Raw genomic sequence first — 124,662 nt, 5'->3', positions numbered from 1 at the left:
CCATACCATAAAGCTGCATTTGTGTAACCACATCCAAAGAAGCATGCAAAGGCATTACTCCTCCACAGTTCCCTTCTCACAGACAGCCCAACCTGCTGTTCAGAGAGATGATTCATATCTGTTATATCAACAGTGGCTGCAACTCCACGAAAAGACTTCAGGGGTACAATTATGTCAGTAGAATCCCTGTAGCCTCTGTAGCCTGATGGCTGAGATACCCAGGGGAAGAAAAACTTCTGCATAACCCTCTCAATCACTCTGGAGAAGAAGGGCAATCAGCCAGGGAAGGCTACTTCACTGTTAACTAGTGAAGGGAAGGAGAGGAAACAAGAGCAAGGAATGGAGCCTCTAACGCTTATAAATCTGTTGTTATTTGTGAGGCTTTTCTGCAGAATGAAATTAAGGAGCAGGCTTTCCATAAAGCAGAGAAAAGTCATTGCAATATGAATGTTTTTAATGTTGCACTTGATGATCTTCAAGGTCTTTTCCAACCTAAAAAAAAAAAAAAAAAAAAGCCTCAGACAGCTATTTCTTTCTACATGAGACTGGCACAACTTTTGTCATCCAAACTTAAAGAAAATGCTTCTACCTACAGAGTGCAGAAGTTACAGCTCAGAAAACAGGAGAGTTGTGTGCAGCTGTGGAACAGAAACAAAGGGTTAGGATTTTCCTCGGAGGCTGAAAGGTCAGAGAATGGATTTGGCAGTCTTCAGCATGCTAGGGGTGGCTACTTCAGCCACAAGTACCTTTATGGCAGCCAGGACAGCAAATACATGGCAACATATGTGCAACTTGTGTCAGCTTTTGGTAGATAATTTCTCAGTACCAGCAACAAGCTGATTGCTAGCATAGGAGGTTTAGGGAGGGAGCATGCAGCCAGCCTAGCTGTCCCACCAGAGCAGAGGTCTTAACTAGCTATATTTTTGGAATTACATGTCCAATGTTCCCCTCTTTATACTTCTTGTTAAGTATTTTCTCTTCCCCCTCTAATAAAAACCTGATTTACATTTGCAAGAATGAAGAGTGAACTTACTACCAGAGAGTTTTTGTGGTGCTTATTCAGATATTTTATTAATGATCCTTTTACATTTGAACCCAACCTTTGCTGCTGCCTATCAAGACCATGAAGAAAGAAGGCTTGAATAACCCTTGGTCCTGTCCGTACAAGGACAGTAAAACTGCAAAATACTCCCCAAAGAGGTTCAGACTAACCTGATATCCTAACTGTACCACTGCATTTATAGCTTAGCCCAAGCCCTGCCAGGTAAAATGTGCATAATCAGGAAAGATAATTTCATTAGTATACCAGTACCCACTCTCAGGCTTGTGCAGGTACAGCAACAGCATTCAAATTCCAGCTTCACCCACCTTTGACTGGCACATGTGCCACCAAAACTGCACAGCAAATACAGTCTTAATACTAGAGCTCACACAGAGCTATTCCTGTTCAGACCTCAGCCTCTTCACATAGGAGAACAAAGGTCCCAATTTTGAAAAGACATTCTGGATGACCCATCCACAATTACATGAGTCACTGGTGTAACAGAATCCTTGCAGTTAGCTGACCTTCACTTACCTTCATCTTTTACACCACTGCTTTCTCCAGGAGAAAATATCATAGACCACTGAAATAAATTACAGCCCCCACTCCCCCCTATTTTGTCAAAAGAAATACCATCACTCATCAAAATCACTGCAAGCTGTGACTGTTCCTCTAGGGGTATACCCTTCTTTGTTTTTTAAATGAGCTCACCATCCTTTTAGCTTGCAGAGCTGCTAGAGAACTTTGCCAGGTCCCACATGTCCTAGAACAATGAAAGAAATCTTACATGCTTCACTGGAGACCCTACTGACCAAGCAGGACTTTACCTGTAGTTACCATGTTTCAGCATTGTTCCCCAACCACCTGGGCCAAACCAAGCATTTCGACCTTTACTATGCCTAAGCAAATTGTTACAATTTAATCTGCTTGAAGAAGGTTTTATAGGAAGCAGTCGTAGTCAAAGACGTAGATTACTTCAGTGCTTTTCAATTAATTTTCATAGCTGTAATGACTGAGTTTCTTTGTGTTGATCCTCCTTTAAATGCAGCATTTAACCCATTTACAAGAAAGGTGCTGGAGTCTACACCACAAAGATATGTCTACAGGTCTTGCAGACATATCCAGGTTGGCTTCAGAATGCCTGGCTGGTGCTAGGAAGGCAACCATGGACCTCCTCAAAGGGGCTTTGCCAGAAGTCATACCACTGCCTACTGCAGTGCTCAGCTAGCTAGGTCGAAGTTGCTCTGCAAGGCTGTGCACACTCTTACAGAATTACCACTCTCCTCACCTCCACTGCTCCAGTCAAGCACAAAGAATAGTTGGGTAATAACAATAAACTGCAAGAGTAACGAGTAGCGTAATGAAATGAAAGGTGAGCAGCATCAAATACTGCAAAAACAGGAAAAAATATGGTGCTCTGAAGACTACTGAAATTTTACTAGAGCCATTTTCTGACTCCCACAGGAAAGAAATAGGTCCTTTGCAGTGATAGTGCAGAAATTTGAAGCTGGGTCATTCCTTGACACAGAAATCACTGTGACCAATTTCTATGAAAAAAATTTTGCAGTTGAATAATATTACTATGGTCTATCATAAGACGACAAGCTTTTATTCTTAAAAAATAAGCTTTTATTGATAGAATATATCTAGTAACACAAATAAATCAAACCACAACCATAAAGGTACAATTTTTACAGTCTAACTATGCCTGCAGCAGGGCTGTTTAAGTTGCTGAAAGCTATCTATACTCAGCTGGTGGGTCACTTCTTAACAAAGAGAACTAAATCAATCAGCTTATTTTACTGTTGCCAATGCTCCGTCTCATTGCTGTCCATCTGCAAACACATAGATCTAGCTGAACAGCGTGCTACTGTTAAACAAGACTAGCTGAGGGCTGAAGTTGCAGCTTAGGTGACACTCAAATTTAGGCTGGCAGACAAATCATTTTGAGTCAAGAATACAAGATAATCCATCTGTACACAGGCATTTCTCCAACATTACTTCACAGTTCATCATATATATCCAGAAAGATCAATGAGTTCTTCCAGAATCTCCTGGGAAGGAATCATGGTGGTGTTACAAAGCACAGCAGCCTTGAGTCCTTTCTCCAAGAAATCTCAATGGTAGAATAAGGAGAGAATCTTACATACGTTCTACGTGAGTATGTGTGGGGAGGAGGTCTAGGTTAATGTAAGTGCCAGTCACCTGAATTAATTCTTCTATGAAGAAAGAACAGAATCCCAAAAACAGTCTCCTGACCTGGTGATGAGGGAGCATCTCTAATTTCCCTATAAAGCAGTCACCACAAGCTTCTTGCATACGTACAGATGAGTTAAAAATTAATGGTTAGGATTTGAAGAGCAAGGACATGCAGTCAGAAGAAAAAACAACACAAACCAAACCCAGAAAACCACATTGGTGGTTTGCAAATATCTGTCCAGAAAACAACCCTTTTGTTGTATCAAGTGAAATGTTTGATTTTTCTGTGAATGAAAAATGACTATATATTATAGCCAAACAGATGGGATGACCTCTAGCTTCCTTTATTACAATAAGCTGTGGTGGCTTTTTTTCATTTTTTTGATTGCAAACATATTAGCCCAATAACTTCTTATTCCAGCTCATTGCATTTCTTGTTGGTTTATTTCGTTACTAGATGCACCTCCTCCAATCTGGTTAATAGAGAGAGTAAACTAGTGCAGTAAGTTATTTGGATATAATATACATGGACCATTTTTGTCCTGCATTGGTTACCATTCAGAAGGCGTATATGCACAGAAGACATCATTGTGGCTAATATCCGTTCTTGGAAATATGAGTGTGGCCCTTCTAACAAAAGCTACAATCCAATCTATATTTGGGCTAAAAAACCTGCTCACTATCACAGTGAATCATACACAGCTACCCTCCTCTATCTATACAGCCTTTGAATGTCACCTAACCCACCTGATCTTTTGATTAAGCTTTCCAAAACAGCCTCAGAAAACTTCTTGCTGCATAAAGATGGGCTGTGATGATTATCAAATTGGCTTGTTTGGGATGAATATTGTGTTGCAATAAATTCATAACTACCTGAGAAAGACAGCAAGAGCAGGAATTGTATCATAGAAAGGTCTGGGTCTGAAGAGACCTTAAAGATCATCTAGCTCCAATCTCCCCACTGTGGGCAGGGACACGTTCTACTAGACCAGGTTGCTCAAAGGCCCATCCAACCTGGTCAAGAACATGCAATACCGGTCATCTGCTTTTCTTACAATATCTAGTCAAGTTCAATCTTTCATCAAAGAATTTCTGTTCTTGACAGCTCCTGATGTAGATATCACATTGCAGAGAAAATCAAGGCTGATCCCTAGTGAAGATCCTGAACTTAGAAGCTGATGGAGATCCTCTTTAACAGAAATGACAGGGAGCTGGGCTTTCAGAGCAGAACATCAGACTGTTGTCTGTGGTCTAAACTACCACAGCATGCCACAGAGACTCTGGGGGACCACCTCTTGCTGCTGCCCTGTTCCAGTTTCATATGGCTTAATACACCTGTGAAAAAATTAAAGATGTAAATGAAGAAAGTTTCACAGTTGCCCTATGTGGCAGGTGCTACCATTACCTGCATCACACACTAGCAAGAAACAAGAAGATACAGTCGCACAATGTATCAGGAGATTAGAGAAAAGCATGTTCCCGTGCAGGTACTCTGCCTTTGAAGCCATATCTGTCTGGCTTCAGGTCTACAAAATTTAACCATGTTGGTAACATACAGTGGTGGGTTGACCCCAGCCAGCATCCAAACACCCACTCTACCTTTCACTCACAGCTCTTTTCTGGAAATGTGAGAATAGAAGGAAGATTAAAAGACTAGTGGGTTGAGATAAAGATAGTTTAATAAGGAAAGCAAAAGATGCATGTGAAAGAGAAGCAAAAAGAGGAATTTATTCACTACTTCCCATGGGCAGGCAGATGTCCACCCACTTACCGAGAAGCAGGGCCTCAGTAGGTGTAATGGTTGCTTGGGAAGACAAACACTGCAACCACAAATGTTCTCCCCTTTCCTCCTTTCCCCCACTTTTTATCAGTGAGCATGATGTCATATGGTACGAGATATCCCTTTGGTCAGTTTGGGCCAGCTGTGTCCCCTCCCAACCACTTGCCCACCCCCAGCCTACCAGCTTTTGGGTGGGGGGCGAGGAGGATAGAAAGCCTTGACACTCAAGCACTGTTCAGCAACAGCCAAAACACTGGTGGGTTATGAACACTTTTCTAGCCACAAGTGCAAAGCACAGCACCATACGGGCTACTGTGAAGAGAGCTGGCTTCATAACTTCATCCCAGCCAAACCCAGTGCCAATATGAATGGAGGAAAAACAAATCAGAGTTATCAAACAACTGCTTCCCAGCATTGCTTTTCTTGTGGGGAGCAGAAAACAGAATGCTTTATTTTCTCTTGAGAGTACAAGAGAACAAAAGGAGGAGGTAATCCTTCATCTTAAACTAAGGTCTTTGGATGAAAACAGATTATTTTTTTTTCTTCCCTAAAAGAAAACAATTAGCTTCCACACAGGTGTGAAAACTAGAAACCTGGGGCACTAACAAATTTACATGGACCCATCAACAGGATAATTTCAAGCTGAAATGAATCAAACTTCAACAACACTAAAAAGTGCTCAATGGCTAAGGCAGAAATAATTAACACCTCTTTCTGTTTGTGGCCTCTATTATTCCCTTTCATCAATATTCAAAATATCTATGAAGTAAGGGAAAAAAGAGGCCAATACATTATTTTAAGGAAAATCAGATGTCAAAGTATTGAAAGTTAGTCTACTTCACCCAGACTAACTCAAACAGTAAATTCCAACAATAATAGGGAAAACCCTTAAAAGTTAATCTGGCTTGACAGGATTATTCTGTTTTAGGTAATTTTGTGCTTTTCTGTGTTGTGCCAAGCCTCAGTGTAAAACGCAAAGACCCTCACCTTGAAAGCAAGACCACTAAAGGCGTTCTGCACAGACATTCAGAGAACTGCAGTGAAGTGTCACAGTCTGCAGACAGCGGGTTGGTTTAGGTTGCAGTAGGGCTGGGGGAGGTTCTTGCAAGCAGTAGGACAGACTGGGATCTCCACCCCTTGCTGCAATTATAAAGGCACTAACATCTAAGGAAGAAGCCAGGGAGGAGTTGAAGGGCTGACTCCCTTTCCTCTGGAGCACTCTGTGAGGAATGTGGCAGAGCTGTTAAACTCGTAGGCAATGAGTTGTTTATGGGGAAGAGAGTTTATCTCTTTCTTCTGTCACCCAGTGAGAAAAATGTGGCTGAAGTTTCTTTTGACTATTCTTCTCCAGCATGTAACAGCTGCAAAGGAACCTGAGCTGTAAGAACTATCATATTATTACTAATAGTATTTGTGATAAGGCTTTAAAGACAGTGCTAATTAGTGCCACTAATTTTAACTTAACTATTAAATACTGCCATGACTTATCTTTTATATCAGAAGAGCTAAGTTAAACTGGAATGTGGAAGACAAGAGAAAGTTTCTCATTTAATATGAAGCAGAACTTCTGCCTATTGCAGAACTGTCATAGAAGTTGACGTGTGTTCAGAAAAGACTGTAGCAGCAGTAACATTTGTGTGCTTTGCTAAAAGCAGGGGGGTCCAGGACTCAGATAAAGGGCAAAAGGGCAAGAGCTGGGGGCATTGGCAGAGCTGTGTGGGGAACCCTGGGCTGGGAGCTGCAGAGCAGGAGTGAGGGGCACTGGCAGAGTGTCCTGTATTTGATCTAATCAGTGGGTACTGAAAAATAACACTTCGTATTTGTTTCATCCTGTTGAGGTTGTTTCTTCTTTATCTATGATGTGATCACTCTGATGTTTGGATCTCACAGGCAGTATGTCCTGATGGTGCCTGCTGTCCTCCAAACTGACTCTCCAGGTCAAGTTTGCCTGCAGTTCCTTAACCTTAACGAGACAATATCTGTCAGAGTCATCCTAGAATATGGTGCTGTTAACACCACTATTTTTGAGAAAACCATGACAGCAAGCAATAGTCTACAGTGCTTCAACTTCACGGTAATTTTCTTTTTTTTTTATTTATGTCCCAACGGAAAAGAAGTGTAAGGAGGAACAAGAAAATCAGAGCAGAGAGCACTGGAGGGGAATAATTAATGGAAGCAATAAGACTTGTTGAAGGAAAAAAAGAAGTGGAGGAGAAATATATAGTAACAGACAAGGAGGTGTTTTTAATAGACGTAAGAAATAAGAAAGGTCCAAGAAAGTTGATGAGATGGGTGTCTCTTTGTAGGACCCCATGCCACAGGTACAGGTTCTGGAGCAAATGACTTCAAGACTGGCAACCTCCCCTTGTTTTTCTGTTTCCTTACAGATTCCTCCTCTCCATTCTGCCCCACTGGCTTTCATTTCTCTCTCTGCCAAGGGCACCACGGTCAGCCTAGCAGAGCGGCGGTCAGTGATGATCTGGAACACGGACAGCATCATCTTCGTGCAGACAGACAAACCCATCTACAAACCAGGACAGAGTGGTGAATATCTACTTAGTTTATAACATGTCCCTTAGGAAGCAATTTATTCGGATAGAATTTCTCTGCCAGGTACTTTTCAGATTAAGCTAGAGTCTAGGCAGCTTCTTCAGAGTTTCTGTTAAAACCATTGCAAGTATTTGCTGTGACGTTCAGAGTCATCTTCAGGATGGCAGGCAACAGTTATCCCATGGTCTCTATTATTTTCTTTGTCCCTTCCTCCTAGCTGACCGAAGAGGGGAGATTTTATTGCTGCTGTTTCATTCCTGGTGACAGGTTAAGGTAGTGGAAAGAAGTGATTAGATTACTATTTAAGTGCCTGACATAAAACAATGCTCCCCCAGCCTTCTGCCTGTGGTGCTGGTCAGTGTCAAAGACAGTCTAAAGATAATGAGTGAAATATGTTACTTTAAAATTAACTACAAGTTTTTAAAGACAAAATCATGCTATTTACCTACTGGATTCTGACAGTTTGGGACTTTATATTTTCATGTTGGTTTCTTTCCTGCACTTATGTTATTCCCCTATCTATACTTCTCATCTGGCCATCAAACAGAGCACCATGTATACAAAAAACCATTCATCTAGATCCACTCCTTAATTCATTGCTAGTCTTTAAGGCTTCTAGCACACAGCTAGAACACTAGGAAACACTGTGAGAATACTTCTTTCCACAGGTCAGCCAAATACAGCCATTAGACTGGATCAGCTACACTTTAATTAGGGATAAGTTTTATCTACGTAGATACATAGCATGAAGGAAAGCTTGCCAACCAGAATTTGGTGCCACCAAGGTGTCCACCAAACATGGCTTGATTTTGAGGCAGGGGAAGCAGTAGCCTAATTTCGGTGATGAAAACTTAATGCTTTTTAAGGACATTTTTGACACACATTTTTATTTTCGCCTTGCACAGTAATTCATCATTCTCCTTTCAGGTTTTGGGTGTTTTGTTTTAGTTGTTTTTTTGTTGTTTGTTTTTTTTAAAAAAAAAAAGAAGTAAAGAAAGTAAGGGAAAAAATTGTACAAGATGAGAACAAAGTGGACTAAGAGGAATTACAGTGCATTAGGAAAACCTGACACTTCACCTAGTTCAAATAATATCTGGAACTTTCATATGTTCAAAGCAACAAACCCTGTTTTAGAGATGGGGAAATGAAGAGGAACAAATCTGCCTACATCACGCAGATGGCCGCTGAAAGAGTTATGGCTATCACCTGAGACTGCCTGACCTGCACAGTGGCTATTCGTTCGGTCATCCCCTTTCTCTGAGGTTAAGCAAACTTTCATGAAAGACTGTGAGAACTCGATGTTGGGGAAAAGTCCCCTTGGCAAAGTCTGTGTAGGATTATTTTACCTTCAAAGGTGTTTTATTATCTGCATCTTGTGCAAATTGAACTGTTTGAAGATCTAGTGAAACCGGGAGTAGTAATGAATGCAAAACATCAAGCTCAGCCAAATAAACTACAGTTAATGCTAACACCCTACTCCTTGTCTTTCCAGTAATGTTTCGTGTTGTTGCCCTGGATTTCAATTTTAAACCTGTTCAGGAGATGGTGAGTGACCAGTAACATTCCCCTGTATTTAAAATTGCTGGGAGACAACCTTTTCTCAAATTTTAAATAAACAGTTCTGTGGATAAAATGAGATATTAGAGAGACTAAATGCCAAAGAATTAGCATGATTTCCTAAGCAATGCTATAACCCACCCTTATGTTAGGGTCACAGGGAAGATTGCAAGTGTGTAGCAGGTTGGATTCCTGACTCCTGCTACAGCTGGGAAAGAGGCTCAAGAACCCCTCGACTTTGTTGATGCAGACATTATTTTAGCTCTGACCAGAAAGTCCATGGTTTAGTCTCTTGCTATCACTATTCAGCAATTGTTGCTTGCAAAAATTGGTGTGTCACCCACCAGTACTTTGTTCATTTTAGAAATGGGGAAATGAAAATGAAAAGTTGCTACCACAATTGTTTATCTCATCAGAGGCACTCCTCACTGCCAGCAAGCTGCCTTCATGCTCAGAGTACATAAATCAAGAGATAGGTCTTTACTGGCCTCCTCTTATGTGGTTATAACCAGAATACAGCACTGTGTTACTGCAAGAGCTGGTGCTAATGAGCAGAGTGAGGATGTAAGATCAAAACCCAGATCACCGTTTCATGCGTCTCTAGAACTCAGCTGCTCTGGGATTGCACTAAATCCAGTATGATCAGAACCTGCCCCACCATTCTCATTTCATCTCTTTCCTTTATGTGGTCTTATTGAAGTAAAACTGCTATTAAACTGATCAAAATAAGAGATGAGGATCTCTGATTACTGGTATTATACTGATTATAGGTTATACATTTCTCACAGTCCTGGGGGAAAATAATCTGTGTTTGTTCAGCCATCTAATCTCTTCTCCTATTTTTTTTTTCCTCTTTCAGTACCCCTTGATTGCAATTCAGGTAAGGATTTTTTCTCTTTGCACTGTATTATGTATCTAAAGATAAAACCTAGGGCACATGTGCTTACACTGGTTTGTATGTGTCCACACACAGCCAAATCTTGCCTGTGAGAGCACTTGCAAAAATTAACAGAAATTTCATAAAATCCCAGGATGTTGTTTGAACCTTACTCACATGGGAAGCGTACCTATATTCATTCCAGCAGTCAAAAGCTGTACCGTTCTTTTGCCTGCCTTTCACTCCCCTCCACCTCTTCCAGTTTGCCCAACTTATTTTGGAGTATATCTTTTCATAACTCAAGTGCTGCTCAGAACTATGAACAAGGGTAGGCTGTGGATACGATTACTAGCTATGTTAACACTTCCATGTCATTTTGTGGTGATTTTTAAAATAGCAATCGCAGTCCACATCTAGATATAATTCTTACAAGTTTTCATGTTACACCTTGAAGTCACTTGACTATTTTGTTTGCAGTGAAACCTACATATTTTGAGCTTTACATGTGTTTTTCTGCAGCCAGAAGACTTCAAAGTCTTTAAAGACTTCAAGTAAATGGTGTGAGCAAGTTTTCTTTAGTCTAACTAGCATACCATAGACTAAGAGGCAAATGACACCCCAGTGAATACAGAAGAAATACTTACTTACTTACTTCTTCTGGTAGCTGAAAAAAACAGCTGGGGTTGCTAAAGGCCAAGATGCACGTGGAACAAATGTGAAGGTTTTCTTTCTCTCCCCTCTTGACACAAAACTAGAGCAACATATACTCTAGCAGTATTGTGCAACTTCTCTTGATGACTGAGGCTAATACCTAGGCTGGCACAGGATGCCTAAATCAGATATCAGAAGATGAGAATCTAACAACGTTAATAATCAGAGTACAAAGGCATAATTTGTCTTAGTGCACATGCATTAAGCAACTTCTCCAACGAGTTAAAGAACTTGCCCTATTTTCTTCTTAATTTCTGGTTTTGTTTGCGCGTAGCAAAATATTTCCAAGGCAAACAAACTGTGAGTCTGTGTTCTTTTTTTCTTCAGGATCCACGGGGCAACAGGATCTTTCAGTGGCAAAATGTGACATCGGAGATGAACATTATCCAGATTGAATTCCCACTAACTGAAGAGCCTGTCCTGGGGAGCTACAAAATTATCATAACAAAGAAGTCAGGAGATAAAACGAATCACTCATTCCTTGTGGAGGAATATGGTAAATGCCACAGTATGTTTTTAGTCAGAGTAGAAAACATTATTAGAGATGAACTCCTATCAGTCAATTCTTTTGACCGCTAAAACTTCAAACACCTCCCTGGCAAATGCCACTTCAATTCGTTGTCATTAAGAAGGGAGAGGGGGGAAAGAAGAGCAGTAAAAAGACAAAGGGAAATTAACCATTTTTCACAGATTCAGCCAGAAAATAATCTACATTACAAATCAATACGTTGGCTGCAAATTTCACTGTGACAAACTAACCTTCATCCAGCCACATCCATGAGCTTTCTTGGCCAAAGCTCTGCAAGGCATCTAGACATGACAGGATTCACCTCAGTCCTGACTGCTCCTCAAGTCATTGTAGAAATACTTTAGTGAGCCTTCGCAGGTCAGGCCACTTCTTGACCATTTTGGCACCCCAGTTCGGGGGTCCCATTCCATCTGTGACTAACACTGATGATACAGCCTCATTTTCTCTCTTCTTAGGAGGGCCTGCAAGTTTGCAATATGCCAGTATCTTTTTTCTCTTCATTCTTTGTCCTAGTGTTGCCAAGATTTGATGTCACAGTCAGTGCACCAGAAAGACTGACAGTCTTGGATTCAGAGTTCACAGTGAAAGTCTGTGGAGTGTAAGTATCAGGTGCAGAGTGGTTAGGAAATATGCTGAAGAGAAAGAACTTCCCAAGGACCGGGGAATAAAACAAGGTTTAGAGAAGAGACCAAAATAAACAGGTCCTCAGAAGAGGCTGGTCAGAGTGGACTTGGTGGTTGGAGCTTTCATTTACTTGTGTATTAATTTCATTTTATTGTATGAATATTGTCTTCCAACTAGTGTTTAGTGGGTTGAATAAATCTTTTGAGAAATCCCCTGTTAAAGCAGGATGTGTTCACTCCCAATAACCTACTTCAGAGGGAGACCTTCATACAGCTGAGCAGCATCTTTAAATTCTAGCAGGCATCCTAGGGTTCCAGCTGTCTTTAACTCCTCCTCCAAGCTGAATCCTCAGCCTGACTTACCAGGATCTTGTAATTTAGAATCCAGGTGAGATCCTGATCTCTTTGCAGATATAAGGAGTTTTGCTTTGATTTCAGTAAGTCTAGAATTCCAGCTTAAGCTGAAGAGTGGAGACAACAGTCATAATTTGGTAGGTAGCCATGTCTGTTCATCATGCTTATAGAGGTATTTATTTTTATGTTTAAGATATGGATTTGGTTCAGGGGTGAAATAGAACTCATTAAGATTTCACTTCCTGAGTGGTATTATCTTTCTGTAACAGCAGGAGAGTTAAGGAAAAAGCCTGTGAAATGATTCCATTCTCTGGCTTCCCAGCTCACTGCTTATCCTGGATCTATTCCTGCATATGTGATCTTAAGTCAATTATTCAAGCATCAGCTCACGGACTTGTTTCCTCTTCCCCTAGGTACACCTATGGCCAGCCTGTTGAAGGGAAAGTCCAGCTCAGTGTGTGCAGGGATTTTGATTTATACGGGAGGTGCAAGAAAAGCCCAGTTTGTCAATCATTTACCAAAGACGTATGATACATGATTATTATTCCTCTTTGTGCTTGTCTTCTCCTATGTTCTTGCTTCTCTGCCTTCATCACTCTGTCTTGGATGCTTCACTTCACTCTACTCATCTGTTTGCTTGGATCACTAGCTAGGGAATCAGGGCACCTCATTTCTCTTTTTGGTTTCCTACAGGCCTGAAGAAGAACTGGCATGTTCCTTCTTCGTGACTCAGTTTCCCATCTGAAAAGCTAGACAGTGATGTCTCCATCAGCCCTGTATAAATCACATTAAAAGCAGAGGAAAAAGACTTCACTCACTAAAGAAGGGTCCCATGTATTGCAAGCAGCCTTTGAAAGCTGTGATCCTTGGTAACTGGGTTTATTTTCTTCTTTCCAGCTGGAGTCAGAGGGCTGCCTCTCCCAGGTTTTCAGCTCCAACATCTTTGAGCTAAACCGCATTGGTTACGTGAGGAATCTTGACGTGAAAGCCATTGTCACAGAGAAAGGAACAGGTAATGCCTTCTAGACAGTCAGAAACAGCAACAGTGATGTGGTCAAAAAGGAGAGCAGGAGATAGTCAGCCTCTGCCTGCTGAGTACAGGGATGTCTTCCTGAAGAAGTTCCATTTTTATAAGCACAGTGATAGTCTCCAGGCAAATGCTAACTCTGATGAAGCTATTTGCAAGACAAAGTACATCTTCTCTTGACTCTGGACATTTCTTACAGGCCTGCAACTTACAGCTACTCAGTCTATTTCCATAACCCGGGTGATGAGCAATATACACTTTGAGAACATGGATCGCCACTACAAAAGAGGAATTCCTTACTTTGGACAGGTAAGCAAGGGCATAGAGATCTTGTATTGAAGATGATTGACAGGCAATCACATGACAATGGTAATGGGAACATTTAGGGTACTGTTTGGAGTGGGGGGGCGTTCTCCCCAATCTTCTTTCTCTACATACAGTGCCCTATTGGTAATTCTGAATATTGAAGACTATTAGTTATATTCTGAGTTTGATTCTACTAGAAATACTTCGAAACAAAACAATACATTAACTAGCATTTTTCTAACTTTTATTTTAAGCTTGATATAAATCACTGCCTCTCCCTTCAGAACTGACCATTGTATGCCAACCAGAGATGAATAAAAACACTGGGGGATGAGGGAAGAAACAGTGAAAGGCGTTTAAGAAAAAATCAAGTTTCTGTCTCAAAAAGCTTTTTCATTATTCTGTGTTTCATGACAAATCCCATATAAGTCTGTCAGTGGTATAAATGGTAGGGATGAATCTCTCTCTTTCCTTCACTTCAGCTTTTTTTCAATGATAGGACATCTTACCAGTAGCTGGAAGGAGAGAAGAGATTGTCTTTCTAGGATTTTTTTCCTCTCTGGAAGATGTCTGTATAACTTTCTCATGTTCCCCACTCCTGGTCCATTCTTCAGATTGCTGTGCACCTTAACAGCCCTTTCTGGAGGATGGGAGTGAACAGGCTCCCCGAGGTGATGTGCCACAGTGTAATTCCTCAAACACACACATTCACACACACGCTAGAGGTTAAACATGCTAAAAGACATATGGTAGGAAGCTGGGATGTCACGTCTCAGAGACAAAGCTGCTGACTGGCCTCAGGCTGCTTTTATGAAAAAAAAAACAAACCAAAAACCCCAAACAAAAAAACCCCAAACAAAACCTCAAAAAACCAAAAAACCCCAAGCAAAAAAACCCCACCCTTGAGGGTCATATCAGATGAACTATTGTCTGGAAGCCACTGATGCTTGTACTTTCTCAAAATGCAGCAGGTCCCAGTTCCTGTCCTGGTGTCATCACATGGCATTCATGGTCCTTTCCTGCGCTATGAAACATCTGTTGCTGGCCATATGTTGTCTGCCTTCAGTTTTGCTGCCTTCAGTTCCACTGAAGTTAACATCCATCTGAATACTTTTAGTTCTCTATTGTTATTTTTGTTTCAGAGGTCATTTTTCTCCATGCTGTTTCTGAACAGTAAGGATAGTCACTGTCTTAAGCTTGCACTTAATATATTATTACTTTTCCAATCTTTTTCTGAAAAAAAAAACCAACCCAAGCCTCTAAATGAATGTCAGTTCTAGCAACCTAGAATTTACCTAATGGTGTCTGTTATTTTGTTGTTTGCTTAACACATAAACGGCAGAGTCAGTGGGGACAGAATCAGAAAAATGTTCAAAACAAAGATCTGGAGAGAAGGCTTTCAGACACTGAAAGTATCAGCAGCAAACTCTTGAGACTAAGAAAGGGGAAAATGGAAGAAAGGAAGTACATCTTTAAACTGGAAATGTGTACTCAGAAGGGTCTGACCGGGAAAGAGACGAGATGTAAGAAGTTCTTGCTCCACAAGAGGACTTTATCAATGATGTAGCAGATGCTGAGGAAGCTTCTGCTCCAAACCTCATAAGATAGCTGAGATAGCTCCCAGAAAGTGGAGAGACATTTCAGTTCTTAAGTATTGCTTTGAAGGGAGAAGAAAATGTAATTCTGCTGTGTGGAGAGCAAAGGAGTGCAAAACTTTGGTATCTACATACAGAAAGATAACATGCTGATCCTGTTTTGCATTCTTTTCTACAGATCAAGCTGGTAGGCAAAGACAACTCTCCTATTTCCAATGAGGTTGTTCATCTGTTTGTCAATAACAAGAACACAGACAACTTCACCACTGATGATAATGGCATTGCAGAGTTTAGTATTGATACGTCCAAAATGTTTGATCCTGAGATCAGTCTGAAAGTGAGTACAAAACTAGGCTGAATAGAGACATAAAGAGAGATGGCTGCTCTCAGACTGAACCCCAAAAAGATGGGATGAAATTTGAATTCTGGTAATATGTGCTTTATCTGGCTTATTTCATGTTCTAGACCTCTCAAAGATTACTATAGAAGTGAGGAACACCTGAATTGTAGCAATGCAATGGCTTGCTGCAAGGCTGCAAGACCATTTTGCTGCTTTTTCCTCACCAGTTTGGCTTTAGATGAAATTCTTAAATGTATGCATTGCGTGAATTAATCATTCTGATGTCTGTATGTGATAATAATTTCTCTAGTGACATATTTGTTTTCCTTTTCTTCCCCATTCCCTCAGGCAACTTACAAAACCAGTGACCAGTGCCACTCTGAAGGTTGGATAGAGCCGTCCTACCCTGATGCATTTCTCTCCATCCAGCGCTTCTACTCTTGGACTAGCAGTTTTGTGAGGATTGAGCCTTTGTGGAAAGACCTGAGCTGTGGGCAGAAGAGGATGATCACTGTGCACTACGTTTTGAACACAGAAGGATACGAGAACATCAGTACCATGAGCTTCTACTATGTGGTGAGTGTGTGGTTTTTGCATGGCTTGCTGAAAAGGCTGGACTGGGCAGCTATCTGGCAGTCCATCCACAGCAATTACGGCAGTGAGTGCTCTTCCAGCTTTTGTATTAACAGCCAGCACAATGGCCAACAACTCAAGGACAGAAGCAGCACTGAGATGGTTTGGGAAAATCTACTCACTCAGGAAAAATGACCTCCATTTCTGGCTACGTTACTCTGTTTCATAGCAAGGGACCACCTTCAAATGTCTCAGGCCAGGGTTCTTGTCTCTTCCTTCCAAGGAACTCTTTATGGTATTCTCTGCCTCTCTCTTTCCTTCCTTTTTCTTCTGTTTCCTGATCAGTGACAAGGGCCCCAGCCACAGCAGCAGCAGTGGCAGCATCCACCGTGCCCTAAAGTTGATATTTAAGCATTTGGAGCAATCTCACTGTACACAGCTTGATGGTCCTGTTGGTGTACATTGAACTTGATTGCCACTTTCTTCCTCCAGCCACTACCAACCCATAAATACATTGCTCTTCTCTGCACAGGGCATGGCAAAAGGCAAGATTGTCCTTACAGGGGAAATTAAAGTTAATATCCAAGCTGGTAAGTTAAGTTGCCAATCCATGTTTCTGCATTAAATTTATTTGTTTAAAAAAGAATGGAATGGTTGAACGGAGGACCAAGGCAAGACTTTCTGGATGTATACATCAGCTAATGGGAGGGCTGCATCTCGCCCCATTCATGCACGTGTAGTAGTGCTGCCACTAAGATCACTATAAATTCAGATTTAGTCCAGCAATTAGTTCATTTGGTATGAGTCAAGAAGTAGTGTCCTGTAAAGATCTTCCCAAAGGACAATGTAGGGAATGCAGAGTGTGTGGCTTAGGGGGCTCTCTGAATCTGGCCACATGTTCAAACCCACAATAAATCTGAATGCATCTGGATCTAAACCCAGGCCTATCTAGCAAATCCAGGATTTTTCAGTTTATCATCTAAGTGCAGATTGCTCCACTGACTGGTACAGCCATATACCAGCGGAGGACAGCTACTACTACAGCAGACCTTTGCACTTGTCTCTTTACGGGTCCATTTCTTTCTTTGAACAGAGCAAAACGGCACTTTCACCATCCCACTTGTGATCAACGAGAACATGGCTCCAGCCCTCCGGTTGCTGGTATATACCTTACACCCTGCCAAGGAGCTGGTGGCAGACAGTGTCCGATTTCCAGTTGAGAAGTGTTTCAAAAACAAGGTGAGAAGCACTAAGATACAGAAGTCTTTCCTGCTGTCAGATAAATACAAATTCTTTGTGCACACATTCACATCAGATTTCCAGGATTTTTTCTTGTTTCCACCCACTTGTCTCAACATTACTCTCTTCACTTCTCCTCTTTCTTGATGGCCTTATACCTCTCCTCTACCACCACCTCCTGGCCTTATTATAAAAAAGTAAATCTTAAACACCAAAACCTACTTTTCAGGAAACCCACTCAACTCCCAGATAGTTCCTCCCTCTCTTGAACTATACTGGTGTCCTATTTAGTTTAGACCATCTGTTCTTGAGCATAGCGAGCACACTTTAGCCTTACCCCACTTCACTATTCAATCTAAATTTTTACACTTTTTTTGTGAAAAAGGCAATTTGAGTTTACCAGAACTAAATACAAATGGAAAAGAAAGGAAAAATAGCAATCTGGTGTTTAAGTTTTCCTTCCATGTTTTTTTCTACTGGTACATTTTGTCATTTTGAAATCAGATTTCACTGTTAAGATTTTTCTAATCTTCAGTTCCTAAAAGTTAAACCCCATAAAACTTTAGGAGAAAACAAAACAAGTGAGATTAAACAAAATGTTTCCAGTTACCTGAGAAGGTCCTCCACTCCTTTTTTTTATTTTCCCTCTTATCAAACAAAAATGTGAAATAGATTTTGCTCTGAATAGTTTCAAAACAGAATCGGTTTTCAATATTTGCTAAAGTGGGCTATGGACCTAGTAAAAATATGATTTGCTTACTGTAACAGTCATTACACGTAGCCTGTGTCATAATAAGATCTGAGTCGACAACAGCGGCAACAGAATCCACCTTTATTTTAAATCACTTGAGGTGGGGTCCATTTAAGCTGTCACAGGAGTTTCAGTGTGGTTGTACCTGAGCCCCCGTTACAGTGGAGGCCCGGTCAATAGAGGCAGTGGAGACCAGACATCTCTCTTCCAAGCAATCTGTGCTCTAACAGAAGAGCCTTCTGCTCTCCTCGCCCTCCATTCACACGCACCCCTAGAGCAATGCTGGGCATAGGGATGAGCCATACCAACATCGGTTTGATAAATTGCAGGTCTGGTTGCAATTCTCTGAAAAGCAGATGCGCTCAGCTTCCAACGTCAGTTTAGTCATCGAAGCTGCTGCCAACTCCTTCTGTGCCGTGAGGGCAGTGGACCAGAGCGTGCTGTTCCTGAAGTCTGAGACGGAGCTGTCTGCAGACACGGTGAGCTGCCCAAACAAACGCATTGTACCCTTCCACTGCTTCCTTCGCCTCCATTACAGTGTCTTTCCACTTAAGATTGTTAGACTGTGTTAGCCTTCTACCATTTTTTGCATGCGCTAGTCAAAAAGCATCTATAATAGGCAATACAAAGCTTTTGTTTATCAGCAGTTGGAAGTCCTCTTTTCATGTGGGATTTAGTTTAACCAGTGACTGGTCTCTGGCAGCACATCCCTCTGATGTATCAACCACTCCTCCCAGTCTTGTTTCATCAGCAAACTTGCTGAGGGTACCCTCTGCCTCATCATCCAGACCACTAATGAAAATGTTGAACAGGATTGGACCCAGTATTGACCCCTGAGGTACACCACCAGTTACTGGCCTTCAACTAGACTTTGTGCCACCGACCACCACTCTCTGGGTCCAGCTGTTCAGCCAGGTTTCAATCCAGGAAACAGCTCATTGTGTCAAACAGGCCAACATGTCAGCTCTGGCAATCTGCAGCACATGATGATGTGATCAGAACTGATCTTTCCACACACACAGGTTTTGTGTTTCTTCCCCAGATATACAGCCTGCATCCCCTCCAAGACTTTCAAGGCTACATCTTTGATGGGCTCAATCTAGAAGATGACCCCCAAGACCCCTGTGTCTCATCTGACAACATCTTTCACAAAGGCTTGTATTACACACCTGTAATGCCTGGATTAGGCCCAGATGTATATCAGTTCCTCAGGGTAAATGTCCTGTACATTACTTAAATCTGTTGAAGTGAGTTTTTACTTATGTAGCTTTAGTTATTTCTGCAAATGACACTGTTAGTAAAACTTATACATTGACAAACCCTCCTCATGGACATTTATTGTCTCAATTGACTTTGGTGCCGGCTGTGATTTTTCCAGCATGCACAAAGCTCCCACAAGTCTCTGCAGAGATGTCTCTGAGCATCTCTGTGGTGGAAAGGCGATAATGGGAAAGAAGGAGGAATGGAATAAACCCCAGCTACAGTATGGTTATGGCTAAAACTGAAATGTGTGTTTTACAGGATATGGGCATGAAATTTTTTACTAATTCCAAGGTTCATCAGCCAGTTGTGTGTACTAGTGAGACTGCAAGACCTTCCCCATATTTCTTGAATGCAGGATTCATGGCTTCCACACACCATGTCAAATCATCAGGTAATAAAGGGGACAGGAAAGAGATTTTAATATTTTCCTTAAATGAAGTGGTATTCATGTGACATGGACAGTACTGATGAATCACATTGGTACTGATATTGAATATTGGTCTGGCACAGACTGAGACGGCTTAGGATAATGGCCAATGCCCAAAAAAGCTTTTCAGGTCTATGTTTCTGATTCATGTCTAGCTTCATGCCAGGCAATCAGTAGAGTGTCAGACAAAACTGACGCTGTTGACACTGATTCCTTTCTGACCAGAGCTTGTTTGAAGAGTGCAACAGTGTGGACAGCAAACAGATCTGAAAGCCAAGTGACCTGAGTTCTTGCCCTAGGTCTCATGCTCATAAACAAGGAACCAAAGCACTTCAAGTAATGTTTTCTTTCTCTGTGATACCAGGTTATACCTAACTCAGAGATACATTGGTGATACTAGTTAATGTTTGTGTGGCATTACCAACAGTATCAGAAATAAATGGGTAAACACTGATCTTCCTTCATACGCCCATGCATATTAAGACATGTTCTTTCTGGGAGTCTTCATTATTTGCATCAGTTCTGACTAAATTGCCATTATCTCTTATCAGCCGAAATTGCTAGAGAGGAACGTGGGAAGAGACTCATCCTTGAGACTATTCGGGAATTCTTCCCTGAAACTTGGATTTGGGATATAGTTCTAATTAAGTGAGTACTGCTTCTTCCATCTCTTTGCCTTACTTTTAAGAGTTTTAAGAGTCCCCTGATGTCTTGCAAGGCGGCAATTCCTTGTCACCTCTTCTTACCTTTTGGCCTGCAAAGACTTAGCTTTTTCAGTCGTCACCTGGCCACCTACCCTCCTCTTCCCCATGATAAAATTACTCTGTCTATTCTCACAACATGTGTACCACGAAACATATTCCTTTCCTAAGAAGAGGGGCACCTTTATTTAAAATATGGGTCCATGTAACAAAAATTCTGAGTTTTCCTTCCAAACTCAGGAAAATTATGGGCAGAAGAACTTACAGATAGGTTTTTCCTCAGCAGATTTGGGTAATAAATTCTGTGGGGACTTGGATATTGAATTTCTGCGGACAGAATAAGGGTAGTGCTGATTTTCAAGACCCATTGCCTGGACTGAGAAGCAAGGTATATGAAACTCATCCTTTCTAAACTCATCCTTATTCCATTCTCATCAGCTCTACTGGAAAAGCCAGCATCTCATACACCATCCCTGACACCATCACCGAATGGAAGGCCAGTGCCTTCTGTGTGGAAGAGTTGGTGGGATTTGGTCTGTCTGTGCCTGCCACCCTGACAGCCTTCCAGCCTTTCTTTGTGGACTTGACCTTGCCGTACTCTATCATCCAAGGGGAAGATTTCCTGCTTAGAACGAATGTCTTCAACTACCTTGACCGCTGCATTAAGGTGTGTACTTCTGACTCCATTCTTAGACCTTACCCCATCTTCAAAGAAGCTGCAGCAAAATGACTGGTGTAGATGACTGGATCTGTCCCTGCTCTTGAATGGTGTACACTGGTCATTCTACCTGATGACAGACTATCCTGACTGGATTTGTCCTCCTAAATCGCTACAAAGCAGAGGGAGCTCTGTGTGAGCTGTGACTAGGATGGGTATGTAAGCAACTGTCTCAAGATCCATAGAGGAAGTAAGCAAATGCTTTGCCGAGTATCATTCACTATCCACAGCCATGTGAGCCACTGACAGTTTTATTGAGGTCTTTTCTTTCAGGATATATTTGCAAATGTGAAGAAGTGAAGGGCTTGTGCTTACCAGACAGAAGGAAGTGGGAAAAGCAAGAAGTGGAGAGCAGACAAGCCCTTCTCAGGGGCCAAAGTTCCCAAAACAGGGAGCACAGAAGTCCAGTGCTTGCACCACAGAGTATCTGTCCAGCTAGAGGCTCTATTGCTCCCAGGCACTGGGGGACTGTACTCTCAATATTAAGCACTTTCCAGGCAAGATGGCTCCAAACCACAGGTGCACTGCACCTCTGCATGGAGGGAGCTTACACACAGATTAAAGGATACCTGAAGAAAAATATAACGGGGATCTTCTGTCTGGCTTCTTATTTATGTTGTATTTTGGAATTCTGGAAAAAAAAAAGAGGCAAAGGTAGTCTAGATTTCCTCTGCTTGATTTGAATGCTAAATATTAGCTCTCCAATCTCACAAGGAGATCATCATCAAAGGAGGAAAAACCAAGACACAATTTAGGAGGTTTTTTTTCCCCAAGCTCTGTTAAGTTTGACCTAACAAAACAAAAAGGCCTAGGATTGTAAACATCCTAGAAAAACAATATCTCAGTTATTGAGGCTTTCATCTCTTAACCGTGTTTTCCAAGTGTTGATACAACAATAGAAGAACAAACATTAATAACTGGTTTCCTTTGCAAGTTAGTTCAAACCCATTAGCACCAGGACAACTGAATATAAATATCCTGATCGGGAATCAGAGGTATGCATAGGATATTTAATGTCTCAATGGAAAATGTCACGAGAAGCAAAAGGGAATACTGTTAAGGTTACATCTGATGGATGATTCATCTAACACCATCATCGCAGGCTTTAAATCTGCTCTACGCTGTTAACACCAGATGCAGACACTATCTCACCCCCCTCTAACAATAAAGCACTATTTGCCTATGGTACAAAATCATCCCATCACACTCCTCTTTCTGTTCTCAGATTAATGTTTCGCTGTCAGATTCCCTTGATTATCAGGCCAAAATCATCTCCCCAGAGGATGATGGATGTATATGTGCCAAGCAAAGAAAGACCTATGTCTGGAATATTTTCCCCAAAGAAATTGGTAAGTGCCTTTGAATCCACCTGATTTTCTGTCCTGAGATTGATACTAATCAATTTATACCTCACTTGAAAAAACCTGATCCTCTTAAAATGTGGAGAACCTGGCCTACCACTGGTCTTTCTAGCTGTCTGGACTAAAAAGCTCCTTCAGAACTGCAGTGTGTTTATCATTCCTGTTTTCAGAGATCATTTCTCTTCCCATTTGTCTCACATGCAGTGACTGACAATTCATTATGTTGCACTACTTGATATCTGTAGATATTCATTATCAGATAAGTTTTCTTACTTTAGCCATCATTCTGCAAGATAAAGGTCTATATTTTTTCTCCTTTTCTGCTACTATTTAAGGTAGTGTAGTATTCAGGATTACTGCAGAGACCAAGGATGATGAAGCTTGTGGAGACAAAGCACCTAGGAACATCAGTATTGACTACAGGGACACCCAGATCAGAACGCTGCTGGTTGAGGTACTGCTGACGGCTCTTACTCTTTGCCCTGTACTTCCCATGAGGAAAGGAAAATGTAGCAAAAGTACCAAAAGCAAGTAAAAGTTTTTCAGGTTCCCTAAAGAACTCCTGGTTTGGCTCTACCTTCATCTGGCTGGGACAGGGTCTGGCTATTCAATCTAAGAACAAGTCCACTCCCATCTGATGTCCTCTTCTATGAGGATCAGTGGGTGTTGGTAAGTGCATGTCTCCCTCATTCAGAGGAGAAACTGGAAGTGGGGGACTCCATCTGATGGGAGCTCCCTTTTAGTAGCAGCCACATCAAGTACGAACCTGTAAACTTGCTTCAGTCCAATTGTCTTATGATGCAGGAGGATTGAGCAGGGGCTGCGTCTTCTGTCACTGCATTTCTTCTGCGTGCTTTGTTCTCATCCACTGCCTGTGTCTCTTCTTCCCATTGCCATGCAGCCTGAAGGCATCAGAAGGGAAAAGACCCAAAACTCCCTAATCTGTACAAAAGGTAAGGGTCTTACGTACTGCTGTCCTGAGAGGAACTGTAAGGAAGGCTGGAGGTCGCACTCTCCCACAGCACTCACTGATGCTGTCCCTCCCCTTTTCCCCAGAGCTGCCCAAATGGCAGCTAATGTGAGTGTTACAGTTCAGTTCCCCGCTACAAAATTCCTGTGTGAGCAGGTGCCCGTCACTTAGACAGTGCCTGCGCTGCACTCAGCAGTGCTGAGATGTTGAAAGAAGGCTGCTGTGAAACTATCAAAGTGAGATGCCCTTTTCATGAAAATCTGTCCTGCATTTCACCACTCATGTTGACTGCTGTCCTCTGTTCCAAGGCTAACTGTAGCTTGCAGCTTTCCACTTCCAATGGGAATAGGAGAGGGAATGTAACATTCTCTTCCACACTATCTTGGTGCTGACAGTAGTTTCCAAGGTTTCCTGAAGCTCTGCCTAAAAAAGGCACAAAAGCAGCCCTGACCCTCACCAACCAGCTGTCCCCACTATTATGCTGAAGAAATCCTCAAGGTTCACAGACACTACAGCCTGTGAGCACCACCAGCCTTACCCTGTTCAACTCATTTCTGTTGATCAATGACAGTTACTGCACCAATTGGTCTGTTTTTCTCCACTTTGGTTTTGCTGTGCCTCCTTCTGCCTTGAGGTTCTTCATGACAGCTGTGAGTTTCTGCCTATTGCTGTCTCTTGTGCGTAATTTTGCACTGTGCAGTTCCTACCAGGAGCATTTCACTGCTATGATGAACGTTCCCATACAAATGACCACAACACACAATATTTTTCTCCACAGATGCCGTGGTTATTCAAGATGTTGCTCTAGATCTACCTACAAATGTGGTGAAAGGATCAGCCAGAGCTTCCTTTTCTGTTGTTGGTAAATATATAATTAATAAAATATAAAAAGAAAGAAAATGTAAAAATATAAAATGAAAGCTTTTTTAGGATCCAAAATGTGAGTTTCCACTCCTTGTGTGGGAAACTTTTGAGCAAAGAGACTGATTCTTATCTTGTCCAGCAATGCTCTTTGCTGTGTCAGAGGAATGAAGTTTAAATATTGGTTGCATTCTTCACTTTTCTGTTTAAATTTATTGCATTTGAATGTTTTGCTCTGAAGTAGCACAGTTCTGAGTTATGACCTCAGCCAGACTCATGCCAGTATGACTTTTTTCTACTCGCCCACCTGCAAATCAGAGATGCTAGTGAAATCTTTTCCTGAAAGGGACCTGAACTTGGTTATGTGACTCACTAGTCACAAAATCTTTGCTTTGTAATGTTGGTGATTTCAGCTCATTCTAGAAATCCCTTGCTGGGTTTGTGTCATCTTTCCTAAAAATAACAATTTAGAGGTGGTCTGTGATATATCTGCATAACCAGTGCCCCTTTTCAGCATTAGTTGTCAATTCTGCAATATATGGTTCACTGTAGCATCTCTGGGCTGTTCTGCTTCCCTCCTCTGGAAACAGAAGTTTCCTGGAACAACTTTTTTTAATTTCTAATAAGAAGTATCTGCTTGAAGTGGCACTGAAATAGGTAGTGTTTCTGGTGTGGGTGATTTCGACTAAGGAAAGGTGAACAAGGGTTTTTTTGACTGCGAAGCAGAACAGAACAAATCACTCGGTACTGAGAGCTTTGTGTTTGTTGGAAAGGCTTGCAACCCTAGCTAGACTTTCCACGACTCTGACTACGGAACAAAAACTACTGCTTAATTCAGTGCCTATGAGTTGTGCTAATCCCCCCTGGCACCTCCTCTTCCCCAGGTGACATCATGGGCACTGCCATGCAGAACGTGCACCAGCTCCTGCAGATGCCGTTTGGCTGTGGGGAGCAGAACATGGTCCTGTTTGCACCCAACATCTACGTCCTGGACTACCTGAACAAGACAGGGCAGCTGAGTGAGGAGGTCAAATCCAAGGCCATCGGATACTTAGTGAGCGGTGAGAGCCTTGCGCTTCCCTTACAATGTATGCTGAAATTCCCATTGAGGCCCAGTGAGCAGAAGCAGCAGAGTGGCTATCCGAGCAGTATGGCACAGCTGCTGTAGCACAGCTCAGTGACCCAAGAGTCTGCCCTGATCAAGACATTTATTACCTTTCTTTTATCTTCTGTTTTTCCTTATCCTATTTTGCTGAGACTCAACTGTCATGCTTCCTTTGAGATTCCGCCTTTCAGACCCTTTCTTCTTTTCCACCCAGGCACAGTGTGTATCCTAATCCTGTTAGTTTAGTCGGAGCACAGAGCTGAGACAGCTCTGCCTGTTCTGTTTCTGCCTGTTCCATGTTTCTGCTGGACAAGATGTTCCATCCTTCCATCTAAGCTCCTTCAGGGATCCCCTGCTGCTTGGTAGATATACATTGCCTTTCCACTCTTTCCCATGGTGGTTTCAGATAAATCTGCCAGCAAACAGAACAGAATTTTGTTTTTAAATTAGGGAACACTTCCTCTTCCATGTTTTTTCAGGCTACCAGAAGCAGCTGTCATACAAACATCCCGATGGGTCCTACAGCATCTTTGGCACCAGAGATAAAGAAGGGAACACCTGGTGAGTACTGGGAGCAGAAGTGGCTCAGAGATTAAATTGCACTGAATTCACATGATGCACTTTTACTAGCTAAATCAGATGTACAGAGCTGTCTAAGATCGGGGCTCTGTAAGCACTAAGAAAAATGGCTCTCTGCCCCGTGCCAGGCAGGGTGCGCAGAGAGGCTGCGATCCCTACAGACCCAACTAACTTTTTGATTCACACTCCTGCTGTCTCCCATGGAACCCAATGCACCGCACTGCTCTGTAGAATCACAGAATCAATTAGGTTGGAAAAGAGTTCTAAGAGCATTGAGTCCAACTGCAAACCCAACACTGCTAAGTCCACCACTAAACCATGTCCCTAAGTACCACATAACCAGGATTAACCACAGAGTGTGTTGGACACCCTTCCTATGTCCCATCTAGCTACTGTTCCTTTAACTAACCTCTCCTAGAGGAGCACACCAAGAGAAAGCAAGCCATCAGCATGTTGGCTGTAACTCTTCATGTTTATGCATAGCATGAATGGGAGGGCTGAGTTTTTCTGTTCCTACTTCCAATGCTTCTTCATCTCTCCCTTGCAGGCTCACTGCCTTTGTGTACAAATCATTTGCACAAGCTAGTCACTTCATCTATGTTGATGACAATGTCCAGGCTCAAACCCTGATGTGGCTGGCAAGCAAACAGAAGCCAGATGGCTGTTTCCAAAGCGTTGGAACACTCTTCAACAACGCCTTGAAGGTGGTACAGAATTACTTCTTGGTCAAATTTACAGTCTTTTCATTAAGAATATGCTCTCCCACTACTGTCAAAAGCTATACTTTACTCCAAACGCCTGACCTCTGCCAAGGGCTAGCTCTCCACACCTTACAATGACTATTTTCAGCTCAGCTAGCTTCCCCACACTGTACCTTACACCTTACAAGCACCTGGGATAGGGTTACAGAACTGTAAGCTTGAGGGAAGGGTTTTTTTTGTGGGTTTTTTTGTTTGTTTGTTTTGTTTTGTTTTGGTGTTTTGTGGGGTTTTTTGTTTGTTTGTTTGTTTGTTTGTTTTTTGAGATGGTAGCAATGGGTTTCTCTTGATTTAAGAGCCATTTAAGAGCTCTGTGTATGCTTTCCTTCCTCTTGGCCTGCTTCCAGAACTGACTGCACTCCCAGCTGGGATATGGCAGTTCGTTTTTAAAGACTTCTCACTCATGGCATTCGCTAATTATTCCTCTCTCTGTGTCCTTTTCAGGGAGGAGTAGATGATGAGCTGTCGCTTTCTGCCTACATCACCATTGCCATGCTAGAAGCTGGGCACTCCAGCTCGGTAAGGAGACCTTCAGTTGCTGGTATTCAGCTGGAATTGGTTTGCAGTTGTTGGCTTGGCTCCAGCATCTGCTACAAACTGTAGTAAAGAGAAAAAGGAGAGAGTACTCCCAAGGAACGTGACCCCGCTCTGTATCTGCACTAGTTGCTGTGGTAGAGAAGTTCCCCATCTCTATATCTTTTAAGCCATCACTGTTCAAGCAGAAATTGTACAGGTCTTAGTGAGGTTAGGTCTTCTATTTGAGATACCCAAGACCTTTAGCGACATCTCTTAGTTTCTGATAAAGAAACTTGAAAAGTAGTAACCCACACGCTATAGTTTAGCCTCAGACATGGTTCAGTCAAGAAAGTAAGTTATTGCAGGTAAATCCATAAAGTCTACAAGGGGGACTAAAAGCTGTGTTGGAAAAATGAAGGTCCATCACAGTGAAAAGCTGTTCTATCCTTTTTAAAAAGTGGCTAGTACAAAGAAGACCACAGAGGAGATGTTAAACTTCAATATATGAGTTTCTCTGCCTCCAATTTGTCATATCTTTTCTGAGGGCCTTCCTGGTTAGTGCATTGGCAAGGGCAAGAGTCAATCTGTAAACATTTTTTATTTGTTGTAAACCTAGTACAACTTCACAGAATTAAATTAAAATTACACCAGAGTCACTGAGGAGAGACTGCTAGGTTGGATTTGTTTAAAACAACAGACTCCCGTCTATAAAAGTGCAGAGTGAATTATTGTCATGGAGGTAAGCAGGAATTAGCTGTGAAAGAAACGGTCTTCTCTTTATAGACTGACATCTTCAAAAACACACTGAAAAGCCACTTGATTTGTCTGATGTTTTCTCTGAAATCTCTCCTTAAATAATCCTGTATTGTCTCTCCTGAAATCACTATACAAACTGAGGTCCCATTCTCATTGCTGTGATAGTGACGGGAGGAAGAACAGGTTTAAAGAAAATAAATATTTGTCCAGGTGAAGACTACTGTCCAGAAGTAAACCCATATGTTTTGTTTTGCTTTGGTTTGTTGTGTTTTTTTTTAAAGTACCCTGTAGTCCGAAATGCCTTTTTTTGCCTGGAGACTGCATCTGAGAAGAATATCAGTGATGTTTACACTCAGGCACTCATGGCCTACTCTTTCTGCTTAACTGGCAAGGCAGAAAAATGTGATTCATTCCTCAGAGAGTTACAGAAATCAGCAAAAGAAGTTGGTGAGTTTCAACCATTTGCGGAATTTGGGAAGTGGGTAGAGGGAACAGATCTTACTGATGGTTCATGGTCTAGCCTTAACAATACTGAGAGTATAGGTACATGCACCGACCTCTGCAAATAATACATGGAGTTAATTTACAGCACACCTGTTGCTCCATAGAGATTACTTGTGAGAAAGAGGCCAGGACACAGCACACCTCCGAGGCAGCATGCAGCAGTGACACCCATAACCCATTTTGGTTGCTCCTCACCCTCTGTTTATTCAGATGGCTCGCAGCACTGGGAGCAGGAGGAGAGGTCTCCATCAGAAAAATCTCCCTCCTTCCTTGACCATGCCCCATCAGCTGAAGTCGAGATCACCAGTTACGCGCTGTTGGCACTGCTCTACAAACCCAGCCAGAATCAAGAAGATCTCACAAAGGCCTCAGGGATTGTGCAGTGGATCATCAGGCAGCAGAATCCCTACGGAGGTTTTTCTTCCACCCAGGTGCCAAAACTCCCTTCCACTCCCCAGCCAGTCCTAGGACATGGGGCACTGCTTCAGGGTGCCAGCAGGGCTTTGACTACCTAGTCTTATTTCTCTTTTGTACCTCATGTCTGAAACACACAGAGACCAAGCATTTCTCTTAAAGAGACCAAAATACCCCTTTTTCTTTTTTTTCCCTCTTCACTATGAAAAAGTTAAAGCCATACAAGATTAATCTGACTAGCAACAAATACAGATACTTGTGTTGGGGATGAGCATAGAAAACACCAAGTTCCAGCTGTTACATGACCAAGAAGTGTTTTGTAGTAGTTCTCCAGAAAATACATGCTTCACCACCATGAAAAACTCTAGAAGTATGCTCTAGTGCTCAGATTTTATGTCCTGAGACCTTTATATGAGTACAGAGATTTCTTCCACCCTAAAACATACATGTCAGAATGGAACGGCTCCGTATATACGGGAACCCTGGATTTATGCGCAAATTCAGGGTTTCTTTAGCCAGGATGAAATAACTATGTTTCATACTGGAACCATAACTTTGACCTCCTTTGCACGGACCACACTGTGTAGCTAATTGCTTTTTATTATTTTCTTCAGGACACAGTCATTGCTCTTCAAGCCCTTGCTGCTTATGGTGAGGCTACCTACAATTCTGTTACACAAAATGTAGTCAAGATCACTTCCAAAAAGGCTTTTGAGAAGACATTTATTGTCAACAATGCAAACAGGCTCCTGCTGCAACAGATTCCCCTTCCTGAGGTCCCTGGGAAATACAGCCTAACAGTGAATGGCAGTGGATGTGTACTTACGCAAGTAAGCGTCTGCTCTCCTCTTCATTGTGTCTCACATTCTGCACACAACACAGTGATCTTTTTGATGATTGTCTAGCAGACTTCTCTTTATTTTCCCTAATTATTTTATTTCCCTAAACTATTTAAACTTTTCCCTCCAACCCACATTGTGACTCACAGCATGGGGAAAAAAAGAGTCCTTTCTGATCAGGAGCTGGTTTGCCTCAGGGAGGTAACTCTGGGTACAAGCACCTTCACTGTTAAAGAGCATTAGTCTTTTGTGTCTGTCATTGATGTAAGCAAGGATCTTCCTCACAAAACCAAGAGCAACGTTGTCAGGAAACTTGACTAAGTCTGATACTTGTTGTCTGGAATGCAAGGAAAACTCTTGTCATGCCTGAACAAAAGGGTTTTTTCCTCTTCCAGACAGCACTGAGATACAACATTCACCTTCCAGAGGGGACCTTTGGATTTTCACTCTCTGTACAGACATCAAATGCTTCCTGCCCACTGGATCAACCAGCGAAATTTAATATTGTCCTCATAAGCAGGTAATGTGCCATCAACAAACCAGTTGCACAGTTGACAAGGCACGCAGAGAAGGTTACCCTGTGTATTCAGTTCTGCTTACGAAGTCAAGAACCATGAGCTGATCAATGTGTTGATGATACCAGCCTGTGAAACACAGTATCCCAAAAGACCTTGTCGCGGTAACTGATGGTGGTAGCACATACTTGGCCCCTTCATACCAGGGGCCTCCCCAGTGTCTTCATTTGAGCCAGTCAGCAAGTGCATGTGCCTCATGCCAGCCTCCCTGTGCTGTATGAGACCAGGAGCAGAGAGCTGAGGTTTGCTTCCCCAGGCACGGTCCCCACTGACGAGGGCTTCTGTTGTTTCAGTTACACAGGGAAGCGTAGCAGCTCCAACATGGTCATTATCGATGTGAAGATGCTGTCTGGCTTTGTTCCTGTTAAGTCTTCCCTGGACAAGGTAAACTTATAGGAGCAAGACTAAATGAGTCATCCCAGGGACAGAGGAGAAGACTGGTCATGATGAAAGCAAAGGCCTCGTTAAGGATCATTTGTTGACCCACAAGCCCTGCGAGGTGTTTGCATGGCTGCACTGTCTTCATTACCAGGTAGAGGGAATGTCCTGAGCGAGCTGTGAGCACACAGACATTCGCACCTTTAAAACTAGGAAGGGTTCCAGCTAGAACCTGACCAGCTGGCAGGTACAACTGGGAGCTGGCAGTGCCTAGGTAGGGAAAGTGTAGGAAATCTGCCAGACTGATTCTGAAAACTCTACACTAGAGTCAGGCAGTATTCCCTAAATGAACTGCAGTGCCTCCCATGCACTTGGGAAGTGCTCGTACCCCCCACTAAGCAGCAGGTTTTGCTCAGTCTACTCATCTGTTCAGCAACTTATCGACTAAAAATCAGCTGCCAGCCCTTGATACCTGGCTAGGACCAGAATGAATCCCATAAACATGCAATGGTAGGATCTGGGGTAGCACTTGTTTTTTCATTGTTTATAAATACATTTATCTCCATTTCATTGTTTTAAAGCTCATTGCCAGTCATACAGTGATGCAAGTAGAAAACAAGAAAAGCCATGTCCTTCTTTATCTGGAAAATGTAAGTTCTGATCACTGTGCATCTAATTTTCACAAAGGATGCAAACAGCATGTAATAGATGCATCTACAGCATGGATGCGCTCTGTGAAGTGCATTTATCATGTTCCTTCCTCAACAGTTTTCCCCTGTAATCACTAAGCTACTTAGTCCTCAAACTGCATGTAACATCCCAACCTCCCAAACGGCTTCACAATGATGCCTGCCCCATTAGCACCTAGAAATAAATTAAACAACAAAAGCACATAGAAATTAATCAAAAATCTTTCTCTTTTCAGTCAATATCAGATAAACACCACAAAAGATGTTCCTTTGTGTGTTATGTCCCCTTGGTAGTTTTCTCGTAAACTTCAGTTCTTCCAACAGGACATGAAACACTGCCCTAAACTCCTCTGGAAAGATTTCCATTCCTTCTCTTACACTAGTTCATTCCCAAATGTAACCGGTAATCTAATCCCTGGCTCAGCATTTACATAGTAAAAGTAACTTTGCTTGGGGCCCTGCAGAACTAACAACAGAAGCCAATATGCCCATGATGCACATTGATTCCCAGTTTCTTGGTGGCACATAATGTTCCTGTCTGAAATGGGAGGGGCTGGGATACCAGATTTTATCGTCCTGACCATTGGTAGACCCTTGAGAATTAAGCCCAGTTTTTTGGGACATTTTTCCCCTCTCTGGTAATAGGATGTGTAATAACTACAGAATCAGGTAATATAAGCAGGATAGGAAACCTACAACTTTTCAGTTTCAATTTGGACTCTCCAAACATATTTCAGATAATGGATGTCCCACATCTGTATGTGTGGCATCAATGAGATTTGGAACATACAGTCTATCAGTTACCACCCTGGTCTGCTCCAGATGTTGTTTTACAAATAAAAAGATTTATGTGATCCCTGTCCATCCATTCCCAGATCTCGCAGAAGAAAAGGAAAGAAATCTCTTTCACAGCTGAGCAGGACTTTGTAGTGACCCATCCCAAGCCAGCTCCTGTGCAGATCTATGATTACTATGAAACAGGTTGGTCTTTGATTTTGACTAGTATGAAGTTTGGGGGATGGGCTGAGACAGCAGAAACACTGCATGCGTTGTGGAAGACCCAGAACCAGCCCTCCTGGAACTCGCAGGATCTGGATCTACTGTCAAGACTCATTTCACTTTAGTGAGCTGGGTCTCATGCCCAAGGTACAAGTGGGCATGACTAGAAAGTTACAAAAATGCAGGTGCCAAAACTAAGGACATTTCAAGGATCTCCAGCTTAAGCATGTGTAGGGTACACCCACCTCCAGGGAAAGGCAATGAAGGTGGTCTCCAGGCTAAAGGGACATTTCTTTCCTTCTTCTCCAGAAGAGTATGCTGTCACCCAGTATACGTCACCGTGCAAAGAGGCTGTTGCAGAAATGGACTAATAAGGAAAGTAAAAGCCAGGAAAAAAAAACCAGGCAGGTAAGAAGGTGAAGTATAAAACAACGTGAGCAGAGAAGTTGTCGGGGTGAGTACAGCAATAACTATCCTCGCAGAAACAGATTCCTCAGACTCCACCAGGCTTCTCAGGGAGCAGCCAGACAGGGGCCAGGTCCTGTCCCATGACACATGCTTAGTGGACTCAAGGGGAGACCACATTGCTGTTCACGGGAAGAGCTCAGCCTCTAGGGGGGAAAGCCAAATTGCAGAATAATGGAGAGACTGGGGAATACTTTCAGGTTTTCCTCAAAAGCATTGGCACTTAGCAAGGAATAATCTACCTACAGCAGTCCTTGAAAGCCTCCCCCCTGAAGCCTACGCCTCATGGGCACAGACAAGGTGTTTCACGTGGAGTTACAGAAACCCTTTCCTGGACAGTTAAAACATTACTTGAGGAGAATACTTGAGGTGACATGAATCATGGAGGCGGTGTGTTGACTAGTCAGAGGTACAATCCTGTCTTGCTGTAGGTCTGCGTCCTGCTCAGCGCGGCAGTTATGCTGGTTATTACTTGCTGAGCAATGCCCAAGTGGTACAGGCACACCCTGCTGCCAGACCTGGGCCCAGCCTCTGTTTTGCACAGAAGGGGATGACTACCCTGTATCCTGAAGCCGTATGTTATATCTTGCAGCTGTTGGTTTGTTCCCATTGAGGTTATTTTGTTCTGGATTTTTCCCCTGCAGGATCAACATCAATGTTGAGCAAGAGGTCAAGCATCCTATTTTCTTCTGTCATTAAGTCCTGGAAAGGGCCATTTCACCTTACTAATCACAGTGGGAGTTTGCGACGTCGTTTGAGCTAGTGTCTGATTCTCTGCTTCCTTTCACAGCACACATCTTTAGATCTGTATCATAATAATGTATAACTTTCCATAAATAAACCTCCCTTTTACATTGGGCACTGGCTTTTTTTCAGTGTCATGGAACAGACATTTCAATGACAATTCACATGTTATGGTTGCTGGCTGGAGAAGGATGAAGGGAGAAACATATCTGTCTTGCTGGCAGCGCACAGCCTCCTCTCCCAGCTACAGCTGATAACCACTGGTAACTGCTGCAATACACAACGTGTTCAGTCCCTCCCACCTCTGGAGTTTAGGACACATTTCCCATGGCTGCCGAACAGCCCCTCACCTTTCCCCAGCCCTGCCAGGGTGCTGCCTCTGCCCCTGTGGCATAAAAGTAGGGGTTTATGTATGGACATGATGGAGTGACTATGCACCATGCTTAGTAGAGGAGAGGGTGAAGAAAGGGGCAGGTTTCAGTCCAGGCCTGGTGAGTGTCTGGTCCCACGTCCTGGATAACCCCCTGCCAGGCCCTCCAGTCCACAAGACTGGCCAGAGTTTGTCCAAAAGAGATGACGAGCCTGGATCATGATGCCCTGTCCTAGCCAGCAGGAACAAGCCTCTCCATTTTCCTGCACCTTTTGTCATCCCCCACTTTGTAACACTTGGAGTCACGGTGGTTTCAGCAAACACAAATGCTCTTGGGCTGCAGCATGCCAGAGTTGGTGGAAGGGTGGGAGGAGCATGATCCAAGCACTAGCGGAGCACTGGCAAAGGGGACAAAGAGACAGGCAGGGATGGCTGGGGAGGAGGGAACAGAGCAGCATCAGGAGGGCTCCACAAAGAAATATGGATGATGTTTCTCTTACCCAGGAGTAACAACAGCACCAACAGCCCTCGCCCACCCCAGCCAGGGAGAGCGATGGGGCAGGAGCTGGGCTGGGTGGGTGTGAGCCTGCAGGTGGTGGGATCCAGCCCCACACCCACTCATTTGCAATGTATGAGGAGCTGACCATCAGCCACGAAGGAGTGGGGAGAAAAGGATGGATCATTATGGAGTGGGGAGGAAAAGGACCTGCCATGCAAAGGTGTGAACAGGAATGTAAGCGAAGGTGCAAACTGTTCAAGTGCTGAGGACTAGTATGTGTTTTGAAAGGATCCATTTCACTGGGCAATTTGCTAAAGTTGTGTGCAGACATGCATATTTTTATTGAAAAATATTAATCATCATGTCAACACAGAATACCCTTACTCCCAAATACTTTTATTTTTTTTTTTCACAAAAGGTACTAAATAATTTGAGTCACTGGGATTTGTGCTTCTGAATTACTCTGGCCTGACTCCTCACCAAAGCAGATGTCTGAGTCTCTACAGGCAGCAGGGTACCCAAATAGTCACAGTATCCATCAGCCATGTGTGAGTTTTAGAATTGCACAGAGCTGGCCATCTAGGATGTGCATGATATTGATGTTATAAAAAGCCATTTCATTAAGTTTCACAGACAAGGAATTTGTGGGGCATGAAATTGCTTTGGGTAGAGTGCAGATTTCCATGCCAAGTTCCAAAATCAAAACTTCACTGGCAGTAGGAGGGAAGCAAGAACGGCTGTCAGTTTTGTTTTACTGACACACCCTGAACTGTAGCAAACAACTGATTCGATTTACATGAGCATTAGACAGGACTGAAGCAAGATAAATCAATAGTTACAGCGAAAAGGAGAAAAGGAGAGCAGGCTGAGTGGCTGTGGACACAGGATGTGCAACTTTCTGGGGGATTTGAAGCCAGTGAAGCCAAGGCTGCAGCATCCCACATGGAACTCATAAAAATCCCCCTCAGGTCTGGCCAAATGTTATTCTGTTCAGCCAAACATTGTTTTCTGGGAAGAGCCAACGTCCTGGGGAAAAAAAAATGTTGCATTTTTATCATTCTTTTGGAACCTTCTTTTCCTTTTAGGCCAAACCTGTACTATTAAAACATCAAGAACATATTTCCTACTGCAGACTCTTCTTCTGCATGCTGAAAATGTAATGTTTATTACCCAATTTTATCCTGTGACTGAAACAGCTAATTGCCAGTTGCAGTCAGATCTAACAAACATCCCATGCTAATACTCTTCCTGCAGATCGTTACATATACACCAAATTTTCCCTGGCTCCTGCTCTCACAGGGATTAGCAGTATTCATTAAATATTCCTTAAATTCCTTAAAAAGCATTCCAACACCTCCCAGATTTCTGGAACCTAAGTGTCTTGTTTCAGCTATACATTTTATGCCACACACCTGAAACTGAAGCCAGTATTTTAATTGTTGACTAAGCAAGACAGGGGCACCCACTAGACTGAATGTCATTTCTTCCTCTGTGATCCAATAATCCTGAGATATCATATCATTCAATCTCAGAGATTTAAAGAGTGTTCTAAGTATCATAAGGTTAGAACTGCTTTAATTTTGGCAAGATGTACAGGCTAAGCAAACTCTGTTTCCCCAAGTGCTCACTGTCCCCCAGGGTGCTCTGCACTGCCGTACTGCTGCCCCAAAGGCACAGGCACTGGGTTATTGTGCTCTGTTTTTTACATATCAGTTTAAAAAAGCTACCAGAGAATGGAGACAGATATAAGTATCAACTGAAACTGTTGTTCAGGTCCTGGGCCTGAATCAAGAACACTGTAAGAAATGGGAAATGCACAACATACACTAGGGTTGTATGCCCTTGTGCCGGCTCTGCAGCTTCTGGATCTCCTACGGGTCTGTGCATGAAGCTGTTAGAAGTACATTTAAATGCAAGTTCTTATGAATAAAAAAGTGATAACAAAGAGTATAATCATATGGGATTGTCTTTGACTATAATACTCTGTCAAGCTCACTTTGTGTGAAATCCTTCTGGGCAGAGTTTACTCGTGGCATTGGAATTTCTTTGCTGCTCATGTGGAGTTCACACTGAAAGATCTGGTAAAGGCTGATGTCATGGCCCAGTTACGAACAGGACTTATGATGATCACACTTGTTCTGGAAACTGAACATAGGTTTTTTTACTGTAAATTATGACTTTCATCCACAACGTGGTCAGCAGGATGCAAAATCTAGATAAGAACAAAAGAATGTCCCCAGAAAGATGAGCCCCAGTGTGTAGCAGCCCCTCAACTGCTTAGCCAGCACTCTCACTAGACAAAGGAATCTTTGATCCAGGGAATTTGTTTGCTCCATCTTTTGGCTCAGCATCTCTGTGATCCCTGCAGTGTCACAGGTAGTAGTGTCAAGCTGTTAAACAAAGGCACAGCAAGACCTCAGCTGTATGATTTATTTTATTTTCCAGATCTTGTTACCTACTTGTTGATGTTCAGATCTTCTCCTCACCACCCTCTGTCTGTCAGATATGAAGTGTGAATGATGACCAACCAATTCACTGATCAGAGGCAACCAGAAATGTGCCAAAGGAACCTTCGATCAAGAAATGATGATGTATCAAAATGCTCTGTGGAAACAACTCAACCTTGCTCTCGGATCATTTCTTTCTTGAGTTCGTTTGCAACTTACCTGCTGGATGGCCAATTAGGGAGGTAGGGGCCTGTCTGCAGTCAAATAATGCCCACCATCTGATTCATCAGACTGGTGACACAGAACTATGAACACATCTCTGGCACCAATGGCTGTGAAATGCATAGCATCAAAGAAGGACTTCCTGAGGAACATCACTCATGTACATTTTAATTTTTTATTCAGGGTAACAATGAAAAGTTTTCTTGAAAAATTTTCAAGTAAAGAAGCAACATTATGTCAGCTAGTCCTGTAGGTCAACAGCAAGAGAAAGCTTCTTTCTGCTTGACCTCCGAAATTGTCACCTTTTGAGGGTCAAGAAAATCCTAGAAGCAAGACATTACATTGAGTACAGGACCTAAAAGCCTCCTTCAAGGAAACTTCTCTCTCTTCCCCTTTCTGATCCTCTTGCAAGCTCAGCACACTGATCTCCTGATGCCTTTTGATCCTGCCCTGGAGCCCCCTGCTCCCTCTTCCTGCCACACCAGCGTTCCTGCTGGGCAAACTGGGACCTCCCTTAAGAACATGAATTCAGCAGGGCTCCTGGACCCCATGTTGTCCATAGATTGCATATAGAACCTGACAGCTGGGGCATTTAAAAAAGCTTATTTGAGAGTGAAGGGAGGGTAAATATGAATGAAGCAGGCAGACGTGGAGGGAATAAAACTCACCATACTGTGTATTGACAGGGCTCTGTGTGCATGCTACTAAAGTGCTAACCTCGCACATTTTTTTCAGCCTCCCACTCTTTGGCTCAGTACCCACAGGGAGGTGAAGGCTGGGTTAGCACTGGAGGCAATTGCATAACTATGCCACATGTTTTCTACTTTGCTTTACTAGAAGTGACTGGCTCTAGGCCCCACTGGCTCCCCTTGCTGTTCCTCCTGTCCAGGTAAGGGGTGTCCACACTTACTCAGTGACTCGAGGTCTGCGCCATGGTAAATAAAGCTCATGTGGGAAGTCCTGAGCCCCGAGTGTGGGACGTGCAGCTGGGTCTCCCCTCATGTCCCCTGGTTGCTTAGGCGAGGCCTTGTCCTGTCCCCTTCCAACCACTTGTGTCCAGCGCAGGGTATCCCAAACCAGGAGGGAAGTGCACCGGTGTAATGCACCCAGGGCAGGCTCTGTAACTGCGTTACAGCATCATGGCTCATACCCCTTTCCCTGACCTGAAGGGCCACACACGACCAGCTCTGCCCTGCCTAACAGGGTGCAACAGAACAAAGCAGAGATGCAGGGGAAAAGGTTAAACATGAGAATATCTGATATCCTTGCCCTGTACTCCATTAGGACTTCTTGTCTTGCTTTCCTGCAGCAGTCTCCATCTCAAAACTCTGGACAAACACGTATCAGCTGAATCCCAGCTCCTCTCTGCTCTGGGGCGGGCACCAAATGACATCTGGCTTAGCTGTGGCACGGAGAGAGGCCTGGGCTTGCCCCACGTTACCCAGCAAGGCAGTAACTGAGCTAAGCAAAAAGCTCTTCCCTCCTGCTTCAGGTCAGCCAGCAGGCTCTGGGCAGGAGGCCCCTGTGGTGCACGACCAGGTGCCCCCCGGCACAGCTGGAGGAGCCCCCCCCCTTGCCCAGCCACCTCAGCAAGGGGGTCCTGCACTGCGCAAATACAGCGTGGTCTGTCCGGCAGGAGGTCCCAGCGCAGCCTTCTGCTCTCTTATTCTAGCGAAGCCATTCAGAGGGAGGCAGTGATCTGGGGTTTCGGTTTTTTGTAGCGAAACAAACATCAAGTCTAAATGGCAAAAATCTTTGAAACACCTACATCATGTAAGTACGACCTTTTTCTCTACTGGCACTCTTGCTCATGGCCTTGTGCCATGAAGTTTGGATGGTCTCTGGGAATGACTATCTCATGGCAACTCTGGGCACCAGTTCTGTTGTTGAATAACTCTTGGGAGATGCCTTTTTTCCTTCTGTCTGCTCAGTGTTTCTCTGTATGCAGCTTGGCCCATTGCCTCTGCTCCTGCCACTGAGCACCTCTGAGAAGAGCCTGACTTCAGCTTCATTCCACCTGTCTTGAACATCAACCTCGGGGCCAGCAGAGGGACCTTCATAAGATGCTTGTGCCTCATCTGAGGAGAGAGGAAGCCCTTGCAGTAACACCACAGCTAAAGAAAAACACAAAGTCTATATTCATTATGTATGTCTTCTAATGTGGTAAATTTTTATCTGAAAAAAAGGAGTCATATGACTCAAAAAAAGTATAGTTAATTGGCCAAGTGCTGTTTTCAGATACTTTTTTAAATATTTCGGCTTTTCCTCTCCCCTTCTTTGCAATAGTCTGAGTAATACAAATGTATAAATGAAAACAGCTTTTCATTCTTTACTACATCAGGGATTATCTTATATACACAAAATACCTGTAAATATGCAAACAGCTACTTTCTTGTCTATATATTTTAAAATTATTAGATATAATTCATTAATTACTTGTAATGGCTTTAATACTGGGATTTCAACAACTGATCCTACTCTGTCTACTGTGCACTGTAAGTATCAGACAGACACACCGCACATTTCTCATGCCAGAGGGTTAACAACATTGCTTGAAGCCTTTTTGGCAACATACAGTACAGGTTTCTTTTAAGGCAAGACAAAGTTTATACACAGAAGAGATGTTTCTTATAATATAGCTGGGAAAGTTGGATAAACCATACTTTGTAGAGAGCTTACCCTACAAATGGGCTAGTCTTACATCATACAAAATATAGTCAGAGGACTATTTATAAAACCCAGCTACTGATTGAGTTTTCAATTTAATCTACAAAGTGCGTTAAAATGAGAGTAATTAATCGATGCCTGTGCCATGCCTGAATTTACTCATTTGTTCATATGACACCACAGAAATATATTTAGCAGCCCAGCTGTCTGCACCTGGGAAAGGCAGCTAATCTGCCACCAGGCTCTTCTCTCAGGTTAAGATATTTAACAGGACATTAAAGTGGATAATCTTTATTAAGTCTGATATTTTCAGTTTAACTTGAAGTTTAGCTGATGAAGGATTACTATGGCATTGCATTTCATTGCATATCTTCCTGTATCTGCATGTTGCGACTTGTGTAGTGTTCATATTGTCTGAGGTTTTCTGATAGAGGAACTTCTTTTCACTATGGCCTGTGAAATATTTTGTCTCCCACACAAAAACAAGCCCTTTTTTATCTCTCTGGGTATTGCTGTTACTCCTATTAATTTATATAAGTAATTTTCCTTGTAAAGCTTTTTTGCCATTTGAAATAAATTGCTTTGGGTTTCTTTGCTTTAGATATATAGGCTGGAGGCTGGGGAAACTAGTATCATTATTTGGATTTCCTTTAAAATAAAAATACTGAAATCTTTTCTCATTTTTTTTCTCCTGAAGGATCTTTTTTTCAGCCTTTAGCTGAACAGCTAACACAATTTTGCCAGCCAGAGCTGTAAATGTAAGTCTCGGGTTTTACAGTGACTGTTTCCTCACCCATCCCCAGGCAAAGCTGATGTACGTACCAAAGAGAGACTTTGCTTTGCTAGAGTTCCTGGTTTCTACCAGGGATCTTAGGTGAAAGTGCATGGACCACCTTAGGCATGATACCAGTATCACCAAGAACTGTTTCCTCAGCTTTTTCTTTTAACATATGTCTTATTGAAAGACAAACGTGAAGTTCGGTTTTTATCGTTTACTTTTGGCTTTGAGGGCTGAGCATTGTGCTACAGACCTTGAGGAGGCAGACCAGGAACATAGCAGAGAAGCAGGTGCCTTTCTTGGGGTTATTTACATTTTGTGACTGTGGTTCCAAGCTTGCTTAAGACTGCTGGGACAGACAAGGATTCCTGCTCGTAGCAGTGCTGTGGTAGTACTAAGGGTATTTACACCCACCCACAGACACCTTTTCTTCCTGCAATTGCAGTGACTGGTAAGCCACCCTCTTATTAAGGGACAACGGATAGTCATCCAGAAAGCTGAATAATAGAAACTGGAAAGAAGTCAGAGGAAAATATACCATACATAATATATGGTAATAATATAGTATTAATTGGATTAAGATGATTAAAATTGCACAGCTCAATATCTTATTTTGTTTTCATCAAGAAGTATGTTTTCTATAGTGGTCATAAACTTGGAGGTGTAGGACATCATGTTTTTCTTTTGTCTTTGCTAGGCAATGCAGTTAAGACTGTATGACATAGGAAACTGCAGAATAAGGTTTGCTGTGACTGGAATTTATGTTTATGACGGCCTGTCTTAACTTATTAATTGCACCTTTTGTGTCAGTCAGTCCAACTCAAAATAATGCATTTTAAAGTGCTGGTGGAAAGGAACCTGTGAAGGAAATATTGTGGAGAATGAAATGCTCCAGAAAATTATAAAATAAAAGAGTCATAATGATATATTCAGGCAAAGTAGAAGCGCTCCTATGGCATCTGTTTCTTATTGACCTGGTGTCTTGCTCCATTTAAGTATGATAATACCTGGAAAGGAAATCCAATGCATCAGCACATGTAACTTACCAGTATATCACTGTAACCTTTCCGAGAATCATTTGGAATTAAGCTAATTTTCCCCAAGTGTTCTTTAGAACAAAATAAAATTTTAGAATAATGTTATAGTTTTAATTTAGCATTGGAAATAACTTTCAAAAACCCTCTATGGAACAACCAAAAGATGTGCTACCTTTAAAAGTGAGAGTGCACATATATAATCATTCATTTTCAAGCAGGATGAACCAAAATTAATTGCTGTCATTTAGTACAGAAATCCACTCTGCTTGGAGGGTTATAAAAAATCAGATTTAGGCATTTTGGCTATATGAACCATTTACTGTGATGTGGCCAAATTTAAATTCTTTGCGATCAACAGTTAGGTACAACAATTCACTTAGGTTTTGTATCAGCTCAATATGGAGACTAGTCACTGAAGATATTAGATACGTACAGATTGCCTCTTGATCTGCCAAGTGTGCAGTGACCTCAGACACGTGTGAAGTGTTATCATAAAGGTAACATCTTTCCTGTGGTTAAGATCATGACTGCCAGTTCCCTGGAACCATCGCCATCTATGGCAAGGATGTTGCATGCCTTTTTCAGCAGTGTTATCTTTGATTAGACCAGCTAGCCTTGTTGGAAAAAGTACCCAGTCTTTCAGACACACAATCTCTCTCTCCTTCAGTCTGAAAAAGCACCTAAGAGCTTTCAAGCTAAGTAGAAGTTCAGACCACTTGTTCTGATTATGGTGAGAGGGGAACCAGCTGAAGCACCAGCTGCCGGAGCTAAAGGGTGGTTAGTGCTTGTGGAGCGAGTTGGACATCAGGGTGCCAGAGAGCTGGTTCCTGGGGTACTGAGAAGCAGGTATTTTATACCTTGTGGGTGGTAAATTAGTAGAATGAAGAAGACAATGGTGAATAGGACATCCATCAAATCACTGGTTTTGATGGTCCTGTAGATCTATGAATTTTTGGTTTACATGCTCATCCTTACGGTGTACTTTGCATGTGACCATTCAGATTTCTTTTTGGGTTCAGTTTACAGCAGCCTGAATGACAACAGGCAACTTGGGATGAGTCATGTATTCCAGCAAATGGCCAGGACACTATTGCTTTATTTACTAAAGGAGTTGAAGATGGGAGTGAGAGGACAGATGATAGGGGGCACTTCTGGAGAAAGATCTGTATGGTTTTTATTACTTGGTAGTTACACAACCACTTTTTCATCAGTGTTTCCATCCTTAACTGATAATCTGCTAAATCTTTTGGTTTGAGTATGTGTTCATTCCTTCTCCATATGACATTTATGTAACACTTCCCCCCCCCAGAAGACACTGGCTGCCTCCCAACTGTTTTCCTAACTTTTGTGGTTTACAAAAGGTGTTAAATTTTATTCCACAAGAGACTGTGCCTGAGTTTTGAATACCATTCTTAATCTTCCTTTCATCCTCAGACATGTCTCCTAGTCCTTTGCACTGCTCTTCCCTGCAGTTTTCTGGCTACAGTGCCAGAGTCAAGGCACGCTGTACAGCTGACAATCAGTCTTAACATCCACTCTTTTTCAAAGCTTAATCTACAGGCAAAGAGCAAATAGGGCTGCCTGTGCTGTTGTGATCTAACAAGCTCCCTTGCACAGAACAGAGAACCTCTGCCATGATGGTGGCTTCACACATTCAAGGTGGTTTGTGCTGAAGCATGTTCTCTGCTAGTTTATTCTTGCACAATAGAAATCTTCACAGGGATCATGAATCTCTAGGAAGAGCTTTACTGAATCCTTTCACTGCACAGGCACAGGAGGGCATGCTGGCAGCCCTATAGCTCCAGTTTTGTACTTTTCTGTGGGCTAGTGCAAACACCCCGCTTAATTAGGATTCTCAGGGAGTGCATGTAGTTTGGACTGAGTATTTCTGTTCCATGACCTGCTGGAATTTAGTAAACGCTTTTTCTTACTTCAAATTCTGGTTAAGCTGCTACAGCCAGAGGTTTACAGAACACCAAGACAAGTGAGCATCACTATTTCTGAGTGACTTTGTTTACAAACATGACTCACAGCAGCACAGAGCTGAATCTGGCAAAGAGAAGGAGGAGCCACCTGGAACACCTGGAACATCTGCACTCCAGGTGACACTGAATGACAGAAGATGATCACCATGCCAGGGAAGCAAGGATGTCTCCCAATGGCATTGTGCAATATTTGCATACTCATGGTGGAAACGGAACTTATTTCCATGTCTAAACCAGTACCCCACCTTTTGGATTGTATTCCTGACAGATTGTCTAACACATAGTAGCTCTGTTAGCAACTGTGTCAGCAAACTACTGCAGTAGTATGTCAACAGAAATGTTTCTGTCAGGGGGTTTCCTCTTGCTCTTAAAATACCTATAAACCTGGCTTTCGGCTTCAACAGTACCCCACATCAGAGTGCTGTGATTGCACGCTGCCCACAGGGAATGTTACCCTGTGTTGAACATAGTTCATCTCCCCAATACTGTGGATCTCTGGTGGGTTAAAGAAAGCAGGGTATGAATTATTCAAAGATTTCTAATATAAGCACTATCCAATAAATGCCCTTCCCCCACTTGGAAAGTCTCTGGCCAAATACTGTCCCTCTGTTCCAGCTCCTCCTTATGCCTCTCCCTGTTTCCGGATGGGCCCTGGCCCCCAGCCCTTATCTCCTCCAGCCCCTGGGCTGTTTGCAGAGAGCAGTTATAAAGAGGCTGACGGAGCAGAGAGTGGAGGGGAATTACAAGGTGCAGGAAAACTGCAGCACCGGACCAGACTGGGTGTCTGCCGTCACAACCTGCTCTGCACCATGAGGAAGGACAGTCTGCACAGCAAACCAAACATCTTCCTCCTTCTCCTCTTCCTCCTTCCTGGAAACACCTCTCCCACCACAGAACCGTAAGCTACACAGGCAGAGGGGGGAGGGTGGTCTTACTGCTCCTTTTTTCCTTCAGTTTTCTTCTTTCCTGTCAAACAGCTGTGAGTTTCTTCCATTCCTGCCCCATGTCCCACTACTAGCCAAGCCCTGAGCTTCCAGCACAGCTCTGCCAGTGCTCCCCACTCCCACCCTGCAACCCCCTGGGTGTGCAGCCCTGGGACCCCACCCCCCACCCCCCCAGTTCTGCCAGTGCCCACACTCCTGCCCTGCAGCTGCCTGCTAGTCCAGACCTGGATCCTTGCAGCACCTTTGCCTAAGTATATTCCTGCCTAGAAACCTTCAGGTGCCTGGAGTTTTGTGGGCATGATGCCAGAATCCATGTACTTACCTCTCCTGTAGTATCCTTGTTTTAATCACTGAGTTATTTCTCCCCGTTCTCCTGTTGCTTTCAAGCCAGTTTGCTCCCCTTTCTCCTGATTCTTTCAAGCCAGTTTGTTTCCCTTGGCAGCATGAGATGTACTTGTTCCCAAAGAGGATCTATGACCTAGATTCTCTTCCTCTGGCATGGAGCCTGGTGCTGGCACCCTCCCCTGGGGCATCTACCCCAGTGTTCTGCAGACCAGCAGCCTGGCTACAGTGCCCACTCTGCCGAGGGCCCCCAGGAGAGGAACAGCCTGGGATGGCACAGGAGGACTGGAGTCTGGCATCCCCACCCAGCCTCTCCTACCAGAGAGAGGTGCTCTGCAGCCTCTAGTCTGGACGGGAACAGCTTCTCTCTTCAGACCCTGGCTGCTGTCACATGCTGTGCCCCTTGCTGTGCTGGCAGAAGCGCAGTTCTCACCAACGTGGATCCCATAATGATGGCTACAGGGAGAGTTCATGCCCACAAGCACCGCAGTAGTGGTAGCAGCTGTAGCAGAAGGTGCAGCGTTACCGCTGGTGCTTGCTGTGTGGTCAGGGGTGAAGTGGTGACTGGCTCGGACTGAAGGACCTTTGACTCACACTGTTCCATCAACCCCTCATTCACCTGTCCTGTTTGGGTGCTTCTCGGGTAGATCTGCCAGCCAAGTTTGCTTTGAGGTCACGCAGAGCCCTCTGGTCTCCCTACAGTAATTTGATATAATTAAGTAATTAAGATTAAGTAATCTTAATTCACCTCTGCCCAAGATCAGGGAGAAAGGGAATGAATTCCATACTGCTCAGACCTCCTATGAGCAACATGCTGCTCTTTGTCCCTGACCTGAGCACCATCTGGGGAGGGGAGAATGAGGAAGGACTGAGGGGGTGAGGGAGAAAGGGGTGTAGTTGGGACCCACAGGATGGAGATAGGAGGCCGGTGTGTGGGCAGTGGTGTCTCAGCAGTGAATTGCTAGGTAGTAGGAGGGTAGTGGTTTTGTTTTAAGTGCTGTAGGGTAGATGGGGTGCTGTGAACACAGAAGGGAAGCTGCCCTTGAACTGAAGACAAAATGAAGCTTCCAACCAAGACTTGCTTACTGTGCTCTGCACAAGTAGGGAAATCGCTTCTTCGAGCAGCAGCAGTTGCTGCTATTTCTGTTTCAGATGTGACTGGCTGCACAAGGGACGCAACTGAGGTTCAGATTATATATTAGAAAAAAAAAAAAGAACTTATTCACCAAGTTAGAGCAGCACTGGAACAAGTGACCCAGAGAGATGGTGGAAACTCCATCTGTGGAGTCCTTTGCAATAGTCCTGTTCCAGGAGAGAAGTTGGGCTTGAGATATCCAGTGGTCACTTACAATTAAAAATTTTATGAGTCTGTAAAATACTGACAGCAAGATTATTTTTTTCTTGCTCTGGGTCTGTTCTGGAAGAATTCAACAGGAGGTTTTGTTCTCCTGTTCTGGTATGTGGTTGTGCATGCAAGCTGTTTTACAATGCAGTGTACATGCTTGGAATACACTGCATATGGTCAGAAATGCAAGGTCATGATGGCACTTGAATTGACAGGTGTGGATTTGGACCGATGGAGCTGATGAAATTCACTGCCTTCTTTGGTTGGGTGTTTGTTCTAGGAAGTAGCTGAGAGTCAATACAGACATCAGTCCATCTTAAGCTAGAGTATTACCTTCTCTATATACACAAACATCATTTTTGCCTCAGCCACTTTCTCTAGGGTCTCCTGCCACTCCTTGATTCCTGTTTCTGACAGAGTCACTGCCTCTGCTGTCAGAACAGTTCACTGCATGCAGGGAGGCTTCTGAGGTCTCTTGGGCAGCCCAAGTGCTTTTTGTCCTGGAATGGACTTTGTCACCCAAGTTGTTTAAAGCTCCCATAGTACTTTAAATCACCCAACTCTTTTCACCAACACATCCCAAAACAGCTAAAGGGAGTTCTATGAACAACATATTTCACACCCTTGTTTCAAAGGCAGGGAAGCTGGTGTAGGGGGAACTTCTGTGCATTGGCCAAAATTTCAGCAGAACAGTGAACAGGAAGAGGAATGAGGCCAAAATCCCCATGAACTAGGTCACGCTGTCCCTTCAGGAGGCTGGATGTTACAGTCAGATTGCCAGTGCAGCTGACAGGGGGCAGGGGAAGCAAAATCAGGGGAAGCAGGCACAGGGTGAAGCTGTGGTGAGAAGTCTATGGAAGAAGGGGAGCACTGGAGCAAGCAGATAGTCACAAGCTGTAAGTCACTGCCTGGGTGGCTGGAGCTCCCTCCTTTCACTGCTTCTGCAGCAGCACGTACTGACTGGAGTTGCTGGCTGGCTCCTCACCGTGCTTTATCCCGTTGCCTGGTGGTGAGGGAAATGGAATTACTGCCTGGGTCCCACTGCCTCCACAGTAGCTTTAGGAATTCCCAAAAGCTCAGAGCCCAGGCAATAATGTAGCTCTGGATGGTCCCAGCTATCTCTTTCCCCAGGGCTGGCACCACCTGGCAAGGTGCCCATTAGCCTTCCACAGTGGAGAGCCCATGGAAAAGCGGTATGAGCCATCCTGACCACAGGTTTCATCCTATGCATATACCCTTCAGACTGAATTACCACCAGAACCTTCCAGTGCTGCATCTGGATAGCTCGAATGTGCACAGGGAAAAAGGAGTACCAGGCCCGTAAAAGTGGTCTGGCATCAGACCAGAGGACTACATTGGCTCTGTAATCTCTCTGTCGTGGAAGCCAGTCATAGGTAATGAGGGACAGAGTAGAGGAGCAAGGCAAGTACTGTGGAAATTAATTTTCTGTCTGCTGTAGCTTTATGAAGCTTTTATCAGAGGTTCAAGGTCTTATTGTGGCAGGGATTACACCTGTGCTGATATGTTTTCTAGCCATTTCTGGGCAATGAAGTTACACAGGACATTTTTAGTATCCTGCATATCAGGTGTAGCTGATCTTCTTGCCCTCGTGAGCCTCATACCAAATTTTATGAAGGCGGTGCCACAGGGCAGATACCATACGTCGTGGAGAGTTACTAGCAGGTGAGGAGTGTCAGCTTCTTTTAGGAGCCTGCACTTGGCTGGACTCGAAGGTAAGGCTCTAACAACTGTTCAACTTAGTGGCACCTGCTGGCTCCTTTTGTCCCTCACCCGAGGGAGGACAGCCAGCTGTGGTCTGTCACTTGATGCAACCTGGAGCCACAGCCTGGCCATACCAGAATTGTACATTTGGATTGTACAGCACACAGGAGTATTAAGTTCCTCGGTAATTGTGTATGTCAGTGAAAAAAAAGGTTTCTGTTCCCTTCTATTTTTAAGCCAGCTGCTTAATATTTCACCTGGTGGTGCTTACTACTCCTGTTGTCACAAGTGATGAACAAACCATGCTTTCTTTTGTGCACGTAATGTCTTTATAGCTTTCTGTCATACCTTTTTCCACACTGAAAAGTCTTAATCTATGTAGTGTCTCCTCCTATGGAAATCATTCCAGATTCCAGATCATCGCTGCCATCTTTCACTGAATCTTTTCTGCTAAGTCCATTTTATAAATGTATGTCATGTGAGGTGTGGGAGTACCTTGCAGTTATACAATGGCAAAAAGATACATTCTGATGTGTCCCCTGTTCCTTTCTGAACGCTTCCCTACAGTCCATTTGTTACTTATCACTGAACGAGAATTTTTCAAGAGTGATCAACAGTGGTCATGTCTGAGTGGTAATAGCCTGCTTATCAATACAGCATATATACAGCATATATACAGCAGTATATATGCTGTTGGGGTAACTTTTTCCTTCCTCTATGGATTATTTTCCCTTTATGTGAAGTTCATTTGCCATTTTTGCTACACAGTCCCACCACACAGTCCCACCATATGACAAAAGTTTTCCACAAATATGTAAGTCAGTTTTAGGTTTTTTCTTACCCTGCACAATTATCAGAAAATTATACTTCCCAGATCATTTAGAAGTGTACTGAACAACAGGGGTCCCAATACAGGCTCTGGAAATTTTCCCTTGTTCCTACCCTTTGTGTCCTATCTTTTGACCAATTATTCCATGTCAGAATTAATAATTTGATTTATTAATAAAAAAAAAATAAAATTATCCCTTTTATTGGACGGCAGCTTAGCTTAAGGATCTTTTGTGAGGGACCTTTGTCAAAAACTCATTGAAGGCCCAAGTACACTTGTGTTGCGATAAAACACTACTCTCTGAAATCCTTTGTGTGCTTATCTTAATAAGGTCCCAATCTGCAAGCACTCACATTTTTGCTCAGCATGAGAAGGATTTGGAAACCTGGATAGGCAAAGCCAGAAGCAGCCAGACAAGTGGGTGTTTTTTTTCAGCCCTAAACCTGCTGAATTTTCAACCTTTTTCAGCTAATTCCTTTGAGTCTCAATAGGAGATTGTGGAATATACAAAAATCAATTAACAGTCTGGAACCTTTCACACCCATCCTTACTCCCTGCTGTGAAACCGAACAAAACATCCTTTGTAAGGGACTCTCTATTAGCATAGAAATTGTTCCTTCCACTCTAAGCACTTTCCTGCTTTTAGGCTAATTAGTTAGGCAGTTTAATATGTATAAACCCAAAATAAAATGGATGCTTATCTGTATATGCACTGCAATCACCGGGACAGTAATGGATTAGGCATGCTGATTTGTTAACTTCCTTTCACTTAATACTGTTTCCTTAAAACTGTTTCACATTTTTGAACCTTCTGATTCTTGTTTCCCTCTCTTCCTAGGCAGTATATGGTGCTACTGCCCTTTCTGATACACACTGATTCTCCTGAGAAAGTCTGTGTTCAGCTGACCCACCTGAACGAGTCCGTGACGCTGAGTGCCACACTCGAGTATCAAGGGGAAAACAGGAGCCTGATTGATGATGTGGTGTCAGAGCAGGATGTGTTCACCTGCATCCCTTTCTCTGTGAGTATGTCATCCTTGGGGGATGATCCCTTGTGTTTATTGATGTGGCACAGTGGATCTAAACAGTCCAGAGATGAGAAATAAGACACGCTGCAACCAGAGACTTCTAAGCTAAGACAAACAAAACATGGATTTGGTGTGGAAAACTGACGGTGGTAGCCTTATGAGGAATAATTTTCCACCATTATCAAATTCTGTGCGCCACATGATATTTCTGTACATGCAGGGTTTAAAGAACTCTCTTGGGATCCTTCATCCTGGAGCACTGACTTACAGAACATACCCCATGTTTCTTTGATCTGTGTAAGCCTTAGAGGAAAAATAGCCAAGTGGAATGAGAATTGTAGGAGCTGAGGAGTGGTTAAAGACAGTGAGGTTCATGAGGTCATTTGTCTCCTGGCACTTATTCATGATTGTTTCCTGCAGAAGGCTGGTTGGCGAGTAATGTACACACACCCCCTAAACAATGAATCTGGGTTGATTTCCATTTTGATAAATCACAGGATGGAACAAGATCAGATTCAATATTTCTCTAAGGAAAGCATATAAATGAAGGAAGGGATACGGCTTCCAGTACTGGAAGCAGAGAAAGAAGAAGCATGGAGGAAACTCAAGGAAATGGAGAAGATCTATCATTGCAATAATTCCCTGAAGGAAAAAGATGGTTTTCTTGAGACAGAGGAGACAAGCTGTCCAAGCTCATATCAGAAAATCATCTTTTTTTCTTGCTTCCAGCACTGAGTCTCTGGTGTCCCTTTAGGCAACTTTCAGACCTAGCTAATACTGAGTCCTTCAAAGGCTTAGTGCAATGGGATGAATCAGTAAAGGAGTTATTCTCTTCACTTTCTTTAGCTTCCGAAGTTCAATAGCAGCACATCAGTGGCATTTCTCACTGTGTCGGTGAAGGGGGTGACACTGCAGTTCAGGAGCCGCAAGTCGGTGCTGGTCAAGGATTCTGAGAGCTTGGTCTTCGTCCAGACAGACAAACCCATCTACAAGCCTGGACAGACAGGTAAGGGGAATTGGGTTGGTGCTGACTTTGAGGGCAGAAAATCTTACGGGCTTCATTCCCCAGTGGCTCCATACTTTTATTTAAGTGGGGGAGTTAAAACATCCAGTAAATCTTATTTCTGTCAGCTGAGATCTAGGGCATGTGGTATCTTCATCATTCCTATTCTCCATCCTCCCGGCACAGCATCTCAGCCAGATGTAGGCACAGGCTCAGATTAATTCTACTCAACTAGAGGCACGAATCTGGGATGACTTCAAAGCATAGTCTCCCTTGGCTGCACCTGAACCAACAAAGCAGGACAGACACTCCCAAGGGACAATTCTGTTCAGCCAAGACCTGATTATCCTTCTAAATTTATCTGTCTCTCACCATCTGCAAGAGAAAGAGCCTGAAGTAATTGCTTCCATAACTTAGAGAGCTCAATTCAAAGCCTGTTGGTCCATGGAATGAATATGACTTATAAATTATTGAAACACTGACATTTCCTGTTAATGGCTACAAATTTAACAGTGGAATTTCCTTCTTTTCCATTACACTCTTCAGTTCTGTTTCGGATCGTCTCTCTGGACAAAGACTTCTACCCGCTGAATGAGAAGGTAGAGCCATAATTCCTTGTTGTTAACCAGGAGGCCTAATTCCCAGTTAACACCATTATTGTCAGCACCCAGAACCACTGAAGACAACTTTTGAAGCTTATGATCTTTTCCTACTCACAACTTCCTTGACCCATTCCATATGCTGTCCTGGGACACACTCCACCTGTCTCTGTTGACTGAGAAACATCTCCCCTTTTTCAAAGGGATATAGGTGTTTAAAACCAGATTTGCAAAGTAATGGATGTGGCCAAGCATGTAGGCAGGGATCTCATTACTGAAAAATTGGGTGGGACAAGTTTCCATTGAAAGTGACAGATGGGCAGCTGTTTCTGGCAGTGGGTGCAACCACATGCTTGGACGCAGAGAGGGCAGCATGACAAGGACTTGGTTTTAAGGAACTGCTCGGATGTGTAAGTCCACCTTCTAGCTTATTTGTTCATCAGTTCCTCATGCAGACAAATGCTTTGAAAACTCTTATCATCGCACTTTCATACCTCAGTAAGACAAGAAGTTGGGGGTCTAAAATATTATAGAAGAGATTCTTGTAACCATCAAGAACTAAGGAAACAGAGGAAGTACAGAAAAGGAAAAACCCAAAGGACTTCTTAGAAGGTTGTTCTTCTGCCCTTCAGTCCAAATTTGGAAATTACTTCCATTCATATGTGACTAATATTTCTAACGGTGATTTTCCTTTTTTCTTTTCCTACAGTTTCCATTTGTCTATGTTCAGGTGAGTGGATAACTGCATGTCTATTCTTTCAGCTGAATGTGCAGGCACAGAGCTAGTAGTCTCCAGCAGTGGTGTTTTCAGGCTGAGGTACAAGGGAAAAAACATGGGTGCATGACTTTTTTCCTTTGTGTAAAGGAAGGCTGAGTAGCTGGGCATCAAAGTAAGTTCTGACAATGGTTCTTTTATTGAGGAATGTGCTGCAGAAACAAAAATAGTTAATCAGTGCAAACCATGCTGTGAACAGATATGCCTACCTAGAGGTCGTATCAGAAGGGTTTATTCCTCTTCCCAAGCAGAACTAAGATTTTCTGTCTGCTAAGTGTGAAACCAGAGAACTGCATTAAACAAACTAGCAAAACTAAAGAACGAAAATTCTGTAAGCAGATGTCCCCTATCTTTTCTCATGGTTTGTTTTTTTTTTAAACGGTTGAACTTCAGTGACAGACAAAAGTTAACAGGATGGATGCTTCTGTCAGTAATTCAAGTACAATGAAAACGTTTCAGCAGAGAAAACAGAATTTTACAATTAATACCTGGGACATCTTTTAGTGGAAAATTTATGGGAAGAACCCAGCAATGGACCTTGAAGCCATGACAGCAGCCCAAACAATGCACAAATCTGATGTTGGTTTGTGTGATTATGGGTCCTGTGTAGTCAGTCCTACCATTGCTCCTTGCTGCTTGGGGTTGCTGCACCATCTCTCTCTAGAGCTGGGGATGTTGTCACAACAGGGGAGGCAGAAGGTAAGCCAGAAACAGTCTATGCTCCTCTTCTTTTCTACCCTCCTGTCAGAGTGCTGTCACTCTCTTTTGCCCTCAGCAAACTTCCAGAACAGAGCTGCAGAGCTGGCAGGCCACTGACAGTCTGGGATTATTTGGAGAAAGAAGAGTAAGAGAGCGTGTGGTGTGGGATAGCAGATGGAAGAGAGCATCTCAGAACTACCTTCTGCTGAGGTTCTCCCATGGGGTTGTAGAACAGGTCCCTTTCCTTTCAATGAGACGATACTTGATTGAGTGCAGGAGTTTCATCAGAGGAGCAAAAAATAAATCTTATCCACTGCCTCCAGAAATGCCATATGCCTTTGCCTAATAAGCTAAATAATTTCATGACATTTGTGTGTGTGTATGTGTGTGTCAGTACCATGAAAGGCTTCAATTTTAACCCACTGGGAAGGCCATCCTGTGTTTTCAGCTCCAGCCTGTGAGGCATGGTGTTGGTTCATGCTCTTTAAGCCCGCTCTTGTAGGCCTCGTCCTTCATCCCCACCATCACCTCTCCCTTCCTCACTGCTCCTTCTCAGTCCAGCACTGCCCTCAGTTGGCTTTCACAGATGTCTACAAGCAGTCTTGTAGAGTGAGAAGCTCATCTGGCAGCAGATTCACTGTTTTCCTTAGGGTATATTTTTCAGCCAGATCACAACTGCCAGTGCAGTTTACCACCTGCTTGCACGAAATTTGGACTGGCCCAAAGGAAAGGGTGGCAGGAGTGAAGAAAGGTGACAGCTTAAAATCAACAGTGCTAAGGAAATAAATGTTCATCCATCCATACCCTTAATGTCACTAATCGATCATACTCAGGCACAAAGGAAGAAGTTAGTATGAGCCTATTATTTCTGAACTATTGTCCTGGCCTATTGTTTCTGTCATTTAAAAAAATACCTTTCTGAGGAAAAACAAACTCACTTTCAGGCCTTCCCTATAAATATATCACAGAAAGGACAAGTTCACAAGCCCAGATGTAAACATTTTCTTCAGTTCCTCTTCCAAAGAAGCCAGGTGATGTCCCTCACAACAGGCGATCAGCTTTTCAGCAGGGCAAACCATGATGAAGAGGATTTGGTGAGAGCTGTGGGATGTTTTACTGACTGTGCCCTCCTTCCCTGCGTATTTCTTGGAAAGAAGGCCCCCTCTTCTGCCCCGTGACTGGTGGCCTCCAACTGGGGGATGTCATTCACATCCCCTTTTCCCTGAGCCCTGAGCTAAAATCTCAGCGAAGTAAATGCACACAGCTGCATACCTTGAGTTGCATACCTATCTAGAGTAAATAGGCTTTTGGTGACAGCCAAGGTACAATGCAAAGAGCAGGCAGAAAATAGAAGACTGTGAACATTAACCATCCTGCTGAGGAGCCTGGAAAGGGTGCTGCAAACTACGCAGCACCACTGTGCTTGTTCAGTGACTTCTACAAGAAATTTGGGCCTAAGCTGATGAATTTAGAGCACAGCCTATTGACACTCAATTTATAATGAGCAATACTCATCTGTACTAGTGATGAGAATTCATCTTCAACACTGGGAGCAGGGAGAGGTCTCACCTGCATGCACATGTGGGATATACTTTGTTCCTGTCCCCACTCCCCCTCCCCACCACATGCTTTGGACTCTTACAGATGCGTTTTTCTCAGTCCCATAGACAGATCAGCTGTCTGGTTCCTCAGCACATTGCACACTGGTACTCAGACAGTCTCTATTCTGGGCATGGAAAAAAAAAAACTCTTAGTGGGCTGTATAGGAAGTGAAGGAGACTGAAACTTCCCTTCTTTCTCCATGTGCTCCTGCTATCTATCCTTGTCTTGTTATCTTACCAGTCTGTCTTTCCCAGCTTCCTGGCCCATCCTTTGTAAGCATGCAGGTAGAGCTGAGGGGGAGACAACACAGGACCTGCAGGGTTAAAAAGCTCTCTTGCATGCTAATCTTGAAGAATTACAGGTGAGTGCTCACAGGTCCTCACAGATAACTGAATAATTACAGCTAGGCATTTCTCAGCCAGGATGGGCTGGGAACTTCACTGCTCCATCCCTGGGAGCCTTCTGTACTGTCTTGTGACCTTGAGTTATCTTCAACTGCAGGATCCCCAGAGGAACCGTGTGTACCAGTGGCAAGGGGTGGAACTAGAGACTGGCCTTAAACAGCTCTCTTTCCCCCTCACCTCAGACCCCATCCAAGGCTCCTACAAAATAGTCGTGCAGAAAAGCTTCTCATCCCATGTGGAGCACTCCTTCAGTGTGGAGGAATACGGTAAGGAGAGGAGGTATGGGCTGCCAGGGGGGCTGACAGCAATGCCTTTCACTTTGACCTCTCAGTTTGGGATTTCCTGGGAACTGCATGGAGAAGGGAGGGACTGTATACATAGGCAATGGGGTTCAGAGGGGCTGATCCAGAAGGTGCTGAGTATCAGAGGTGGTTGCTCATTTTAGGGCATCTCTGCAACCTGCCTGAGTTTGTGTTTGCTCATAGTGGTCTTGGGAGTACAGGGTCTGACAGGCTTCATGGCATGGCATGTGGCACCAACCAGCTGGCACTGGTTTAGCCACTTTTCAGTCCAGCAGCTTGTTGCAAGTAACACTAGATATGGAGTAAGAGATGACAATATTTTGGTGACCCTGTTTTGCTTCTCTCATCATCTGCATCGGTTCTGTTTCTCCGTTTGTCCTCTCTCTTTTTCCTCTTCCTTGTTTCTGCAAAAGCTTAGAAAACGTGTTTGGTAGAATAGTTCTAGAATTTGAAGACCACTCCACAGATGTTACAAGCACATGCAAACAGACTGGTAGTAGAGACTGAGTAAAGAGAAATGTGTTGCCCAATGGGGCATTCTAACCCCCAGTTATGTAATAAAACCTCTCAGGTGTTTGTAGACATGTACACTGGCTAGGCTGTGTGCATTTGAGGAGGCTGCTTGGCTCGTGGTCCACGCTCCCAGGCTCCCTCCAGCTGTACATGGAGCCCAAATGACCCAGCGCATTGCTCAGAATGTGCTGTTCCTGGAACACACAGAGTGTGACCCAAAGATTGTCACTGAACTCCATGGGCCCTGGCTTATTTGGTTCAAAGTCAGGCGTGGTGGCTAGTATGAACATGGTAAATAATTTGAACACAAACCAGGTTATAGGCGTTGACCTGCTGTGACAGATGGGCTGTCCCTCCACCCACAAAGATCATTCTGAACACCCCCAAAATCAAAGGTGTATACCCATTTCTTAGCCTCACTCTAAAATTGTTTTTCTTCTATTTGTTCTTTAGTTTTATTCCCTTTAATCTCACCTGTTGCTAATTCTTATACAGCTTTTTGAGGAAATGTGCCCTGGAGTTGAAACATTGAGCTTTGCCTCCATCCTAAAGGCAAATTCATTCTAAACTGCATAACCTGAGGTTGCTTTCCAGTTCCTGGGTCTGGGTGTGCACCCTCCCTGGTCTTTATTTCCTTGTGCTGTGAAAAAAACCTCAGGTGCACCGCCTGGAAGCAGGCCATTACATGCTTCAGTCCAGCCCCAGGCTTGGGTAGTTGGGGGCTTAGGGTTGCCTGATGCAATATGGGAAGAGTGATGTAGCTTCATACTCAGGAGAAAAATATGCCTTTTACTTGCCACCTATATTGGGCTTTATTGCTACCTAATTCACTTGAAAATGTAGACCTGAAAATCTATGGCTAGATTCGCTAGAACTGTCTGGGCACGTAGGACCGTTTCACATGCTGCCTTTTAGTGAGCCTAACAGCACCTTGGGATCTCCAGAACAGTAAGAAACAGCCAAGAGAGTCAGTGATTTAAGCTGTTTCTATGTGGTAAATTACAAAGGTGGTGAATGTGCTGCTCCAAGTCTCAGTCGCAAATGATGCGTTGTGAAACATGAACACAACACACAGGACCAGCGTGTCCTTCTGAATGAGCATATGCAAGGAATGTAAACAGGTGTCTGGTGCCAATGGAATCACATGAGCATGTGCTGCCCATGAGGGAAGGTAAAGGTTACAATCCTCCTTAATTCTCTTTAAACCCAATTAGTGGTGAAGGCTGAGAAAAATTAGGGAAGGGGTAGCAGAGCTGTACTGAAGACGACAGAGAGGTGATGGTTCATATTAAGATGATCCTGGCTCTGTGTTTGGGTTGCTGCATAGCACACAGCTCTCCTTCACTCTTCTCATATCAAACTTTCTCTCTTCTATCTAGTGCTGCCCAAGTACGAGGTCCTGGTGAAGCTGCCCAAGATGATCACTATTAAGGACAAGGAGCTTTCAGTGTCCGTCTGTGGTCTGTGAGTAAATCTCCCTCGCTTATCCTTCACTACTCCTTTCTGCTGAGGACTGAAAGAAGAGCTGGGAAGGCGTTTCTTAGTGTTCCCAGACATCTAATACAGGCTTGTTCCACCCTATCAATCCTGAGCCTGCTACTTGGCCTGAAAATTCAAAGTGAAGGTTCTTCTCTACGCTCCTTAAAAAATGATGCCAAACTAGTCTGCAGCTCTCCTCCCAGTTTGTTGTACATTTTCTCTTCCTATCTTTATGTTTCTTCAGCTGGAGCTTCTCTGCCAATCCTGAACCCTCAAATGCTCAGATATGTCAAATCAGACATCATTTAAACAGGTGGTGCAAACCCAGTGCTCTCATTTTTAACTCATAAATTGCTCCTCCTGAGCCTCTGGTTGCCTTTCTACTTTTTCACTAAACCCTCAGTAGTTCATGATACAAGGATACTCCTGGCTGAAATAATTTTCTACAGACAATCTTTTTCTGCATTCCTGCGGAGATCTCCCACCTCGAACAGATAATAATGGATGATGGAAGAGTCTCACCCGGGAAATCATGGAAATGTAATCACTAGAACCATTAAGATATCAGATTAGTCAGTGATAAAGAAGAAATATTAGGAAATCATTCACAGAGGTCTATAAGGAGATATATCTAAGTGTGACTCGGACTGATTTTTCTCATCATCTGAAATACTGTTTAACGCTTTGTGACTGTAGGTACACCTATGGGAAGCCTGTTCCTGGTTTGGTGAATGTGCAAGTGTGCCGGAAATTTTCCCATTCTGCTTCAAATTGTTATGGAAAAGAAGCAGAAGCTGTGTGTGAAGAATTCACTAGGCAGGTGAGCCCCAAAATTAAAATACAGGGATATTTTTTATGGGTAATGGGCAATGTTGTCTAAGGGAGGCTAAATCTGCAACTGTTGGGAGATAGCAAGACATCAGAGAGGGCAATCTGTCCAAGGAAAAGCAGATGTTCTCAGAGGAAGGTATTTTTAAGAAGTGGGTCATTAAACTGGAAACAGAACTAATGAAGAAACCCCACAGCTGAAATCCTGACCCCGCTGAAACTAGTGACAAATTTCCAGTTAGCAGCTGTGAGGTCCCTGCTATTGGTACCCAAACTGAGAAAAGAATCTGTGAAAGGATTTTGTAACTGTGGGAGGGACTGGCAGGGAGCAAGGAGCAAAGAAGATGAGGAGAAAACAAGATGGCAGTATTGCTTATGGGTCAAACACAAGAGAAAGGAGAAAGGGCAACAAGGAAAAGAGTGAAGACAACAGAAGAAACAGGAAGAAAAACAGAACTAGGGTAGGAGGGAGTTAATGAGGAAACCAGTGTGTGCCTTGAAGAACTGGATGCCAAGTACCTCAAAGAACACAGAAAATGTGTGGATGAAACACTAGAAAACAGGCTGTAAACAAGGTCTGGTCTTGGAGACAACCCTAGAACATAAGGCTTGGTTTTCATGAACAGAAGTTAAGCATGTTGGGTTTGGGGTATCTATTCCTGTCCCACAAGGCACCACATTTGTTCACAGAATTCCAATTTTCTCTCCCACCCCCTGCTTAGGCAGATGCTCGTGGGTGTGTTTCTGCTGTAGTAAGGACCAAGATATTTCAGCTCCAGCGCAGGGGATATGAGATGAACATTGAGGTACAAGGCAAGATCACAGAAGATGGCACAGGTATGTATCACCTGGAGATAGCAAAGTGATGGCAGGCCACAACAGAAGGGCAAAGTTGAAGAGGGTGAAGTAACAGTCTAGAAATTCTGCTATTCATTAACAATCCCTCTTTACTTTCTCTCAGGAATAGAGATGACTGGAACAGGCCTCTGTGAAATCACATCCATCATGAGCAAAATCAGCTTTGACTTGCTGGACTCTCAGTACAGACCAGGAATCCCACTCTTTGGGAGGGTAAGGAACTTCTGAGACCCTGGACAATTAATGGCATAGCAAACTCACAGGTGCACGATCCCATCAGAGGCAATAGCTGTGTGTGCAGATGACATGGTCCACCTTCCTCTGCCTGTGCACAGACAGATGAATTACTAATAGTTGAGGCACTCTGACAGACCCTGAACCTCCTGGAAGTCAGCCTAGTATAGACTAGAAGGCCCATTGTCCTGACACATAAGAATACCATCACTGAGCAGCAAGCGTAGGCTATTCCGCAAGGGAATGTCATCCACGTGCAAAGGGTAACCACAACACAGGTGGGCGTAGTGACACCAACAAGGGCACAGTCCCACAGTACTCAACCAGACTGAGCAGAGCAGGGGAGGTGACAATAACAGATACCACCAACAGTTCAGTGACCACCAGACAATGTGAAGTGATGAGTCAGGGCTGAGCTCAACCAAGGAAGTCCAGTTAACCCGATGGAAGAGCAGGAGAAAGAGCTGGGTGGAGTGGACCTCCAATGCAGCTTTAGTCAAGGACTGGAGCAAGGCACAAACCTGAACTTAAAGTTCCTGAACCAAGAGGCAGATGATATGTGGTGGAGGTCCAAAACGAGGCTGGCCAGGGTAAATAAGTTCTACTGAGGAACTTAGGGCCCTGACAGATGATTTCCCTGGGCCGATCAGATTGTTTTGCTGAGTATTTTCTCAGTTGCTGCCTTAGACATCTCAGGACTCACCTCACAATTTCTACATTCATGTCTTTTTCTTCTCCATAAAGAAATATACTTCCTGGCAGGGAGGAAAAGAGGGAAGAGGCTTTAGCAGTTGGAAATTGTTTTCTGTTTCTAGTCTAAAACCTGAGGTTTGTTTTTGCTCTGTTAGGTGAAGCTGGTAGATGGCACTGATGTTCCAATTGCCAATGAAACCATCATGATTTCTGTGGATGGAGACAGTTACAAAGGGAATTACACCACAGATGAACAGGGACAATCCTGGTTTTCCATAGACACTACCACCTTCACACAAGCCTCCCTGGAAATCCGAGTAAGTGGCAGAGACAGGGCAGGGGAACTGGGGTAAGCCTCTGTCTTTCTGATCAGCAGGGGAAATATCTATCCATGGGTTATCAGTCTTTCTGCCAACTGGAAGATAAAGCAATTTCTTGGCAGGTCACCTCTCTTCTCTGTGTCTTCTGTGTGTGTTCTCTACCTTCTCCTAAGAATGTGAAATATAGAATACACTCAGAGTTTTTCTGTGGACTTTCATGTGACTTGTTACCTGGTTTTGGTCAGGTATGAACTTTTTATTCTTCTTTATCAGGCTGATCATAAACCTGAACTGAACTGTTATGACAGCGACTGGATCACACCTTCATATGAACATGCCATGCGTAGAATAAATCGATTTTACTCCCCTAGTAAAAGCTTCCTCAAAATTGAGCCAAAGCCTGAGACATTAAGTTGTGGCTCACCCACGGAGATCCAGGTGCACTATATCTTCACACCAGAGGCCGTAGGAGAGCAGAAGAAAATTGTCATTTACTATTTGGTAAGAATTATTTGTGGTTACTTTGATCTACAGCCACAGAGAGCACTGTGGCACATACAGCTGCATGCCATGATGAGCAAGCACGGCAATGCCATATGGTCAGTCCTTAGTAGTAATGTTAGAGAGAGTTTGAAACAGAAATTGTGGCCTGCAGCAGTGGGATTTAAACACATTTCAGTAATGTTTCTCATGTTCTCTTCTGTGTACAGAGATGGGTAGTGTGTACATGTTTTATTAAGTACAGAAGAGAGACAGAATGTTGATGGAGAGAGCATTGTCTTAGATGCAGCCATCCAAGACTCTCATCATACTCCACTCTGAGTTTCCCCCATTCCAAATTCTGGTTTGTATATGGTCACAGCTCAGAAGCCAGCACTCAACAACAAAAAGATTAAAGATAAGGAGGAAAGCTGCTGTCTCCTACTCAGTTTTGTCCTTTGTTAGTCATCTGACCACTGAAACTAAAGCAACACCCCTAACCACAGTACCAGAAAAGCCCAATAAGCTTAGAGTTTAGGTTGTATATCAGGCAATGATGGGAAGTTTGGGATACCACACTAATTGGAACAGACTATAACATGCTGGTATTGAGAACCATGAATCGAATCATTTTGGGGGACAGAGAAGAGAGACTAATTCAGCTGTGACTGAACAACGATCTACCAGTTTCACTTGGCAGCACGGGAAGAATCAGATGAATATTCAAACAGAAATTCTTTCCCCCTAAATTTGTTTTTCTGGTTATCCTTTGATGATACTAGCAGAAGAGACAAGAGTAGCCTTAGAGGGCTAGAAGAAATCAGTGGAACAGACACTCCTGTTCTGATGGATTCTACAGAACCTCATGGGGACAGACTGAGATTACAAAAAAAAAGAGAATAGAAACCTGTGGTAGAGATGTCCATGTGCTTATTTTTAAGACTTCTAACAATGAACTGGAGCACAAGATTTCTGTTTATCCTGGTAGCCTGAGAAAGCTGATCTTAAATATATACATAAAGCAACCAAACAGTGAGGGAGCTTACATTTTTATAGCTGTGGATCCCAGACCTTGAAATTAAAATGGTGCTATGGAACAGATATCCTACATGGAATGTAACTGTATAAAAGGCATTTTTGACTGTGAAAAAGGAAAATTTTGTAGAAATGAGGAAAATAGAGGCAGCATTCAGGCTGTTGCTTACTGCCTCGCTTCAGGTACCTTATTCAAACTTTTATTATTTACAACCTGTGCTCTTCTATTCCAACCCTGTGAGTTACAAAACTAATCCTGATTAAATTTTTCTCCAGGCTGTTTCGCAACGCAACTGAGAGTGGAGCTGAGGAGAACTGTTGATCCTTAGTCTGTTCCAAATTGTTAGAAATGTGCATATAACCCCCAAATTTTTGTGTGCTCAGAGGAAAAGTGCATTTGAACCTGATCTATACATGGAGTATGTACAAAAGGGAAGCCAGGTCTGACCAATGAGGAAACATTGGATCTCCTAGGAGTAAATGTTTCTGTCTCTAAAGACCCAGTAAATTCCAATCTGGCACTTGCTTCTTGGTTTTGCTTACCATTGGCAGTGCTACTCATACTCACACTATACAGTTAACCCAGTGAATGTTCATTCTCCTTCCCTTCAACACAACTTGCAACAATTACAGGAAGGTTTCTCTGTCACACAGGTGATGGCCAAGGGAGACATCATGTTAGCAAACACCCACAATCTGACTGTGAATCCTGGAGAAGGTGAGAGGACTATGAATTTTTAGCATTTCTGATGACAATTTGGAGGCAGGGGGGACCATAGAGAAATTATTTCTATTCAAACATTTAATGTTTGAACGAAATGCATTTTACAAATTACATCTTTTTAAATGAAGTGGCATGGGTTAGTTTTGTTTCCTCTGAGTTCTGTCAGGTGCTATTTTTTTGGTGAAAAAAAATTAGGAAATCCAACAAAAATTATGCATAATGTTTTGGTCATTTCCTCCTCAAACCAACACTTTCTGCTGACCACTCTACCGTATTCAGACTGTGGATGCATACTCACTAGTGTTGTGAGACTCACATGTACAGTGAGCAGGAAGAAAAGCATGTCTCCTTTTCTTTCTCTCTCTCACTTGCTTTCATTTTTATAAAATATATTTATATTTATAAAATATAAGGGTATTGTTTCTCCCTTGCAAACATGCAAACACACACATACCTATATTCTAACCAATACATTTAATTTTATTCATCTAAGTGTCCAAGGGTTACACATTCCTGAGACTTATTACACATAACTGACACTGGCTGTGATGCACCTTTAGAAGTCTTTCAACAATGAGACCAGGGAGGCTTTTTGGAAGTCTATGAGAAGGTACATGGGAGTAGAAGATCTTGGGTGCTGCATGTTCATAGGGAGTTCTGCATTCTCAGTAGTAGCAGTGACTAAAATAACACCCTGGATAATATCAAGAGGTGTTCTACAGCTTTGTCCAGGTTGTGACATCAAGCTCAGGCCCACTGTGGTTGGAGCAATGTTTGGTGTTCCAGCTAAATGCTTCCTTAGCAGAAACGTTGCAGTTATTCTTTGAGCCACTCTGCAACCCACACTGCTGCCACCCTCTACAACAGTCCCTTATTTCTGCATTTTTTCCCTCACCTTTTTTTTTTTGTGTGCAGTGCACAAGGTCATGGAGCTTGAGGTAAAAAGAAGTTGGTAACATCAATAAATTATGCCAGATGTTAACTGGGGAGAATCTAGAGGCTACGTTGAAGCCCACCAAACTCACCTCACTTGGCTATTACACGATCATGGTTTGAATGCAGGTGTCTTCAGCAACAACCATAGACTTCAGCCATGTATCTGTCTGTATTCCTGCCCCTGTAACTAAAAAATATTCAACATGAGTGAATTTGACTTTTTTGTCTGGGGAAGGTAAATGCATATCCTGGAACTTCTTGTATGTTGCTCAGCTTTTTTTTCTCTGTTAGCTTACGGAACATTCCAGTTGACCTTCCCTGTTGAGGCAGCAATTGCTCCCCTGGCACGGATGCTTGTGTATACCATTTCACCCAGTGGGGAAGTCATTGCCAGTTCAGCAGATTTCCAGACTGAAAGCTGCCTCCCCAATAAAGTGAGTCACAGTTTATGAAATCCATGTTTGTCTTGTGGCCAGCAGTTCAGTTATGTATTCCAGAATGGAGGCAGAATTCACAACAGGTTCATGAAATGGTCTGACCAGATGCTGACTGAGGGTTAGTGATGGAAACTCCAGAACAAGTTACAAAGCCACAGCTGTAAAAAGTGGAACAAGACAGAATGAAATTCACTGGTGATTATTAATTACATTGGCCAAGGCTGAATATGTATTAGGAGAACTGCAAGGCAATAGCAGAGCTCGGTTCACAAGGCTAGGTGTTTCAGTATAATAGCATGTAACATCATCAGGAAAAGTGAGTGCTTTAATTTCCTTTTGGAATTGCAGGTCAAATTGAGTTTTGTACCCAAGGAAGGTCTTCCTGCCTCTAACACACGCCTGCAACTCCATGCCTCACCAAGGTCCCTGTGTGCCCTTCGTGCTGTGGATAAGAGTGTTCTCCTTATGAAGCCTGAAGATGAGCTCTCTCCCAGTTCTGTAAGTCTTGGCTGTTTCTGGTAATGAGCAAGTACAAGAAGCAACCAAGTACCTATTAACACCACTATAGACATGGAGCCGTATATTTTTATAGTTGCATTCACTACACCTGTTTTTTAGAAGCTGGCTTATATCAATGGACTGCTAGGTAGTGCCTGTGTCCCTGTAAGTGCTGACCTGCCACCTCTTTCCCTGGTTAATCGCATTTCCCCAGGTGTACGATCTTCTCCCACTGAAGGAAATCCGAGGTTATAGCTTCAAGGACCACTACTTGGAGGAAGACAACGTAAACCCTTGTGTGTCGCTTGACAATCTATTATTAAATGGATTTGTCTACATACCTATTTCTCCTGACGGTGAAGGTGATGCCTATGACATTCTGAAAGTAAGCACCAGCCTCTCATTTTTCTTTGTTATTCCTTTTTGGAATTCAGTCTCCTCTTTCCTCACCTGTTCTGAAGGGCTTTTTAATGAACTTTGCTGTAAGCTTGCTAACTTTTGTGCACAAAATAACCAGGCCCAGGCTCTGCATCTATGTAACCCATCATTGGTACCTAAGCGCTCCTCTGAACCATTAAAACTTTGAAAGCTCTCCTCATTGCTAATAGAGATAGCTGCAAATGAGGTCGGGTAAGGAAACAGTCCTGAGAAATGACCTAGTGACCTGTGGTGCCACAATATTAGAAATTCTTCCTCAGTCAGGCATGTTCTATCTGGTGTAGACAGGTCTTTAATAAAGTGCCAGTACTTTGGTAACCCACCTATGCCCATCTAAAGAGTCCTGCACAAGACCTTTTGGGTACCCTCAATCCAATGCTTTTCACACATGCTATTGCCACCCAGGCAGCTGTCCCCAGGGTAGATATGTGGCCTCAGCTTTCCATCCATCTGATCATGCCAGGACTTAGCCTTAGGATGTGTAACATGATAAAGCCTCAACATCTGGGTTGAACGAGTCTCTCTGGCATTTATATACAAGCCTTTGTTATTCTGATGGATACCAGACTTAAGTGCATCTATTCCTGACATAGTAAAAATAGTTCATTTTCAAAAATGTGTTTGCATATCTTTTGTTCTTCTTTCTCTTTGTTTACTAGGAATTGGGCTTAAAAGTCTTCACTAGCAGCAAGATCCATAAGCCTGAAATCTGCCAGCATTACCCAGGACACATGATGGAAAGGAGTTACAGTGGTTCTAGTACCTTCTTCATTTTACCTCCCACACAGCTACCTAAAATTTACCAATCTGCTTCATTCCTGCCCTCTACTTCTTTTAACATTAATTACACCAGGCAGATCATACTCTGTTCAGATATGCTGCCCTAATTCAGGATCACTCCCTTCTGGACTTAGTCCTGAAATATGAAACTGATCCACCTCTGCCCGCTCATCCCCAGCTGGACAGATGTGCCTGGCTGGAACTGTGAGCTCAGTGACTCCGGTGCCAGCCCCTACTGCAGCCATCCTGTAGGCACTGTAACAGTCCGCCAGCACAAAGTACTGGTTTTTTTCCATCAGATCTGAGTCCAGCTATGGAAACCTAAAAAAGGAGTCTCTACTTCTAGGTAGTCACATTGTAGCAATAACTAGAGGAACAACTAGGGAAAAAGTGGGCCAAGACAAATGAGAAGGTGGTACAATTCTGTGGGTAGAAGTTTTACCACTGAGGGCTGAGAAATTTGGTTCTGTTCCCAGCTTTCCCACTCACATAACTGTGAGAGGCTGGATAGGTCATTTCACTTCTCTGCAATTTCAGTGACTGTGAAGATAAAATAATTATATTTTTTTAAAAATTCTGAATAGTTCTGAGATTAGAAAGGCTAGATAACACACCCTCACCTATATCACTTCCAGACACTGACTTTCTGGTGCAGTATCCCAACTCCTATTAAAAAATTGATTTGTGAACTGGCGATAGGTTTTGATCTGGTGATAGCTTCTAGCCTTCTATTCATAACAGATAAGATCTTTGGTTTGAAATCCATGGTTTGTCTTCAGAGCATGTCCTGAGACAGCTGGCTGCTTTGAGAAGATGTAAAGTCTTCTAAGGCTGATGGAAAGCCTTTCGTAAGGCACAACACCATGCAACCCTCTGAGAAAGTATCTCCCTGTTTTGGAACAGTTTATTTGCCAATGGCCAGAGTTGTAATGATCCATATTCATCTCAAAAAATTCTTAGATAGAGGAGGGGAGGGCCAAGTGTTGCTACTGTTTCAGGTCATGTATAAACACAATCAATTCCTCAACCAAATTTAATAAACTATGTGCAACTGTAACATCTGAAGGCAGTAAATTCCACATTTGACTCTATTGCAACAGAAATGTACCCTCAATATGGCTCTTTTGGCACTGCTGCATTTGCTGGCAGTGGGGGAAGAATGCCCAACCCCGTCCGATCTCTGTAAGAAGAGCAGCAACATTAGGAAAAATGAAATGTCGAGATGACAACAGAGAAAAACATTTGTTTCCAGTGACCAAGGTTTCAATGCTGTTCTTTCAAGTTCAAAACTTTTTTAGCTAAGAATAACCACTACCTGGAAGGAAAGTATCCTCCTGATTTAGGATGGAGTCTGAAATATCTTTTTCTTTCTTCCTGTCCTTGAACAAATTTTCTAGTCACTGCATGGAATCTGCTTGAAGATGTGGACTATGAAATAACGGACCACATTGTTGCTGGCAATCCTGTGGAGACGGTCCGGAAGTACTTCCCTGAGACATGGATCTGGGACATAGTTTCAGTGAAGTAAGTGTTTATATGAATATAGAGTGTGGCCCCTGGGGCAAAACCTTGGAAGATATTTAAGCCTCAATGGAAGTATCGGTATTTCAGTGGCAGGTATTTCAGGTAGACAGAAGGATTTTTCAAGTTCACTAAGTATAGGATGCTTTGGGGGAACATGCAAAAGCCAGTGCCTATATCCCAGCTGGTCAGGAATTTGCTGTCAGCAGGTGTTGTTCAGCAGGCTGAGAAAAACATAGGTGATGACCAGAATATAACTGAAATCTTTTTCTTCGTCCCTCACTAGCTCTGAGGGAAATGCTGATCTAGATGTGACCATCCCTGACACCATCACCGAGTGGAAAGCCAATGCATTCTGCACTTCGGCAGACACAGGCTTTGGCTTGTCCCCAACAGTGTCCCTCAGAGCCTTCCAGCCCTTCTTTGTAGAGCTCACCATGCCCTACTCTGTAGTGCGTGGTGAGTCCTTCACACTGAAAGCCACCGTATTCAACTACCTGTCCGCCTGCATCAGGGTAAGAGACATTCACAATTTTGCTTAGTCTGACAGCTTAGGGAAGACTGCAATGGGCCACTTATAAATGGTTTCCCAAGCCATATAACTGATCTCTGACTATAATTCCATATAGGTGTATATATGTAGAAATTATTGTGTATTTAATGAAGAGGGAATATGGTTTTCTGACCAAGTTTTGAAAACTGCATTTGATTCAGAACCTAAAGATCTGCTGCTGAGGCCCCCAGCCTTGTCATCACAGATTTATGTCATTGTCCTATAGAAATATAAAACTTGGGTTATCCACAGGCCACAGCATCATTGCATACTCACATGGAAACTCCAGGTTCAGCAGGGTGGATAGTTGCATTCAGCCTTTAGTCTCATCTCATCTAAATATCTCACAAAGTACCATGCCAGATTCGCTGGAATACCCAGACTTCCTGTGATTTGTTGCATCTCCCCCTAAGACACTGAGCAGAGCTCTACAGCTTCACTATTCTTATCTGCATTGCTTTACCAACAAAAAAAAAGACAAGAGAGAATCACCTTTGCTCAGTTTTTTATAAATACAGATTTTTATTCTAAAAGGAATGAAGCTGGAACAAGGCACTGATCCAGCCATTCCAACGCACTCTCATTTATTTCCCTGTCTTTCCTGTTTTATTTGCTATTTTCAGGCTCTTTATTCCACTCTCCCTTGTTCCCTCATTAGCTTTCTCACTACTAGTGTTTTACCCCTTCACCTGACTAATCATGAGGGAGGTCTTCAATTCATGGCAAAGTTTGTAGTCACTGCTTTGTCTTTACTCACACAACTGGTCCATGCTGTTTTCCCAGAATCTATTTCCTTTCCAAAGATACACATACTGTTCTCTACACCTATCTCCCCAATCTCTTACAATTGAACACACCTCAGTCTTTTCCCATTTTATTGCCCAGTTTTTGCTCTTTTTGCTCTGCAATATCCATAAGGTCCTCAGTCCCACAGTCCCACCAGCTCCACTACCCAATCCCATGTACTGCACTGTATCCAGTAACCCCAGCTTCTCTGCAGTTCCCACCTTCACGACACCTCTGTACAACCGGCAGGTCACCGTGTCTCTGGCTGAATCTACTCATTTCCTGGCCACACCAGTAGAGAAGCAGGAAGAATCCTACTGTGTCTGCATGAATGGAAGGAAAACCGTGGCTTGGGCAGTAACACCAAGATCTCTAGGTAAGAGGCCAGACAAGGGAATACTGGGATCAGGTATCCGCAGATGATATTAGATCTTTGGTGTGAGGAGCTAGGTGACTCCAAACCTGTCTGGAAGGATCTTGTCTATGCCAGAAGTGAGAAGTCCAGCCCTGAGGTTGAGATGCTACACTGGGATGCAGTTTCCAGGTCCTAAACAAAATGTTATGGGCCATTGTATTCTTAACATTTGGACAGAAATCACAAATTCCCTCAATGCATGCCAAGCATCAGACATTCTTGTTGTGGAGCTGTGAATGTCTTAGCTTAATGTGGGTATCTGAAATATTTTAATCAAAGCTTGCTTTCTCTGAAGCCTCCCAGAACAAGACTGATTTACAAGACCTACCCCTTCACTACTCTTCTTGCTGATAGACTAACACCTGCTAGGGTGGCCAGCACAAAGGAGATGGCTTGGAAGGCTGCAGCTGGATCAAGATAAAACATTGTCCCAAGTTTAGTTCTCCTTTTGCAAAAGCTTCTCTGTAATGCACCAGAGAGTGCCCATCACAAACAGAAACCCACATTTCCCTGGTGCTGCTTGGCAGGGCTGGCTGACCCCTGTTCCCTCCAGGGCAGGTGGAGTTATCGGTGAGCACTGAGGCGCTGCAGAACCAGCAGCCCTGCGGGAACGCTGTGGTGGAGACCCCTGAGAAAGGGCGGAAGGACACAGTCATCAGACAGCTGCTGGTGGAGGTATGTGGGCTACTGAGTTTAGTGGCACAGAAAGTAGTAATAATTCCATGCTACGCAGCAACGGTTGCAGTATGACAAAGGTTTTCTGTTTTAGCCAAGATAGCAGTTTGCATGAGTCTTATTCTGCACATTTTCATAAAGAAGCATTGATAAATCTCACACGGGCCAATAGAGCCATCATTTGTAATGCTGCCAATTCAGAGTAAAAGCAGGGTGTTACATTACATAGTGGGACAGAAATAATAAGGCAGGCAATAATGACAGGTTTGTCCCAGACACATCATCTGGGAGATAAATGAAAATTCCTTCATTTTACCTATAATAAATCACAGGGATAGGCTGTAAATGGAAGACTTGCCAGAAACCTTATGCATCCCCTCCAGCACATGGGTAGTGCTCTGGAATATGAAACAGTCACCACAATCTACAAATATTTCCAAACAAAACTACCATCATTGTTTTGAATTTTTTTTATTACACTTCTAAGATTGTTCAAACAGTATGAACTAACTTCTTATTTTTGCATTCTTTTGTAGTTTTTTTCTTAAGCAGTGTTTTGCAATGATAAAACCACAGCTTTTCCCATGACAAATCGCCAGTCATAAAATTAATCCACAGCATAAGACTCCTTGTGATATTAATAGCAAACAAAGCACACAGCAAAACTAGCTTGTTGTATAGTGAAATCTGTATAATAGTACGTGTCATAATACTGTCAATCCTATGAACAGGATTGGAAGGAATAAGGACAGGAAGGAATAACCGTATTTTACAAAATTAAGTCAGGAGTAATGAATAACGTTGCAAATCCTCCCTACATTGCAGACATTCCAATTTTCAATAAGGCAGAGCTACAATTCATGTAATATGTAGCTTCAGAAAATGTTTTGCCAACCTGACTGCAATGATGGAGCAACAATCCTATCTCTTAGGCCTCTTTTTTTTTATTATTATTGTTTCACTTACTTAAAATTAATTAAAATGTATAGCACATGTTGTGTATCAGGGGATGAATAACTTTAATATTTCAGGAAAATTTCCTAATTTCCTATATGTCTGCAGGAAAAAGAGTGTTTATTTTGTTCTTTGAAGATACTGGAAGCTCAGAACTGTAAAGTCTTTTCTCCCAGGTGGCAGGGGAGTGAAAATAACTGAGTGAGCACTAAAATTACTTCTGTCGGGGTGTCTGAGAGATTACTGGTCTTATCCTGTTGTTGTAATGAGGTAATTAATCTACAGCAAGCCCTGACTGGATAGAGTGGGAGATTAGCATTCAAGGCTGAACAATTAATTAGCAGGGGGGGGATACAGTGTAACTTGCTTGGGGTGGATCTGCATTGTTCCAGGCACATGGATGTCAATATCCCTTGCAGCAGGCGGTGCATCCCAGAGAGAGAGAAGGGACCAGTGCCCCGGGGGCATCCCCTCACCCCTCGGGAAACCAAGCCTTGCTGAGAGCTAGTTAAGCAACGGGATGATTTTTCAGCCAGGAATTTCTCATCTGGAAAGGAAAAATCTTTCAAATAGTTACAATTTGTATGTTTTAATTTCCTGTTGAACTGTTCAAAATCAAATAAAACAATGGATTTCTCATTTAGTTGCATTTCAGAATAACATGCTGAAATGAACGAGAAGATGCCTTTTCAAACAGAAGCATTTAGCTCTGTCATGGTTTATCCTCAAAGCTTTTTTCCTTTTTCTTTTTTTTTTTTCCCTACTCTTTTAATCTTCCTCCGTCTTTCCATAGTGAAGAATGAGAGACAATATATTTTAACTGTGTGGGAAAGTGAAGTTTACATTGTTTACACGCTGAAAAAAAAAAATCAGCTGGCAAAAGCTGGGAGTCAGTAATGAAGCAAAGGGAACCCTCCTATACGGAAGTTAAAAAGTTGATGCAGAGATATCACTGAAAAAAAACCCGCTCTGACAATATATAGTGTCTAGTATTTATGCAGAATGTTTTCAACCAACTCAACAGAAAATAGGGCTTCTTTTCTGACTTCAAAAATTAGGCTTGAAGTTTTTGAAACAGAAGAATACAATCACCAGTCGACTGTGGCAGGTATTGAAATTTTGGGTGTTGTAACATGTCACTTGTTGGGTGCATTGGAGTTCTCTAGTTGCCACCTGTCAAAGCTCTTACATACATATCCTACTGGTGTCCCAGGCGCTCAGCTGTCATCACAGTTCAAATAATCCTGCTAGACTGGGCCAGGGTGGGCAGCATCTTGGAAGACAGAGCCCTGCGGCTCTATTAGCACTGTCGGTAACATCATCTTGTGTGTTATCTGCATCACAACCTGTAAAGCTGCAGAGCCTTTCTTGGTAGTAAGAAAGAAAATAACATGTATTACATTTCATACTTGTAATTAGCCAGAATGTTACAGTCCTCAATTACTCTCAGTTTAGCACATGGAAAAAAACTTTGTAAGCAATTTCTAAAGACTTTTCAGTATAATGAGGTTACTACCACAGGACAACTTATATGTATTCAATTTTCTTAGTCTCTTTTAGTTTCCCTCTTGACATTTCTTCCTTTTTTGTTGTTGTTGTGTCTCATTTTTTGCTTTTTTTCCTTGCCTTCTTCCCCAAGCCGGAAGGGATTGAGATGGAAACTACCTACAACTCTGTGCTCTGTGCACCTGGTAAGGGCCTTTTGCTTTCTAACACTTCCTTTGCTGAGGTAGAGACAAAAGGCCAAGGGAGAAGACAAGGTTTGTGAATGCTCCGCTCTGAAAAGAAACGTGTAGGGATCTGATAAAACTGGACAAACTAGATGTATGTCCAACTGATAGTTAAATCAATTCCTCCTAAAGGAGAAGAGCTGAGGCTGTAATACTTCTTGCAATTACAGGGGCAGAAGCATATCTCTTAGGAACTGAGGCTGATCAGGTCCCTGAGGGAAAGAATATCTGGGATTTAATGGAGTTGTCTCTAATATCTTTCGTTCAATGGGTGTAAAGTCATAAACTGGACTCTGCAGTAAGCCAGGTCCACCCACCAAAGCAGAGAAGCCCAGAAAAATAGGCTGGAAATCGTATTTGTCAGTCAAGGCCAGCTGATGAATGCATATGTTGAAGTCGGGAAACCCCTGTGTTAGGGATGGTGTCTCACCCTCCTAGCTGCTACCCATGCATGTAGATATATATGGAATTGTAACCAAAATGATCTGATTTTTATCCTAGAAAAGTCAGTATCAGAGCCAGTCTCCCTGGTTCTCCCAGAGACTGTGGTTGATGGCTCAGCCAGAGCATATTTCTCAGTACTAGGTAAGTGGAGCATTCTTAAAGTGTCACATGCTATTTTGAAACACTTCCGTGTTTCTTCAGGCTGTGCTCAGTCTGCTGGCAAGCCCTGAACTGTACTAATTCACACTGGAAATTTTCCCATTACCCAGGTGACATCATGGGCACTGCCATGCAGAACCTGCACCAGCTCCTGCAGATGCCGTTTGGCTGTGGGGAGCAGAACATGGTCCTGTTTGCACCCAACATCTACGTCCTGGACTACCTGAACAAGACAGGGCAGCTGAGTGAGGAGGTCAAATCCAAGGCCATCGGATACTTAGTGAGCGGTGAGCTGGGACATGGCTTTTGCTTCTCTGTTCATTCCTTCCCTTGGCAACTGGATAAGGATGCTACTGGCCACTGGCATGTATGATCTGGGAGAGGCTGTCCTAGTGCATTCTCTGGAAAGGAACATGATACTGTGGTAGGTCAGGTGTATATAATGCAGTATCTATATGCAGGGTGAAAGAGGACAGCATCCAAACAGGAACTTAGAAAAAGTCCAGGACTGGCAATAACTCAGGAGTTTTCCCTATAAGAAAAAGGGATATATGAAATCCATAAATCAGACTGTAACTATTAATCATGACAGCTGCTTATGTAGATCTGAGATCCTCCTTAGGATTAAGATTTAGAAAGTGTCACTTGCCTTTGTCTAGGCCAGAATTTTAACACACTAGTTAGGACATGTTGCAAACAGAACACTTGTACATATGGACACAGTGGGTATCTGCTGACTAACGGACTGGGTTTACTCTGTTATTTCACAGAAAAATTGCACTTCCCCCAGTGGAAGTTACCCTCTTTTCTAAATCCCTATCTACTGTGGGATCACTTTTGTAATTCAGCTCCCTGGGAACTGTTCTCCCATTTCTCTCAAGTCTGGGATACTTTTACCTCTCCTCATCAAGTCTAGGGCAGAGAGCAGCAATGACCACAGATAACCAGTTTCCAGGTGTTTTAGGAAAGAGGAAGAGCACAAGAATGGAGGTACTCAATGCTGTGAGTTTGCCTGAACTTCCACTGAAACACTGAGCAGTGTAGCTCCCACTTGTGCCATTGTAGGGGGGACCCTGCACCCCGTGTCTGCTACATTTCCTTTGCATGGCTCCTTGAAAAGTAGTGACAGCTAAAATATTCTTCCACTCTCCATTTCAGGGTATCAAAGGCAATTGAAGTACAAACACTGGGATGGTTCTTATAGCACCTTTGGGCCCCGTTATGGGCAAGTTGGAAATACCTGGTAAGATTTCAGTAACACTGGCTTCTCATTTCTGCTTGTCATGGTCTTCCTTTCCTCAGTGTTCTCTAGTTCTTGGTCATTGTGGAGGTTGAAATGGAGGTGAAGATGAAATTATAATCATGACATTATAGAATAATCATGTGGGATGATGGAGCAGGATGCTAAGGGAGATGCCATTTAGGTCCGCAACACTGCACTGATAGCTACTTACCTCCCCTGACACCCTTCTTCAGCAAAAGTGAGGGTGACTTGCACAGTGCTAGTTCTTGTTAGCAGAAGAAGCTGATGAATCCCGAGTGCCATTGCCCACCTCCTTGTAGCCCTCAGGGCTATGAATGGCAGGCTCCATTTAGCATTGTCCCTGTGTCACTGAGTCACTAAGCTAGATCACAGTTTCCAACCAGCCCACTGTGATCAAGTCCAGAACAGCGATGTCCGCATGAACCCAATGACCTCTCATGGATACAAGGCCTGCTCAGGATGTTTCAGTTCCCTCTGTCACTTTCAGGCTCACGGCCTTTGTCCTCAAGTCCTTTGCCCAGGCCCGGCCTCACATCTTCATAGATGAGAAGCACATCCAGGATGCTTTGGTCTGGCTCACCCAAAAGCAGAAAGAGAACGGCTGTTTCCGCAGTTCTGGGACACTCCTGAACAATGCCATGAAGGTAACATGTTTGCCTGGTTGGCTCCATTTGGGCTTTGTCGGGCTGGAACTCAACCATAAGTAACTCTGGAACCAGCACGGATATTTCAGACCTTGGGGTTGGGGAGGAAGGGGGAGTTATATATACGAACTATCACAGAAGCAGGGAGAAGCAAACAGCATCTTCTGAAGCACTTACCATGAGAAGGAAGCTAGAAAGAATTTGTCCCTGCAGGACATAGATATGTAGCACAGGGAGAATCCAGTAGTGCTGTGTGGGATCAATGTCTACTTTTGTGATTCCCTGCAGGGTGGAGTGAATGATGAAATCACGCTGACAGCCTACATCATTATTGCATTGCTGGAGATTCCTCTGCCTGTAACTGTATGTGTCTGCACCCCAACCCAAGCCATAGATGGTACTAACTTGACCTAATAGTGCCAGGTCCCTTTACATTTAGAAAGAACAAATCCTGTCTGAATATCCTATCCATTCAAACCTAGACTGGAATAACACTTTTCCTCCATTTTTCTCCCCTGTCCAATCCTGTCTCCCATATACACATTTCACTTAATATTTTTCTGAGTTCTTTCATGGAGAATCATGCCTTTGCTTCTACAAAAGAGTACATCTTGAATCAACAATGAGTTAAGTAATAGTTGAATCTCTGAAATGAGCCAGATAGGTTTTTCTACACCCACAAAAATCTCCTTTTGTTTGTTGGAATAGTACATTCCTATTGAACCACTTCTATGGTCTTATTGAGTTGGCACAAGAGCACGGGTCTCTGAAAAAAGGTGGCATACTCAGGGATTTGTTCTCATTTTCTCTGCCTCTTCTACATTGTTTTATGCAAAATCCCCATCCTTAATGCTTGGGGGATAAGGTATAGGTATAGGGAATATCATAAATGGTAGTCTGTGAAAAGCCTGAGGCCACTTTAAAGCAATGTAGGTTTGGTCATTCTGACCCCTAAGACTGTGATCCCCTCCCTGTGAGACAAGCTTGTGGCACAGGTAGAACTGGGGTGTGAATTGCAGCAGAAGGACTGCTGAGCCAGGATGGTTGCCAAACTGCTGTAAACCCTCTGCTCCAAATGTGGTAGGCACTATTTTCTGTTGGAAGTTTTTACCTGTACAGTAAGAACCAGCAAAAGGAATTATTTTTTCAGTAGTGTGACATGGATGACATTAACTCTACCGGGAGAGTATGGATGCCCATTCTTTCCATGAGGTATTGGACCTGAAGGGAAAGAGATACAAAATGGTACAATCTTTGCCAGACAGGGGAGTCGCAATGTCAAAGGTCCATAGCCACCATCCAATTCCTGTTCTTCTAAGATGAACCACAATATGCGCTCTGTCTCCTCCAGCTCAGTCTGTCTCTCCTTCCAGCACTCAGTGGTGCGTAATGCTCTCTTCTGCCTGGAAACAGCAGCAGATGAGAAAGAAAACCACGTGTACACCAAGGCTCTGATGGCATATGCCTTCTCCCTGGCAGGCAAGGAGGACAAGCGGAAGGCATTGCTTGGCTCACTTGAAAAGGAAGCTGTGAAAAAGGGTGAGTGCTCCAGGCGGGACATCTCTTTCACTGGCATAAGATCTTCCCTTGAGAAAAAAATGCCTTTGGCTGGTGGGGCAATGGCTGTAGGAACTGGCTTGTGTGGGTAGGGAAAGGTGGAGGGAGAGGAAAGACTTGTGCAAAGGGGTTGCATTTTTGAGAGCTCCCTCTCAGTGCCCAGTCCTACTTCTGTGCTCCAAGGGAGTTCATCAGGAAGCACCAGGCACCATCCCCACCAGTGCTGCACTAAAGGATAGCTCTGCTAGCATCTCTCCTCAGTCAGCTCCTCTTGCCGCACCACGCACTGCTTAGCAAAGGCTTAGCCATGTTTATGGCCACTCCTTCCTCCAGTGCATGTGCTCAACAGAGAACAAAGCTGACCGTGCACGGCACAAGACATGATAGATCAGAGATGAGCTGGTTGTGTTGAGAGAGAAAACAAACATGCACCTCATTTTGGAGGCCTTAGCATAAGTTCTAAGTCTTGCAGGAAATCACGTAATGACTCGGAAGCGCCCTGCCAGAGTCAGGCCGGACAGTGGGTTTGCCCGAGCATTGGGTAGCAGGGTTGTGAAGGAAGAATGGCCAGCACCTTTTGCCTTCTCTGCCTGCAGGTTGACTGTCAAGCCCTGGTCACATTCTTTGGGTCATTTTGCCTCACAGAGCTTGTCACTGCCCAATGCCGGCAGCTTGACTCAACAAGGGAAGCAGTGCCAGCCTGGTGCTCTGCTGGTGCTCAAGCCCATGAATGTCTGTGTGAATCTGGAGTCTAGGACAAAGCGGTCTCAGCGGTCTCAGACTAGTCGCAGCAAGCAGAGAGCTGTCTAACACTTCCCATTTCATCCCACATGACAGATGCGTCCTGGAGGCTCCGTCCTCCCAGCTGGCCTGGCAGCAGACTAAGGACTCCCTTGCAATAATTAGTACTAACTGCTTGTTGTCTTGTCTCCACGCTCCCTGCCTCCTGGAAAGATGGGTCTGTTCATTGGCAGCGGCCTGGGAAAGAGCCAGAGGTTGATCTCCCGTACTATCGCCACCGAGCTCCCTCTGCCGAAGTGGAGATGACAGCCTACGTGCTGCTTGCTCACCTCACCACGCAGCCAGCACCTTCCCAGGAGGAGCTGTCATTCGCATCTCTCATTGCAAAGTGGATCAGCGGTCAACAGAACCCCAACGGAGGCTTCTCCTCCACCCAGGTGAGCTGCTTCCCTCCTGCGACCTCACACATCAACGTCAGAAGACGAGAAGTGCCGGAGACCCAGGTGGGAGCACAGTAAGGTTTGCCAGGGCAGGGGCTGTTGCCCTGCGGTATTTACCATGGTTGCCACGTCCCCAAGAGGCTAGAGGCCAGTATCTCAGGTAACGCTTCTGGAAATGACGGATGCTTTGATTAATGACCTGGTTTTCCTGACACAGTGGGGCAGGACAGTAGGGACACAAGGGACGTGTGTCTGTGCCACTGGAGAGGGCTCCCACTGCAGTGCGTCGGTGCCCGTGAAGTTGCTGCTTCACCCTGTGGCAAGGGAGTGAAGGCTCCGCAGTGCTCCGTGCCAGGGAGCTGGGGGAACATGCAGCTGCTGTGCAGAGGACACAGGAAGGGAACGGGAATGCCCCAAAGCTGCTCTTCTCCTCTGTCCTTTCTACTTAAAACTGGAGAAAGTGAAGAATGGAGGGGAGGGTGCCTGATGACAGCAAAGGGCAGGCTGTGGGAGGACAGGCTGTGGAAAGGCTGACTGCATCCCCCTGGGAGCTGGGACCCATCTTTTTCAGGACACAGTGGTGGCTCTCCAAGCCTTGTCCCTGTACGGAGCCGTCACCTATGCCAAGAGCGGAGCGGCCTCCAAAGTGACCCTGCGATCTGGAGGGGACTTTCAACAGGACTTCCAAGTGGATCCCACAAACCGGCTGCTGCTCCAGCGTGTGCCCCTGCCCCAGGTGCCAGGGGAGTACAGCACCGAGGTGTCTGGCGAAGGATGCGTCTACCTGCAGGTGAGGGGGATGGGGGCAGGTGCCATCCTAGGAGGGGAGCGCCTCACCAGGCAGCAGCCAGGGAGAGGGCAGAGGGGCAAGAGAGAGGGGAGAAGTGGGAGGGAATGCTCTGGGAGAGGGAAGAGGGCAAGGAGAGTAGAGATGGAGAAATCGTGGGAGGGAAAGAGGGAAGGATCTGCACCGTGGAGGTGTTGTGAGAAAGGGTGAAGTGGGGAGCCTGGATGGGGAGAGGACGGTCTCTCTCACACGGTGAGCATGCAGGCACACACGCTCACACAGAGCCGCTGGCTTTCCTCTAGACAAGCCTGAGGTACAATGTGCAGCCCGCGCAGGAGGATGCACCCTTCACGCTTCATGTGTACACAACCCCAGAGACATGTGCGGACTCCAAAGCTCACAAGGTCTTTGACATAGGCATAAATGTCAGGTGAGTCTGTGGGTCTGAGCCTTCCTGAGACGCCATGGCAGCTGAGTTCTGGTGAGCTGGTTTGGAAGGCCTGGAGAAGCAGTGCAACCCTTTGAAAAGTGGGCAGGGAGCAGCTGGGCTGGGAGGAGAGACTGTGGAGGAAGGACATGTCCTGCAGTGGTGGAGCTGTGTGGGCAGCCAGGGGCTGGGCAAGGGAGAGGCTGCGTAGGTGACTAGGAGACCCCGGCATAGCTGGAGAAGAAGGTGCTGGACCGCTAGGACGTGGTGGGTGCCGAGTGTTACAGAAAAGTTGGAAATGCCCCCAGCAGTGCCCCCCACTTTGGCTTGAGGTGCACTGAATCTTTGTTGCTTGGTTCCTCAGTTACACCGGGGAGCGCAATGGCTCCAACATGGTGATTGTTGATGTGAAGATGCTGTCAGGATTCATCCCTGTGAAGTCTTCCGTGAGGAAGGTAGGATGCTGTTTGTCAAACAAGCTACATCCAGCTGCTTATATTCAAGACACCTTCCAAGTGTCTATAGCAAACCAGAGGGCTTCAGGGTTGGAATGAGCTTGATCTCACCACTGTCATCTGCCTATTTGCCTTGTACAGTGTTCTCTTTTCAGACCTGCCTTAAGGCCAGCACAAGGGGAGACAATATGATGAATCTAGGAAAAATAGATTAAGTAACTTTTTCTTTGGACTGGTGATGGGCCCCTTTATTATCACTGAGTTCCAGTAGCTACCTCCAGGAAGGTAGGATGCTGTGTCAAGCATTCCATTGAGTTTATAAGTCTTTAATCAGGGGCATCAATTTTCTTACTTAAAGGAGCATCAAATTCTTTTCCAGGTATTTTCTTTACTGCTAGACCTGTTCCTCTTTTCCTCCAGGTCTTTCACCCCTCTGCTGTGGAGGGGGCATGAATGAGGGATGCCAGTAGCATCACTCTATTTCCACTCATCAAGCGCTCTTGGTAGCTTGCAATAGCTGAAATATATGTGCAGCTGGGACCTGAGAGCAAGAGCTGGAAGGAGATCATCATGTCTAATTTCAGGGACTCAGGATATATGACAGCTATTACACTGCCATTCCCTCCCTCCATTTTTATGTCAAGGAGATGCAAGAGCATGTGATGATGGGAACTAGGGGGAGACTTACTGTGCAGGCTTCACACAAAAGTGTTTGCCATGTCCCCTGGGAAGTATTCCCTGTGCTTTACTTCTCAGCATCCACCTGCTGAGATTCTAGGGGTGGGAAGAAGCTTAGATGAGTTGAAGGAGGATTGACTAACTTCCTTTCAGATCAGCAACCTCCTCTCTGTCTCCTGTTTACAGCTCTCAAACAGCTGGTTTCACCAGGTCCAACGGACAGAAGTGAGCACAAATCACGTTCTCGTGTACATAGAGCAGGTGAGGACTGACACAGGGCTGCCGTGGGGCACACAGTGAACTCTGCAGCACACTGGCAATAGCGTGCACAGAGATGGGGAGCAATGCTAAGCATCTGTGGGCCTGTAAACACAAAACATAAACCTGTCTGCCACTGTGCTGTTTTCTGTCACATAGCAGACACCTCTGTCCCTCCACACCACAGACAGATCATGCCCCGACCCCCCCACCAGCCAGAGCCTCCCCCAGCGTGGGGAAAGGCCCCAGGGTTCCCCCTTGCCCCTCAGCCAGGCCTGCAGCCCCCCAGGCCCAGCACGGGGGCAGGGGAGAGCGAGGGAGCCCGGGGCAGTGCGGGGCTGCCCCTCAGCCTCCACCGCTTCCCTTCCCCAGCTGGGCAGCGAGACCCTCAGCTTCTCCTTCGCGGTGGAGCGGGACATCCCCGTGCAGGGCCTGAAGCCAGCTCAGGTGAAGGTCTATGACTACTATGAGACAGGTGAGTGTGGGGCTGGGGGTGCCTGTGGGACCGAGGGTGGGCAGTGGGCTGCGTGAAGGGGCACGGGAGCTGTGGGGACCCGCAGCTGTCCCTGGCCCGGGCCATCTCCCGTCCCCCCCATGCGAACATGGAGATGGTGAGCAGGTCTGGGTGGTGGTGACTCTGCGGGGATCCCTGCGTGGCTGCTCCTCACAGCAGAGCTGCTGTGCAGCCGTCCATCCTCCCCGGGGAGAGGGTGGAGGAAGCCAAACCCCCAGCCCTCCCACCGTGGTGCCTCCGAGGCCGGCCCTGCCTCGCCACAGAGAGGAGCCATCCCATGGGGCAGAGCTGCAGGTGCCGGGGGTCCCGTGTTCAGGTCTGGCCCCAGAGCACAGCCGTGCCCTTGCTCCCAGCCAGTCCTGCTGCTCCTTGTGCCTCTGCTGTCCTGGATGCTGCTCCAGGGTGGCGGTGACCCAGTTGTCCCCACCCCACCCCAGGGTGTGCTGGGAGAAGGTGCCTGAGCAGCCCTTGGGCACGCTGGAGTGGAGACCTGATGGGGCTGCCAGCGCCGGGTGGCTCTGCCTTGCTGGGTGGCCTCTGGCCGTGGCAGTGGCTGGGGCTCCCTCCCACCCAGCTGGGATCTCTGGGGGCAAAGCTGGGGGTGGTGGCGGCAGCCTGCCGTGTGGCCTGGGAGGAGCATCTCTCTGGCACCCATCCCTCTACCAGGGCATCAAGGGGCTCTGACAGCCTGTCTCTCCCTTCCATTCTGTTTTCCAGACGAATTTGCCACACAGGAGTACAGCGCTCCCTGCGCCACAGGTAGGGTGCTGAAAGTGCTTCCCTTTGCAGTTCTCTACACCTTTTTCATTGTATTTCTGTTCTTCCAGCCAGTGCTTCTGTCTTTCTGCTCAAGTTTGCATGAGTTTGGCACAACTCACAAGCACAGATTTTGTATACAAAACTGAGAGCACAAAAGGCACAATGTTGTTGTACCATTCAAAATCTACCATCCCTGAATTCTCACAGTGGTTTCCATAGTCCAGTTCTCCTGACCTGAATGAAATTTGTGTCCCGATTGTTCTGTTGCTGCCCCCTGGACTTTTTCTTTGATTTCAAGTTTCTTATATAATGCTTATTGTCTCAGATTTCAGGTAAACTCTGGTCCTTCCTGAGAGCTCCAGATAGTGTAGCTGTGGGATCATGCTGAGGGGACTTGGTTCTTTCAAAGCACCCAGGACATTCCTCCCCCAAAACACTCCATCTGAAGCAACAGAGCAAATTAAGACCATGAAAAGATAACCCATAAAGAAGCATGTCATGGTCTGACCTACCATGAGGCAGGTATTCCTCATGACACTAGGCAGCCAGCCCTCAGTCTTGGTTTGGAGTCTGAGCTGGAAGGACAGAGAGGTTATGATCTTTGGGGGATTCTCTGCAGTACAAGACCACATGTGCTTGGCTTTGTGTTTGGAGCACAGGTAATGTAGGAGCTTCTGTGGAAGGCCCTGACCAAGGATACTTCTTTTGTCCTGTGTGGAGTCTTCCAATATGAAGATTAGCATATGTGACTTCCCATCAGCTGCCCTGTTTCAGGTGTTTGGAATATGGAGGCTTCTGGGAAGCACTGAGACCCTAGGAACTGTTTTTTCACAAGGCATGACTGTGGCATCTGAGAGCAGAGAAAAAGTGATTTGGACTTGGGAAAAGCAAAAGCTTTATCTCTTCCTGGTATTAAACAGTGAGATTTATGTCCTTTTGTTTTCTTATCTGATGTCTTGGAAAAGAGCCTGAACTCCCACACTTTCACTCCATACTCTTTGCTAACCTGGACTGTGTCCGTAGGTACAGGCTGTGTTCTGCTGATTCTGGGCCTACAGCCTTCCTTTCCTGGAAAAACATGAGTTGTAAGACAGACACTGAGTGGATGGTAAAGCATTTCCAAAGTGTATATTGGTGTGGTCTGGTTATCCAGTCTGAGGCTAGTGGGGAGACTTTAGATTTTAGGCTATTCTTCCCCATGTCTGTTAAAAGGCAGAGTTTTTCTCTTCCTTGGAAAGGATGGTGGGAAGTTGCTAGTTAAGAGGTCCATCCGCTGGTCTAGGTGTCCAAAAGTGGTCTGCACTGACTTAAAAGGATGATAGCAGTTGCAAAGCAGAAAGCTTCCATCCTTGCCCTGAATAGTACTGGTGCAGCAGATCCCTTCTACTCTCTGCAGAGAAATAAATACACTTTAAGAGCATCTCATTGCTGCAGTAAACATTCTTGTTGCCTGTTTGCACTGTGCTCCTGTGTCCATCCCAGCTGTGACAAATCCCACTCTGCTTATCTCTTCCAGTGGGTCAGAAAGAGTCTCAGCCCTCTCTCAATCTCACATAGCTTTGAAGGTGACATGAGTGTTGAGTGCTATGGATGACCCTCAGCTCTGGTCAAACAGCAGCTCACTCTCCTGTACTCTGCTTCACACACAACTTGGCTTCCCAAACTCACATTTTGCTCACTCTGTCTCTCAGCCTGAAAGAGGGAACTGGCATATCTCTCTTAACTCCTCTACCTTCTCATCTTCTTCCATTCTTGCAGAGGAAGTAGACCAGGACAATGCATGAAGAACACTCCCAGTTGCTGGAACTTCCCTGCCTAGCTACCATCACCACCATCTATGGACTGACAGATAAATAGTGCCTGCAAGGAATAGGAAATGAACTTTACAAATAAATTAACTGTACTCACGAATGGGTTTTGAACAGTTTATTCCCAATTCTGTTTTTTCCTGCTCAGCCTCCAGTCACAGCTTTAATCTCCCTGGATTCTTATGTCGAAGAACATCTCATCCAGACATGCCTTTGTGCAGGAATAAGGACGAAAAGTGAGGAATATTTTTTTAAAAAAGAAGACAGAATGATTTAAGTTGGGGTCAGCCTTTCTAATGTAGCCCTCTCAGTGTTATGTACTCTGGACTTGTGATCTGAGACCCTATCTAATCAACAAAGGACAGGTACTTCTTGAGAACAATTTCTCTCCCCTGGCTTAGAAACCATAACCTTGATTGAACTGGTCCCTGCAGGTGCCTGTCCATGTCTCCCACTGGTAAGCAGCCTAGATTGTTAGCTAATGTTACATGAAATTCAGCCTCTGTGATGTGCCCCTTAGACTTCCCTTCCAGGACTGTTTCTTGTTTGTAGAAGAGTGGAAGGAGATAGACGGTATGTCCTCTTCTAAGATTAGAGTGTGCATGGAGGGGTAGGAGGGATGTGTGCATGCATTATGCCTTCAGCTGCTAATTTATAATGGCCGGTTCTCCAGCTGAAGCTTGAGCCTTCTTATGGAAACTTCCATATCTTGTGCCTGCTGCTTCTGGGACATTCCCAAGGAGAAGCTCATGACATTTGCCAGTAACTTAACTACCTAAGTCTAGTTTAAATGGCAAATGTATTTAAATCATAGACTTGCTTTGATCAAACTCTCTATAATCCTCTTACATATCTCTAGGAATGTTCTTTTCTTGGTTTTGTCCCATTAATTTCTGGTTTAAACTTTTGAATGACAGAAAGATCTCATGTGACTTTATTCTCATGAAATGCTTATTGTTAGGCATCATGGCTTATTGTTTATCCAAAGTATGCACAGCTATTTGTTCCATCCAGTTTTTTTAGTGTGCCTATCCCAACAGCATTACTGAGAACAAATAAAGTTCATCATCTTTTTTGCTAGATATTAATATTGTGACACCTTGTCTCCTGTGGTGTTTGGCATTTACTCACTCAAGACCTTCTTGACACTTCATATTCAGAGAAGTCTATGGAATGAACTGTCTTCAGTGAAAGCTGAGCGAAATTTCTAATAAACCATGAATACTAATTGCATTTTGTCTTGATTTAGAAATAGTAAAACCGCCTAATTTCCTGCTATAAGGGAATTACTTTTCCAAGGTCTCAAAGCAACATAGTTTTTAGTTGCTGAATTAAACTGTTTTGACTTTAGACCATTGTGATTTGCCTTTGAAGCATAACATGCATGCTCCTTGGGGATGGAAATTCAATATTCAGACATTCCTGTACTTCTTTAAGGTAGCCTTGTTGAAGTTTCTTATGTGGTATGCCCTGGAGGACCTGCAAGTACGTGATTGACGATTCACAGCCTAGTCAAGTAGAGAGATGTAGAAGCCAGCCAGGGAGCCCCAAAAGACAAGTGTTATGGCTGCCCATGGGCAACAGTTAGATGATGTCTAATTTATAAGGCAGCAGCAAAACATTAACTGTTTCCATGGTCGAAAGCCATTATCGAAATTTTGTGAATTGAACATACTCCAGTGATTTTACAGACTTCTGAATTATCATGATGATCACTTTGTTGCATTTGAGGCAGAAGAGATCCAACACCATAACCATGTACATAACATGTAGAGTACTCACCAGAAAGTAAATTAAAATGAAGGAGCTGTTAGCACCCACCTACAGCCCACTGTAAAGGAGGGTCTGTATTTGCAGACCTGGGTCTGTATGTACAAGTTTGCAGACCTGGCACTTTTGAACTGGTTGCCCCTAACTAACAGTGGGACCGTGTCTCTCTGGCACAGTCAGTCTCTCATGACCCCATAGCAGGGGAACAGCTATGAAAGGGGCCAGAGTAAACTGCTTTCCTCACACAGTGAGGAATTGTAGCTCATGAAGGGGAAAGAGGGTCTTGAGACACCTACATGGACAACGATGATGCAAAGAGCTTCAGTGTCACTGAAACAAATAAAAGTTCTTTGCTGCAGCAGTGAATTATTCTTTTGACAACCTGGGTCTGTGTACATGAAAGGAGCTGTGTGAGGGACTCCTATAGGTGTGTTTGCTTATGCTTACATTGGCAGGATCAAAGGCACCTCTGCACACAGAACCATGTAAATAAAATACGCAGGGTGCCATATGACCTACTGAGCTAAGGCTGATTGCCTCTCCATCCCTGGGAGAGATCTAGACTAGAGACAATATGATCATTTGGAAAACTGACATGTGAAAAGTTTAACCCAAACTACCCGATGGGAATCCAGGGCATCCCCTCTGAATTCTGCTGAAACACTGTAAGCCTAGTTGTGAAGGAGAAAAAAATCCAAACCACTTTAAAACATTACTAATAGAAAAACCCAAAAGAGACCTACAGGCCTCCACTGAGAGGGAGAGGATAAAGTTCTCATGAAAAACGCGAGTGGTTTGGCTCATAAGGTGGTTCTTGGTTGAAATTCTATGATTGTCCTGAGTGCCATCACATGGCACATACAGGACAACCCAGTAGTGTTCAGGGTCAGTCAGCATGGGTTTATGAAAGGCAGGTCCTGCTTCGTTAACCTGATCTCCTTCTATGACAAGGTGACCTGCTTAGTGGACAAGGGAAAGGCTGTGAGTGTTGTTTACCTAGACTTTAGAAAGGCCTTTGACACCATCTCCCACAGCATTCTCCTGGAGAAACTGGCTGCTCATGGCTCAGATGGATGTACTGTTCGCTGGTTAAAAAACTGGCCGATGGCCAGGCCCAAAGAGTTGGGGTGGATGGAGTTACATCCAGTTGGTGACCGGTCACCAGTGGTGTTCCCCAGGGCTCAGTACTGGGGCCAGTTCTGTCTAACATCTTTATTAATGATCTGGACAAGGGGATCGAGTGCACCCGCAGGAAATTTCCAGACAATGCCAAGTTGGAGGGGGGAGTTCTGATCTGCTTGAGGGTAGGAAGGCTCTGCAGAGAGATCTGGACAGACTGGATCAATGGGCCAAGGCCAATTGTATGAGGTTCAACAAGGAGAAATGCCAGGTCCTGCACTTGGGTCACAACAACCCCATGAAACACTACAGGCTTGGGGAAGAGTGACTGGAAAGCTGCCTGGGGGAAAAGGACCTGGCGGTGTTGGTTAACAGCCAGCTGAACATGAGCCGGCAGTGTGCCCAGGTGGCCAAGAAGGCCAATAGTGTCCTGGCCTGTATCTGAGACAGTGTGGCCAGCAGGACCAGGGAGGTGATCTTCTCCCTGTACTCAGCACTGATGAGGCCACACCTTGAATACCGTGTTCAGTTTTGGGCCCCTCACTACAAGAAAGACCTTGAGGTGCTGGAGCGTGTCCGGAGAAGGGCGACGAAGCTGGTGAAGGGTCTAGAGCACAAGTCTTATGAGAAGCGCTGAGGGAACTGGGGTTGTTTAGCCTGGAGAGAAGGAGGCTCAGGGGGGACCTTATTGCTCTCTACAATACCCAAAAGGAGGTTGTAGGCAGGTGAGTGTTGGTCTCTCCTCCCAAGTAACAAGCAATAGGACAAGAGGAAATGGCTTCAAGTTGTACCAGGGGAGGTTTAGATTGGGTGTTATGAAAAATTTCTTCATCAAAAGGGTTGCCAAGCACTGGAACAGGCTGCCTAGTGAGGTGGTGGAATCACCATCTTTGGAGATGTTTAAAGACATGTAGATGCGGTGCTTAGGGATATGGCTTAGTGGTAGACTCGGCAGTGCTAAGTGGATGGTTGGACTCTATGATCTTGAAGGTCTTTTCCAACCTAAACAATTCTACCATTCTATGAATGACACTGTTAAGTTCCCAGTCCCTCTCTGATTTCACTTCAACTGTTTAGAAACAAGCAATATCTTCACCAACAGAATGGGAAAGTTCACAGGTCTTCCCTTCACTTCTATCTGGCTTGCCATGAAAGATCAGATTGGACAGGCTCACACTGTCCTTCCAGCTCATGGCAGTGAGTTCACAGTGAGATCAAAGGCAATGTGCGATCAGAGGTTTATGTTCAAGGATTATCTTGCAGAAAACACTCGCTTTTAGAGGCAGGGAGCCAAGCTTCCAGCGTGTAATGGATCAGGTAGGATTTCCTCTCCTCCTGGAGACAAACCTCCTCACTGCCAAAAGCTGTCTGCTTTCTGGTATTCCTGAGGAGCTGCCAAACACCACCTTGCCATGGATGGCTCTGGATTTAAATCTCAGGCCATCACGGAGTCTGAGCTGTGGATGGAGGGAGACACAAGACACAGTACCAAAAATAAGGCCAGAGTCATCTGATGAGAATCAAGACTTAATTTATTTATAGTTTTACTTTCTTTTTGCTGTTGAGGTGTCCTTCTCTAACATTTCAGTAGCCCCCCCTCAACAAGAAGATCTTCTAGGGGCAGAGACACGCGAGCTGATCCAGCAAGGCCCAGACAAGATGTGCTCTTCAGACATTTCCCTGTTCAGCCTTGGCTGGAGGTGGGAAAAAGACAGAGAGAGGCAAGTGTCCTGGTGAAGCAGTGTCCAGAGCCCTGGACATCTTCTCTGTGTTCTGGTGGTTATGTGAGTTAAAGCCCTGTTAAAACTTGGGAAACTGCTTCACCTAAAAATACCCAGTTGCAGGCACATAACAGAATGGGAATGGCTGGACATGTTCAAGATATCCATGCTACAAAGAGGGGAAGGGAGGCAGATTCATACTGGAGATACATGAGCTACCCTAGTACACATTCTCTCTCAGCACCTGGACTTCCCAAAGAAAGGCAAAAAGCAGCCCAGGGCAGAATTTGAAAGGTCCCCACCTAAGACGTGAGTAACATCAAAACTTCACCAAGATGCATGTAGCCTTCTGTGGCTGCAGCATTGCAAATGTGGCCCTGAAAAGGGCAGAGACACGAAAGGCTGAGTGTGGTATTCAGTCCCAAGGGGATTTCAGTGTTGTTTGTACAATGTGACACACGGACAGAGGTAAAGACAAGTGTCTCTGTGTGAGTGAAGGCAGTGACGCTGGGATTGCCCTTCTCAGTGAACCAAAACGAAAGCTGCGTCCGATCGGACACAGGACATCAGGTGGCCTTGCCCTTCCCCGCTGCACCGAGGCGTGCCTACAGACTGCAACGGACCATGGAGATGAAAGCTGAGAAGATACACAGGCTGAGGAGACCCAAGGTCTGCAATGACTCTCATTGGAGACAACCTGCAATAGCCCATGCTGCAACATCTCAGTTATTCCTGTGCACCCTACCTGTGGCGCAGGGAGCGCTGTACTCCTGTGTGGCAAATTCGTCTGGAAAACAGAATGGAAGGGAGAGAGCGGGCTGTCAGAGCCCCTTGATGCCCTGGTAGAGGGATGGGTGCCAGAGAGATGCTCCTCCCAGGCCACACGGCAGGCTGCCGCCACCACCCCCAGCTTTGCCCCCAGAGATCCCAGCTGGGTGGGAGGGAGCCCCAGCCACTGCCACGGCCAGAGGCCACCCAGCAAGGCAGAGCCACCCGGCGCTGGCAGCCCCATCAGGTCTCCACTCCAGCGTGCCCAAGGGCTGCTCAGGCACCTTCTCCCAGCACACCCTGGGGTGGGGTGGGGACAACTGGGTCACCGCCACCCTGGAGCAGCATCCAGGACAGCAGAGGCACAAGGAGCAGCAGGACTGGCTGGGAGCAAGGGCACGGCTGTGCTCTGGGGCCAGACCTGAACACGGGACCCCCGGCACCTGCAGCTCTGCCCCATGGGATGGCTCCTCTCTGTGGCGAGGCAGGGCCGGCCTCGGAGGCACCACGGTGGGAGGGCTGGGGGTTTGGCTTCCTCCACCCTCTCCCCGGGGAGGATGGACGGCTGCACAGCAGCTCTGCTGTGAGGAGCAGCCACGCAGGGATCCCCGCAGAGTCACCACCACCCAGACCTGCTCACCATCTCCATGTTCGCATGGGGGGGACGGGAGATGGCCCGGGCCAGGGACAGCTGCGGGTCCCCACAGCTCCCGTGCCCCTTCACGCAGCCCACTGCCCACCCTCGGTCCCACGGGCACCCCCAGCCCCACACTCACCTGTCTCATAGTAGTCATAGACCTTCACCTGAGCTGGCTTCAGGCCCTGCACGGGGATGTCCCGCTCCACCGCGAAGGAGAAGCTGAGGGTCTCGCTGCCCAGCTGGGGAAGGGAAGTGGTGGAGGCTGAGGGGCAGCCCCGCACTGCCCCGGGCTCCCTCGCTCTCCCCTGCCCCCGTGCTGGGCCTGGGGGGCTGCAGGCCTGGCTGAGGGGCAAGGGGGAACCCTGGGGCCTTTCCCCACGCTGGGGGAGGCTCTGGCTGGTGGGGGGGTCGGGGCATGATCTGTCTGTGGGGTCGGAGGAAAGCCTGCTGAGGGCTGGGAGGAAAGTACCAGTAAGTCTGAAAGGTCAGCAAGAGTCAGTATGAGATTCAGTCCTATTCTTTGCAGAGCTGTGGTAGTTTTGAGTCCCCGGTCTTTTCCCCCATGTCACCGTATGTCCCAAAGCCTGTATTTCTGACCCGTCCTCACCCTAGGTGGAAACTCACCTTTTCCAGATATACAAGGACATGGTTGGTACTCAGCTCTGTGCGTTCAATAATGCGGTGGCTTTCCAGCTGGAGAAAGAAGACCAAGATTTTACCATTGAGTTTGGTGTCCCTGTGCCCCTTGCACAGCCCTACAGATGGGATGTACTGTGGATGAGACACCAGGGTACTCAGGGAACTAAGTGAGCAGCATGGAACTCTCTCTTTGGTGTGCTGCTCAGGGTACTCAGGGAACTAAGTGAGCAGCATGGAACTGCCTCTTTGGTGTGCTGCTAGATTTCACAGTCCCCAGACCTTCCCTTCACCATCCTGGCTGACAAAGTACAGCCTAACTCAGCAGGGACTGAGCACTGCTTCAAGCAGTGATGAAACAATTCTATGAAAATCCATGCCTTCTGACTTGCTAGTTCTGCAGTGTCGTATGATTGCCCTTATTTTCCCAACCATGCACCTGTGTAGCATGTCAAATAGTGACCCAAGACCTAAACAGTTACAATGCTATAAGGTGTTGTCAGATCAGCAGAGGGAAAAATAAAACAGCACTACTTTTGAATGTCCTATGCAAACAGTGCTTCTAGGGAGCTACTGGAACACAGTGATAAAAGGGCGCACCATCAGTCCAAAGAAAAAGTTACTTAATCTATTTTTCCTAGATTCATCATATTGTCTCCCCTTGTGCTGGCCTTAAGGCAGGTCTGAAAAGAGAGCACTGTACAAGGCAAATAGGCAGATGACAGTGGCGAGATCAAGCTCATTCCAACCCTGAAGCCCTCTGGTTTGCTATAGACACTTGGAAGGTGTCTTGAATATAAGCAGCTGGATGTAGCTTGTTTGACAAACAGCATCCTACCTTCCTCACGGAAGACTTCACAGGGATGAATCCTGACAGCATCTTCACATCAACAATCACCATGTTGGAGCCATTGCGCTCCCCGGTGTAACTGAGGAACCAAGCAACAAAGATTCAGTGCACCTCAAGCCAAAGTGGGGGGCACTGCTGGGGGCATTTCCAACTTTTCTGTAACACTCGGCACCCACCACGTCCTAGCGGTCCAGCACCTTCTTCTCCAGCTATGCCGGGGTCTCCTAGTCACCTACGCAGCCTCTCCCTTGCCCAGCCCCTGGCTGCCCACACAGCTCCACCACTGCAGGACATGTCCTTCCTCCACAGTCTCTCCTCCCAGCCCAGCTGCTCCCTGCCCACTTTTCAAAGGGTTGCACTGCTTCTCCAGGCCTTCCAAACCAGCTCACCAGAACTCAGCTGCCATGGCGTCTCAGGAAGGCTCAGACCCACAGACTCACCTGACATTTATGCCTATGTCAAAGACCTTGTGAGCTTTGGAGTCCGCACATGTCTCTGGGGTTGTGTACACATGAAGCGTGAAGGGTGCATCCTCCTGCGCGGGCTGCACATTGTACCTCAGGCTTGTCTAGAGGAAAGCCAGCGGCTCTGTGTGAGCGTGTGTGCCTGCATGCTCACCGTGTGAGAGAGACCGTCCTCTCCCCATCCAGGCTCCCCACTTCACCCTTTCTCACAACACCTCCACGGTGCAGATCCTTCCCTCTTTCCCTCCCACGATTTCTCCATCTCTACTCTCCTTGCCCTCTTCCCTCTCCCAGAGCATTCCCTCCCACTTCTCCCCTCTCTCTTGCCCCTCTGCCCTCTCCCTGGCTGCTGCCTGGTGAGGCGCTCCCCTCCTAGGATGGCACCTGCCCCCATCCCCCTCACCTGCAGGTAGACGCATCCTTCGCCAGACACCTCGGTGCTGTACTCCCCTGGCACCTGGGGCAGGGGCACACGCTGGAGCAGCAGCCGGTTTGTGGGATCCACTTGGAAGTCCTGTTGAAAGTCCCCTCCAGATCGCAGGGTCACTTTGGAGGCCGCTCCGCTCTTGGCATAGGTGACGGCTCCGTACAGGGACAAGGCTTGGAGAGCCACCACTGTGTCCTGAAAAAGATGGGTCCCAGCTCCCAGGGGGATGCAGTCAGCCTTTCCACAGCCTGTCCTCCCACAGCCTGCCCTTTGCTGTCATCAGGCACCCTCCCCTCCATTCTTCACTTTCTCCAGTTTTAAGTAGAAAGGACAGAGGAGAAGAGCAGCTTTGGGGCATTCCCGTTCCCTTCCTGTGTCCTCTGCACAGCAGCTGCATGTTCCCCCAGCTCCCTGGCACGGAGCACTGCGGAGCCTTCACTCCCTTGCCACAGGGTGAAGCAGCAACTTCACGGGCACCGACGCACTGCAGTGGGAGCCCTCTCCAGTGGCACAGACACACGTCCCTTGTGTCCCTACTGTCCTGCCCCACTGTGTCAGGAAAACCAGGTCATTAATCAAAGCATCCGTCATTTCCAGAAGCGTTACCTGAGATACTGGCCTCTAGCCTCTTGGGGACGTGGCAACCATGGTAAATACCGCAGGGCAACAGCCCCTGCCCTGGCAAACCTTACTGTGCTCCCACCTGGGTCTCCGGCACTTCTCGTCTTCTGACGTTGATGTGTGAGGTCGCAGGAGGGAAGCGGCTCACCTGGGTGGAGGAGAAGCCTCCGTTGGGGTTCTGTTGACCGCTGATCCACTTTGCAATGAGAGATGCGAATGACAGCTCCTCCTGGGAAGGTGCTGGCTGCGTGGTGAGGTGAGCAAGCAGCACGTAGGCTGTCATCTCCACTTCGGCAGAGGGAGCTCGGTGGCGATAGTACGGGAGATCAACCTCTGGCTCTTTCCCAGGCCGCTGCCAATGAACAGACCCATCTTTCCAGGAGGCAGGGAGCGTGGAGACAAGACAACAAGCAGTTAGTACTAATTATTGCAAGGGAGTCCTTAGTCTGCTGCCAGGCCAGCTGGGAGGACGGAGCCTCCAGGACGCATCTGTCATGTGGGATGAAATGGGAAGTGTTAGACAGCTCTCTGCTTGCTGCGACTAGTCTGAGACCGCTGAGACCGCTTTGTCCTAGACTCCAGATTCACACAGACATTCATGGGCTTGAGCACCAGCAGAGCACCAGGCTGGCACTGCTTCCCTTGTTGAGTCAAGCTGCCGGCATTGGGCAGTGACAAGCTCTGTGAGGCAAAATGACCCAAAGAATGTGACCAGGGCTTGACAGTCAACCTGCAGGCAGAGAAGGCAAAAGGTGCTGGCCATTCTTCCTTCACAACCCTGCTACCCAATGCTCGGGCAAACCCACTGTCCCGCCTGACTCTGGCAGGGCGCTTCCGAGTCATTACGTGATTTCCTGCAAGACTTAGAACTTATGCTAAGGCCTCCAAAATGAGGTGCATGTTTGTTTTCTCTCTCAACACAACCAGCTCATCTCTGATCTATCATGTCTTGTGCCGTGCACGGTCAGCTTTGTTCTCTGTTGAGCACATGCACTGGAGGAAGGAGTGGCCATAAACATGGCTAAGCCTTTGCTAAGCAGTGCGTGGTGCGGCAAGAGGAGCTGACTGAGGAGAGATGCTAGCAGAGCTATCCTTTAGTGCAGCACTGGTGGGGATGGTGCCTGGTGCTTCCTGATGAACTCCCTTGGAGCACAGAAGTAGGACTGGGCACTGAGAGGGAGCTCTCAAAAATGCAACCCCTTTGCACAAGTCTTTCCTCTCCCTCCACCTTTCCCTACCCACACAAGCCAGTTCCTACAGCCATTGCCCCAGCAGCCAAAGGCATTTTTTTCTCAAGGGAAGATCTTATGCCAGTGAAAGAGATGTCCCGCCTGGAGCACTCACCCTTTTTCACAGCTTCCTTTTCAAGTGAGCCAAGCAATGCCTTCCGCTTGTCCTCCTTGCCTGCCAGGGAGAAGGCATATGCCATCAGAGCCTTGGTGTACACGTGGTTTTCTTTCTCATCTGCTGCTGTTTCCAGGCAGAAGAGAGCATTACGCACCACTGAGTGCTGGGGAGAGATAACCTCTGATTAGAAGTCTGGGGAGAAATTAGGGTTTTGCCTTACTAATGGCACATCATTCCCATGAACTCTGAGGAGGCGTCTGCCAGAATGAGGTCTAGGAACATGTAGGGTACAATGTGTTCCAGAAATGCCAAAATTGACAGCTCATGATTCTTTTAACACAGGGCTCAACAACCCAGTCCTTTTTGCAATTTGGAGCAAATTCTAGGCTGTACTGTGTCGTCATAGACTGACACAACATAACTGACTGAAGAATAGGGTGCAGCCACGTACAGTTATAGGCAGAGGGATCTCCAGCAATGCGATAGTAATGTAGGCCGTCAGTGACACCTCGTTGTCCACGCCTCCCTGCAGGGAAACACAAAGGTAGATGGTGACCCCACCTAGCTTCTTACCTTCAGTCTTTTCTCCCACTCCAGTGGGAATACTTTATCCTGCATTGTAGACTCTTAGCTTGCCTCTTCCCCCTTGCAGCTGATGTGGAGGTATCAATACCACTTCCAAAGTGCAGGTTAGACTTTGTTCTCCTTCCTATCGTGGCAATCATACCGAATGCCGTCTGACTCCCTAGTGCTTGCCATTGACGTGGGAATTTCCCGTCTGCCTGTATGCTCGAGAAGCTCAGCTGGACCCATCTGACTTATGGTTGAGTTCTAGCCTCACAAAAAACCAACCAGGTGGACACGTTACCTTCATGGCATTGTTCAGGAGTGTCCCAGAACTGTGGAAACAGCCATTCTCCTTCTGTTTGTAAGACAGCCAGACCAAAGCATCCTGGATGTGCTTCTCATCTATGAAGATGTGAGGCCGGGCCTGGGCAAAGGACTTGAGGACAAAGGCCGTGAGCCTGAAAGGAAGAAAGAGCAATGTGGAAGCCTGAGCAGGCCTTGTGTTCATCTCAGGTGACAGGGCCCATGTGGACATCATTTTTCTGGAGAAAGGCAAGAAGGCCTGGGGAACTGTGGGCCAATTAGTCAGATCACATACATTTTATATCTTCACCTCAAAAAATCATTCAAAAACCTGCTTCCTACCTTGATCTCTTGTCCCTCTCTTGGACCACAAACTCTGTGATCCCTCTGTGTTGAGGCTACAGTTTGAAGGACAGTGATTGTTGAACTATATCTGAAAAAAATCTCTTGGGAAAAAGTAGAGAATTGCATGCCAGTTAGCTCAACACTTGAGTAACAATAGTACTCAAAATGACAATGTAGAATAATTAAATCCCTGTTAGCTCATGGATCTACTGACAGGACTCTTGCACTAGAAATCCATGCCTCATGGGTTTCCCAGAACTCCTCAGAGTTTAAAAGTAAAGAAGAACATGTCAAAAGAGTTTTTGCTAGAGTTGTTACAAACAATTATGGAGAAGCCAACATACCATCAGGAGCCAAGTACTGTTTCAGAAACTAAAAGCAAACCAAAGGTGATTAAATCATCCATTCTTATCCTTACCTAAAGTTGAAAATGTATGACAATGATATGCTGAAACAAAACTTTTCAGTAAGACGCATAGGCAACACATACAGTCCTCCAGGCTGCCTTTGCTTAGTAACACACAAACATTCTTGGAATAAAACATACAGTACTGCTGTTGGATTATCATCCTTTCCACTTATCTAGAAACACCTTTCCCAGCAGCCTTCTCAGCAGATGCTAGTCTAGAAGAGCTGCCACTGCAACTCTTCAGCCCTTCTCAGTCAGGATGTGAAATCCCTGCTATGCTTTTTCCCTGATTTATCTCCATTTCCTTCTTTTCTGCCATGGTCCTCATGCCTGCTGGTGGGAGGATGTGCTTCAGCTACATAACTGGCTGATGCAACCTATTTCATCAAATAGAAGGCAGTGCAGGGACCACTGGAAAGACTGCTGGTCTGCAACAGCATTACTGTCATGCAGCATTTATTATAAATGTGCAGGTGAGAAAGAAAAGCATATAGGGGAGGCATAGGCAACATTGAAATCTCACCAGGTGTTCCCCTGCTGTCCATAACGTGGTCCAAAGGTACTGTAAGAGCCATCTGGGTGCTTGTAGTTCAGCTGCCTCTGATAACCTGCATATGGAGAGTTAAAGCAAAATTCAGATGCCAAAGAAAGTCTGCTGAGGGAAGGGGAAACAGAAAAACAGCTGTATCAGTGAAGGCAAAAGAGAGAAGAGTAGGTCAGTCCTATCCTAGCTAATAAGAAGTACCGTTACATCCCCACCTCCACGCACTGCTTGCACTGCATGAGGACAAGCAACACCTGCTGTTCTTCAGAAAGAAGGCAGGACATGTTGATGACAACAGACAAGTCACTGTAGCAGGTCATCTGACAGCTCTGCACTGCATTGCAACCCAAGACGGAGCAGAGAAAAGTGGGTGCAATGATCAGGTACTCTAATGCTTAAGTAACAGAAAACTATAAAGGAAAAAGCAGTGAAGGGCCTTCTCAGGCACACAGCAGAGACATCTGTGTATGACAGAAGCTCTCTTTCCATGTCTGGCCAACATTTGACGGAACCATCCCAGGTAGGATCTGGAAAAAAGCCAAAGCAGAAGCAAAAGCCATGTCCCAGCTCACCGCTCACTAAGTATCCGATGGCCTTGGATTTGACCTCCTCACTCAGCTGCCCTGTCTTGTTCAGGTAGTCCAGGACGTAGATGTTGGGTGCAAACAGGACCATGTTCTGCTCCCCACAGCCAAACGGCATCTGCAGGAGCTGGTGCAGGTTCTGCATGGCAGTGCCCATGATGTCACCTGGGAAGCAGGAAATAGCAGAGGGATATTAATAATACTCAGAGCTGGCTATCAGAATCAGAGGGAGATACTGAATGAGAGAAGCAGAAGATGGCAGAGAAACACAAAAAAAATCTGGATCTATAAAGATCCTTGAATGAAACAGAACATCAAAGAAAATGGAAAAAGGTAAATGAGAGAAAATTTAGGAAACTAGAAGAGAACTCTGAATAAAAGGACATGCAGAAACGGGAAAAGGAAGAGCACAACTGGAAGGGAAGATGCTCAAGACAGAAGAGATGAGACAGGAGTGAGGTGTGCTGGAAACCAGAAGAAAAAGCTGTGAGGTAGGAGGCCAACACAGAGATAAAAACAGCATATGGTTCTTCTGCCAGGCTGCTCACTCACCCAGCACTGAGAAATATGCTCTGCCTGAGTCTTGTACCACATTTGAGGGTAGCAACAGGGAAAACTTCTCTTTCACAGGCGCTCCTGAGAGAGAAACAAGTCTTAAACAGCTTCAGTGCAGTCCCAAGGGGAGGGAGCCACAGTGAAACAACAGGAACGCTTCCTATTAGAAATGCCCTGACTTCAGTCACTTCGTTTTTCCCTGGCTATAAGGCAATCCCTGCATGAAACCAGCCCCAGCCACTGTTAGGCACTGGAGATTGCATGTCTACTTTTCCTGGGTGCACTAGAAAACAGGAGACAGCACTTGTAACTCCAGTGTTAGCATACAAGAAAGCAGGGATGCAGTCATGCTAAATCTGTCCTAACTCATACCCTGATGCTTAGCCAGGATGGTCCATTCTCTAGGGCTTTCTTCTCTCTTACATCTCAGGCTCCCAACTGATGGGGCATGTTTTGATTACCTAAAAAAACCAGCCTATCTGGAATATGATAAAGGCAGCACTATCTTCCTCCTCCAGGCACATCCCACCCATCAAACCACACAGGAGCAAATGGAAAGGGTGGAGAGAGCGGGCTTTACCTTTCACACAAAGCACAGAGTTCTGAACTGTTTCCTTCTCAACTCCTTCAGGCTTGGGTGGGATGAAGGAAAACAAGAGAGGTGACAAGTTAGTGAGACAGGAAATACAGACAGAGCAATCCTTAACAAGGGCAAAGGGATATGTGAAAAGTGAATGAACTGAAGAAGGAGAGGCAGTCATTAACAATCCCTGAAATAGAGAGCTCTGAAATAATAATTTAAGCAAATAAAAGAATATGATCCTAAGTGACGGGTGTTGTATGTGGAGGAAGAGCAGGAAGAGGAGAACACTGCAGGACTATCACATGGATGACCTGCAACTATTGTACACAGCGAGAGATAGTTAACATCCTTGTAACAAAAGGTACTGCAGCATTACAGCAAGTGCTTTTGTTAACAAAAGCTCACAGTAGCTCTGGAAGGCTGTCCTGAGGAGACGCCTGCAGTGCTATTTATCATAAAGCTGTGGATGTTTGTGGGGGGCAGAAATAGACATTATTCTAATAGTTTGCTAATATTATGTTAATAATAGAAAGGGAAGATGTACACTGTCATATCTGGTGACACTACTGATACCATAGAAAATAGTAGGCAAACATTAAGGGGTTTTATGATACAGAGAAAAGCTAAGAACATACAATCTACCTGCCAGATTACCACACCCAGTACAATAAATTAGCATTTTCCTGTAAAGGATGTGCAATGCTGCCCTACATAATTTCCTTCTGTACCACATCACATCAGTGACTCTTCTTGCCACAGGCAATGGATAAGCTGTAAAATTCTAACACGTTTTCATGGACTGTTATAATAACTGGAGTTTTGAGGGGACTTCTCTACAGGCATCAAACTCCCACAGGTGCTTGTGAATGCCTGACCTTCATCCTGGTGCCACGCTACGGTAGCATACCAGAACTGCACAACGCTCAGCGTCAGAGGCTGGCCACAGCTTGGCCACTCAACTGCTGAGAGGCGGCATGTGCTGACTGGCAAACTTACTAGGGGTGTCTCAAAAGGAGGAAAGAGGGTGTAAAGAGAGTGTATTGGAATAGGAGGTGACAGGTAGGAGATAAAGGGAAGGATGGACTGGAGTAGGAGTCCTGCTCCAGTAGGGGATAGGGAAAGTCTAGCATACTGGGAGAAACACTGCACGCCATTATTAACCTGTAGTCTTTATGCAGCTGTGCCAAAGTATAACAATGATGTAAGACCATCATAATGCCACACTGCATAATGATCCCATAGAATCATAGAGCAGCCCAAGTTACAAGGGACCTTGAAAGATCATCTGGTCCAGCCTTTCATGGGAAAGGGAGCCTAGACGACTTTTTCTAGCATCCTGTCCAATTCCATCACAGCATAGGCTCTAGCCCTAGGAAAGGTCAGTTCTCCCTTCCCACAGCCCACATACCTCCACCAGCAGCTGTCTGATGACCGTGTCCTTCCGCCCTTTCTCAGGGGTCTCCACAATGACATTCCCGCAGGGCTGCTGGTTCTGCAGCGCCTCAGTGCTCACCGATAACTCCACCTGTCCTGGAGGGAACAAGGGACACAGGAGTCAGCCAGCCCTGCCAAGCAACAACAGGCAACAGGAGTCACTGCCACGCTTCCAGGAGTTCCAACCTGCAGGCTCACAATGGGGATTTTCTATCACACCTGGGCCCTGCTTCTTTCACACAAGACCATAGCTATCTATATCAGAAGCTATCCTGGAGCAGACGAGCTGCACTGCCATGGAAAGGTGACTCTATTTTGATGACTCTTTTACATAACCTGGAACACCACAGTGGTGGACTCACCAGCCCCACTGCTGTTCAGCACACTGCTACCCTGCATGCACGCCACAGCTGCTACCACAGCACCCTGTTGTTAGCATGTGCTAACAGTTTTCACAAAGTGAAAACAAAGTATGAAGATCTCATGGGGCAATCGTCTAATCTCTGGGAGGAATGGAGCTGACAGAGCAGCCCTGCTGGCCAGCAATGTCTCTGGCTTCAGAAGATGCTGTCTAAGGGCTGTAAGGCTTGGTGGTACTGTGTGTGGTGCCAGACACAGTCTTGGTCACTATGAGTCCACCAGCCTTTGCCTCCAAAATAACCCCACATGAGACAGACACTCAGCTGCAGTGCTTCCCAGGAAACTATGTTGCTTTAACACCCATTTATGTTGGGTGCAAACAGGACCATGTTCTTCATTCATTCACACAAGAATGGGAGGAACAGCACAGAGAAACTCTCCCTGCAGTTTTCAGCACCCTGAGACCTTTACCTAGAGATTTGGGAGTCACCAGCCAAGCCACAGTTTTCCTCCCATTCTCACAAAGACAATGAGACTCTTCCTCCTTTTCCACTGGAGTAGCCAGGAAATGGGTTGTCTGAGCCAGAGTCACACTGACCTGCCAGTTATAGAGAGAGGCGCAATGAGGAAAGTGTGATTGTAAGAGCTGGGGAGCTAGGAAGCCATAGCAATGGCTATTTCTTCAGTAGCAAAGGAGAAGGGAGCTGGAGTTGTAGGTTTTGCATTTGGACTATATAGGAAGAACAACATAAGAATTTCAGGGTTGAAGGATCTAAGGCTACTCAGAGATAAGATACGAAGGCTAGGTGAAGGCAAAAGGTGTACAAGAAGGTACACAAGTACAGAGAAGGATTTAAAATTTCCTTACCCTGATGCAGGCGGACAGGTAGTTGAATACGGTGGCTTTCAGTGTGAAGGACTCACCACGCACTACAGAGTAGGGCATGGTGAGCTCTACAAAGAAGGGCTGGAAGGCTCTGAGGGACACTGTTGGGGACAAGCCAAAGCCTGTGTCTGCCGAAGTGCAGAATGCATTGGCTTTCCACTCGGTGATGGTGTCAGGGATGGTCACATCTAGATCAGCATTTCCCTCAGAGCTGGTGAAGCACAGAGAGTAAGGACAGGAGGAGGATTTTTATGGCATTTTAGTGACTATCTGTACCCCTTTTGACCCACTGAACAGCACTGCCTGTGTGAATGTTGAGGCACAGTATGTCTGTTACTGAAGGACCACCCCACACCTTCTTCCAGACCCACAACCATTCCTTGGACACACCTAATCACGGCTGAAGGTAATTCCATCTCACAGGATGGCCAAGTAATCTCTGCAAACAGTGAAGGACTTTTTGGCATTGAAAAGTCTTGACAAACATGCGGGGATTCATGTTTTCACCTTATAAACCAGTTTTACTAAAAAAGAAACAACTGGCCCTAAGGTGCTCACCTTGTAGATACTAAACTCCAAATCCAAGTTTCTGGGAAATACTTTCGGACTGTCTCCGTCACTTCTTCACGAGTGCTTGACCTGGCATAAAATCTATCTGACTCAATGCCTGAATGTGATGAGACGGAAAAGAAATGAACTACTGATAATTCCAAACAAGCAAGATCTACATCAGCATCATGCTTCAGACCGAGAAAGCAGCAACCTATGTGACAATCAGAAGCTGTGCTGGCAGCAGATGTTTGCTGTGGCTGTAGTGAGCCCTGGTACCAACATCAGTGAAGTTTCAGGGTCAGGGCTTATTAGCCAGAGGGGCTAGCCTTCCATTATTTCCATCCCATCAGGACAGCTAGCAATGGAGTATCCCTCTGTTGCACTGTTTTTTGTAGGGTCACTGTGTCGAAAACCACCTCCCTGCCAAAGTTATAGCCTCCTCAAGAACTAGGCTGAAGATGCTCAAACTAAAAAAACGTAGTTGGAATTTGGGAAGGTTAAAAAAAGACTTTTTGACTAAAACAAAATTTTCGTGTTGAAAAACTATTTCCAATAACATATTCTGAGTTTGGGATTAAATTTGGTAAAAAATAAGCCTTCAGCTGAATTTGGTTTTGAACAACTGGAAAACAAAGATGGGGTGAGTGGGACTTGTTTTGCTTGGCTTTTACAAACAGAAAGAGAAATACACCCAAACCCATAAAGAAGAAAAGTTATTATCTGAATTCTAGTTTTTACCATCTTTACTTTGGCTTAATTAATTTCTGTGTTTGGGTAACAATTGTGTAGCTAGCAAGTATCCATACTACCTGCACAACAGGCACCTCCAGAGTCTGAGAAGGAGTCTCAGGGCATGAGTGAAAGCTGCTATCAGAGCTGTATCACATAGCTGACAGGTGACTTGCTTATATTTACCTGTCACGGTATGTCAGCTTTCTTACTGCTGCTTATTTCAGTTTAAAATAATTTTTAAAAAATTTATCCTGCATCTTAGAAGTTCATGTAAGAAGTTGAAACGGTCTTCAAACTGGACATGTACAAAAGCACAGGTTCTCGTGCCAAGGAAAAACTCTGAATCAGTTACCCAGCTACACTAACACAGATTTTCTAGGATATTCCCCTTAACGTGAGACTCTGGAGGATGATACGACCAGTTCTGTTGCCCGAACAGCTACAGCGTAAGAGTTAAGATAGCCCTTAGAAATAGGGTGGGTCCATTTCAGACTGCAATGCATCTTACCATTCTAAGCCCCTAAAGTCTACCAACTTGCCACTGAAAATTTTGTCATCTGGTTTTAATCATACATAAAAACGGGTGAGTCAATGGGGACAAACTGAAAACTATATTGGAGACCCCTTAAGTGATAGCTGGGAGAACAAGTCTACTGTAAAAGCCTAGCGAACAGAGAATTTAGCAGCAGAATAATATCCTGCTCTGCCAGAGTCTTTGAAAACCACCCGGTTCTGCTGACTTCTAATACAGAGTTATCAAAGCTTGTCTGTAGACCTTCACAGTGCAGCAAAAGAGATAAGCCCTACACTCATGCAGAAGCTGAAATCTGTGAACCCACCAATTCAGTACTACTTCCAAGGGTTCAGTTCAAAACCCAAGCTCTTGTTGAAGTATTCAGACCAAAATACAGACAGGATATCTGTTCAGAACAGAGGTGACAACAAAACTCAGTTCCTTTACCGCTTGTCCTCATTTCATACATAGGTGGTCCAGACATGGCTGAAGGTGATGCAAGGCCAGCTGCTGCAGGTATGTAATTCTCAGTGCTGCAATACCAAGGTTTCCTCACCTTGGTATTTGTGAAAAACTTTAAACCCATTTCCTATGGGAGAGAAACCCAACATGGTTTTTTGTAACTGATTCCTATTAAGGTTTACACAGCAGACCTGACATTAGTATTATGCTGCCTTGAAAGGAGAAGCTGTTACTGTCTGTGGGCTGGACCTTGAGATGATCCCCCTCAGCCTTGGGTCTGGGTGCCTGAATGGCTCAGAGACACCAAAGGGTAGACCCGCTCTGTTTCTAGGGTACTGGTTCCAGTCCAATTCCAGCCCAGGGATCAGGATGAGCCAGAGAGTAAATAATAGAGTTTTCTCTCTGGAAGGAAACATCTGTGGCTACGATGCAGCTCAAGGACATATTGATTTATTTGAGGTCACTGTAATGGCACAGGATTATTTACCTCCCACAAGAACCTCATTCCAAATCAACCTCAAAGCTTTTCCTTTAAGAAGAAAACTTCGAGATTGATTCCTTTTCCACCAAGTATAGAGCAAAGCTGGCAAGACAGGTGAAGCTTATGACTCACCGAACTTGCCTCTGGATAGAAATTAGTGTTGGATTATTCCAATTCATAAACCCTTCCCTCGCTGCGTTGCATCATGCCACAAAAGGCTTAAGTATTCTCAGTCCTCCCTCTCCACTCCCTAACCATGCAAGAGGGCTGTACCTTTAGGATGCTATAAGTGTCCTCTTCATTTGTCTCCACTACGGGAGAATAGGTGATCCCATTCAGAACTATGTTCTTCAAGGGGATGCAATTCTCCAGGGGCTCCTCCAAGAGCATGTCTGGACCATGGTGATAGTTACGCAGTTCCTTCACTGGCAGCAAGTTATACACCTAGGCAGAAAGAGCCAGGGTATTTGGCATTTTCAGTGTCCACTGTCACAAAACACAACTGAGGGATTTGGATGCAAGCACCAGAACAGTCACATCACTGCACATACATCCATATTGCTGTGGTCCTCCTTGTGGTGGGAGCAATGGGAATTTGGGAGTCAGAGATACTTCCTCTTTTGTTACTGACAGCATGTTACTCTGGTTATTATGGCCTAAATATATAAAAAATGACACTGGCCAGCCCATCTGCAGTACTTTTTGTCCGTACGCAGGGATTGTTGTTTGCAGCTTGGCATGAAAGGAATAAAAACCTGGAAGTGTCAACTTCCAGATGTTACTCCAAGAAAGTTAATCCATGGCTGGAGAGAATAACTGAAAAATTATGATCAAGCACACAACAGTGTTTGGCTCTGGCCAAGAGAAGCAGTTCCCTTGAAAGAGTTTCCTAATTGCCATCCCTACAGTTGCACAAAACCCATAAGAAACAGCTGCTGCCCAGTTCTCATCTTTTTGCCCATTGGAGGAAGACGAGGAACAGTGCAGGGCAGCTTTCCTGTGTCAGCACTGACAAGAAGGTCTGTTCACTGTTTCCACCCCAGCACTGGGCTGCACTTGCTTTGACCAGCCTCTGACTTGCTCCACAGACTAAGCACTTACAGAGCTGGGTGACAGGTCAGCTTCTGGCTTCATGAGAAGAACACTCTTGTCCACAGCACGGACAGCGCAGAGGGAGTTTGGAGAGGCTCTGAACAGCAAGTGAGCATCAGAGGAAGGCAGGCCTTCAGAAGGAGAGAAGCTTAAATCCACCTGTAGCCACAGGAAAAGCTATGTCACAGGTGCCCTACCCTTGCAGGACTTTTCCCTCCAGTTGAGTGCATTGGTTCTAACCTTACACATAGATACACACACACCCTCCCCCCACTCCCTCTGTGCTGCTGCACAGCGGGGTTGCCTTCCTGCAATGCCAGGAGTCAGCACTAACCGTTCTTGGCAACTTCAAGCATCACAATTGTTCATAAATTTTTAAGGCAGTTTTGAGTTTCATGGCCACCGTGAATGTGATGAGATAATCCTACATTGTGGCTAGATCTCTTCAGGCAGCTGGGCATGGTCTTGAACGAGGCCCAGCCTCTGTACTGCACCCAGATATTGTATGTGGAGAAAAAACAGGGTTGCAAGGACCTTGCTTAGCAGATTTTTTTGGTAACATGAGAAGCAGTGATGCCCTGGAGCAATACTGCAGTATCTACTGGCTGGTAATGATTCTGAAGAACCAGCCTGTTGGCTGAGACCTGCCAGACTTGTGTGACTTCTCCAAAACTTAACTCACAACTCTAATGATCCTGTACCAACCTCTGCCCTGGAAGCTCTTGCTAGCAGAAGTTGTTGTCATAACCATCCCACATGATTTTGTCATACTATGGCTGACCTGCATAAATCTTCCCTTTCCTCACAGTGCAAACCCTCCCCTAACATGCAACGATCAAAGCATCCTCAGAGTAAACATGTTGCCTGACAAAGCAGCATCAGCTGCCAGTCTCCCTCATGTCCCAACAAGACCAAAGCATGCCTTCTGCTGACATCCTCCACCTCTCCCGCGGTGGACTCGTGATCTTCAGACTGCAAAAACAATATTCTTCAGGAAATGGCAGAACAAGGGCTGTAGCAAACTTGCTACTACGAAACTGCCTAGCATAGATATAGCCCAAAGTCTGTCCTATTCTGTCTGACAGCAGCTTTGGATGCGGGATGCTTTCAGAAAGGAAAGCATATCTAAGCATGTAAATCACTTGGTACTTGGCTTGCACCCAGACCTTAATGTATGTTAACGACCTTTAACATATGAACAAAATTCAGGTGACCAAGCTCCTACAGGGACATCAGTCTCAAGAACTCATTTAGCTGGGGTTTTAGCAGGGCAAAGGACTGTCTTTAGCAGCGTCCTGTCTACTATTCTGAAGTCCCAACAGGAATTTTTGAGGTTGTTCTCTTCTTAGGCATGCATCAGTCTGCTCTTCTGCATAAGGAATAAGTGAGGTTATAAGAGAACAACAGTCCCCATGATCACAGAAAGAAGGCTTTATTGTTCTGCACTCTTTCAGTTTCACAACTGCTATTGAAGCACCACTGTGCATTTCTCAGCAAGTTCAAAGCAAGGTTTATCTCCATTTGCATACAGTGGAAATGAAAATGACAGGATGAGCGCGAGCTGAAAGATCTCACAAGTATTAGCTTTGTCCACTGGATTGTGGCTGTGAGTGTTTTATTTTTGCTCTTTTATCCCGCAAGCAGCTACCTCATTGCTGCAACATGTTTTTGTGAAAAGGAGTGAAATACATGTGTTGCAGTATGACAAAATACATGTAGCCCCATTTTTTCTTGCCCAGGACCATCTGTGAGATCAGTGGCTGTGACTAGTTGCTAAGAGGGGTTTTACCGGTGTAGACCCTGCTAGCACCTTTTTTCCAACAGCTGATCTCCTCCAAGCTCACACAAACCAGTAGGCAGTGAAGCTACCTAGAACAATTGACAGATGGCTTGTCCAGTGTTAGTTCAGTGTAAGTAATTCTAAAGAAATTAGCTTAGCCAGGATAAATCTAAATAAGTGAGCTTGACCACAACTGCAGTCCAATGGCTGCTCCCTCAAGAAACGCACACTTACCTTATTGCTGAAACACTTTTCTACATTGAACTTGGTTGAATCAGCAATCACCTCCCTGCTAGGGGCAGTGGTGTAGACAAGCACTTGGGCCACTGGAGCAATATCAGCTTGCACAGGCAGCTGTAGCAAGAAGACCCCACTGGCTAGCAAACAAAACAAAAGCAAAAAATTAAGTACAGGAAGCCTGCTCTGGAGCAGCCAAAATTCTAGTTTTGACTTCATTCTAAACTTCGCCCTAGGCATGATGAAACTCCAGGCCTCCAAGTACGATTGATTGGTGCTCACAGAGATGCATAAGTCTTACTGTCTGGCTGAAAAGGCCTGTTTCAAGTCCTGTTTTCCAGTGCCTGAGCATGCTGAATTTTGGTTCAGCTTCTAAAAACAGACCATCAGGCTGTGTCTTCTAGGAACACTGGAGTCCCAGAAATGCAGTGTCAGAAGAAAAGACAGCTGGCACAGGGGATTAGAGCAAATCTGTGCAAAGCCTAAATGAAGGCAGAGAAAAGAAAGCTCAAAATCTTCCCATATCTTAGGGAACATGTAGATGTGGATCCCTCCATTTATATGGAAGCAGCCTGTATGTCTGCCACAGTTGCCTAGCCTCCCAGGATAGCGACAATTTGGCAGGGGAGAGGAACTCACCACTTTCCTGGTCCAAATCCAGAATGTGGGTGCCTGATTGCTTAATGATTCCCTTGGCCGTCACCTGAACAGAAGGAGAAACTCAGCTGTGACTGAGGTTATGCATGAGCCAAACCTTGAAGAAGGGGAACCTGAGAGGAGAGCAGCTGAGCTGTGTCTGCTGCTCCACCCTGCTCAGCTGCTTTCTGTCTCCCTGTGGCAGAATCCCAGGGCTCGCCCAGGGGGCAATGGGACATCTTAACTCTTCTGCTCCTAACCCAGACCTTCCTTTTTGTGGAAAAAGAGCATATGAAAGATGATGGGGAAAGCGTTTAAAGCCTGCTGACAGAAACCACAGTTCCCATCTCCAGCCCCCGTACAATTACCAGTGACAACCTCATTGCATGGCAGGTGCAAGCTTACCAGGTAGTAAAAGACAAATTTCTTCTGCTCTCCTATGGCCTCTGGAGTAAGGATATAGTGTACCCGGACCTCTGTGGAGGAGCCACAGCTTAGTGTCTCAGACTTGGGCTCAATTTTGAGGAAGCTCTTACTAGGAGAGTAAAAGCGCTTCAGCTGGAGATAGCCTTCTTCATAACGTGGAACAACCCAGGAACGATCATAGCAGTAGGGGTGTGTTTTATGAGTTGCCTGGAAAAGAGGAAAATACACACATAGATCCTTAAATGCAGATGGCTGAACTGGAGCCAAAATTCATGGCCTCATATTAAAGGTACGGTATTTTTTACATTAAAGCAACAAGGTAGTCTACAAAAAAAAAACCAAAACCCATGAGTTCGGAAGATGCAAGACAGGGTGGTATCCTTAGCAAATTATTGGGAATAAACTCACTCCCAGAGAAGTCGTGGTTTGTCTCAGAGAAGTCGAATCACAGAATGAATTACAGAATGGTTTGGGTTGGAAGGGACCTTAAAGATCAATAGTTCCAAGAGCTCACACCTTCCACTAGACCAGGTTGCTCAAAGCCTTGAACACTTCCAGGGATGGGGGTACACACAACTTCGCTGGGCAACCTGTGCCAGTGTCTCACCACCCTCACAGTAAAGAATGTCTTCCTAACACCTAATCTACATCTACCCTCTTTCAATTTAATACCATTCCCCTTTTTTCTGTCACTACATGCCATGTCAGTTGTTTGTTTACTATTAGTGTCACCTCAAGGGCTCTTTAACCCTAATACTTTGTCCTTTCTTATATCCTGTTAGTTTAAAGAGAAAAGTCGATTTTCATTTTTCTTCTCATTATTGGCACTGGAGAAGGGATAGTGCTGTTCAGTTCATAGATTACCAGTGCCAAGATCAAGCTAAGGGTGCTATAGAAAATGAGGATACATCTCCACCTGAGAATTCAAAACCTAAACTGAATAGAAGTTTAGGAGCTGAAAGAGTCCAGGTCTTCTTAAAAATGAGAGCAAGGGGAGGTATTTCACACTTAGAAGAGTGCTACTTCAGCATTTCATGTGCCTCACATGCTGTGCTCTTATTTCCTTATCTTTCTCACTATACTTGGGAATGATAAATTAAACCCTGAGAGATGCAGATTGCCTTAACTGACCATAATGGATATTGAGATGAGACAGTCGGGAAATCATTTCATTGAAAAGACAGCGAAGCACTAGCAGCACTCCACTATGGGAGTTAGACCCACCCTTGAAACAGATTTGTCTAGGTAAGGCTGGTGATCCTTTGGAGCAGTATGGACTATCATGATCTTTTGATGCTCTTTCTAACCCTATATTGTTATTTCCAAGCAGAAATCAACTATTTACAAGCTAAGTGCACTTCTGACATGGTAACCCGGTTTGTTGTATGACTATTCCCACCACGCTGGTGTCAAGGTTGGCACAACCAACCAGGAACAAGAAGATAAGTGGTTTAGCATGTATAGTAGAAACTTCAGAGGTACTCCCCTTCCAGCCCTGTGGGTCACTTCGTTACCTCCTCTGCCCGCAGGACTCACCCTAATTCCAACAGAATCAAAGTACAGCATGGAAGTGTTCAGGGCGAACTGTGCCCTGCCCTCTTCATTTGTTGTGTAGTTGACTTCCTGGTGTCCTTGTAAAGAAATCCTCACGATTTCATTGGCAATTGGAGCACCAGACCCATCCACTAGTTTCACCTGGAGGAGCAAAAAGAGTACAGTATAGAGGGAGAGGAATACCTGTCAGCTGAACAGACCAGTAGACCACCAGGCTAAGGATGTTGGTCTCACATCAGGCAAGAAGCCTCCACTGTACTTCACATGTACAGCACCTGTCTCTTTCAGAGAGCTGCAGACTTTCTGAATCATTTTTTGGCCCTTTCTTATCTCCGCCTCTGGGTCAGAGGAGTGGACTTGGAGACTGATATGCACTCAGACCCCTTAGATCTCCTATTAAACAGGCAACTGGAAAAGCAGAATTGTACTTGACTGGAGAAACAGAAGCCCAAGGGCAGAGGGGTAAGCAGAATGAGGGCTGTGATCTCAGCTGCTGTTCCCCAGTTCAAGAGCCTGCAGAGGAGAGGGGCACCACAGGGATTAGGAGCACTGACATCCAGCATCTTTGCAGAGGTGGGGCACGTATCCATCCAGGATACATAGCTCAGGCGCATGTTTACTTGGCTCTCATGGCATTCCATTCTCATGGTTTCCCTACCTGCCCAAAGAAGGGGAGTCCAGGTTTGTAGTGGGAGTCTGAATGCTCAAAGGTGATTTTGGTAATCGTGGTTGTGATCTCAGAGAAGCTTGATCCAGTCAACTCCACTCCTGCAGGAAGAAGCATGAAGAATTAGTTTGCCACTGCCTGACCAGAATTACTTTTATTCAAGGCCAATCCTCCTTTGCTGGACAAGCAATTTTGTTGATTCTCCTGGCCTCCACGTAGGAAAACATTAGGATTCCACAAAAGCAAGAGTCTGCTTTTCTCCCTCATTCCTACTTGGCAGACCCCTCTGCTGGTCTTTCCCAGGCCTATTACATGGCTCTTTGATCCAGATGATGTATACCTGTCTCCTCTTCTTTAATCTTAGCCTCCACACGGAGCTTGTTCTCATATCCACTTCTCTTAAGCTGGAATAATTTGGTCTTTATCATTTCAGAAATGCAGCCATAGTTGTCTGTCTGTTGAAGGAAAACAAACAAGACCATTACAGTCTCATTTATATAATGTTTATCCAACTTAATGAATCCATCACTGTGCATTGCTCTGAACTGGAAGAGAAGGCCATAACCTCACAGACCATTCCCTCTCATGTTTCTATCAAAACTGGAAAAGCACGTAAGTAACTTGGCAAGGAGCATTTTGGAGTACTTGCAGCAACATCAGAACAAAGAGTTTGCAACCTAGAAGATTTTTTGTGTATGTGTGTGTGAAGTTTAAAATTGCAAGCACTTGATACAGAAGCGTGGAGAATTATTCAAGTGTTTACCACACAGGAAATGTTCACCAGGCATCAGGCACATTTAGCTGCTGACTTAAAATGCACAAGCTGTATGAGTGACACATAAAGCAAAGCCTGTGTATGTGTAGAAAGAAGATGACAGCTGGAAAAGTATTTCCAAGGCTTGTCACCTCTCTTCAGCATCTTCATGTACAAGGCAGGTCTCCACAGAAAAAGGAGTAGATGCCTGGAACAAGGTTAGCACCACAGAGTTCATATTTTCTTTTAACTTAGGTAACAAAAGCAGTAGCAGAGGCAATTGTGGGGATCATACTGTGGCAGACCCCAAAGACCATAAGAATGTCTTCTGCTTGCTTTCTTGTCCTGGCATATTTCCACAATTGCTGTTACCCCAGCTTCTGTCAGTTAAGCTAGTGCTGTTGAACTGCCAGTGCTCCAAACACCATTCAGTTTCACTCTTGCAGACTTGCCAGTCTAAAGAGTGAAAAAAGTTGTAATTTTCTTCTGCTTGTCTTCAGTGCTGCTTCTAAACCCATATTCCTTTCCTTCTTGTTCAAACTGCATCACCCCTCCCCTGGTTTCTGCTCCTTTCCTGCTTCTAACACCAACTTCTGATGGCACACACTGTAGTGTAAGCCAACCCCAACTCTGCTCTCATCGCTCATGCCTTTTCTATCTCCCTTCTCTCTTATACTCTCTACACTCCACCTGACCTTTTTTTTGTTTCTTCCGCCTCTTCCTTCTCCATCAGCTTCTTGCCTTTACACACATCTTTCTTACTGCACAGACATTCCCCCCTTTTTTCCCTTTCACATTTCATCTCGCACCCAATCTTCCCTCCTTCAGACTTCCTTAAAATACATGGAGTCTCTGCCCTCTTCACTCTGTGCTTGTACATACTCAGAGGAACCCTGCACCTACAAGGCATGCTCAGTAAACCACACTTTCTCCTATCACTCTACCCACATGAGAAATCATGACTCACTTTTCCAGAGAACTCATCACACACTGCTCTCGCTTCTTCTCCATAGCAGGCAGTGGATGCGTGTTCAAACTTCCTGCAGACACGGAAGCTCACAAGACCAGGAACAGGCTTTCCAAATGTGTATCTACCAGCAGGATTGAAAGAAAAATAGAGCCATTAGAAATGTAAGAAGAATGGGAAAAAATTACTAGCTTAGCCCCTGTCAAGCCAGGACTCTTCCCTAGAACTGCCTCCAGGATACAACAGGGTCATCACAGGAAATAAAATGTAGAAAGAAATTCAGTAACATTTTAGGATCAAGCTGGGCAACGGAGGCAGGAGCACTAAATCTTACAGTCCTGATTGCAACCTTGGGAATAACATATAAGTCTTCGCAATTCATTTACCCTAATGTTGATTTCGTTGAGAGTACCCCTCATCTTGGAGAACATGCTGCAAATATCTACCCCACCGCCCAATTCTGGTAGAACTGGCTTGTGTCTGTATGTGCACTGAGTCTTTTGGCTTGTTCTTCAGCCAAAGCCATGGATTTTCCTGCAGGATATATGGAACATTGCTATGCAGAATTGCATGAGGTGCCCCAAGGGAAAGAGGGCAGCTCCATCATTTATGGTTTCCTTTCAGTGATGACAAGTAGAAACCACAGTTAAAACATCACTCCCAGGTAAACTAAACTGAAGAGCTCTTCCCTAGCACTCTGGCTGGTCTGAAATCCTCTATGACTCAAAAAATATGCAAAAAGACCCCTCCCAAAATCCAGAGGAATATCTTTCTACATGTTACGTACAAAGTGTCCCAAGCAATAATTGTTGCCTTTTGTCTAATGGTAGATGTAGTCTCTTTGGTACTGGGACCCCAAAACGATTAAGAAATATAATGAAGTATCATATCCCAATCTCCCAACTGGACTTTCAGCAGCAGTTGAAGAAAAACCTGAAACCAAGAAGGACTTTAAAGAACGACACTCACAGACCACAAACTGTCACCTTCAGCTTCTCATCAAGAATGGTGATCACCTTGGGCATTTTCACTGTTACTTCAAACTTTGGCAGCACTGCAGCAGAACCAAAGGAAAACAGTCCATGATGTGGTGGGGGGTAACATAAGAACGAGACATGAAGGCTGTTCAAAGGCTATTCTTACAAATGGCCTGAAACCCATTCGCACCTGAATGGTCAGATTTTAGAGGCTTCTGTCACCTGTACATCCCACTGTCATCAGCAAAAACCACAGGCACTCAACCAGCCACTGTGCCAGCTAAGAAGACAGCATTATTCCACCAGCTATTAAAATACAGCAACTTCTTAGATAACACATGCCTTATCAGTCCCACAGCAGTAGGACACAGTAAAATGAGAGTTAAGTCAACAGAATTCTTCCACAAACATACAGAGCTGGGACTGCAGCCTGGTCTCTGCATTTCCAAAGCGCGTAGATCTTGCCAATTTGAAAAATCGGAAGACCCCATAGCTTCCCTGGTGACTTAGCACAGGGTGACATCACATCCAAACCCGGCTGCAGGAGGGGAAGTGGATGGTGACTTGGGACAACTAGGAGGGATTCAGGGCACAGAGCATGGTAAGAGACTTGTAACTGAAAGAGATCAAAGGACTTCCAGACTCATCTTCCAGGACTCATCTCTGCTGCATGAGCCAGATCACGTCAGACCGTATAAAAACAGCTGCAGCTGCCTTGCTGGGGTGGGAAGCTACGTTGGTTGCAACCATTTTCTAGCCAAGCAGATGGAACTGGCATAGTGGGGAGAGCACCAGAGAGAGGTTAAGACACAAAGGTGTGCTTGGGAGGGAAAGGACACAGTGACATTTTTCCAGCCATCCTGGTCAGATCTACCTTGTGTTCAGTTAAGCTTTTATACCCCACAGGACTAGCTGTTGGGAACTTGAAACTGCAGCAACAGTTACCATACTCCTCCACAGAGAAAGGATGCCGAATTGTCTTCCCAGAGGCCTTCTGCACCACTACTGTGTAGGTCCCTTGCATAGGTTCAGAGGTGAGGTTGAAGAACAGCTGGATTAATCCCATCTTTAATTCTGCCTTTGTCCACTGGTAGAGACGGTTTTTCTTTGGGTCCTACAGGTAATGTGATCACAAGGATTGTGAGAACAGGAAGAGTCTGCAACAAGAACTAAAAAACATTAGCAAAAGCAATGAGAGGACGCCCACCCCAGTGTCTCAGGGGGCTGCAGGGCAGGAGTGGGGGGCTCTGGCAGAGTTGTGTATGTGTGGAGCCCAGGGCTAGACAATAGAAGGAGCTGTAACATGTACATGGTTACCACCATATGAGTTAAAGCTCTGTATATTTGAATTAACGTGATAGACCCACTTAATACACAAAATAGACAAGAATCATGTTGATGCAACCAGTAGTTATTCTGCCAGGTTGAGGTGCAATAGGTGTGAACATGAACCGAATGTTTGTACATACCTCAATATATACCAGCGGAAACTAGAAAAAGAAAAAAAGGAAAAGCATATTTAGACAGAGTGCGAGCAACGCAGTCAAATGACCAGCGCTATGTCCACATTTCAGGGAACAAGCTGATCACCCAATGGAGTAAGGAAAAAATTCCTGGTATGGAGCAACAGAGCCTTTTGAGGTACATCAAGGTGGGGGAGGCAATTCTTTGTATCAGCAGAAAAGTCAGGTGAAATTACTAACTCTGGATGATCTGCAATACTAGTAACAGTAGGTGTACACCGTGATAATGGCAGATTTGCCCACTGCTGAGGTGTTTACACCAGCGCTGTTCATTTGCAGTTTGTCAAACTTTACAAGAGTGCAGAGGACAGCATTATGCAGAAATTTAAGAACAGAGCCTGTTAACAAGATCTGAGGTAACCCAGGAATTGCACAATTATCTCGGTGTACCAAGAGCTCTCCCCAAAAGACACTTCTTCCCTCTCTTTACCCACATAAATGACTTAAGACCAAACAACTAGTGAAAAGGAAGCATCACACTTACCATCTCATTCAAGGGACGGAAGTTGTTATCTAGAGAAACGATTCTGAACAGGACTGATGGAGAAAGGCAGACAGTGAGGTTCCACAGCATAGTCACCAACCAAAAAACATCAGTTGAAAAAACAAATGGTACAACAGAGAACAGACCTGTTCTCTTCTAAAGAAATTCCATTCACCAGAAAGCTAAGTCATGCTAGAAGCTTACCCATGTAAGAAATTACATGAGTAAGAGGATGTTAAGAGCAAATCCATGGCAGTGCAAACACCTTACTGATCATGGGCATCAGAATCTTGTTTATCAGGACCAAATTTAAATTTAAGTTGCCTTTGCCTACTTTGCAAGGATACATTTTCACATTGGAATTCACAGGGGTCTTTTAATTTTGTTACAACTAGACTGACTTCTTAGGAAAGATGAATGCAAGCGGATTATCTCAGCACTTGGCTGCAAGTTTGTGCTGGCTCTGGATGGATAGAGAATTCAGTGCCTCTTTTAGGACACTCATTTCTGTCAAGGCCAAATTTAGATCAATGACCCAGAAGAAATAAATGGCTTATATAGTTCTCTCTGTCTTCATTGAGCAAAATCAGCTGCTGCTTTGAAAACTATTTCATGACCTAGTCTGAATTTTGGCCCTGTTCTCTGCAGGACAAATATCTAGTCTTTCTCCAATTTTAATGCAGACCCTGCATGAACTACAACAACAACAGAGCCCCCAGGGACAGAGGGCGTGTGTGCAGGTGGCCCAAATATGCGCATGTATCTTAAAGTTCCCCAGATTGCTCCTACATGGAGCATTAAAAACGTAAGCCTCAGCCATGAGGTTGCAGTTCTGACCCCCGCTGAAAGCAGTCAGCCTCTGTCCAGCATAGTCCAACAGTTTCAGTATGAATTTTTGCTTCAAATACGTCTCCACCCCTTCCCTGGTACCTGTCTGTCCGGGCTTGTAGATGGGTTTGTCTGTCTGGACGAAGACCAAGCTCTCAGAATCCTTGACCAGCACCGACTTGCGGCTCCTGAACTGCAGTGTCGCCCCCTTCACCGTCACAGTGATAAATGTGACTGGTGACTGCCTGTTTGATTTTGGAAGCTGGAGAATAAGAAGGCAACCCTGTTACAGACCACCTTTAACAGCTTCCTGAACTGAACTGGCCTTTATGAAATACATCTAATGTAATCCTGATGGACCCAACACAAAGGTGAGGGGAACTATAACCAGGAACAGAGGCTGATCCTTACTTGCCCCATATTCTTACTCATTCCTAGTGCTATGCAGTGATTACGCAAGTGTCATGCAGCAGAGGAGCTCCCAGCTCTGCCACCCAATTTTAAGAAATTCTTACTGCCCTAGCCAAAGCCGTTCTGTCCTTTTCCTTTTGACATTCACAGGGGCAATGGAATAATCCCCCTTCTCTTTCAGATAATGTCCCTAGTCCTTGCAAACCAGACATGCCAGATCTCTATACATCTCTCTCCAAGTGATAAAATTCAGTCTTCAGCCTATATGTGACAAACCCAGACACAGATGCCAACCTGTTCAGTGTCCTGAAGACCACCAGTTCCTTGGCCTTCAGACCAAAGACATAATCTATGCTCTGAGACAGATGACCAAGTTTCGTCGTTCCCTATGACTTGTTACACTGACTGAGGCTGTCAATTACATTAATTATTAATTTCATGCTTCACTCTCTTTTTCAGGCACAGGCAATCACAGCTTTGTGATTCTTACATTCTTACATTAATTCAGTGTATTATATGCATAAGGCAAGAAGTATCTGAGGTCCAAAAGCTCTACCCCAATTTGAAAGCACTCAAGTGACAATTTGTGGCTGTTGAAGGATGAAATGGAGAACCATTTGAAGAAGCTGTGCACCAAACAGCCATCAAGAGTGTCAATACTAAACCCACTTCTTTTTCCTGGCCTTTCCTTCTTCTGTCCTAGAGAGAGGCTGGCTTTCCAGGATTCAGCATTTCCCATTCAGCCAGCATGCTAAAGGAGATCTCAGCAGTGAGAGGCTGTTGAGGATGGACATGCACATACCTTTGGCCAAGAGGGAAGTGAATACCTACACAGCGTTACTCTGGTCATTACTACTCATTGCCCTTGCAGTTTACCCTTGGCACAAGGGACCATCCCCCAAGGATGACATACTCACAGAGAAAGGGATGCAGGTGAACACATCCTGCTCTGACACCACATCGTCAATCAAGCTCCTGTTTTCCCCTTGATACTCGAGTGTGGCACTCAGCGTCACGGACTCGTTCAGGTGGGTCAGCTGAACACAGACTTTCTCAGGAGAATCAGTGTGTATCAGAAAGGGCAGTAGCACCATATACTGCCTAGGAACAGGGGAGAAGGACAGGTCAGAGGAGCAGGAAGAAGTAACAGGAGCTGTACAGAACGAACAAAGAAACCAATCCGATGACTACAGCCTTCACTGTACAGGGAAAGAGGTGCATTTCCTAGAAGTGTAACAAGTTTTCCAGCATGTCTGTAACAGCAGAGGAAAGCAGAGAAGCCAGTCTCAAAAGTAAAACACCACAGGAAATCCTCAATGCAAACGCCTGGAAGGGATAAGTTTTTCCATGTCCTGGTACTTCCTGCTGGGACCCCGAATAACGCCAGTGGGGAAAAGTCGATTGTCACCTTTGCTAGACACTGTTAGCAGGACTCAGGAGCCACACAAGTGCCGGTACCTGGTGCATAAATGCCATCACTGCAAACCACCTGTAGCACTACCCTCATTCCTCGCAGAGACCCGAAACTGCCACGGCGTGGTGCCAGATCTTCAGCAAAAACAGTCGAGCACATTTCAGGTTTTCAGGGAAGCAAGGCCCTGTGTCTCAGCCCAAGTAGGAGGTCCCTGCTCAGCCCTATGCAGTCCCCCTCCCAGCGGAGCAACTTGCCGGTGGTGTCCTAGTGCCCGGCGCTGCATCTGGCTATCAAACCTGATCCACCTAATGGCAACCAACAGTGCTGCCTTTTGGGTGAGCAAGGACTGGCCTCTGAACGGCATCCCCAGAGCACCAAGCAGCTGGGAGAAGAGCCCTCAAAATCTCAGCAATAAGGTAGGGCATTACCTTTGGCAGTAGGGGAGGCTCTAACACCTTTACGTCCATCAGCTGGTCTGCAGGGAGAAAGATCTGGCCCCTCAAATCCCAACCCTGCTATCTGCTTACCCTGCATTTGATGAAAGCCCTGCAGCACAGCCTTGCTTTGCTGGGGAGGAAAAGATATTGCCAATAAGACACTGCCAAAAACCCAAAGGAGAAAGTCTCTGAGATGTCAGGACCCCTCATGTGCTGCTCCTGCCATACATGTACACACATGCCCACAACACACGCTCCCTTCACATACAAACAGGGCAAAAGGGGATGAAGGGATGCAGGACAATATACTCTCACAGATCTTAACAGTCACTGTTTTACAGTGCCATATAGCCCTGGGTGATGAGGGAATTTTCATTTCATTGGCCGAGCTGAAAAATGTGAATTAAAAAATAAAAACATTTCTGGTCATGCCAGATCTGTTATTTGTTCCTTTTCTTCTCATTATAAATCAAAAAGTACACTCGCATCTCCTGGGTAGCCTAGGAATAGGGTAGCCAGCCCAAAATGAAATCTTTCATTGTCTTTTAGAAAAAGTCTGTCGCTTAAGAACAAAATTGAATATGTAAACAGTTATAAAAAGTTGCCTTTCAAAAGAACCAATTTTATGCAGAAAACTTTGTTGAATCCTGTGAATTCACTGAAGCAGCAAAAGGTATTCTCATAGATGTTTCCCTCTTTTTTCCTTTTTTTTTTCTTTTTTTTTTCCCCTGAAGTTTTACTGGTATCTCAGTTTCACAGACTGCTTGGGGTCCCCCTGAAGCACTGAGGTTTCTGTTTGTAGAAGACACTTTACCCCACCCCAGTGTCTTTATCCCTGTGTAAAAAAGTAGGCAGAAGTCACAAATCAACAGACACAGGAATGCAACCCAGGCCTCCTGCATGCCCCGAGACCCCCCCTGCATAGCTTACGGCTCTGTGGTGGGTGAGGTGTCTCCAGGGAGGAAGAAGAGGAGAAGGAGGAAGATGCTTGGTTTGATGAGCAGCCCATCCTTCCCCATGGTGATGGTGAGTCAAGCAGACACCCAGCCTGGTCCGATGCGGTGCTGCTTGTGCTTTCCCTCTGCTCTCCGAGTCAGCCAACCCCTTTATACTCCCCTCTGCAAACAGCCGGGGGGCTGGAGGAGATAAGGGCTGGGGGCCAGGCCCCATCCAACAACAGGGAGAGGCGTAAGGAGGAGCTGGAACTAGCCGCTCTGCAGCTCTGAGTCTGGGCAGAGGGCCAGGTGCTGGGGGGGAGAGGGAGGGGAGGGTGCCCAGCAGGCTGGAGTTGTCTCTCTTTTGGGGCAGGGCGGCAAGCAATGGTGGAGGAAAGTGGTAGCTAAAGAAAAGGGCTAACAGCAGAGGATAAGGGGAACGCCTCCATTTCTGGCAGGGCTCCCTGTGTGGAGCTGGACACCGCACTGGTCATGGAGGCTGCTGGAGCGGCAGGAGCACTTTGAATTGCTTCAAACCAGGAGCAGGAGATTGACCTGGAGGTTAGGAAACAAGAGTAGGTGCGCCTAACGCCCACTTACAGGCAGGATCTGAAAGCAGGGAATGCAAACTCCAAGAATTCCAAAAAACATCCCCCTCCACCCACCCTGCTCCCTTGTGCTCTCCATTCCTGGTCCCACGAGGACTAAATGCCAGGAAAAGGGGCCAGAGAGTGCCTCGACAATCAAGCCATCTATGATAATCTGGCCTTCACCCTGACAGAAACAGGGACAGTGACATGATGGGAAGCTGCCAAAAGTTCAACCTGTTAACAGCATGTAACACATTAACCCGTTCCCCAGAGCAGCAGCTACCTTCACACAGCAGAAGAGACGTGGCCTGGGTCTCGCCTTCCTTGTACCGGTTCATGTTCCAGAAGTTATTGGCACATCTAGATCACATTACTGCTATTTGATGGAGTCCTTCCGGCTTTCATTATGTGAAAATCCACGTAATGCACTGTGATAGGCAATGTTATATCACAGAGGGAAATTTCTTTTTGACCATTGTCTTTACTGTCTTTACCTTGGTCTGCAGCAAGAGAATCAATAGCTCTGGTAATTATTACCCTTGCATGGCAGTAGAATATCTGTTTTACTTATAGCACTAATGCAAGCTCTGAAGAATGGAGAACTGTGTTAGAGGATGTAAAGCATAATTTTCAGATTAAAAAGGGTGCACGATAAAATTATTACCTGTCTGTCCTCCTCTGCTACTATCTTCATAAGTTTGGTAAGCTCAGGAACTTTGGCATTAAGAAATCCAAGTGCAGTGTGATAACAAACCTGCATTACAGACCTCCTTCTGCCCTGCATGGGAAAGGAGAGGATAACGGTGCATGTCCAGTTTCCTTGGGGACTGCACAAAAGACAGCCCGGGCTTGTGCTCTGCTTTCTCCATCTGATGCCTAAAGGTTGCTCTGCCTGCCCAAAAGAAATGTAACCCAGGAAGACCTGCCTCACCCACAGGGACAGGATTTGTACATAGGGTGGTCAAAGCCTTTTTGAAGATGACACTTTACGTTGATTTGAACAGGTCAGGAGCCAGACTGATTGGACACAAACCTTACAGGAAAGAGATGCTGAACTGCACACAACAGAAGCTAGGGCTACCCTTTCTGGCAAATAGCCAGACGGCTCACACTGCTCACCAAGGCAGCTCCCGGTCATTAGGACCTTGGTCAAAAATGTGCTGTGTAGCTAAAATCTGAAGAGAAATGTTTTCAGTCGATTGAGAGGGGCAAGATTTTAAAGGTTTGAGAAGCCCAGTAGGTACCAATTAACATGCACAGATACCAAACTGACTTAATATCTGCCCTCAAGCTGCTTGGCCTCCATCACGTTCCCAACAGCAACCTGGGCCCCAGCAGCCTAATTTCAGGCATCTCTGCATGGGCCGTGTGATTCAGCTTGTAAGTGGTGGCACAGACAAGGCAGTGGCAATGAGTTTTTCCTCTCTCTCCTGCCATTTCTACCTGCTATGGGTAAAACCAAGAAGACCAACAGGTTTCTAGAACTTTTGCGCTAGATTTTAAGTGGTTAAATCTAAGTTCCACAAGAAAACTCCAGTAAATGTTGCCCTATCCATGAGTATAGTGTGTTTTAGTATTCTCTTTCCTGGATTCCTCTCAGTGAATTTGAAGTTCTGTCTTTTGGCATAGCTCAAAGGGACAGGTGCCCCAGTTGTGAAAAAAAAAACCAAAACATTAAATACACTGTATCTGAACCAAGAATCCTGCTGCATTCATTGATAGCATCACAGAAGTGCTGGTTGGAAGGGAGGTCTGGAAGTTATCTAGTCCATCCTTTCACTTTAAAGCAGGACTGCTGCCAAGACTGTCATCCATGACCATGTCAAGTCAAATCTTAAAAACTTCCAAGCATGGAGGATCTACCATTTCTCCAGTGATTTGTTCCAGTGTTGCATTAATCTCTGGTGAAGACAACTCTCCTCGTATCCTACCTGAGCTCCCCAAGCTGCAGTTGCAGCCATTGCCCCATGTTATATATTCTGCCCCTACCAAGAAAGGTGATGTTCCAACATCCTTGTAGCTGCCTTTCAAGTATTTGTAGGCAGCTATTTAATTACTCCAACCTCCTCCTGGTCAGGCTACAGAAGGCCAGCTCCCTCTGTCACTCCCTGTGTGTCATGTACTCCATATTCTGACCAGTTTGGTAGTCCTCCATTAGATTGTCTCAAATTTCTCCGTGTTCTTCTTGAACTCAGAAGGGGGTCAGCAGGCCAGGGACAGTCCAAGTGCAGCCTGAGAAATGCCATGGAGAATGAGGATTGTAACTTACTTCAACCTGCTAGCCATGCTCCTCCAGTATTCATTCATCGCTGCTTCCAGAGTACATCCAAAAAGAATTCACTTCTAAGAAAACTAGTATATATCAGTGACCTATATCAACATGCTCTAGACAAATTAAAAACTCTGCCAAAGATATTTATTCAACTTCTTTTAATGGAAATGAATATATTTGCCTCAAAGTCCTTTAGCATTGTAAAAACTTGAACCCAGAAAGACACCATGTGCATCGTTGAACATAACATATGCAGCTGACAATTCTGTCCCTTTAAATAATGGTCAACTTTTGAGGCAACCTAATGTATTTATTTATTTTACATTTCCTGAGCAACTCTTTGGGAAGAGATTGAGAGGTTATGTTTAAAAAGCTAAAAATTAAAATAGACTTGTATGCACAAGGTAAAATCCTGGGGGAGGCAAAGCTGTTACACTATTAACAAGGTAAACTAGGCAAGCTCAGAGACATGCTCACCTCATCTACACACATTGTGACAGCATGAGAAGCTGTTTCTTCACTGAGGTTCTCTGATAAAGTAACTGCTAGGTTTCCTTCTGTAGGTGCCACCACTATTTTGACAAAGCAGGCAAAGTCTCCGGTATTACTTCATAGGGCAACTTTCTAGGAGTCGGGGACAGCATCTTCTTTTGATAGTTGAATGGACTCTGGTACAGACAAAATGACTGTTGTGGTTTAACCGCAGCTGGCAATTAAGTACCACACAGCCGCTTGCTCACTCCCCTGTCCCCAGGGGGATGGGGAGATGTGGGAAAAAGGTAAAACTCATGGGTTGAGATAAGAACAATTTGATAATTAACATATAATGATAACAAAAGAATAATAATTGAAATGAAAAGGAGAGAGAGGGAGAGAGCAGTAAGACCCAAAAAGTAAAAAAAAACCCCAAATGATGCATCACAGTTGCTCACCACCTGCTGACCAATGCCCAGCCAGTCCCTGAGGAGCAGCGATCAGCAGGTCCTGGTCAACCCCCCAGTTTATATACCGAACGTGACATTCTATGGTATGGAATATCCCTTTGGCTAGTTCAGGGCAGCCATCCTGGCTGTGTGACCTCCCAATTTCTTGTGCCACTCCAGCCCTCTCACTGGCAGGGCCTGAGAAACTGAAAAGTCCTTGACTGAGTATAAACATTACTTAACAACAGCCAAAAACATTGCGTGCTATCAACATTGTTCTCACACTAAATCCAAGACCAGCATTGTAGCAGCTACTGAGAAAATTAACTCTGTCCCAGCCAAAACCAGGACAATGACTCACCCAAAGTAACCCAATCTGAGATGAAAACTCAAAGTTTTTAGCTCCTAGGGCACTGTTTAAAATACTGTGGGTTTCTCACAGTTCCAGGTCTGACTGTGGCAGGCATGGTTGTTGAAAAGCAGACCTACCCTTGCTAGGAACGCTCCCATCTTAAGCACCTCAGCTCAGTGAACTCTATATGAGGCTCAGCAGACACCCACTCAGCTGAGTATTCTGAGGTCTGTGTTTTTGTCTTCATCTGCCCTGAGACCTTCATGTGTTACATCCTCTATGAATGTCAAGCCTCACATACCAGGGATATGCAACTGATGGCATGCTGTAAATGGCAGTGTGAGGAGTCTGCTGTTGCGCTGTAACTGGATTGCTCAAAACTGCATTAAGTTGCTTCTTTCAATCGGTGATGCAAGGACAATTTTGATTATTTGAAAAGACGTTAGCTGGGGGGAAACAGCAATTTTCTTTTTGGAAACAAGATCTTGTTTCTGTTTTCTCTGTGATGTCACAGTTTTCTGTAGTGCTTATTTACATGTGGCACAGCAGCATCAATCTCAGTAACAATCACTTCCAACTTATTTGTATTCCTTCTCGTGAACCCCTGATCTAGCATTTTCAGATGAAACCTCCAGTGCCGGGTCAATTAGTTTCTCCCTAGCCCTTCCCTGCCATGCACAATGCTGCCTAGTTCTTTACTTGCATTATCTCTTAGTTTCTGTCTGTCCTCCACACTTTCTTTCTCAGCCTCATCTCCCCAGACCTGCCCTTCCTACCCACTCACCTCCTTCCACCCAAAGTGCCTTCCTTGTCCTTACCTTTAGCAGATCTCTCACAGAATCACAGAGTAGTAGTTGAGTTTGGAAGGGACATCTCAAGATCATCTGGTTTGACCCCCGTGCTCAAGCACGGCCATACAACCGGTTGCCCAGGACCATATCCAGACAGCTTTTGAGAATCTCCAATGATGGACACCCCCACAGCCTCTCTGGGCAACTTGCACTTGTGCTCAGTCACTCTCACAGTAAAGAAGTGGTTTGTGCCCATTGCCTCTGTCCTGTCACTGGGCACCACTGAACAGAGCCTGGCCCTGTCCTATTTGTACCCTCCCTTCAGGTGCATTATATACATTAATAAACATTATATATACATTAATAAGACCTCCCCTCAGACTTCTCTAGAATAAATCATCCCGGATGTCTCAGTCTCTTCTCATAGGAGAGGTGCTCCAGTCCCTTCATCATCTTTGTGGCCCTTCACTGGACTCTCCAGTACGTCCACGTCTCTTTTGCACTGAGGAGCCCAGCGCTGGATACAGTGGTCCAGTTGTGGCCTCCCTGGTGTTGAGTGGAGGGGAAGGATCACCACCCTCAACCTGCTGGCACTTCTCTTTCTAATGCAGCTCAGATACCATTTGCCTCCTTTGCACCAAGGGCACATTTCTGGCTCACGTTCAACTTGATGACCACCAGAAACCCCAGGTCCTTTTCTGCAAGGCTTCTTTCCAGCTGGGTCACCCCCAGCACGTACTGGTGCATGGGGCTGTTCCTTCCAAGCTGCAGGACTTTGACCTTCTCCTTGCTGAACTTCACGAAGTTCCTGTCAGTCCATTTCTTCATCCTGTCTCTCCCAGAACAAACACACAACTCAGAGTATCTACCACTCACCGAACCTGCTGCTTGCCAAGGCTCATGGCTCAGGGTTTGGGAAATCCCCACAGAAACACTCCTGTGCACTGTGTCATATATGCCTAGCGAGGCAGATGTTCAAAGCAGGCCACAGCTGTTGTGTGTGCTTCAGAGACCACTTATATAGGCTCATACGCTGGGGATATACAGTCAAACCCTTAGATCATAATGGCAGATATTTTGCATCAGGACTGCCCGATCATTAGGCAGTCCTGTCAGAGTTACTGCTCTGACTGCATCAGACTATAAACTGCAATTCCAGGCCAAAGATAAACTGATAATAGTAAAATGGAATAAATATATAAGGATAAATGGGAAATTAATAACATTTCTCTTCCTTTATTGGAACAAAATCTCTGGGTGGAAAAAAAGCTTTCCATTTGTGTGGAAATGCAACCTACTGTCCCACCCTTAATGTTCATTGTGGTTTTATGCTTTTCACACCCTTTGGCTGTCCTCTGCTCTATTTGAACTGAAAGCTCCTTGTAGTAATTATTTGTCCACTGCTTTCTCTCACTGCAGTATGAAACTGCAGAGGTGGAGAAGGAAGTATGGTCTTACAACACACAATTAACTGTACTCCTTTGACTCCAGAAACCCAGCCTCTTGACTGCTTTGGTTGAAGCTGGCCTATAGAACATGGTGTGCAGCTGGTTCCTTCCAACACAAAGAAGTAATGACATGGGTACACACTTGCTGTCCAGTGCAGTACTGGAGCTTTATTTTCACTGCTGGATTTACAGAAGCTGTTATCTAATTTCACTCTCTTCGCTCCCCCTAACATCACTGGGACGCAAAAGGAAAGGCTGCCAGTGGAAGAAGTCTGTTTATATGTTTCTGACAGTGAAAAGCAGGCTTCATCATCCCAGCCCTGCTGGCACCAGACAATGGAGATGCAGGGAATGGAAATGAATCTGATGCTCAGGAATGGAGGAAAATGGCTGG

General features: G+C 45.0%; 4 protein-coding genes across 8 annotated transcripts in view; 2 read left to right on the top strand and 2 right to left on the bottom strand.

Annotated features, from left to right (window-relative positions):
- Positions 1–6,196: 6,196 nt before the first annotated feature.
- On the top strand, positions 6,197–33,790 carry LOC102048108 (ovostatin-like). Of its 2 annotated transcripts, XM_055710611.1 has the most exons (36): positions 6,197–6,401; positions 6,912–7,095; positions 7,409–7,565; positions 9,064–9,116; positions 9,988–10,008; positions 11,044–11,212; positions 11,759–11,843; positions 12,636–12,747; positions 13,120–13,234; positions 13,449–13,558; positions 15,329–15,487; positions 15,839–16,066; positions 16,596–16,653; positions 17,157–17,302; positions 18,383–18,532; positions 19,096–19,266; positions 19,575–19,707; positions 20,295–20,391; positions 20,883–21,111; positions 22,388–22,511; positions 22,859–22,977; positions 23,425–23,476; positions 24,272–24,355; positions 25,239–25,415; positions 25,939–26,020; positions 26,586–26,742; positions 27,241–27,315; positions 28,350–28,515; positions 28,783–29,003; positions 29,601–29,816; positions 30,221–30,345; positions 30,694–30,784; positions 31,360–31,428; positions 32,343–32,448; positions 32,776–32,874; positions 33,576–33,790. In XM_055710611.1, exons 1-35 carry the CDS (start codon positions 6,280–6,282, stop codon positions 32,835–32,837), a joined length of 4,425 nt encoding a protein of 1,474 aa, XP_055566586.1. In that variant the 5' UTR covers positions 6,197–6,279; the 3' UTR covers positions 32,838–32,874; positions 33,576–33,790. The 2 variants fall into 2 exon arrangements, with proteins under 2 accessions (XP_055566586.1, XP_055566585.1); XM_055710610.1 differs by having other exon boundaries at positions 32,776–33,790.
- A 10,519-nt stretch (positions 33,791–44,309) lies between these two features.
- Positions 44,310–84,324, top strand: LOC102048277 (alpha-2-macroglobulin). Of its 4 annotated transcripts, none has more exons than XM_055710606.1 (36): positions 44,310–44,578; positions 49,701–49,884; positions 50,737–50,896; positions 51,440–51,492; positions 52,202–52,222; positions 55,070–55,238; positions 57,167–57,251; positions 57,963–58,086; positions 58,817–58,931; positions 59,056–59,165; positions 60,035–60,196; positions 60,473–60,700; positions 62,369–62,432; positions 63,666–63,808; positions 64,160–64,309; positions 64,524–64,694; positions 65,407–65,497; positions 66,925–67,051; positions 67,335–67,563; positions 68,637–68,763; positions 69,356–69,477; positions 72,071–72,122; positions 72,663–72,746; positions 72,875–73,051; positions 73,923–74,007; positions 74,516–74,672; positions 74,961–75,035; positions 76,046–76,211; positions 77,184–77,407; positions 77,982–78,200; positions 78,500–78,627; positions 78,989–79,079; positions 79,944–80,018; positions 80,388–80,490; positions 81,247–81,288; positions 83,047–84,324. In XM_055710606.1, the coding sequence occupies exons 1-36, from the start codon at positions 44,325–44,327 to the stop codon at positions 83,070–83,072; spliced, it is 4,593 nt and encodes a 1,530-aa protein (XP_055566581.1). In that variant the 5' UTR covers positions 44,310–44,324; the 3' UTR covers positions 83,073–84,324. The 4 variants fall into 4 exon arrangements, with proteins under 4 accessions (XP_055566581.1, XP_055566580.1, XP_055566579.1 ...); XM_055710605.1 differs by having other exon boundaries at positions 65,407–65,500; XM_055710604.1 differs by having other exon boundaries at positions 65,407–65,506.
- Positions 84,325–87,496: 3,172 nt separating this feature from the next.
- On the bottom strand, positions 87,497–118,056 carry A2M (alpha-2-macroglobulin). Its single transcript, XM_055710609.1, has 36 exons — positions 117,888–118,056; positions 116,024–116,207; positions 114,798–114,957; positions 113,868–113,920; positions 113,330–113,350; positions 112,806–112,974; positions 111,853–111,937; positions 110,884–111,007; positions 109,503–109,617; positions 109,154–109,263; positions 108,478–108,636; positions 106,921–107,148; positions 106,519–106,582; positions 105,877–106,019; positions 103,872–104,021; positions 103,044–103,214; positions 102,275–102,416; positions 100,588–100,696; positions 100,012–100,240; positions 99,615–99,741; positions 98,758–98,879; positions 97,347–97,398; positions 96,764–96,847; positions 96,200–96,376; positions 95,607–95,691; positions 94,328–94,484; positions 93,911–93,985; positions 93,457–93,622; positions 92,261–92,484; positions 91,468–91,686; positions 91,041–91,168; positions 90,589–90,679; positions 89,739–89,807; positions 89,251–89,353; positions 88,452–88,493; positions 87,497–87,679 (listed from the first exon to the last, which is right to left on the bottom strand). The coding sequence occupies exons 1-36, from the start codon at positions 117,974–117,976 to the stop codon at positions 87,654–87,656; spliced, it is 4,452 nt and encodes a 1,483-aa protein (XP_055566584.1). The 5' UTR covers positions 117,977–118,056; the 3' UTR covers positions 87,497–87,653.
- A 6,347-nt stretch (positions 118,057–124,403) lies between these two features.
- KLRG1 (killer cell lectin like receptor G1) overlaps positions 124,404–124,662 on the bottom strand; it is a 9,501-nt gene continuing 9,242 nt past the window's right edge. Inside the window, exon 5 of the mRNA XM_005446037.3 lies at positions 124,404–124,662. This exon is cut by the window's right edge and continues 434 nt beyond it. The gene's annotated coding sequence lies outside the window, so the exon portion shown is untranslated.

The sequence above is a fragment of the Falco cherrug genome, chromosome 5, assembly GCF_023634085.1.
Source record: "Falco cherrug isolate bFalChe1 chromosome 5, bFalChe1.pri, whole genome shotgun sequence".
Taxonomy (NCBI): domain Eukaryota; kingdom Metazoa; phylum Chordata; class Aves; order Falconiformes; family Falconidae; genus Falco; species Falco cherrug.
The sequence above is the reverse complement of the archived record's forward strand: the minus strand, read 5'-3'. Positions and strand labels throughout refer to the sequence as shown.

Coding starts and splice junctions, on each gene's coding strand:
- LOC102048277 (XM_055710604.1), top strand. CDS start 44,325: ATGGGCCCTGGCCCCCAGCCCTTATCTCCTCCAGCCCCTGGGCTGTTT. Junction 49,885..50,736: donor TCACCTGCATCCCTTTCTCT/GTGAGTATGTCA, acceptor CACTTTCTTTAG/CTTCCGAAGTTCAATAGCAG. Junction 74,008..74,515: donor GGGCAAGTTGGAAATACCTG/GTAAGATTTCAG, acceptor TGTCACTTTCAG/GCTCACGGCCTTTGTCCTCA.
- A2M (XM_055710609.1), bottom strand. CDS start 117,976: ATGGGGAAGGATGGGCTGCTCATCAAACCAAGCATCTTCCTCCTTCTC. Junction 107,149..108,477: donor TTGATTCTGTTGGAATTAGG/GTGAGTCCTGCG, acceptor CCTCTTTTCCAG/GCAACTCATAAAACACACCC. Junction 93,623..93,910: donor AGATCCCTCTGCCTATAACT/GTACGTGGCTGC, acceptor ATCTCTCCCCAG/CACTCAGTGGTGCGTAATGC.
- LOC102048108 (XM_055710611.1), top strand. CDS start 6,280: ATGAGTTGTTTATGGGGAAGAGAGTTTATCTCTTTCTTCTGTCACCCA. Junction 23,477..24,271: donor CTCCCTAATCTGTACAAAAG/GTAAGGGTCTTA, acceptor TTTTCTCCACAG/ATGCCGTGGTTATTCAAGAT. Junction 32,449..32,775: donor CTATGATTACTATGAAACAG/GTTGGTCTTTGA, acceptor CTTCTTCTCCAG/AAGAGTATGCTGTCACCCAG.